The 120,573-nt window shown below is 39.2% G+C and overlaps 1 protein-coding gene and 1 pseudogene across 4 annotated transcripts; both read right to left on the reverse strand.

Moving 5' to 3' along the window:
- Positions 1-10,251: 10,251 nt before the first annotated feature.
- Positions 10,252-10,920, reverse strand: LOC117804002 (annotated as a pseudogene).
- Positions 10,921-17,250: 6,330 nt separating this feature from the next.
- Positions 17,251-77,591, reverse strand: TXLNB (taxilin beta). Of its 4 annotated transcripts, none has more exons than XM_034669205.1 (11): positions 77,439-77,591; positions 74,710-75,150; positions 66,301-66,392; positions 60,231-60,401; positions 56,683-56,877; positions 54,590-54,709; positions 50,791-50,865; positions 44,563-44,655; positions 35,386-35,481; positions 33,966-34,107; positions 17,251-17,945 (listed from the first exon to the last, which is right to left on the reverse strand). In XM_034669205.1, the coding sequence occupies exons 2-11, from the start codon at positions 75,134-75,136 to the stop codon at positions 17,824-17,826; spliced, it is 1,533 nt and encodes a 510-aa protein (XP_034525096.1). In that variant the 5' UTR covers positions 75,137-75,150; positions 77,439-77,591; the 3' UTR covers positions 17,251-17,823. The 4 variants fall into 4 exon arrangements, with proteins under 4 accessions (XP_034525096.1, XP_034525098.1, XP_034525097.1 ...); XM_034669207.1 differs by having other exon boundaries at positions 17,860-17,993; XM_034669206.1 differs by lacking the exon at positions 17,251-17,945 and adding an exon at positions 18,019-18,132.
- Positions 77,592-120,573: the final 42,982 nt, after the last annotated feature.

Consider the following 120,573-nt stretch of genomic DNA (forward strand, 5'->3'; position numbering starts at 1 on the left):
TAGAAGGAATACCAGTTGCTGGCAATGCTGTGAGATACCAAACTCTACTTCGCTGCTGATGACAAACAGCCTTGTAGCTTCCTAAAAAGCATGCCGATGCTATGTCCCAGTCATTCCACTCTGTGTATTTAGCCAAGAGAAATGAAAGTGTGTCCACACAAAGACTTGTTCATGGGTGTTTATAGCAGCTTTATTTGTAATGGCCTCAAAACAGAAACAACCCAAGTGTCCATCAGCAGGAGAATGGATGAACAAAATGTGGGGCATGTATACAGTAGAATACTAGTCAGCAGAAAAAAGGAGCAAACTATTGATAACAGCAACAACATGGGTGAATCTCAAAGTAATTACACTGCAGCGAAAGAAGCCGGAGGGAAAAAAGTACAAACCTTATGATTCCATTTATATAAAACTTGAGAAAATGCAGACAAATCTATAATGTGCTCTCAGTAGTTGCCTGGGGCTGGGCTGAGGGATATTAATGGGAAGGGGAGAGAGAAAGTGATGACCAAGGGGTGGGAGGAAACTTTTGTCGGTGACTGATGTGTACATAATCTTGATTGTGATGATGATTTCATAGGTGGATCCATTTGTTAAAACTTACTGTATACTTTAAATGTGTGATTTATTGTATGTTAATTATACCTTTATAAAGCAGAAGAAATACTCTCCCCAAGGCATGACCTATGCCATAAACATTTTATTTAAATTAAAATCGGGAATGCACATTCATGACAAATTCTGTTCATTTGTTTTCATGAGTGATTCCTGCAATAATGACACCGTGCTGTCTGGCTGCAAAATCTTTTGTGATGCATTCTCTAAGAACTTCCCGTTGCTTTTCTTTAAAATGGAACAAGAACTTAAAGACACGTGAGAAACCATAACTCTAGCAACTCTTTACCCTTTTGGGATTTCTGTCCCCTAATCTTTTACTGTTTTATTCTGACATTTAATTCAACAATGTGTGTGTGTGTGTGTGTGTGTGTGTGTGTGTGTGTGTGAATTGCCTTATTTCCAAACATCCTACTGAGTTATCGAAGTGGTATTTTCTTTTTATAATTTTTTTTTAAAGATTTTATTTATTTATGTGACAGACAGCCAGCAAGAGAGGGAACACAGCAGGGGAGTGGAAGAGGAAGAAGCAGGCTCCTAGCGGAGGAGCCTGATGTGGGACTCGATCCCGGAACGCCAGGATCATGCCCTGAGCCAAAGGCGGATGCTTAACGACTGCGCTACCCAGGCGCCCCTTCTTTTTATAATTATATGTGATTGGTGCACGTACTATTTTTATTAAATTACATTATTGCAGGGACAAATATAACCGGCACAAACAAGTTTGGGAAAAACATGTACTAACTTTTGCTTAGCACACAACTGTGTGTGGGGCGGGGGGCGGTGGTGGGGGAACTGTATGCAGAGAGGCTACAAGCCACAGGTGTTCATCACAGTGCAGCTTTATGACATGAGTTAGCGTCAGTGCGTTTGTTGGATTGGCTAACAAACGTCTGTTGAGAGTCTGCTGCTCAAGCTCTCAATGCTTCCTTTCCTCGTCTGTAACTATTAAGAGTCCCTACCTGGGGCCAGGGGTATTATTGAAGTGAAACAGTGTCGATAAAGGGCTCTCTGCAATCCCTGGCATGTAGTAAGTGCTGCAAATGTGCCTTATTATGGTCATGTATGTTATTTCATACATAATGGTATGTATGAATGGTAGGGCAGGAAAGACCCCAGTGATTGACTCACACTGTTTATTTTACAGAGGAGGAAAATGGTTCAACACAGCAGCATACAGGGTTGAAGGTCTTGTGTATCACAAGGTGGGTAACCCTAAGGAGGCTCCCTGGAGGCTTCTTACTAAAGGGCTCCTGAAAACTAGGGGAGTTAGCTCTCTGATACTGTGGAGGAAATGCAGACCTTGTGTTAGACTCGTAAAACAGCTTCCGAGAGCAGCCTTCCTCGTTCAGGAGGCCGCTCATTTTCAACAGCTGTGAACATTTTAAAATCAGCGTGTGTGCAAAAGCAAGGCAGCAAGGTAAGAAGGCAGTTGAGAAGGTTGTGGGATGAATAAACAGATTCAATCTGACTTAGGAGGGTGGGTTAGAAATTTTGTGAAAGCCATACTTGTTTTTCCCCACTTGGATATAGCTTCACACCGAGACCTACGCTCCAAAACCTACTTCTTCCTCCCATGGAAAACGATACCTTTCTCCCTCTGTGTGGTGAAAGCACCACCATCCTGGCTTAGTGCCCTGAATGCCACTTGCAAATGATAACCCTTGCTTGGAATGTCATAGAAACAGATCATGATCATTCTTTGCTAGTAAGGATAATGCTCTTTAGTGTTGGGGGTTTGCTTCTACTGGCCCTATCCAACGTGGGGGATCTAGGTGCAAGATGCACCTTCTGAAATGCTGCAGGGTCATGAACCCCTGACAAGCATCTGAGTTCGCTCAGCCAAGCAGGGCCGGTGGCTGGCAGCAGTGCTGGTCTCAGAGGCAGGAGGACCAGGTTGAAATCGTGCCTCTTACACTCACGAAAACACTTCATCTTTTGGATCCTGGTTTCTGTTAGAGCATGGAAATACAAATACCAACTTTCTAATATTCTTAGAGTAAGATTTAATGAATTAATGGGCTAAATGAGTTTATAAGCTCTTCAGTGAGAAATAGATATGAGATTTTATTAAAATGAACAAGTTGGTGATATTCCATTTAATTCTACTTTAAAGATTTTTATTTATTTGAGAGAGAGCATGCGAGCAAGAGTACAAGCGGAGGTGGGAGGGGAGAGGAGCAGAGGGAGAGGGAAAAGCAGATTCCACACTGAGCATGCAGAGCCCGATGCGGGACTCGACCTCATGACCCTGAGATCATGACAGCTGAAATTAAGAGTCGGACACTTAACCTCCTGAGCCACCCAGGTGCCCCAGTTGTACTTTAAAACAGTAGCATCTATCCCGGATGCCTTTGATCCCAGGTGTTAAAGAGCTGTGACTATGTCCCTAGAATTAGTCTTTCACATGTCACCCTTGACATGCTAAATGCTAGCCAATTCAGCTTGTATTGAGATGTACTGTTTATTGAGCATGTACTATGTGCACATACTTTTTGCTTAAAAAGTATGACTATTCGTTCAGAAGGCTGATTGTCAATAGCCGTGAAAATCTTCTAAAAACTCTTACTGAATTCTACTTTTGAAGTGTCATCATTCCATGAAATGTCATCATTCCATGAGAGGTGACAAAGTCCTTGAGGTTATATATACCTAAAATAGTTCTTGCTGAGAATTACTGTGTTCGTCGGTGATCTACCCTAACACTGAAATGAAAGTTTAAATGTAGATCCTTTTTAAAAGAACTAATTGAAATTCTAACAAAGCATTTGACTTACAAGGTTTGTGTTTTTAGGTTAAGAAGATTTTTATTAGACTGAAAAAAGTCTGAAAGAAATTTCAGTCCTGGCATATCTGTCATGTACATTTTTGTCAGGTTCATCAATGCATATGTAGCACATTGTGTGCAGAGAAGCAAGAGCTTTTTGAAGAATTGTGTTGGAATCTCAGTCCTTCTCCAGATGTCTTTAATCTCTTGTCTGTGTAGGCGGGGTATGGGCTGTTGTTCTTATTCTTTTGGAATTGGGATTATTTAACATTAAGCATTTATGTGAAGCCTAGTGTAAGAAGTATTAATGTTTTATTACAGTTTTGGGGGTAAAAACATTGCAGAAGAGGTGATAGGCATATTCTGTTTCTGTTGCTGAAAACTTTATGATTTCTCGTGAAGTTGATGTGCATATTGAGATTTGCATTATTGAAAGCTTTAAGAAAACATCTCTAGCAAATTATCTAAGCTTATTCAAAATTGCTGTTTTAAAATTCAAAAAAGATGATTTTATCCAACCAGAATAATGTTTAAAATGATCAAGTTGAGGTTTGTTTTGTTATTAGAACTGCCTCTATTTGGAGGTTGGAGCAAGTACTTTGGCACTTTTCGTTTTCTTGGCTTATAAGTAAGTTCAGTTGACAAGATACTAAACATGAATCTGAAGTTTTCAGTATCTATTACTACACCCAAAAGAAAGGAAATCAGAAAGGTCATGAAGTAAATGGAGTTCTTGGCTTGTGGAGATGTGCTCATTTTAAATATATATGCTTCCAGNAACAACTGCCTCTATTTGGAGGTTGGAGCAAGTACTTTGGCACTTTTCGTTTTCTTGGCTTATACGTAAGTTCAGTTGACAAGATACTGAACATGAATCTGAAGTTTTCAGTATCTATTACTACACCCAAAAGAAAGGAAATCAGAAAGGTCATGAAGTAAATGGAGTTCTTGGCTTGTGGAGATGTGCTCATTTTAAATATATATGCTTCCAGGTCACATTTCTAATATGGGTCAAGGAAGAAAGCTTTCAATTCTTCAAAGACAATACTGTCTTTGCAGCTGGTGGCGGGATGTGGTGGGGAGGTGCAGGTGTGTAGTGGGAAGGGCAGAGCCAGATGAAAACAGAGCTTTGACCGATTGCAATGTTAGCATTTAGCAAGGATGATTTGTTGGCATGAAGTTTCTCAGATGTGGGGTATGGAGAACTTGCTAGGCTGTTGTGCTGTAGAAACTATATGATGGCATTCCATGTAGATGCCATTGATTATGCTCTCCTTAAGGACAGGGACTGTGTTTTCGNAATGGAGTTCTTGGCTTGTGGAGATGTGCTCATTTTAAATATATATGCTTCCAGGTCACATTTCTAATATGGGTCAAGGAAGAAAGCTTTCAATTCTTCAAAGACAATACTGTCTTTGCAGCTGGTGGCGGGATGTGGTGGGGAGGTGCAGGTGTGTAGTGGGAAGGGCAGAGCCAGATGAAAACAGAGCTTTGACCGATTGCAATGTTAGCATTTAGCAAGGATGATTTGTTGGCATGAAGTTGCTCAGATGTGGGGTATGGAGAACTTGCTAGGCTGTTGTGCTGTGGAAACTATATGATGGCATTCCATGTAGATGCCATTGATTATGCTCTCCTTAAGGACAGGGACTGTGTTTTCGACATTGTGTGTTCATAATGTCTAGCACAGGGCCTTACACATTAGCTATCTGTTACATGTTAAGTGAATGTACTGGCAGTACTGCATGTCAGAGGCATAAATGAAGCTAGCTATGGGAGAATTCAGACAATTTTTCTTTTCACCTAGTGTACTCTACATTATACCATGTTTTGCATTTTTGATGCCTGCTCCTTTGGGGATTCCTTTTGGAAAATCAAATATCAAAATATTAAAAGTAAAGAAAATATCTGGGTCATAAGAACTGACCTCTTTCTGGGCCATTGGTAAAAATCACTTCATCTTTTACACATTTAGAATAAAGGTAATCATGTTTAAGATTATTTAGATAGTTAAGATTTAAAAATTAGGAATGTCAGAAATAGAAGGCGCCTTAAAAGTCCTTTCTGGAAAGAAAGGGAAACAGTACAAGGATTGTTTAGAATCAAGACCTCTGGAACTGGGCCATCCGGTACGGTAGACACTAGCCACATGTGGCCATTCAAATTAAATTAACACATTTTTAAGTTAAAAATCCACTTCCTAAGTTGCACTAGCCATATCTCAAGTTCTCAATAGCCACACGTGGCTAGTGGCTACCATTCTGGACAGCACCAATTATAAAACATTTCCATCACTGGAGAAAGTTCTCTGGGATCATGCTGGACTAGACCTTTTCACCAAATCTCTTTCTTCTCCAGTTAATGAATAGGTGCCTGATGATCGGCCCCTTACTCTGTACCATATATTTCAATAAATGATTTAAAACTGGTAACAATGTGTGAAATGACCTTGTTACTTATTATTCATTTTTGGTTATCCTAGGAGGGAGGTGTATCAGGAGCTCATGAAGGGTGAGTATGGTTCATTCAGATGTTAACAGCCTGAAGTGAGCAGTCACAGAACCATGTCCCTGAGAAGGAACAGAAGAGGCCTCGTTTGGTCCTTGTCTGCCTCATGTGAACACCAAGGTTAATTTCAGGTTTGTGTCAAGGAATTTCCTAAGCTGGCATTCTTAACATCCCTGCTCAGTTTAGTCTCTTCTATGAGCCACTAAGCATATACTTAATTTGGTTTTAAATAATCCAATAGTGATGGATTTTTTGACTTGGTAATGCTTTATGAACCATCATCAGACTTAATAGGAAATAATTTTTCTTTGGTGTTTCTGATAGCTCAGAATAATAATTGGATTATTCTAATGGTAACGGCAAAGTAAGTGGAGACTGAATCCTGATTTTTACTCTTGGTTTATTTATTCAAGTAATTAACATCTCAGATGGCCTTTGAGTCACAGGTCTTGTAGATGCACTGGATTACTTAATGCCAGCTGAGGGCTGTAAACAGGGCATTGAGGGAAGTAAAATCCTGGAGAAAGTCTTGGATCCGAGAATCAGCTCTTTAAATCTATAAATCAAATATCACCTTTATGAAATCTACCTTGACCATTTTATTTAAATTGCAACCCCTCAGGCATTCCTGATTTCCCTTTTCCTGCGCTATTTTTAAAATAGCATTTATCACCTTCTGACTCATTTATAATGCTTATTGTTTATGTGTCTCTCCCCACTAAAATCCTAGCTTCTAGAGGGCACAGGGTTTTTGTTTTTGTTTTTGTTTTTTTGAGGGAGAAGTGGGGAGGAGGGGGGTGTCTGTTTCACAGGTATATACGTACGAAATATCTAGAATAGTGCTTGTCACATAGTAGATACTCAAGAAATAGTTTTTGAATGAATAGGTGAATATGATCACAAAGAGTGATGTTTCCATTTGATGCTTCCATTGAAACGATTGAGAAGTTCACATTGACCTCCATTTGTTAAAACCAGTGGTCATCTCTCAGTCCTCATCATACTTAAATTGTGAATAGCATTTAATATGGTGATCACTCGCTCTTCCAGGACTCTGCGTGTTACAGTTTCTCCTCCTGCCTTACTGGCTAGCTCCTTCTCAATCCCTCCTTAGCAGGTTTTTCTTCATCTCTGCAATCTCTTAACAAGGGAGCGCTCCAGTGTGTGGCCTTTGACCTCTTCTTTGTTCCATCTATACTCATTGTCTTGGTGATCTCATCCTGTCTTATGGCTTTACAGATATATTAGCCTGGACTTTTCCCCTAAACCCTAGACTGCACTAGTTTCAAAGAATATAACCCCCAAATTTCAGTGGCTTACACTGACAAACATTTATTTCTTATTCATGGATTTGCTGTTTAGCTGCATCTCTGCTCCAGGCTATGGATTGGGTTCATCTTCTCTTTGTCCCATAAATGGATCTTCTCTCCCTGTCTTCTCATTCTCAGACCCCTCAGACCGGCTGAAGCCATCACCTCTATCTGGCCTGAACTATTCTCTTGGAGCAGAGAGCGGGAACAAGAGGGCAGGTGGAAAGTTTTGATGCCTCTAAACATGGCGTATATCACATCTCACATTCTACTGGCCAAAGCAAGTCATGTGGCCAAGACCAAAGTCAATGTGACAAGGAGGTGTACTCCATCAAGTGGAAAAGGAGTGAATTATTTTGAACAATAACATAACTCAGCAGAACGTGTATTAGATATTTTAGGTTTAACATGTTGGACTCTGAGTTCCTGATCTTCCCCCACAGCTCTTCTTGCATTCCTTCCCATTTCAATCACTGGCAACTCCAGTTGCTTAGACCGAAATGCTTGGAATCATGCTGGACTCTTCCTTTTCATATTCTATATCCAATGTTTAGAAAATTTTGTCAACTCAGCCATCAAAATATGTTTAGAATCCAATCAGCTGATCACTAATTGACAGATATTCCTTGAGAATTATGTCAATAAGAAGATGTAAAGAAATGGTCTCTGTGGTTTAGGAAGATTATAAATCACAGGAACCTGGGGAAACCTAAATAGATATTAGGTGGTAAAGTTGTTGTATGAGGCAAAAAAGTTTTTCTCTTCTGAAAATTCATACCATCTCTCAGTAAGTACGTCTCTGGCAATATTGTTCAATGATTGTTCCAAGGAAGGCCTAGAATATTCATTCTGCCCTTTCTTTACTAAAAGCCCATGATTTTCTTCTGGGAGCCAAAGTCCTGCATACCTTTTCCAGGCTCCCTTGCAGCTGTGGGTAGCTCATGAGCTATCTGTGGAAGTCTTGGGCTGGCTACTGGGGAACTCCTTCAGGGAGGCCCTGCTCAACTGGAAGGCCCCTTTTGGCCTTCTCCCTTTTCTCCTTCTTCCTTCCTGGAATAAGAATGGTTATCAGAAGCACCAGAAGCCGTCTTTACCATGACATGAATGTAAGGAAGGAAGCAAACTGTTAAAGATGATGGATCAGAAAGTTTGAGGGAGCCTGGGTGCCTGAAGACCATGGAGCTGGCATCTTAGTCCTGGGGCACCTACATCAGGATCTGCTGTAATGTGAGCTCAATAAGCTTCTGTCTTGGTTATTTTCCTTTTGCAGCCCTCTCCCCCACATCCATTCTCCACTCTGTCTTCCGTGATCTGTACCCTAGGAGGCTCCCTTGCCCTTTGGCTTCTGGCTGGGTTTGGCCAATTGAGGCACTTGGCAGATCAATGGGGAGAAGAAAACGATGATTTTTTTTTTTTTTTCTGTTCCCGCCCTGCTTGCATTGTTTCCGATCTAGTGGAGGCTCTGTTCTTTTGTGGTGAGAGCTCCCTCCCAGTGGACCCTTCTCCCTGGCTCTAGTTCTTGATGGGCCCCAGTAACGCCATTCCTCCACTGTCCCTTCCGCCAGAGGTGTAAAGGCTTCCCGCTGTTGCTAACCCCAGGGAGTTTCCCCACCCATTCTTTATTGGTTTCCTTAATCCAGCCACACCTCTGTAATAGTGCCTTCCTTAAATTTTGTTCTTGTGCAACCCTTTTGAATGTGCCATCTGTTTCATGCTAGGATCCCTGATGGCTAGAGCTTCAAATTTAGTTTCCCTGCTACACACAGCTAAATTTAACCCTGACTGATACAGCCTTCAGGTGCCATGTTGTTTGAAAAATATCTATTGTTATAGCCCAGACTCACACTCAGTTCAGCAAAACGGTCACATTGTTAGGATGATCTCTGCCTTAACTTTTCTTTACAAAATAGACCATTTTATTTGACTTTCTATTCTAATCCTCCTGCTTTAGGTCGCGCACTAAAGTTTTCTCCTAAACCTTAACCTTACCTGGCACTCTAGGACTGTGATTGCCCTGATCTCCTGCTAGCGGCCACCGTCTACCTGATCTCCTTTCACTGGGCAGGCATTCGAGATGGTTTATTGCATCTCTTGAGCATCGGCCATGGGTTAGGCCCCGGGGGTCCAGTGGGGAGTGAGATGGATGGGTTCACCTGTCATGCAGCTCCTTCATAGGGCAGCAAAGTCAGACACTAGACAGTTGCCTACTCATCTGCCCTATTCTATATCGGAGGACTGACCGTCACGGCAGCGCGTCACGGCAGCGCGTCAGGGGGCACATAATCCAGTCTGAGGGATAGCGGCAAGGGAGTTGAGGAGAGGAGTTGAAGTGAAGACAAGAGTAAAGGCTGAGTAAAGAAGATAGCTTAGCCAAGGTGTGGATGGAATCAGGATGACCTTTCTCGTTAGCGGATACAGAATGCATAAAGCCGTGATAAAGAGTTGCATGGTGTATTCTGGACTTGAGAGAAGTCTGATAGAGTTGGAGCAAAAACAAAACAAAAACAGGGTTGGGTAAGGCTGGAGTGGTGGGCGAAGGTCAGAGTTTATAGCTCCTGTGACACTTTATTAAAGATTTGAGACTAGCCCAAGACGGTCCTAAGAATGTGCTGCACAGACCTCCAGTAACAGGGAGAGAAACCAAGGGCCCAGCTGCCATGAGTTGAAATTCCTCGCCGCGTTTGCGCTGAGTCCTGCTCGCGCAGGTTGCCCCCAGCCAGTGGCTGAGCGCAGCGTGGTGATCAAGGCGGGGCCTTCCCAGGAGACCCGGGATGCCTGCAAGGCCGCCTTGAGCTCACGGACTCCCCTGCAGCCTGCCCCACCTTCCTGAGATTGCATGCAAGTCCAGGAGCACCCCCACCCGGCTCCCGTCCGTCCTTCCCTGGGCGTCTGACCGCATTCTGGCCCCTCAGCTCCCCCAGTCTCCTCCGTCTCCTTCATTTTCTCAACCAGGCGTTTCCCCTGATAGCCTCCTTGCATGTTCAGTCCCCTCTTGTGTAGGATCTGGGCAGCACCTTTGAGAGGGACGTTTACGAACCGGGGCATGTCAGATTAGCGGGTATGTAGGGTGGGAGAAATGGGAAACCATCTCGTCGGCTGTGTGGTTGAAATACCTTGATCTTCAGCGAAGCTGCTTCGCACACAGCACTGAAGAAGTCTGAGCAGGAAAAAGCAAGGTAAGCTAGGGTTTTGTTTTTCTTTTTCAACAGTTCAGAGTTTGGGGTTGTTTTGTTTTGAACACCTATTGTGCTGTGAATTCAGAGCAAATGGGTTCCAGCCGCTCAGGCTCCTTTCGGTCGGTTCTCATGAAGCATGCTGCTCTTGGTGGAGCAGACTGCGCCAAGTTGAACCCAAGTAGCTTTCTTTTTGGCCTCTTTCTTTTTCTGATCATTTCTCATCATATGTGTCTGGAAGCTACCTTGGCTCTTAGAGTGCTCTGTATGCTCAATAAGCACATTAATTCTCTTGGCCAGAGTCTTGCCCTTAACTTGCTGTTTTCAACGATGCCAACAGCATGCTGGGTAATGCTGTAGACTTCCGTTTTGCTGTGCTAACAGTTGTGGGGCCTTGCCTTTTGAACAGTACCCGTTCCCTTGATGTCTGTCGGATCACCTTTCTTGTGGACTCGCATGTATGTGGCCAAAGGAACAACTCCGCGTTTTTTGAAAGGCCCGGAGAACAATCAGCGGGGCCTCTGCTCTTCCCCTTTGAGTTGGTCATTTTGGCCTATTCCTGGAAGACATTGAGTTGAGAAGGCACGTTTAGGTGTTTAAGAAAAGATTTCTCATTGCCGTGAGTGGTGGTGAATGTGGGAAATGCTGGGATACTGGGTGAGATCATAGAAGTGGAGAGGAGTGGAGAGAACGGAGAAGTATTTACAACATAAAGTCAGGAGGGTGTGGCGATTACGTTTGGCGGGAAGAGGGATAATTATTGGGTTTCCAGTGTTCTTTCTCTGTTAACAAGCATTTACTGAGTAATAGGTACTCCAATCCAGCCTAGACCTCATGGTCCAGTGCTTCAATTCCTGTTTTGTTAACATTCTCCTAGCTACTCCTTGTATCCTGGCTGGCATTTCCTAGAGCACCTCCTCTGGGCCTCACACGTCCTGGGCAGCTGCTGGAGAGCCCCCCCCTAACCCGTGCATTTGGGGGCACTTCACTTTCCTGGTCTCTGTCCAGGTCTCAACAGCTCTACCATTTTGTGCTTAAATTAGTTTCCCTGCCATGTACTCCATGGTAGGCTTTATTTAAAAAAAAAAAAAAAAATCTCTCTATTCTCTTAAACCACCTCCCACCACCCCTGCCCCGGCTCTCTGTTCGCAGGGGACGACCTTGCCTTTGACTTCACATTGAAATTCAAGGCAACACATGATAAATCCTTCAACTTCTTGTTACCAAGTCCCCAAACTTCACAGCATCTGTAACTTTATTCCTTCTTTCTTATCTTTAAATGGTTGGCTCTTTTCCTCTCTAATGTACTACTGTCTGTTCCCTTCCTTTGCCTCAGAGATTCTCGATCCTGATTCTTCCACATCTCCCTGTCTGTTGACTCCTCAAGGTTTGGTTGATTTATTTGTTTGGCCCTGTGAAAGAAGGAATTGAAACCGGAAAGCACAACCCCCTTCTCAAACTAGCTAACTGAAACGCTTTGGGATAAACACTGGATGGCCAGCCTGGAGAGGGGCCTTAGACCAGCCCCAGAGAAGATCAAATGCTTCCTACTTAGTGAGAGTTAACCCTTCATGTGTACTCTGCCCCCACCCCCACAGGACCCACACCATAGCACATTACTTCCTCTCCCAACAGTGATACGTATTCTTTTATTTTTTAAAATTTTATTTTTAAGTCATCTCTGCATCCGATGTGAGGCTCAAGCTCACAACCCTGAGATCAAGAGCGGCACACTCCACCGACTGAGCCAGCTAGGTGCCCCCTAGTGATATGTATTCTTGATTTCACTATTTTCTTTTGATTGAAATGACACTATGTAAAATTTCCATTTGAAAGTCTCTTAGATCTGTCTAGTTACGCAGGTCAGTTTAGAAACCTGAGACTGACTTATGAATAACCTCATTGGCAAAGATATCCATGTGTATGTGGTTATATATTTTATTTCATTGGGCTCACCCGGGACCATTTTGCAGGTGCAAATTGTGCCTCTAGTTTAGCTGAAACAATCCCGGGTTTCTCAGAAACCTTGATAAAGTCTTCCACAGTTGCATAAATTGGACATTTCAGGAATTTCAAACTTTGAATGATCCTCCAGTTCCTTTTCTATTTTATTTTTATTTTGGTTAATGCAGCAGTACTTAAACGAACGTTGATCTCTGTTTTAAAGATTATTAAAACATTTAGGTGGGGCACCTGGGTGGCTCAGTCAGTTAAGCAGTTGCTTTTGGCTCAAGTCATGATTCCAGAGTCCTGGGATCGAGTTCTGCATCAGACTCCCTGCTTAGCGGAGGTGGGCCTGCTTCTTTCTCTCCCTCTGCCCCTCCCCCCGCTTGTTCAAGGGTGCACGTGCGCTCTCTCTTTCTTGCTCACGCTCTCTCCCTCAAATAAATAAATAAAATCTTAAAAAAAAAAACCCATTTAGGTGTATATACATAGCTCTCTTCAAAGCTCATCACTTTCCCTACACTCCAGCATGGGATCTCCATGGAGCATGTGTAAAACTGCAGGTTGATTTCTCTGGAAGGCTTTATACTGATAATTTAAAATCTTAAACATTCTTCCCCGGAATTTACATTTACCTTCACTGAGCAGTCTTTCTCTCTCTCCCCTGTCACAGCCTAATTCAAAGAATTGTCTGAATTTTCTGTCATTAGCACTTATAGCGATATCACCTCCACTCTTCACCACTGGGAGGAAATTGCTCTAATCAAGGAAGCCAGTGTCCCATTATTGTTAAATAGGAGGAATGCCTTTGCTCCTTAGCTTAACCTCACAGTGGCACTCAGTAGCTGCCTGCTCCCTTTCTCCCTGAAACAGTTCCTTCCCTTGGTTTCCATGACTGTTCACTCTCCTGATTTTCTTTCTACCTCTTCAGATGCTTCATGGACATTCTCTACCCACCTCTAATGTCTTCTCCTACTACCACCTGTGGTAGAGAGGAGAGAGATGGCACAGCAGTCTGACAACTCTGCCAAGACATCCTCACCCACCCATGTGTCCTTTCTTTATCATGCTATTTTCTCACACGTAGACTATAGGCAGTTGACAGACTCCTGAAGGGGGTTTGAGGCCACCTCTTAAGAAAGTTCTGCAAAGACCGTCCAGATTCAAGACCAGGGAGTGCATTATCATTTGTATTCCATCTTGGGCCTTTAGTTGAAATTGGGGCAACAGGCAAAAAAAATCTCATTTAATGCCCTATTAGACATATGATCATTTAAAAAATGTTCTGTTTGGGGGTGCCTGGGTGGCTCAGTCAGTTGAGTGTCCAACTCTTGGTTTTGGCTCAGGTCATGATCTCAGGATCCTGGGATTGAGCCCCATGTTGGGCTCTGTACTCAGCAGGGAGTCTGCTTAAGGATTCTCTCACTCCCTCTCCTGCTGTCCCTCCCCTCCTCAAATAAATAAATGAATCTTTAAAAAAAATGTTCTCCTTGAAGTCTTGATTTTTATTCCATACTTTTCTTTTCTCTGAACTTTAAATGCATCTCTATTGCTGTTTGACAAGCTAGACAGTTTGCTGAAACAAAATTTTCATTAATGTCTCAGTTTTTAAATTCTTCTTGATGGACAGGGGAGTGTGTCCTTGACTGAGTGAATTACTAAGTGAGGAATGACCATTAGATAGTCCCCAGAGTCAGAAAAAATCAGGGTAGATTGATCTCATTATATTTCTTAATAGGTTGTTAGGTAGTTAGGGGCAGTGTTAACAGATATTGTGAATATGTGCTTCAGCAAGAGATTTGACAAGAACTCTCAGGAAAATCTTGTGAAAGTGATAAAAACATTGTCTTGGAAGCAAGGACAATTGTGATTGAATGACAGTGTGCAACATGTAGGTTCATAACTGATGTCTCTGTGGAAGAGGTTTTCTAGTGTTGTTCTGTGTGTATGTGTGCGTGCATGTGTGTACACCCATGTACATGAATGTATTTCCACATTGTGGAAGGCAGTCTAGTAAGGTGAGTGTGGGCGCTGGATCCAGTCAGTCCTGGGTGTCGATGAGGATATGTATGTAGAGTGCTGGAGTGCACAGCACCACTCTTGGCACTTACAAAGTCCTCAGTAAATGTTAACTACATTGTTACTCACACATCATTAGCTGTGTTTTGTAAAGATATAGCAAGTATGCTTAGCCAACTTGCAGGTGACACAGAGCATGAGAGACCCTAAATACTGCAAATGACAATATCAGATTGGGGATGATTTTAAAAGACTGAAATGATCACCAAGTGACATCTGTCAAAGATAAATGTAAAATATACTCAGAAGTCCCAAAAGCCAACTGAGATAGGATGAGGACAGAGGACAGCATACTTTTTTTTTTTTTTCTTAAAACTTATTTACTTGACAGAGTGAGAGAAAGAGAGAGAGAGGGTGCAGGGGCCAGGGAGAGAATCTTAAGCACACTCCGTGCTGAAGATGGAGCCTGATGCCGGGCTCCATCCCACAACCCTGAGATCATGACCTGAGTTAAAACCAAGAGTCCGACGATTAACCGACTGAGTCGCCCAGGTGCCCCAGGGATGGCATACTTATTGAGAACGTTCAGTTCAACATGGGTTAGGATGTGATTTAGAAATACAGAATCTAGAACTGCATTCTCTACTGTGTACCCTCTAAAAATAATATCAGTTAAATGAAATAAAATAAAAATGTAGTTCCTCGGTTTTAGTTACCATATTTCAAGCACTAAATAGCCAAGAGTGGCCAGTGGCTCCTGAGTAGGACAGAGCAACCATACAAAGTTTCTAACATCACAAAAAGTTTTGTTGGATGGCGCTGGTCTAGAATGTAGGCTGTGGTCATGCTTTCAACACTGCACTGGTCAAACCACATGAAGGATATGGTTATGTTAAGATCTGGGGAACACATTCAGAGGGACATAGACCAAATGGAGCATGTCAAATTAGAGGGCCTGGAGAAGGAGAGAAATAAAAACCATGTTGTATGAGAAGTCTTGAAGGACCTGGGTGATTGGCTGGGAGAAGAGCCATTACCTCCTCTATGCTAAGCACCAAGGCTGTCATGTGGAAGAGAAATTTTAGGTGCTCCTGTGGCCTAAGGGGTAGACCGCGGACCATTAGTGGAAGTTGGAGGAGGTGGGAATCATTATACTATGCAAACCCCATAATTTAGAGAACTTCTGGAGTCAGACCACCTGTGTTCAAACCTTGCGTCATCTCTTGCTTGTTGGATGACCCTGGGCAGGCTGCTTAACCCAAGCCTCAGTTCCTCATGTGCAGACCAGGATAATATTAGCATGTTCCTCACAGCATTATCGAGGAGAATAAGCTATTGTACATACAAAATAGAGTATCTAACGAATGTAGGCTGTTATTACATCATATTGTGGCTGATGTAAGAAGAATCATCTAACCTCCACTGAGCTGCTTTGGAGGAATTTCCCAACACTAAAGTGTTTGAAAGTGCTGATGACCTTTTGGCAGGGAGTGTAGAAGGCCCTAAAGCTCTGAGTAAGATCAGAGATTGAGTTGGCGTTTTGAGATTCCTGCGCCTATCAGCATCTGTGATTATTTTATTTGATCTTTGTGTCATTTCCTATTTATTTTCACCAAGTCTATCCCCAAAGCTTGAGTATTTTTGCTTGTTCAGGTGACAGGGAATAGCTTCTTGTGGAGTGTGAGGGGCAGGCAAAATGGAGAGGAATAGAGGGAAGAAGAGGTGAACGAAAGTCGAGACCAGCCTCTGTGTCCTGCCCAGTGCTTCCCAGTCTGTGTACCTCAAAAATCGACGACATAAACTATGAGGCCTGTCCTCAGAACATTACAGATATTCAGGCAGGAATGAGGGCCGCAGTGGCCTTAGAGATTTGTGGAAGGCTCTGAGGGATGAACAAGGAGTTGTGTGCCGGTTCCCCAGCAGCTCACTTTATGTCTAAATACGGATTTATATTGGCCAACAGCAGCTCTAGGAGCCCCCTTTGAACTGACTTATGAGAACTAAGGAATGAGACATGTAAGAAAAGTCTATCAGGTCAGCAGTTGAATGACTGGGTGGGTGGGAAATACGTTGATTGAGTATCTATGGGTGAGCTATGTGCTAACATAAATACTTAATACATAACATATTATGTATTAGAAGTAAAATCATAGTAAAATACCAGAAACTTTAGCAGGGCCTCAAATATAACTCTCACAGTAGTAGCTTAAGAAATTTGAGTTTATGAATATTGCATTCTTACATAAATCTATGTATCTTGCATCCAATGTGACACTTCTTTGCCTATTTCCTATCATTTGTATTTACCTGATCTCCTCTTAATGGAGGAGGCACACCCGTACCGCTCATTAAAAAACGCTTGGAAGATGGCCACACACAACGGCTGAAGCATCAGCGTCTCTCAGCGGGGGAGGGGCCCCCTCAGGGTGCTCAGTTTTGCTGCCCAGCTGCTCATGTGCCACCAAGTCACTGCATTGGGTTCTTGACTTACTAGGGTGTTTACTTACTAACTTATGAAAGTATGTACGTATGTATTTCAAGTAAGATTTTCTGATGTCATTAGACATTAAAAATATTGACAAATGTATTTTACTGATCATTGTCAGAAATGTGCTGTTAACACACGCAGAAGGGTTTGTGGATACAGGGAAAGGATTTAGCCCTTTGAGAGTTGTCCTGGCAAGATTCTGTGAGAGCAGGCCAAGACGCTGCTTAGCACATCTGCAAAGCAGCTATTTTGAGAACAAAATCCCAAATATATCATTTGTTAATTGGTGACTCAAAAAGCCTGACAACAATAAAGAAGTCATCATGACTTTTGTTTTTTTGTTTTTTAAAGACTTTATTTATTCATTTGACAGAGACAGACAGCCAGCGAGAGAGGGAACACAGCAGGGGGAGTGGGAGAGGAAGAAGCAGGCTCCCAGCGGAAGATCCTGACATGGGGGTCGATCCCAGAACGCTGGGATCACGCCCTGAGCCGAAGGCAGACGCTTAACGACTGCGCCACCCACGACTGCGCCACCCAGGCACCCCCACATGACTTCTTGATCAGAGCTTTGTGACAGTGGCCATAGAACTCAGGGAAAAACAGAAAATTCAGATCCCCCAAATTCCATACTTTGAGTGGAGCAAAGTCCGGCTGGGTTTCTTGAGTGTGTTTTGTTCGTCGTGGAATGCGGATAGAGGTTCCTCGTCTCTCCATTGTTTGTCTAGGGCAGGCCATTCATACTTCTACCCTGGTGCCTCGCCGGTGTCCAGCACAGGGTGAGTACCTAATAACTGGGTTCTGTGTTACACTCGGCATTTGCTGGCTTGCCCACTTCTCACTGAAGTGGAATACAGCCTGGATCCCAACTGCAGTTTGGTTTCGTTTGTTTAGAGCAGAATAAACTTCCTTGAGACTTTTTCAGCCTGACTGTGGTAAACAGTCACTAAAGTTGGCAGAAGAGATGAGGCCTACTTAATCGCTGTACAAAGGTGGTTTTCAATCCCGTTGCCGGGTGACAGGCAGGCCTGGGCTGGCCGAAGGGCTGGCTACATCCCCAGTGTTCCAGTAGGTGGCACTCCCGTTCTCTCTCTGTCGAAGCGGCAGCCGTGGCGCGGAGGCTGTGGGTTTGGGCAGGCGGAAATGCAAATCGTCAACTCAAAGTAGCTCTGTGGGCAAGCAACAGGACAAACCCATTATCAGTGCGGTGGCAGCTGCTGCCGTCTGTCCCTGCTCGCGGGCGGTTTCAGAGTAAAGGCCTCTGGAAGAGCTGACTGGGAGACTGGAGACGAGGAGCAAAGCCACCGCCTAAAATAAGCGGGTTAGGAGTCAGTTATCTGCTTCCCTGCAGACAGTCGGGTCCAGGAGCAGCTTGGAGGCTGAGGCCAGACTCCAGGCAGGCCCTTCCCTCCCGTAACAGCTCTGGAAAATCTCATCAAAATGCCCACCTCTCTAAAACCTCATCTTGGAATCAAATTAGTAAAAATCAAGAATATCTTGAACTACTGACAGAATTGTACTATTTGTACCTTTGTGTGGGCTTTTCCTGGTCAGTCTTGATTTCTGATGTTCTTATTGCTGATACAAGAGTACTAGCCGATGTCAGACAGTACCTCTGCTTGGGGTTTAGAAAATATGGACACCATAATTACCCTACATTTTCTGGACTGTGTTCCCTCACAAATTCATATGTGAGATCCTAGCCCTCAGTGTGGTGGTATTAGGAGGTGGGGCCTTTGGGAGGTGATTGGGTCATAACGGTGGAGCCCTCATGAATGTTTAAAAAAGAGGCTCCGGAGAGCTTTCTTGCCCCTTCTGCCATATGAAGACACTGTGAGAAGATGGCCATCTATGAACCAGGAAGCGGGCCCTCACCAGACACTGAATCTGTCAGCACCTTGATCTTAGACTTCCCAGCCTCCGGAAGTATGAGAAATACATTTCTGTTGTTCTTAAGCCACTCAGTCTATGATAATTTTTATAGCAGCCTGAAGGGACTAAGACAATCAACAATGTGCTCCAACCCCTTCCATCTAATTCAAACCTATTAAACTTTTATACGAAGTGATGGGAAACCATGAGTTATTGGGATCTGGTTGTTGCTAGTCTCTTAGTTTACGGGAGGAAAATCTTTCATGTTAGCAAATCCTTACCCACTGTAAGAGAGAGGCTGTAGTTGCATCTCTTTAAAATGTAAGTGGATACAAAGCAACTTCTCAGAGAGATGAATCCACAGGTGGATTGTCTGACAAATGCCTGGCACATACATTGCCACCACCCTCTTTTGGGGAAGCATCATTAATTTCTCATGGCACACTTTCCTGCTGGACCAGTTGTGGCCTCAGACTCTTTGGCACATGGGTTAAAACTTATTTTCTCACTTCAAACCATGGTTGATCTTTAATATTTTCATTATATTATTATAACAAAGGTCAAAATATTAGCTAAAACAAAATAGATCCCCCATGGTTGATTCTTACAAGAAACAGAAACTCCAGGGACACAAAGTCATCGGGAATCATTTAATTTGAGAGCTCAAAGGAAATACGATAAATCTCCAGAATCTCAAGAAAATGAAATTGATGCTCAAAAAACAAGCTGGGTGGGAATTCTACTTCTGGTGAAGGTGGAATCACTTGTTATAGGGTGATCTTCCCTCCAAGAGCAACTAGAAATGCTGGAGAAAATACATACAGCATCTGTTTGAAGGCATTGGAGAGCTACCTGGGAAGCAAAATTTTGAGAGGACAAGGTCCTCAAGAGAAGGAAGACAACAACAGCAACAACAACAACAACAACAAAAACAAAAAACCCCAGAGAAATGAAGTGACATTGAGCTTGGTTTTCCCCTCCAGGTACTTGCAAATATCCAAGCTGTGGTTGAGATGCTGAGAACCTCAGTAAAGCTTCCTGCAGTTTTATGAAGTATCAGAAACAAAAACTAGAGTTTAACATCAGCCAATGATTTAGGGTCCTTGCAAACACTCCAGGCTTTTGGTTGGGACCCTTAAATGACTACACCATAAGCCATAAGAAATAGATGACTCTTTTAAAAGGCAGAAGTTCAACTTCAAATCACTTCAATTTATGGTTGGATGAGGTAGTCTGCTGCACCTTAACCGCCTGTTTGAAGCATAAATAAGCTCCCTTCAGGAAGATGACACTATCCAAAACTTTATTTTTCAAAAAAATTTTTAATAGAAAATGTCCTGCATCCAAACAGAAATCATCCAGTATATCTCAAGGCAAAATTATTAAAAACCAAGGAGGAAACCCTGAAGAGATCCAGATATTGCAATGATCAGGCAAAGATATTAAAATAATTGTGATTAGTATGTTCAAGAATTTAAATGATGAGATAGAGAATTGCACAGGAAACTAAAAACAAATGGAATATCTAAATTTGACCATTCATATCTAATATCTAAGAACTCAATAGAGTGCTTTAACATGGCTTAGATATAGTTGAAGAGAGAAATCATAAAGTGGAAGATGAATCAGAGGACATAGAAAGGGACTGGATGGAGTTCAATGTACTAAGGTTTTGCTTTGGCCAGGAAATAGTAAATATAATACTATTCATTAGACTTAGTTAAAGGTGAATGTTGAAATCTCTATGGTAACCACTAAAAGCTTAATGAAAGATTGTATAATTAAAAATAGTTGACCAAGGGGGGAAATGGGGTGATAAAAATAACAAACATTCATAGTCCAGAAGAAGATATGGAAAGAAAGGGGAAAAAAAAGTAACACAAAGTAGATGGAACAAATTTAAAACGAATAGCAAGATAGTGAGTTTAAATGTATATATAGCAGTTATAACATTATATCTAAAGGTATAAAAAATTCCTTTAAAAGACAAAAATGGTCAGATTGGACAAAACAAAATAAAAAACCAAAACAAAACTCAATGTTGTGCACAAGTGCATGGTGCAAATTACAAGAATTCAGGAAAGTTGAAAATAAAAGGATGGAAGAAGATACTGCATGTATATATTAACCACATGAAAGCTCAGTTACTTATATATCAGACAAAGTAGACTTTAAGGCAACAACCATTACTAAAGATAAAAAAATATATTTCATAATAATGAAATGTTCATTCCAACATAAGGATATCATAATTATACACCTAGTAAGATACAAGGCAATACTTGAAGAACAAACTGGAGAAATATAAAAATATGCAATTGTATTAAATAAAAACTTTAAAAAATGTGCAATTGTAGTAGGGTATTTTAACACACTTCAGTAACCAATAGAGCTAATGACCTAAAAAATCAATAAGTTAAACAGGATAAAGATTTGAACAACATGATCAAAAAACTGACCTATTTGGTCTATATAGAACATTACACTCAACAACTCCACGTGGAATACTTGTCAAAATTGACCATATGCTGGGCTATAAAGTTTCAACAAATTTCAGATAAATTGAATCATATAGAATATGGTTTATGAGAATTAAGCTATTAATTCAAAGGTAAAGATAAATAGAAAATGTTCTGTTTAGAAATGAATCAATATACCTTTAAACATATGTCAAAGAAAAATATTGGAAATTAGAAAATAATGTTGAATGGTAATAAATACAATAGATCAAAACTCGTGGGATGCAGTTGAAAAGCCATTTTAGGTAGTTTTAAATACATATGTAAGAAAAGAAAGGAAGAAAATTGGTGATCTAAACATCTATCTCAAGGGATTAGAGAAAGATCAGCCAATTAAACATCAAGAAATTGACACAAATTAATGAAACAGAAAACAAAATGTATAATAGAGAAAATAAAATGGGTAAAACCAAAAGCCAATAGTTGGTTCTGTGAACACTATACTATAATTAATAACACTCAGGTAAGACTAATAAAAGACATGGAGAGAAGACATAAATCACCACTATCAGGAGTAACAAATACTACAGATACTGCAGAGTTTAAAAAAATGTAAAAGTATATCATGAACAATTTGTGCCAATAAATTTGAAAATCTAGATGCAAAGGATTAATTTCTTGAAAAATACAGCACCCAATAGTTGATACAAAAAATGAGCAAATCTATTAAAGAAAATTAAATCTCTAACTTAAATATCAGATAGCTTAACCAAAGAATTCTTTTAAACATTTAAGGAAAGAAGAACATTTACCATACTCAAATTCTCCCAAAGAAAAGAAAAGTAAAGAAACTTCCCAGCTCATAATGAGGACATTATAAGAGAACTAAGATTAATTAAAATTAACCCCTTTCATGAACATAGATACAAAAACCCTAAACAAAATATTAGCAAACAAAATCCAAGAACGTGAAAAGGATATTACTTCATGACCAAGTTGAGTTTATTCCAAAGTTAATGTAACATTTTAAATAAATGTCACTTTAAATATCATTCACAAAACACCAAATTAAACCTAATGAAAATGAGCAAACACACCAGAAAAAGATAAAATATTACTGAAAAATAATCAAAGAAACATAAATAAGTGGAGATTTTTACCACATTCATGGATTAGAAAACTCAATATCATAAAAATATCAATTCTTCCCAAACTGATTTATCAATTAAATTCAATCCTCATGAATCTCAGCATGTGCGTGTGCGCACGTGTGTGTAGATAAACTGGTTCTAAATTACACATGGAAATAAAAAGTTTAAGACTAGCCAACACTATCTTGAAGAACAACAAGATTGGATTATTGCTTTTAAAGACTTATTATAAAGCTACAGTATTCTGCCTCTGAATCTAATAATATACTATATGTTAATTAACTGAATTTAAATTAAAAAAGAGCTATAGTAATTAAAACAATATATTGGTGTGAGGAAAAACAAATAAATCAGTGGTACAGAATGGAGAATCTAGAAAAAGACCTACCCACAAATGGACGTTCAGTTTTTGACTAAGAGAACATTAAAAAGGCAGTGGAGGGAAATGTTTTGCTTAAATAAGTGGTGCTTGATGAATGGCCTATCCATTTAGAAAAAAATTATTCTGACCCTCTATGTCACTTTCTCCTCAAAAATTAATTTTGGGTAGATTGTTGATCTAAATGTAAAAGGTAAAAGAATAGAGCTTCTGGAAGATAACATGAAAGAACAGCTTCATAATTTTGAGGTTAAGAAAGATTTCTTAGGAAACACATGAATTTGCCAAAAAGGTAAAGATTGATAAATTGGACATCATTAAATTGAAAAATTCTGTTTATCAAAATGTATCATTATGAGAATAAAAGCCACAGAGTAGAAGAATTTGTCATTATATTAATTAATAAGTCTTTCTAGAAGTATACAGAACTTTACAAATGAACAAGAAAAAGCCACATGACTCAATATGAAAAAAAAGAGAGGGCTTAGAATCATGAATGTGTGTATCACAAAGGGGCTCTCCCCACTTGGCCAATAAAACTGTAAGAAAAGATGGCTCAACCTCATTAGTTATCCAGGAAGGGCAAATTTAAGCTATGGTGAGATACTACACACACCCAACTAGCTAAAGTTAAAATGGCTGATGATCCCAGGAGGAGGACAGGGAGCAACTGGAACTCTCACATGCTGGTAGTTGAAATAATTGGTACAATCTCTTTGGAAGACTATTTGGTATATGCCATATAACCCCACAGTTTCTTGAAGTATACACTTAGGATATGTCACAGCAACATTATTTGTAGTAGCCAATAATTGGAAACAATTTGAATGTCAGTCAACATTAGAAAGGATAGATACATTGTGGTGTAGTGCTACAATAGATTACTAAATGACAATGAAAATGAAAGAACTACTCCTCCAAGCGTAACATGGATGAAGTTTATGGACACAGTTTGAGCAAAAAAAAAAAAAAAAGGCAGACACAAAATAATACTTTTATAAAGTAAAAAACAAAAGAACACACACACAGGCAAAAACAAATCCATGTTATTCATCGGGGGTGGTTTCCTCTGGAGAGGATGGTGGGAGTGGTGATGGAGAAGGGAAGGGGAATTTCTACAATGCTGGGCGGTGTTCTATTTCTTGATCTGGGTGGTGGATTACATGGAAGAATTTACATTGTACTAGTTCATCATTTTTGCAATAAAAAACCTCGAAAGAGAAGCTGAAAAATTACAGTGAGGAATGAGATTTTTAAAACATTTCAATATATATTCAGTTATTATGATTTTAAACTCTTTCTTTTTGGTGTGCCACACTTCACCTCTTTGAACTTCTCCTCGTCTTTGTAACTCAGAGCTCTTTGATTGCGAAAGACAGCAACCTGATTCACATCCTCTTAACAAAAAGGGAAACTGTTTGATCGAAAAGACCAACTGGATCCAGGGCCCACATAGGGTTACCAGGCTTGTGTTCCTCCTCATCTTTCGACTCCATTCATTCCCTCTGGACTTTATCCTGCACATGGACTATCTCCATGTGGTCAGCAGAATTCCAGAAGAAAGAACCAACAGTTCGATTAGCCTGGACCCTCCGTGGTGAATTTAGGCATGCTGGATTGGAGGGTTTTCAGCGCCCACGAACCCCAAGATAACATATGAGCAAAAACAGTACAGTTGCCATGAAGCAACGGCAGCTTCAAGATAAGTCAAATAACCTCCTGCCCTTCTTCAAGCAGATTGTTGTTCCAGAAGCACCTCTGTGGAAACCCTGGAGCTGTCACTGGCTGAACTAAATACTGTATCAAGTGTTCTGCTGCTTAGGCCCAGCCCTGAGGCTGGGTCTGGCTAAGGGGCTTAGGATTCTCTGATTGATGGCCCCATCCAGATTGTATGTATCCGGGGCACAGTGCTTCCTCCAAGGAAGAGATGCAGGTAGGCAAGAGCCATATGTTTGTTTTTGCCAAACAATGTTTATTTTTGCACATTAGAAAAATTGAGTACATATTGCCAAATTGCCCTTCCAAAGAACTCTTACAAGTGGACAAGAAAAAGATGACCCAATATTGTACCGACAATTTTTTAAAAAGATTTTATTTATATTAGAGAGAGAGAGCATGAGCAGGGAGAGGGGGGTGGGAGAAACAAACTCCCCACTGAGTGGGGAGCCCAACTTGGAGCTCATTCTCAGGACCCTGGAATCATGACCTGAGCCGAAGTCAGACGTTTAACCGACTGAGCCACCTAGGCACCCCCGTACCAACAGTTTTTGAGTGTATCCATTTGCTCTCATCCTCGCTAAAATGGAATATTATGAATATTTAAATTTTTGTCAGTCTAACGGGCAAAAGTGATAGAATATCTCCTTTTTTTTTTTTAATTGGCCTCATGTGTTTTGGTCATTTGCAATTCTTCTACTATGAACTGCCCATCATATTTCATACCAGTGGTATGCAAATGGGGGATGCATGGTGGGAGTGATCATCTCTGGAAGGGAGGACAGCTTTCCACTGGTGTTATTCAGGACTGCTGCGCAGGGTGGCAGTAAAAAGCAGACTGGCTAGTAGTTGGTTTCATTACTGTTTTTAAATTCTCTGTAGACACTGCCCAGCCCCTCATCACCTGCAGCCGGGTAGGCTGCTCCCCTGGCCTCTCCCACCTTCTTCTGGGTTGTTTGTCTTCTCTTACTGCTTTCTGTGATTTCTGTTTGTATCCTGGATATTAATGCTTTGTTCTATTTGTTGTGACTGTTTCTTCCCATTCTGTTGTTGTTTCAAATTTTGTTTATGTTTAGTTGTTTTGTTTCCTTTAACTTTTGAAGATCGTCAGTTAACTTGCATGGCAGGCAATTAATTTGTTATAAAAAGCTTTCACTCTCTTTCCATTTGATATTGCTTTAAATTACTCCCAGACTGATTTGGAGGATTTCTGGATCAGTTTTCTAATAATGGGCAAGGGAGAAGCCAGATGGCTCAGCTATGACAACACAGCTAGTCAGTGCTAGATATTTTGGGAGATGAATTATATCACAGCAAAAAAATCTCTCTGCACAGGGATGAGTCATGGGCATGACTGATTGGCTGGTAGCATCTGCAATCAACTCTGGTTTGCTACCTCCATTTATGATTAAAGCATAAATGGATTGGGCACTTCCTCTTTGGTTTTTAATTCAGAGAAACATTCTTAATATTCAGGGGCTTGGTTTCAGCTAGATGATAGTTTAGTAAAAGTATCTATCTATCTATCTGCCATATACATATTTGGCAGAGACTATGACTCTGCCTCCAGGGATCCCAACTTTGTTAGAAATAGTGGTCATGTGAGGATCTCCTCTCTTACTTAGAAAGACAAGAATCAAGTTGGCCTGTTTGCTATTACTTCCTGTGTTCACTGCTCACGCTGTGGCTGGTCTATGTGAAGAATAGCACTGAGAATTTCTCAAGACATACCTGTAGCCTTGCCTGAGGATGAGAGTTGTGAATTCGTGGGGTCTATCAGCTGAGGCTGGTAGAGTGTGCAATTATTTCATGACTAGCTGCCCCTGCCCCTGCAGCTTCACCCCCCTGCCTGTTTGCTTAGAAGGCAGATTGTCAGCCAAAAAAGAACGAGCCTTATGCCACTGTAAACAAAAGAGGATTAGTCATGCGAACAAAAGTCTGCAACAAGACATGATCCCATGAAAAACAAGCTAGGCACACGACTCACATCACATCTGTGGTATTGAGCTTTTCAGTTCCCAGTCTTCTCACACACACACACCATAAACTCACATACAACTACACACACTTACATAGGCTCATGTCAATTTTTTATGCATGAATACTGTCACTTATAATTGTAAACATTCACATAGAACTATATGCATATGACACACATAAAACTATGCACATATACTGGCACATATCACACACATATGCTCATACGAACCCTCACAGGTATGCACTCATATACATTCACACAAATAACTACACACACATTCCATAAGGCCTTCCTTCTTGACCAGGAACACAACTTTTCCACTTGGAGATCTGGGTACCATTCGTGATAAAAATGTTGCTGGGGGTCACCATCCTGCTTTCTGGTTGCAGAACATTTAGGGGGACATGGGGCCTCTCAGCATCTCTTGCAGTCCCTTCCCTTGGTACTGAGTCCCCAGGAATCCTCAGGCTCAACCAGGCATTCTGGTCTTGAGCAGATAGAGTCAAGTTATGGATGGTCCTGAGATCCTTTAGTCTTGTAACCACTTCATCCTAGCAGTGCCTAGCACAGACCCTTATACATAGATAGTCGTCAGGATTTGTTGAAGAAATCCAAGAATTTGTGATTTCCTCCTTAATACTGCTTCTAATTTTTAAAATTAAAATCATTTCTTTTATTTGGGTAATATTTTGTCTCTTCCCCCTTGCCTGACTTTTAATAGAAGTGCCCAAGGTGATGTGCAGATCTCTTAGAATAAAACTCTCCCTGGGGAGTGGAAAGCCCTATATCACTTCGTAAGTCTCTTGAGGATTTAATCAGAGATGCCAAAACCCTCAGACATAATCTAATCTAAAGCTCTCATTTAATAGGTGAATGAACTGAGGTCCAGAGATGTTAAGTTATTTTTCCAAAGTCACCCAGTTAGGGACTAGGGACTCCATGGCCTGATTCCTGGACTCGTGCTATCCCACACTTTTCACCTTGCTTCAATGTAAGTGATTTTATTCCAGGGAATAACTTCTTGATAAGAATGTTAAGAAAACAAGTGACTGAACATGAATTTCTTTACACAGAGCATTACAATAGTCTGTGAGGGATTATACCAGTTTGGGCAGAACTTTGCTATATTCTAATAAATCTAGCCTGTGATATCACAGCTGACGTATGTTTAATCTCATGACTTTGGGCTCAATGAAAGGCATCCTTCTTGTGATATTCCTATACATTTGAATCCTGACTTTCAAATTTTCTTAGTCTATGGGATCTCTGAGTATTCCATGGCTGGTTGCATCTGCCTGGTAGATATTAGATCAATCTCAGGTTCACATCGGTTTTTAGCCTGGCCCTATTTAATAGATATGCTACAGCTAATGTTGGTGACCATCATTTCATTAGAGCAACAAAGGCACTAACTGTCTCATCAATGTCAAATAGCATAGATTTATTTTAGAACATTGACCTTTATTTAGCCAATGCTATGATTGGTGGTGGTATCATATGTTTTTTGTCACCTCATAAACCAGAGATTAACCCTTTCTCTTATTTTCTCAGTTACTGCATTTGAATGTCTGTAGAGTCAGTGATTCATTTATTGCTTTTTTGAGCTGTGTTAAGTTCACTTTAACTATATCCAGATTTATTTGGAAATGTGTATACTTGTGGCGGAACGTCCAAGTGCAATGCACAGCACGACTTTTCCAAACAACACACGAGAATGCTGTGTATTTGTATGTGCATAGTCCTGTTTATTCTATACATAACATAATATGCTTCCATGTTTATATGGTAAAGTGTATGAGATTTGAATACATAGTGTAAATACTCAAATATGGGAGCAGTTAATAGCTATTACTCCCAGTTGAACTACTGTTCCCTTCCGCAAAGACAAACTCACATCATATTAAATAAAAAAGATAGATGATATAAAATGTATGATGATAGAGCAAATGCTGACCCTGGTTAAGTTAGGGTGATGGCGGGGGTGCCTGGGTGGCTCAGTCGTTAAGCGTCTGCCTTCGACTCAGGGCGTGATCCTGGCATTCTAGGATCAAGCCCTGCATCAGGCTCCTCCGCTGGGAGCCTGTTTCTTCCTCTCCCACTCCCCCTGCTTGTGTTCCCTTTCTCGCTGGCTATCTCTCTCTCTGTCAAATAAATAAATAAAATCCTTAAAAAAAAAAAGGGGTGATGGAATTAGGCGTAATTGTCTCTTCTCTCTCTTTTCTACATGTCATATGATGTAATTTTATTTTTTATTTTTTACTGAAAAGAATGCATTTATTATTTCCTTAAAAAAAAAAAGGGGTGATGGAATTAGGCGTAATTGTCTCTTCGCTCTCTTTTCTACATGTCATATGATGTAATTTTATTTTTTATTTTTTACTGAAAAGAATGCATTTATTATTTTAGAAGAAAGGCAAACAAGAAGAAAAACAATAAAACAACCACACTGAGAAACGTGTCTGTAAGAAGCTGCTGGGAGAAGCTGTATTAATGCCAATATGGCCTTGCCCTCTGGTGGCGTCTCGCTTTCACAAAAGGGCCCACCGATTCATTTTTGTATGAGCTCTCAGACTGAAAGTCTCTTTTTGTCTCTTCTTTCCCTCTCTTAACATAATGCATTTTTACTTGGCTTCTGTGGTGGTTTTGTGTTATTTGACATAAAATGTCATACTGACTGTCAGCACTGAAATAAGGAGTTTTATACCTTGGTATGTTTTAACTATGACATGAGGTAATTGAACGTTATATCACTTTGTAAAAAATTTATCTCGCTTCTTATCTCCTGGTAGCATGAATCAGCTTCTGTGGATAAATTTTATGCCATGAATCAATGAACCTGTAGGTTTATTTTGCTAATTAAGTGTTTCTATCAGGTATCCTTATTTATACAGGAAATGGCTTCTTCTCATAGTTTGTCCTTGTCAGGAAAGGTAATATAGTAATAGCCTTTGGAAATACAGGTGTAAACTCACTGACAGGAACAGCATCAAATCTAGGACAGATTTTGTACATGTGTGTTTATGTGTGTGTGTGTGTGAACATTCACACACATGTATACAGCAGCAACTAGTACTTGTAGAACTTCTCTCGGTATACCACCAAGGAGACTTCACTTCAAGTATGGAAGATACGACTTCACAGGACTGAGAAAAATCTTTAGTAATATCACTTACGAATGCTTCTATTCAAATGGAATGCCCTCATAGTTGATCTAATGATGACTTTAATTTTTAGGTCATAAAGTACAGAAATATAAATGGTTTAAACCTTGTAAAAATTTACCCATATACCCTACTTGCACCCTAAATCTTACTTGCTAATTTACAATGGCAACAAGTTTTAGAGACCAGAGTCATCATTTTTATTTCCTATCTTCTTTTAAGGAATTCTTTACATTTTATGTAAGCTCTACACGCAACGTGGGGCTTGAACTCATGACGCCAAGGTCAGAGTCTCATGCTCTTCTGACTGTGCCATCAGGCACCCCAATTCTTTACATTTTAAATTACTTTTATTTTTCCTAAGTACTGGATTTAACTGCTGGTTAGAGGAGAAGGGGCTAGGGACATTTTCCTGAAATGATTTCTCCTCTAACGATATCTTAGTCTTATTGAAAAGCAGCTTCAATTTTGGAGCAAATACATAATACTTTATTATCTCAAAAAAAAAAAAAAAGAGAATGAGAGAGCTATTTTAAAAATGTGTATCTATACCAGGCAAAAAAGAGCAAAAATAGCCTTAAGGGCAGGGTTTGATCTTTTTTCCATTTTAGCTAAATAATTCTCTTCTCCCAGCATACTAGGAAAAGCTTTGTTCAAGAGCCCCTCCTAGATCCATATAGACTGGGAAGAGAGAACAAGCAAAAGGCAGAACCGTCAGGCCTCTTAGGGATCTTACTAGAGAAACTGTTGGAGAGTTAGAAGGACCGGGTAGAAGTAAAATGAGCTGACACCTTCCACACCTGCTCCCTTACTCCTCCGAGTGTTTCTGAGAGCTCACATGGCAGAGAAACCTGTGGAAACAGTCTCACTGGAGACCGGCACCGAAGAGAAACATTGGCCATGTGATCGCTGTCTGCTGGCAGCTGAGGGCCAGGCAGAGGAGCTGGGCTTTTGCTCTCTCATTAGTTCTGGGCAGTCATGTTCTGTTTCTCTTCTTTCCCTCCTTCTCTTTCTCTCACCACACACACACACACACACACACACACGCACACACCAGGGTGTTGAAAGTCTTCATTACATGTACATTCTACTCAGAGACCAAAAATGTAACCAACAACAAAATAAAGCCATAATCTTTGTTCGGTAATATTGACACATGGAAGTGACAAAAGTAGGCATTCGGGAAGAGAAGTAACTTCAATAGATACATAAATTAGAGCTATTTAATTCAGAAAACAGTGCTGGTGTTTCTGGAAAGTAGACATGGCATCTCTAGACAGAGTTACATGAACTTGATAAAGAATAGAAATTCCTTATTCTCTCAGGTCTTATGAGTTATTGTTATAATTAGTAAGGCCGAATTTTAACACAAAGGACTATAATAAAACATTCTTTGAATATTAAAATAATCCTTCCAGAGCCTATATTAAGCTTTGCAAATTTTAGGCAAGGTATTGCATTGAAACTCGGCCCAAGATATACACAGTAGTGAGTAACGTGTTGCTGTGAAAGTTTTTGGATGAAAAAAAAAAAGAACTTTGGGTATTAGAATATTTGATTTACCGGATTTTGGCTCCTCTCCTGCCTGTTTCTCTTCCGAGGAACATTCAGACTGAGACTTTACTATGATTATCTAATCTTAACTCCGTTCTTGGAAGTTTAGCTTCTGTAAATAGTGGGAAAGGAGACCCTCCTGGATTGTTAATGGTGAGTATTTGGCTGTGAATTAAATGAATGTTTAAATCTCTTAAGATTTCCAGTAATGTTGAATTTGGCTGGATCGTCTGTGGTTATAATATTTCGAGCCTTTAAAAACCCATGGAAAAAAATAAATAAAAATACATGGGTTCCCAAATAGTGATAGGCTTTTTTTCCTGATTAGCATTTTGTTATTACCCTCACTGTCTACTTCAAACAAATTTTATGCAGTTTACAATTCTTGGAGCATATGGTTGCTGCCTACAAGTACTATGTGTTCCTTGGCAGACAGCCACCCACGACACTGAAGAATGGTTTTCTGGATGAAGAGTAGAGAATCTTGCTTTCAGCCATTTTTCTACTTAAATTCAACTTTGAAGGTAGGGCTTGGGTTAGACCCTTTTTTTTCCTTTTCTCCCTCCACTCCCCCTTCTTCTCTCCTTTGCCTTCCTGTCCTCCCATGCTTCCTGTTCCTTTGTTCCAGTCTCCCTCTGCCCTAAGTGGAGTAATTTATGCTGTCAGCTGTATTAGAGGTTCTTGTCCAGCAATGGTAACGTAATGCTCGTGTAGACAACCCCAGGGGTCTCTAGTTTTGCCTTCTTCTGCGTCCTTTCCTATTTTTCAGGACATTTCGAGTAGGACCCCTTTGGTTCTTTGTAGAGAATTCTGCAAAGCAGATAATGTGTTGGTTTGTATGCCTCATCACTCATATTGAGACCCTATGTGGCCTTCTGTTTTAGGAAAATAATAGCTTTTAGTTAGCAATAATTGAGATGAAGGCTGGGTATAATTTCCTGCAAAGTCTGGGGGGCAGGGGCAGTTTGAAAAAAGGGGCAGGTGCTTTGAGATTATAGATTAAAGCTGTGACAGCAAGAAGTGGTGGGAAAGAGAGAGCAGTAGATGACAGCAAGGAGAGAGAGCAGTAGATGACAGCAAGGGAACTGGGGACTTGGCAGGGTCAGGTGAACATTCTTTCTCAAGACTCCCATAGCACAGGAGTCAGGGGGCAAGAGCATAGCCTTGTCTCAGTCTGAGGGCCCTCAATCCCTCCATGCCCTGGCTCACTTCCCACTTCCGGTCCTTTCCGTGCAGGTAGCCATGACTGCTTGTCTCTCCATACAGGGTAGCAAGGCAATGTGCTGAGTCATGTCTGAGAGGCAGCTGGAAGATACGAGTGGTCTACAGCTGTGATTATTCCCCTCTTCTGTTTACGACCTCTTGTGGCACCCTCATGTCTATGTGTTTGCACACTTGCAATTGAACCCAACTGCTGTTCAGTCATTTGATCAGTTGGTTGGATTTATTGATCTACCATTGGTTCCTTGTTTTTGCCCAACATTACATGGCCTAAATACTTGCGTTCTGAACCTACTTCTGATTCATAGAGCATTAGTATACTCTCATCCCAAGCAAGTAAGAGATGATTTTTTTGATTACCATCTAAATATTTTGCATGAGAGAACTCCAAAAAGGGATTAAATATATGTGTTATATATATATATATATATATATATATATGCATAAACTCATATGTATATATTCACACATATGTATACATTCAGACATATATACATATATATACACACATACACACACACACATCCACATGTATGCATGTATTATGTATATGATGCTTAAATGGAACCTGGACATCCATTACTTACTATGGAACTTATTAAAACTATATAGGGAAATAAAATGAAACATCACATTTTCTGTATTTATATATTGTAGCGGAAGTCTTGAAACACCAAATCTTACTGTTGATTATGAAATTGAAATAAATACCATCTCAATGGAAAACTAATATGAATTTTCTATTTGTATATTTTGTGGCCATTTGGGAAAATTATACTATCAACCAGTGTTAAATAGAAAATCTCCAAATCAGTTATAAATTGAGAACAAATAACATAGGCCAAATGTGCTCTGCATAACATTTGAAAATGTCTTGATTCTGATTAAGTTTCTTCCCTTAGACATCCCTAGCCCTTAATGCCTTTTCAGAAGACAGTCTATTATGATGAAGACGTAACGTCAGGGAGAACAGCTTTGGAAGGCACCATGAGGCTTAGTCTACTCCTTCCAGGTTGGTGTCACTCACTTGGGGCCGCTGGGGCCCCACTGAGGCCCCTGCTGGCAGCCCCTCTGCTGCTGCTTCCAGTGGGGGCAGCTCCCTACTGGGGCCACATCCAAGCACCCCAGCTGAAATCTGCTCATCTGCCGAGGGGGGTGGAGTGGGGCCATTTGCCTCCATCGCTGGTAGCAAAGCCTCGGCTGGGGACTGCGGGGCCTGACTGGAAGCTTCTGCCTCTGACTTCTGGGGTAGCTGATCAGTCTGGGCTGTTGCAAGGAGACCCTGGTCTTGGGCCTCTGCTCCTGACCCCATGGGAGGATTCCCGGGCCTGGGGGGCAGTTCTGCCTCATGGCCTCCTTTGGCTTCTGCCTGAGGAGCTGGGGGAGGCAGGGAACTCTCTGAATGGCATAAAGGGCTCAGAGGGGATTGTTCCAGCTCCTTGAGGGCCGAGTCACCACTCCCTTGAGGACTGCTGAATTCTGGTTGGATTTCTTTGGCCTGGTCAAGGGTCAACTCTGGATGATGAATGACCATGAAGGCTGTGGCCAGATTTTTCACAGCACTTTGAACACTCTTGGCTTCCTCTGTATCAACCCCCACCCCCTCAGACACAGAGGACTCGGGCTCTTCATCGGAGGTGTGCTGACCTTGGTCATCCTTTTCAGGCTTTTTGGCGTCTCTAATTTTCTTGTAGAGTTCATTTCTCTCTTCTTGTAAAGCTCGACAGAGGTTCTCCAGCCTCCCGATTTTCATGACGAAGCACTCATATTCTTTAGCTCTCAGTGCTTTCTGTGATTTGAAAACAATAGAAAGCAAAAAAAAAAAAAAAAAAAAAAAAAAAAAAAAAAAAAAAAAAGCATAAAATAGCAAAGCAAAATTGCCAGGATGCTCCCTGGAGACAAGCAAAACCATTTTTCCAGGAATCTGTCTACCAGACTCTGGGGCCTGACCGCAGACTGGTGGCTGAACAGACACCTGGCTGGGGGCATCACTGCCATTTCTCCATTGTGTGTGAGACTCTGGTAGAATTTTAATCACTGTATCCTTTTCTTTGGGAGCAAAAGATGGCAGAGCCTTTCTCTGCTCCAGTCCAAGGCCTTCAAAATCTTAAAGTAGATGCATTTTCTGCTTCCAAGACTTAGAAGTCTTCCAGTGGCACAGTGCATGAGATGGCAGGGGACCTGGCTGTCAGGAATACCTCATCTAGTCTATAGATGAACTGCTGTCTGCTTATCCAGCGACTGTTTGATTTATGTTGGTGAATAATAAGCTCATCTCTGGAATTGGTTGCAGTTTGGGATGAATTGTTAGAACAGTAATTATAACGACAGAAACTCCCCACACACTAATTCATGATGCTGCTTGCTCAAACTGTTCAATTCTCCTCCTTTTCTGTAGAAATGTTGGTGTGTTTGTGCATGAAATCGTTCCTAGTCATCCTACTCCTCGCCCCCACCTTTGTGCTACTCTGTACCCTTTAAGACTTTTTTTATTTTTGAATTTTTTTTATGGTTAACATGGAGAGACTTTCTCCTGCAAACTCTGCCTCTCAGATCCATAGTCATGTATCTTTGGCTCAACACCTACAGGGCCTGACATAATGTCTGTAATGAAATGCCTGTTGGAAGAATTAAACAATACATCTCCATATCTGTCTATAAAGTAGTACCTACCCTGGGTGCTCGGGCTGGTGTCTTCTCTCATGTGTTCAAATCAACTCACTAATGTATTCTGCACCTGCTATGTGCCAGACACTGGGGAAATTCAAATACAAGTAAGACACTTGTCCTGTCTCTAAGGAGTGCAGTTGAGCAGGCATGGTGCTGATTTGAGGATAGCTTTGGACTCAGCAAGTAGGCATGTGCCTTAGGGTCACAAAGCTCTTTGTGAGTCCGGACCCCATTCTATTTTGCTCTAAGTATTTTGATTATAATTGCATATGTCACATCTCAGAAAAAAATCGGCTCTTTTTCAAAGATAATAATTGGTACTATTAGGTCATAATTATCTTCTGAGTACGAATATTTGGACTAGACAGGGGAAAATAGGCTGGGGGAGCCTTCTTACCTCTTCAATCATGTCTAGCAGAGCTTTGTTGCAGTTCTCAAACCGGGCTTTCCACGTGGCTGTGTCCTTCTCTAACTTCTTCATTTTCTTAGTTGTCTACAGAAATTCGAGCATTTTAATGTTAATCCCGAAGACTTAATATATCAAAAAAGCTATTAGTTCCATATGTGATGCCAAGAAAAGTCCTTTTGTTACTAGTTGCTGAAGCAAACAGGTCTGATGTCAAGGAATGAAGATCCTGTGGGGAGAGTCCTATTTATTTCTGAATTATCTAGGTTAGTGGTGAACAAACTTATTGGCACCAGAGCCAATTCAGGAAGAAGGAAGGTCCTTAGGTCCACCTTGTTTTGTCATTGCGTTTTCTTTAAAGTAAAAGTAGCTTTATTTAGTTGCAAGAATAAGCTTGCAATTTAGATTTTTTGTGTTATTGAATAGAAGACTATCGGTGAAAAGGCTGGATGGGCTCTTTAGCCATTAAGATGTTGATACTATCTGGGCACATCTGAGAAATGGCTACACAAAGGCAACTTTCTATTTTCTCAGTCTTTACATTTTTAAAAAAGTTCTTATTTAAATACTAGTAAGTTATCATACAGTGTAACGTTAGTTTCAGGCGTACAATATAGTGATTCAGCACTTTCATACAACACCTGCTGCTCATGACAGCAAGTGCCCTCCTTCATCCCCATCACCTATTTCACCCATCTCCCACACATCTCCCTTCTGGTAACCATGAGTTTGCCCTCTCTAGTTAAGAGTCTGTTTCTTGCTTTGCCTCTCTCTCTCTCTTTCTCTCTCTCTTTTTCCCCTTTGCTCGTTTGTTTTGTTTCTTAAATTCCACGTGTAAGCGAAATCACATGGTATTTGCCTGTGACTGACTTATTTCACTTACCTTAATACTCTTGAGCTCCATCCATGTTGTTGCAAATGGCAAGAGTTCATTCTTTTTTTTATGGCTGAGTAGTATTCCATTGCATATATAAATATACCACATCTTCTCCATCCAGTGGACGCTTGGGCTGTTACCATAATTTGGCTATTGTAGATAATGCAGGTATTTTTAGTATTTTTCTATTCTTTAAGCAAATACTTAGTAGTATAATTGCTGGATTATAGTGTAGCTCTATTTTTAACTTTTTGAGGAACCTCCATACTGTTTTCCACAGTGGCCATAACAGTTTGCATTCCCACCAACAGTGTAGAGGGTTCACTTTTCTCCACGTCCTCACCAACATCTGTTGTTTCCTGAGTTAAATTTAGCCATCCTGACTGGTGTGAGGTGATATCTCCTGGTAGTTTTGATTTGTATTTCTCTGATGATGAGTGATGTTGAGCATCTTTTTACGTGTCTGTTGGCCATCTGGATGTCGTCTTTGCAAAAATGTCTGCTCATGTCATCTGCCCATCTTTTGATTGGATTATTCATTTTCTGGGTGTTGAGTTTTAAAAGTTCTTTATATATTTTGGATATGACCCTTTAGCAGGTATGTCATTTGCAAATATCTTCTCCCATTCCATCGGTTATCTTTTAGTTTTGTTTATTGCTTCCTTCGCTGTGCAGAAGCTTTTTATTTTGATGTAATCCCAATAGTTCATTTTTTCTTTTGTTTCCCTTGCCGTAGAAGACATATCTAAGAAGCTTCTATAGCCAATGTCAAAAAAGTTACTGCCTGTGTTCCCTTCTAGGATTGTTATGGTTTCCGGTTTCACATATAGGTCTTTAATCCATTTTGAATTTATATTTGTGTATGGTGTAAGAAAGTGGTCCAGTTTCATTCTTTTGCATGCTGCTGTCCAGTTTTTCCAACACCATTTGTTGAAGAGATGTTCTTTTTCCCATTGGATATTCTTTCCTGCTTTGTTGAAGATTAATTGACCATATAATTGTGTGTTTATTTCTGGGTTCTTTATTCTGTTCTGTTGATCTATGTGTTTGTTTTTGTGCCAGTAACATACTGTTTTGATTACTACAGCTTTGTAATATAACTTGAAGTCTGGAATTGTGATGCCTCCAGCTTTGTTTGTTTGTTTTTTCCAAGATTGCTTTGACTATATGGGGTCTTTTGTGGTTCCATATAAATTTTAGGATTGTTTGTTCTAGCTCTGTGAAAAATGCTGTTGGTATTTTGATAAGGATTGCATTAAATGTGTATATTTGAGAGAGAGGGAGGGAGAGGGAGGGAACACAAGAGAGCACAAGCAGGGGGAACAACAGAGGGAGAGGGAGGAGCAGAATCCCTGTTGAGCTGGGAGCTTGATCCCAGGACCCTGGGATCATGACCTGAGCTGAAGGCAGAGGCTTAAATGACTGAGCCATCCAGGTGCCCCTGTCATCTTCAGTTTCTTTCATCAGTGTTTTATACTTTTGGAGTACTGGTCTTTTATCTCTTCTGTTAGGTTTATTCCTAGATATCATATAGGCTTTGGTGCTTGTAAGCGGGATTGTTTTCTTAATTTCTCTTTCTGCTGCTTCATTATTGGTGTATAGAAATGCAACAAGTTTCTGTATGTTGATTTTGTATACTATGACTTTACTGAGTTTGTTTATTACTTCTAGCAGCTTTTTGGTGGAGTCTTTTGGGTTTTCTATACATAGTGTCATGTCATCTGCAAATAGTGGAAGTTTGACTTCTCCCTTACTGATTTGGATGCTTTTTATTTCATACTTTTGCTGTCTGATTGCTGTGGCTAGGACTTCCAGTACTCTGGTGAATAAAAGTGGTGAGAGTGGACATCCCTGTCTTGTTCCTGACTGTAGAGGAAAAACCCTCAGTTTTTCGCCACTTAGGATAATATTAGCTGTGGGTTTTTCATATATGGCCTTTATTATGTTGAGGTATATTCCTTCTGAACCTACTTTGTTGAGGGTTTTTAGCATGAGTGGATGTTGTACTTTGTCAAGTGCTTTTTCTGCATCTATTGAAATGATCGTATATGTTTCTTATTCTTTCTTTTATTAATGTGATGTATCACATTGATTGCTTCGCAAATGTTGAACCACCCTTGCAACACAGGAATAAATCCCACTTAATCATGATGAATGATTTTTAAAATGTATTTTTGGATTTGATTTACTAGTATTTTATTAAGAATTTTCGCATCAGGGATATTGGCCTGTAGTTCTCTTTTTAGTGGTGTCTTTATCTGATTTTGGTATCAGGGATAATGCTGGCTTGGTTGAATGAGTTTGGAAGTTTTTCTTCCTTTTCTATTTTTTGGAATAGTTTGAGAAGAATAGGTATTAACTCTTCTTTAAATGTTTGGTAGAATTTGCCTGTGAAACCATCTGGTCTGGACTTTTGTTTGTTGGGAATTTTTTTGTTACTGACTCAGTTTCTTTGCTAGTTATCGGTCTGTTCAAGTTTTCTGTTTCTTCCTGTTTAAGTTTTGCTAATTTATATGTTTTGAGGAATTTATCCATTTCTTTTAGGTTGTCCAATTAGTTGGGATATAGTTTTTCATAATGTTCTCTTATAATTGTATTTCTGTGGTATTGGTTGTTATTTCTCCTCTTTCATCTTTGATTTTATTTATTTGGGTCCTTTCTCTCCTTTTTGGTAAGTCTGGCTAGAGGTTTATCAATTTTATTAATTTTTTCAAAGAACCAGCTTCTGGTTTCATTGGTTTGTTCTACTTTTTTAGTTTCTATATCATTTATTTCTGCTCTAATCTTTATTATTATTATTAATTATTTTTATTTTTAAAGAAAAGAAGATTATCATATGTAGACCCTCATTTGGATGTGTCTGGAGTCTTGGAAACTTGATTACCCTCCCTTCTCCTACAAATGGACCTTGAGAGCTTGTTCGAGGTTCTAGGAAGGGCGTGTAGCTGCTCGTGTATCCCTGACTAAAGAATGGCCTTCCTCTATTGGGACACCTGCCTAGCCAGCCAGATCAGCTGATTCAACCCTGGCGATCGATGAGTGACAGATGTTACAGCTGGATCACCCTCACACCCTCTGCACTACTCTTTATTATTTCCTTCATTCTGCAGGTGTCGGGCTTTGTTTGTTGTTCTTTTTCTGGCTTCTTTAGATGTAAGGTGAGGTTGTTTATCGGAGATTTTTCTCCCTTCTTGAAGTAGGCCTGCATTGCTATGTACTTCCCTGTTAGGACCACTTTTGCTGCATCCCAAAGGTTTTAGACTGTTGTGTTTTCATTGTCATTTGTTTCTGTGTATTTTTAAATTTCTTCTTTGATTTCCTGGTTGACCCATTCATTGTTTAGTAGCCTGTTGTTTAATGTCCATGTACTTGTGGTCTTTTCCAGATTTTTCCCTTGTGATTGACTTCATAGCATTTTGGTCAGAAAAGGTTCATGGTATGACTTCAGCCTTTTTGTATTTGTTGAGGCCTGTTTTATGATCTAATGTGTGATCTATTCTAGAGAATGTTCCATGTGTATTTGGAAAGAATATGTATTCTGTTTTAGGATGGAATGTTCTGAATATATCTGTTAAGTCCATCAGGTCCAGTGTGTCTTTCAAAGCCACTGTTTCCTTGTATGTTTTCTGTTTAGATGATCTGTCCATTGATGTAAGTTAAAGTCCCTACTATTATTGTATTATTATTGATTAGTTACCTTATGTTTGTTATGAGTTGTCTTATATATTTGGGTGCTCCTGTGTTGGGTGCATAAATATTTACAATTGTTATACCTTCTTGTTGGATCGTCCCCTTTATTATTATATAGTGCCCTTCTTTCTTTCCTTGTTACAGTCTTTGTTTTAAAGTCTAGTTGGTCTGATACAAGTATTACTACTCAGCTCTCTTTTGACATCCATTTGCATGATAAATGTTTCTCCATCCCCTCACTTTCAATGTGCAGGAGTTTTAGGTCTGAAATGAGTCTCTTGTAGGCAGAAGATAGATGGGTCTTGTTTTTTTTATCTATTCTGACTCCTGTGTCTTTTGATTGGAGCATTTAGTCCATTTACATTCAGAGTAATTATTGATAGATATGTATTTATTACCATTTTATTACTTGTTTTGTGGTTGTTTCTGGAGATTTTCTCTGATCCTTTGTTGTCTTTCTCTCATGTTTTGCTGATTTTCTTTAGTGATATATTTGGATTTCTTTCTCTTTGTTCTTTGCATGTTTATTAGTGGTTTTTGATATATGGTTACCATTAAGTTTGTATCTAACCTCTTCTGCAAATAGCAGCCTATATTAAGATGATGGTCGTTCAGGGTTGAACTTATTCTTTTCTCCTCTCCTCCCCACATTTTCGGTATATGTTGTTATATTTTATACCTTTTTAGTGAAATTTCCTCGACTGATTTTTACAGAAATATTCATTTTTACTGCTTTTATGTTTCCTGCCTTCATATTGTCACTTTAGGTCTCACCTTTGGACTCAAAGGGCTAGTTTAGGGGTCATGAACTCCTTTAGTTTTTGTTTGTCCTGGAAACTCTTTATCTCTCCTTTTATTCTGAATGATAGCCTTCCTGGATTGAGTATTCTTAGGTGCAGATTTTTCCAATTCTGCACTTTGAATGTATCATACCACTTCTTTTTGGCTTGCCAAGTTTCTGTTGAGAGCTCTCCAGCTAACCCTATGGCTTTCCCTTGTAAGTTAAGGACTTTGTTTGTCTTGCTGCTTTAAGATTTTTTAATCACTGTATTTTGCAAATATAATTACAGTATGTTTGGTGTTGGCCTGCTTTTGTTGAATTTGATGGAAGTTCTCTGTGTCTCTTGGATCTGGGTATCTTTTTCCTTCCCCAGATTGGGAAGTTTTCAGCATATTATTTCCTCAGATAAATTTTTTGTCCCCCTTTCTCTCTCTTCTTCTTCTGGAACTCCTTTAATACAAATGTTATTACATTTGATGGAGTCACTGAGTTCCCAAAGTCGATTCTCATGTTGCATAATTCTTCTTTCTCTCTTTTGTTCGGCCTCTTTACTTTCTATTACTTTGTCTTCCAGGTCACTAATCTGTTCCTCTGTTTCTTCCAACCTGCTGTTCATTGCATCAAGCCTGTTTCCAGTCTCATTTATTTCATTCTTCATCTCTGATTGGTTCTTTTCAAACTCTTTCATCTCTGCAGTAAGGGTCTCAGTGATATTTTCTATTCTTTTCTCAAGGCCAGTGAGTATTCTTATGACTGTTGCTTTAAGTTGTCCATCAGGCATGTTATTTATATCTGTTTTGCTTGGGTCTCTGGCTGTGGTCTCGTCTTCTTCTTTCACTTTGGATTAATTTCTCCATCTTCACATTTTGTCTGAGTCTCTGTCTTCTTCTCTGTGTTAGAAAGGCCAGTTATGTCTCCTGCTCCTGAAAGTAATGGCCTTATGAAGAAGAGGTCGTGTAGTGCCCAGAACTTGGTGCTTCAGGGAAGTTCTCCAGTGTGTGCTGTGGTGGTTGGTGTCTGTGCTGCAGTGCTTCCCACAGGTGGCTTTGAGCTTATGCTGAGGGACAGAGGAGGGAAATGGTGCTGGCCAGCTCCTTTGTTCCTAGAGAAGTGTTTCCTGAATGCTGCCCCTCAGGGACACACTCTGAGAAGAGTGAATACTCTCCCTACTGTGTGCCCAGGTGCTCTTCACATTGCCATTTCCACATGGTTTATCCTGGGTTTTTTGACTGCATCTCTCCAGCCAAGACTGCTGACCTTTAAAACTCCAGGCTTTAAGACCCACTGGTTGCAAGAACACACAAAATTCAACCCCTCTTATTTTCCAAGCCAATGGCTTTAGGGAAATGTTCTTATTGTGCTTTCCCCTGTGTGTTCCCCTTTCTATCTTTCTCACCCTTCTCCATGACCACCCTCTGCTCCACAGCAGCTGTGATCTGTTTCTCTCCTGAACCACGGCTCTGAACTTCCTACCTTTTCTGATGTGGCCTGTCCACTCCCTTTAGTTGTGGAGTTCATTCTGTCAGTCTTCAGGTCAATTTCTGGTGTATTTGAGGATGATTTGATAGTTATCTAGTTGTGTTTGTGGGATAAGAGCGAGCCTTCTGTCAGTCTTCAGGTCAATTTCTGTGGTGTTTAGGCTGATTTGATAATTATCCAGTTGTGTTTGTGGGATGAGGTGAGCCTAGGGTTCTCCTACTCCAACACCATCTTCCTGCCCCCTCTGTCTTCACATTTGTAGAATGTGGTGGGATTCATAGAATGTGATTACATGCATTATTCATTTCATCCTTGAAACAGTCCCATAAGCAATGTTCTGTTTGTACCTCCACTTTATCACTGGGGAAACTGAGGCTCAGAGAGGTGGAAGAATATTCAGATGAGTTAGCAGAAGAGTGGGACTAGAGTTATTTCATTCCATTTAATGCAACATATGCAGAGTGTCTGCTGGTTACCAGTAAGGAGCTGGGTGTAGAGGATATAGAAGTTAATAAAATGCAGCCCATCTTTTTTGAACCTGAAACTGTTTGTTGGATCTCTGCTCTGCTTGGATGAAGTGAAGGTCAGATATGTAATCAGGTGCAGTTTCTCTGGATGAACCCACAAAGCACTTTCTGCTTTGTGCCATGATGTCTGAGGCTGTGTATGCTTGGAGGCCAGAGGCTGGGCCCAGGTTGTCAGCCCCTGGGCTCAATAGAGAAGCTAGATAAGCCTTGAATGGTTTTTAATTTTGATCATTTCTTAACCAAGTTAGTAGTTTAGAAACTTTTTAAAGTCATCAACCTCTTTAAGAATTTGATAAAATCTATGGAACCACATTCCGAGAAATGCAGTATGCACATCAAATTTTTGTGTATGTACTGATTCTCAGGGTGGCTTTTAAAGTCTTTAAATAAATCCCAGATTAAAAATTCCTGTTCTAATATTTATTTAAAATAAGTAAAAACAGTTTTCTGCTCTAATATTTATTCTAATCTTAATACTATAGTGAAAAAAGATTTTTGAAAAATGAATAGATCCAGGATGCCCGGATGGCTCAGTCAGTTAAGCATCTGCCTTGGGCTCAGGTCATGATCCTGGGGTCTTGAGATCAAGTCCCACATCAGACTCCCTGCTCAGTGGGAAGCCTGCTTCTCCCTCTGTCTGCTACTCCTGCTGGTTGTGCTCTCACTTTCTCTTTCTCTCTGACAAATAAATACACAAATAAATTAAAAAAAGAAAAAAGAAAAAAGATCTGTCCTGGAGTGGGAAAGCTAACAAATGTTGACCTATTTATGTTTGTTCACTGAATTGTGAAATTAATCATATAATTTTAAGAAAATGGTTTTTTAAAAAATTTGTTTATTTGAGAGAGTAAGCAAGTGAGAGAGCATGAGCAGAGGGAGAGGGAGAAGCAGACTCTCTGCTCAGCAGGGAGCCTGATGCAGGACTCGATCCCAGGACTCTGGGATCATGACCTGAGCTGAAGGCAGATGCTTAATCGACTGAGCCACCCAGGCACCCCAAGAAAATGTTTTTAAAAGGACATTTTGTGCACTTAATAAAGGTTAATGCCAGTGCATGTTCAGAAACACAATTCTGATGCTGATTTTATTTTGGGAAAATATTGGATTGAATAAAATTTAGTCATTATGCCCAATAATAATATATAGCACCTCATATTTGTAAAAGGGTATAAGAAAGTTTAACACTCTTTAAAATACATTAATTTATTTGAACTTCACAATCTTGTGAAGTAGGCAAGGGAAATGGTATCTTAATGTAAGATAAGAAAAATAAAATTAGAGGGAAGTTAAGTGGATCGGCCAGTGCTACTTGAGGAGAGGCAGCACACCCAGAACTTGCATTTAGGCTTCCTTCTCATTCCAGACTCTGTCAGTTATAACATACTACCTATATTCTCTTCTAAGAAGGATTGTATGAAATGGTTTTCCTACTCTAAAATTCTACTCTTGCATATTTGTATGAAAGTTGTTTTTTCGATCTTTAAAAATTAGTTTTTTTAAAAAAAAATTCAGTATAAACAATTTAATGTTAAATTGCTAGCTTTTTTTTTTTTTTTAGCTCTCCATGGGCTAGAAAAAAATATTCTTTCTCAGAGTGAAATGTATCCTAGTGTTTTTGAACTCTTCCTGAGATTAATTCACCAGATACTTAGCAATAAAAAAAAATACAGTCTAAATCTCATTTGCATGTATAAATGTTTCATTGCTTCATGAAAAGCACTGAAGTATCTTAATGAGAGAAAAATGAACTCAAAGGAGAATTGCCTGTCAAAATAGAAAATGTCAGGATTTTGTGGGGGATAAGTAATACTCACTTTATCCATTTCCTGTTTGAAAGTGGCAAACACCTCATTGCTTTTTGTTAGTGTGTTCTGGAACTCTTCAAACCTTCCAGAGTAGAGAGTCAGCTGTAAATAGGGGAAAGAATGGTTCTATTTTAGGGCTGCTTTCAGAATGCTTCCAGAACAAAACAGCATGTCATTGTTCATTATTTGAGAAGGAAAATGACTTAAAGGAATTCTCAATACAATGTTAGTAGTATGTTCATTTCTTTTATTTACTATGAGATCAACCCAAGTCAGTGAGTATGACTGAAGTACATCTTTAAAGCAAAATGAAATAAAAACATGTGTCATCGCCATTTCATTATATCATTACTTTTACCAACAAACTTTTATTGAGCGTTGAATGTACGCATTGAGTCCATGTACGAAAGCATTTAACACATGACTACTGTTTTTGAGAGACTTGCGCTCCTGATAGGAAGATAATCTCAAAGACAACTTGATTGTGGGACAGTGAATACAAAGTGCCAAGTCCATTAAGTATAGTGCCAGTCAGAGAAGGAAGTGAGCATGGCAGGTGATCATGTGAGTCATGTTTTTGTGGGGAAGGCGAGGCTTGCACTGGGTAATGAAGGGAGTGAGAATGTAGACTAATGAAAAGAAGTGATAGGAAAAGTGGACCAAACATGGGCGGCTGCCATTACACAGCTTGTGCCACACTGAGCAGCTGCCATTTACATTTTAGTCAAGTTGGTTTTGTATGTTCATGAATACAGTGTTCTAGCCAATAGCAATTAAATGTCCCTTTCCATCAAAATCAGCGTAGTATTACCAATTTTCTACAGATGGAAAGGATGATTCTTGAGAAAGGAATGCCTTTTCTAATGTGCATGCAGTATAAAACATCATATGGGTTAGTATTGGCAAGTGTGTGGCTCACCAGGGGAGAAGTACCTTGTACCTCTATCTACATCCTTATTCCAAGGCTTGCATTTGGGGTGGGAATAAAGGAGGGCAAGGAAGGAGAGGGCGTTGCTGGTGACAGTAATGCAATAATAAAATCTTGCTTTTGAAAATGATTTTAGAATGGCATGCTTTGAGTGAGTGGAGATTTAATATGGGTGATACATGTTAGTAAAGCCTGCATTTTCAAACGCATATTTGTACTGTTGAATGGCTGGAGCAGCTCCAACTCCTCAGATGGGCTCCAAATGACTAGCTGGTGGTACCTGTGACACTGTCATTTTGAAAGCAGAGAAAAACTACTGACTGGAAGCCAGTAGATTAGAGAATTCTCAGTCTTGGGGTGTGAGGTAGAGAGAGTATGGGATTCAACCCCCAAAACGCAGAAAATCTGCTTATCTAGAATGGCTTATTCTCAAATATTTTAGAATAGCAGAGATTTTACCACAGTAAACAAGAACAATGAAATGATAACATAAAACGTTTCCACAGGATAGATTTTCCAAAGAAAAGTCGAACAGCTGACCGTCATCTTGAAATCACACCTTAGCTCCGTGAATATGTGACAGGGCAACTCTGGTGGCCTAAAATTTGTTTCTCATGATTCCTTGGCACAGAGATTAAAGAAGACTGAGTAAAGGAGCATCAGGGAAGTCACGGCCAGGAAAGTACCCCAGGATTTTACACACACACACACACACACACGCACACACACACAGTGCATAAGACAATCCTTACTCATGAACTCATTATGTGCAACACACTCTTGAGCTATCCTATTTCATTGTTTCATTTTTTTTCCCCCAAAGTACTGGCTGGGATCCACTGAATTGATTTCAGGGCCCATGAGTAGGTCAAGCCCCTTAATCCCAGGATAAGCTTCTATGGGACTAGCTACCTATACTGCACATGATCTAGTGGTCTAGGGCGGGAACAGCTACTCTGGGCTGAGCCTCTTCACCTTCTATCACAAAATCCATTCATTTGCATTCTGGGTCACATCTGTTAAGCTTCTTTTTCTGGCTTTCTCTCGTTTCTTTTCCACGCTTCTCAGTAATTTCTGCAGTTAGAGGACGGTGGCAGATACTCCGGTCTCCTGAGCAGGTCCTCCCTGGAGTCACAGGCTGCAGACCGGAAGAGCAGGAATGGGCGCATGCGCCATCTCCCAGGCACGGTCTTGTCAGTTTCAGCAGGGGCAACTTCACCCAGCTCGCTCAGCTTCTGCCCTTTCTTTGGGCAGTATGCTCTTTCGGGTGTATACGTTGGGCAGATTTTGTTTCCCTTCCGCATGTTTTCTTGTGGCATGGAGAAGGCAGACACACCCAGAGTGCCAGGAAGCGGTGTCTCATTTCATTACCACTTCTCCTGGCCTTTTTCTAGCGACCGTTTTTTTCTTCCCTCAACTTTTTTTCTTTCTTTTTAATTAGGGTAAATACATGTAATATAAGATTTACCATCTCAACTATTTAAAGTGCACAGTTCAGTATCATTAACTCTATTCATGTTGTTGTGTAACCGATCTCCAGAACTATTTCATCTTGCAAAACTGAAACTCGACACCCATGAAACAGTTAACTCCCCATTTCCCTTCTAGAACTGTTTTTCATACTCAGCTTTTCTTCCTATTTGACCTCTTTGTTGTAGGTGGCAAAATCTGTGTGGATTATACTTTTCTCAGGTAACCAACTCTAGCAGTCTTTACTTATACTAACTAAAAATGGGCACTTCCTGTTTACTTCATGCATATTTGCTTGGTAGTACATTCCTTCTCACTAGTATGCTGATGTGATGCATATTTGGTTTCGTGTGTCATATCCCTGCTTTTATTTTGGTATTTCAGAGAAGCATGGAAGGGACACCCAGAGGTCACCCACAGTACTCCTGCCAGAGGCAGAGATAGAAGCAAAATATTCTAGGGTCAGTAATAACAATTGCCCCAACATTTTCACTTTTAAGTGGGTGAGCAACACACACGTTCTTTTAATGGAGCACAAAATTTTAATTTCAAACATTCATAGCACATAGGAAACAGAAGCGTGTCCAGGAATTGTCTTAGCAAACTTGTGAGATTTGGTGTGGGAACAAGTCTAATTATAATAGTAGTTGCAGAGTTATCTCCTCTCATCCTCTATACAGAAGGTGAGAACCTCTGGGTTTAAAGGCTATGATTACTGTCTTTAACATTGTATTCGATGATCCTTCCCCTTGGGCCGTAGTTTTGTGGCCACATGGCTGCATTGTTCGTCTTGCTGACTTTCCACATCTACCATCTTCAACCCTATCGATCCAATGAATACTCTATTTGTAGTGACAATTGTATCCCATTGATCATTTCTGACATTTACTCTGTTGCCTTGGTTTGTATAATTGAGAGCCAGACATCTCTCCCTAAGTGAAAACCATGCCCCAAACTGGCAAGCTCTTGTCATACGGAAGAAAGTGACTTCGTCTAGTAAAATACAATCTGTCCTTGTTATTTTCCTTGCTCAGACCATAGAAATGGGGACTTAAGACCTCTGCCTCCTACCACCCCACTCCTTTAAAGAAACTAAAAACCAGAGAAAGTGTTCAAGGGCTACACACACTAACCTATGGTAGATTTTGTTTCTCAAGGTTTAAAGGTTTTAAAAATATGATGTTGCTACTTTTCAAGAGGAACTTTAAACATGATTACATATAGGGCTTGGGGGCCTCTATAGTCTTCTTGAAGATTAAGTTATTATTGGGGTTTTGAAGAGTGCCTTGAAGACAAGAGACAGACAAGGAAGGGTCCTTGCAGAGAGCCCCACACGATGGAAAACAAAGCAGTGGAGGAGAGGGCAAGGTTAACCTAGCTTAGGGCCACACGGCTTCAACTCTGGGAGTTCTCCGCATTCAAGAACTGGAGCTGGACAGGGTCTGGAGGTCATCTTTTCCAGTGGTTCTTCAACTGTTTTGCAACTAAAGACTCCTTTTGTCTCATACATCCCTATGTAGATCCTCACCTATGAAATAATAGTTGTATTAGCTTATACACCAATTGTTAGCATTTTTATCAATATTGTTATCACTAGATTGTGAATTTAACTATGCAGGGATTTTTGATTCTCTTATTGATTAGTATATCTCCAACACCTAGAACCTCGCCTAGCACTGAGTAAGTGCTCAATAAATATTGGTTGAATTAATTATTCTTCTTATGGTCCAGACAAGGAGCTAAGTGCTTTGCATGCATAACTTGAAAACAAAGTGCATATGTTATGTATTCATTAACTCATTTTCCTTTTATAAACTTAACCAAACACTTGAATAATTGCCATCCATAGCTGCTGAGGGAGAGCTGATAAAATGTCAAAAACAACTGTATCTTAGATAATAGCTGCCACCTCGTATGCTGTTATGTTTTGGAAATACTGAAAAGTGATGAGCCTCCTAGAGGTCGGAGGACTCCAGCTTGGGATCACTGATGCATTACAGTATTCTTATTTTACAGACAAAGAAATTTAGGTGTAGGGAGGTTCAGATGAATCGCACAGGGTCAGACAAATTCTGAGCAGAAGAGCCAGGACTCTGGCCTTGGTCCCTGGACTCAGTCCAGTATTGAGGGATGAGCGAGGAACATGGGCAAGTCTAAAACCCCTGGTAGATGCTTTTTCGAATTTGAGGGGGTAGTGGTGGGATATTGGATCACACCATTACATTTTATTCCACAAGTCTTTAAGGGCCGAGATTCTGATGCCAGCCTCTCTAGCCCAGAGTCTAATGGTATTAAGCTACCCTTCTCAAGTTCATTATCACCATGTAGTGTAGAGGAGTAGAGATTGCTTGTCACAAATGATATGAAGAAGGAATATCTTCAAATATTGCCTATTGTACCCCTCAAAGCTCTGTGCTGCGAATGGAGCGGAGACGGAGCCAGGAGCCCTGCCCTGATTCTCCGGACTGTCTCCAAGACTGTAAGGTCACACCTCTCCTCCTGCCAGCCTCTGGTTAGAGAGCAGCCACTGCCTACCACCTACCCCACAACCATGATGTGGTGGCTCTGTGATGACCTAGAGGATGATCTTGGGTTGTAACTAGAGTGTAGTCTTTTAACGCTGGATCCTTTGATTTCATGAACAGTAAGCATGAACATCATGCTTCAAATTCCTATATAATTAGTATTTAAAAATGATTTTGTTGGGTTATTTTATATTACTGAGGGAAAATAATTATCATTACATTCGGTTCACACATTGGAAAAGTCTGCTTTAGGAAGTTTAGATATGAAAATGTTACCTGTGTTTTTGTCTGCAGTGATAGGGTTTGTGATTTTAAGTTTCTTATTTTTCTTATTTGCCTCTTTAAAATGAACAAGTGTTCACTGAACTTGTTCATTCATGTAATGACCCAGTTTTTTGGTTTTGTTTTTTATCATGAGTAAGCATGTAGCAGTCCGTACATAAACATTTACAAGCGAACTACCCAAATCTGAAATTAACGCTGCCCAGCTTGGAAGGCTTGTGATTTCCTCACCTTCTGTGAGTTTATTTGCTCTCTGTGACTTACAGTCCTTGTAGCGCTGGGACTCCCAGCAGGGGAGCCACCACCCCTCTATAGCTCAGTCCCTGGATGCCTCACCTGGAACACAACAGGGAATGTTTGCCAGAAGGGGCAGAGCCCCAAGGGCATGGGAAAGATGGATAGAGGTATCTGTTGCCTGAGGCTTTATTCTTGAATCTGAGATATGAGTTATTGCAGTCTCCTCAGAACATACATGACATCACAAAGCCAATCAAAATTGTTCCCTACTTGTCCGTCGTTTCTAGTCATTAACTACTGACAAGGCCAACGTCTGGTACCATGAAAACTTTGGCACTGACTTTATTTTTCTAATTTCCTTTTGTTATAAATAACATCACACGAGCAAAGATATTCTAGGTGGTGCATTTGATCAGTTCACATTTTATTCTTATTTTAGTAGGGAAGTGGGAGGCGAGTGAGGGGATGTATTTATGAATAGATAGGCAGGAACCTGGACACCAGGTCATTCTGATTGGCCATTTCAGGGCCCTCATGGTTATGTTAGCAAAACTTCTGACTGTATTTTGTTGTTGTGGAGCATTTATTTTTCTTAGATATAATATTGTGCTTTTCTTTTTATTTTAAAATAACAAATAGGAAGTTAGTGTTCATTTCTAACTCCCGTACCCCCTGCCCCTGCCACACACAAGGCCTGGTGCAGACTAGCTTTGGTTCACAGACTTTTTATGTAGGAACAGTGAGGAGAGCGCACCCCATGCATTGTTGTCCCCCCCCCCCCCCCGCCCACGTCACCTGAGCCTGCAGGACTGTCTCTTGTTCCTTCAGCACTTTGGCCTGAAGTTTCCACTCTGCTGCCTGGTTCAGCAACTGTGAGGAGAGAGAATGCATGGAAAGACTGTCAAATTGCCCTTTACGTCACCATTTGAGGATAATTTGTGTACAAAACTTAAAGACTTGCTAACCCTCTTCAGTAACTTTTCGGGAAATTTGCTAAGTATCTAGGAAAGCTAAGAAAACAGCTAAACAGTTGAATTCTCCACTAAAAATTTGTGGTTCTAATGGATAAAAAAGAGAAAAAAAAATCTGCAACTCAAGCATGAATCACACAAAATTTAACCTCCCACCAAATTCTGGAACGTTGTCTAACAATCCTGCTCAATCATCATTCAGCCTCTGCTTGAACATTTCCAGAACACCCCCATCTCGTTCATTGTTGTGAGCAGCTGTCCCTTTATAGTAAACTCAAAGTTTTTCTCCTAGACAATGGTTCTCACCATCGCATGATCAGAATCTGCTAGGGAGCATGTTAAAATGCAGATCCCTCTCAAAGAAAGTAAACTAGGAAGTACAGGGTGTGAGTAAATTCTATAGTGAGAGCAAATCCCCAAGACGGTTTGGAGGTTGGTGTTCTATGGATTAAATTTTGAGAAATGCTGGGTTAGAAATTAGACCTTTTATTCCAAATCTCATAGAAGATGTACCCAATAAGTCTTATCCCTCTTCCAAATACAACCAAGGCCCTCATATCAAAGATAGTCAGAACTGGGAGCTGATTGAAAACGTTGTTCTAGGCATAAAAATGACACACACATACGTAAAACATGTTATTTTTGGGGCGTCTGGGTGGCTCAGTCAGTTAAGCGCCTGACTCTTGATTTTGGCCCGGGTCACGATCTCAGGTTCATGAGATGGAGCCCTGCCTTGGGCTCTGCACTCAGCTGGGAGTCTGCTTCCTCCTTCTCCCTCTCCCTCTGCCCCTCCCCCAGTCTGTGCGCCATCTCTCTCTCTCTCTCTCCAATACATACATACATACACAAATCTTTATAAAGATAATAAAACATGTTATTTTAACTTAAGATGTATGTTTATTTCTTGGTTTTGATAGAGGGCTTTGCTCTTTGTTTTGGGTATGGGTCTTCTGGTCGGAGTTCAGGGGAGCTTTTTGTTGTTTGTTTTGTTTTTATAAAAATTATGTCCATAACGGACCACATAAGATTTATAATTTTTTTTTGCATTTTTAAACAATAGTACTAGAACCTGCAGACCTAAACATATTTGCGAAGAAGCTTGATTGGCTAATTCTCTGGAGTTGTACAACTTTCTCCTGGTCTTTTACAGCTACTCCCTTCTAACTTGACAATTGTTTTGTGCTATTTGCCTACATTTAGTCTTTCAAAGCATTAAGCATAGTTTCGTAGAACCAACTCTTTCTTTCACCAGCTTCTGTGTCATTCTGTTGGTTTTCATAATATAAAAGCAAGGATAACTGAAAGAAAAGGTTTGGGAGCAAAGAGCTGTTTCTTGGTCAGTGCCATCTTCCTTAACTTGGGAACCCATGTGTAGACACTCAAGTGGCTGTGTAGCCACAGGATTCAACATGCTGTGGGTATCTTTAGTGTGTTTACAGGGAGAATGGTGGACATCATGGATTAGTCTGGTTAGTCAATTAGGTGGCCATCAGTTTAAGAAGTTTCTAGTATATTTGAGGATAGGCCGATTTATATTTTCTTTTTCTTTGTTGCTGTTTTAAAAAATGTCCACTTTTTGTAATCAGAACAAAAAACAATAAAGTCATCATTTTAAAAAACTTGGAGGCATCTTCTTTTGTATTCAAGTTTATCTTTGTCTCATGGCTCAACCTCTCCATTTGTAAAATGGGTTATATCTGTTCCTCTATGCCTCCCAGTGAGCAGTGAAGGTTAATTGTTGTAGGAGTGCAATCAGCTCATCCCATGGAGGGCTGAGGCAGCTGTGGAGTATAAGACCTGTAGGCTGCCCTCTGGCCATCTGAGTCCCTGCTTCACTGAGCAGGCTGAGGAGCCCAGTGGTGATGGGTGGTTCCCTGACGGAGAAGGAGGAAGGTGGCTGCTTGTTCTGCTTGGGATAAAGGAGCCCTCCAGCTCTGACTTGATATTTCACCACTTTCAGTAAGGAGCATCACAGCTGGAACCTGGGTAGGTGGCCAGCTTTGAAGAACTGAGGGCGCTACTCTTTTTGGACTCAAATCTGCTGCTTTGCTAAACCAGGGTAGGAAAATAGGGCAGCGCGCTAGTTTCTTGCTAAGGCTGGGTCACCTCAAAACTGTCCCTACTCTTTCAAATGAAGCTCTGCCTAGTTATTCATTTGTCATGTCTCATGTTCTATATCAAAGGTACTGCTATCCTGAGGGGAGCATAGTTTGCCTAAGAGGATAATTATGCCAACAGTGGAGGATCAATTTTCTTGGATTCTGAATAATAATTAAAATTTTTTTTCTTATTTTGAGAGCTAGGTTGTAGATGGATTTAACAACTTAATCTTTTTTATTAAGAGCCCATGGACTTCTGATTTGAGATCATCCAATGTCCATCAGGATATGTTCTCCAAAATTCGTCCTTTCCTTGCCATGTTTGAAAACAAAAGTTATTATTAAATTACTATTCTAACAAATTGAAGTGATTCTAGTCTGATTTTAGGTAATTGCAGAGTTCGTGATCAACTGTTAAATGGCCAAATTTGAACGATTGGTCCACTGTTTGCGTTTTAAATCTCTCTCCCCAGCAACAGATGCGCACTTTGACTCATGCCTCTGAAGCACACCTCTGAGTGTGACACACAATCACAGAGCTTAGCCTTTGGAGACAGACACACTGGAGATGTGACGTGTTGGAAGTGGGACCAACACATCTTGCCCACTTAGCAGCATGTGACCTTAAGTCGCAGATCTTCTATGAGCCTCAGTTCTTGCATCTGGAGAATGGCCCTACAGCTGTTTTCGGAATGTTTGGGGTTAATGAGATGTCATTAAAAGCCACCATTCAGTTTCTTAAACCCCAAACTGAGAAATCATCCCTGACTTTTCCCTTTCCTCACTGTCACCATCTTCAGTTCAGAGCACTGACTGTTGGTTTTGCACTGAAAATGTAACTTCTATCCATGTCCAGCTCCCCTTGTCCACTGCCACGTCCCCAACCCAAGCTGCCATCATGCCTTCTCCAGATTGCTGCAGTAGGCACCTTGTCCCTCTTCAGTTCATTTTCCACCCAGGAGCCAAATTCATCTGTCAAAGATGCAAAGCAGATCATGTCACTTCCTTAACTAAAACTGCCCAGACTTTCTCAGTATGTTTAGAATAAAATCCAAACTACTTTCCAAGCCTACAAAGCTATGCAATTTGGTCCCTGGTCACTCTGTCTACAATAGCCCCCTCCTTCTGCCCCTTTTCAGTTCCTCCTCATTTCTCTAGGAGCTCTGATTATTATCTGGAATTTTCCTTCTTTGTTTGCTTGCCTATTGCCTGTCTTGTCTTAGTTAGATTCTAGTTTCCGTGCTGGGAATTGGCCTTCTTGGTCTTGCTCACCGCTATCCCCCAGCACCTAGGATGCTGCTAAGCATAAGACAGGTGCTTAAAAAAGGTTTGTTGAATGACTGTGCAACAATTTTATATCAAAAACCTCGTAGGTACAGTGCCTCCTGTGGGCTGGCCAATGTAGTTCTCTGGGGAAGCTTGGGCTCCCTTCATCAGTCTAGTGCTCTGTGACTATGATCAAAAACAACTTTCTCAGAGGTTCGCTGACCCCCAGGCAGACCAGACAAGCACACTGATCAGTACATATTCCTTCTCGCGTTTGTGTTGCTCCTCAGCTTCCTTCATCATTTCTTGGGCCTGTTCCAGTTTTGCATCCACCAGCTTCTGCTGCAGTTCTCTGTGTTTAAATATTTTGTCCAGATGCTAAAGGAAAAGAAATGGCACATATCAAGCTTGATTACTTATTGGTGCTGAGAAATGTAAGATAAAAAGGTAATATTGACACACATGTTCTCCAGGTTTTGAGATTTAAAGAAAAGGGAGGCAGGGAGAATATCACTTATGGCTTTGTAAAAAAGTCATAAACTGGTGAAGTCCCCTGCATTTGGCACTACGCAGAGTGGTAGCTACATAAGGTAGAGGTGCGAGCGTTCAGTAATGTTAGCTCCAGAAGCTCCCAACTTTATTTGTCTAAACTTCGTAACCACTAGATAATGATGCTATTTATTATGCCAGATGGCAGACTGATGTATATTGCAGGGGCTATAGCACCATCACTCAGTATTTTGGCAATTTTTATGAATCTAAAACTGCTTTTAATCACATTCATACAATTTATCATAGTGAATTCTCTTCCACATTCTTGTCTCAAGGGTTGTGAGGCAGTTCTGGGGGACCAGCCTGTGGCCCAGGGTATGGGACTATGGGGGGAGCCCCCCAACTTCAACTCTGTTGCTCTGGTGGGCAAGACAAAGGCCAAGGGTCACAGATTAATTGCTATGCAAATGAGTTCCTGACCCCTCTGTATCTTTTGACCTCTCAACAAGCTTAGTGAAGAGAAGCTTCAAATTCTACTTCGGTGTAAATAATTTCTTGGTATTTAGGAAGTCCCATCACCAAGAGGACCTATGGAATTCTAGCCTTGGCAAGAATGTACAACTGGTCTACCAGGCCATTTTTATCTGGGTTCTCNTCTTTTGACCTCTCAACAAGCTTAGTGAAGAGAAGCTTCAAATTCTACTTCGGTGTAAATAATTTCTTGGTACTTAGGAAGTCCCATCACCAAGAGGACCTATGGAATTCTAGCCTTGGCAAGAATGTACAACAGGTCTACCAGGCCATTTTTATCTGGGTTCTCTCTTAAGAGTATGGACATTTTTTTTTTCCCCTTTCTTAAGCTTCTTAAGCTTCTTCCCTTTTACTTTTGCCTGAACCTCCACCCTGGAGTAGGACTGATCTCGGTGACAAGATAAAATGGCCGCATGGCATTTTGGCTTACTGTGATTTACCTAACTGCTGCTTCCTTGTGCTATTGGCTCAGTTTTTCTCTTGATAAAATCTTAGCATGTTGCCAACAGAGCCACTCTGATTATGTCCTGTGACATTTAAGGGAGACATTTAAAATTTGAGTGGGATGGGGTAAATAATATAATATATAAAAACCGTGAGAGGGCTTCTGGAATCTTAAAAATATATTAAATATTAAGATATAATTTTAGAATAATAAAAGATCCCTGTAGTCTCCCTAATGTAAAATACTGAAAGCAAAACTCTTCTGGCTTTTGTGACTATGGGTAAGTGATTTGATATCAGCCTCTGCTTCCCCCCCATATAATGTGGATATGGTATTATCTAATGGATAAGATTGTTGGGACAATGCAATAACATATTGTATGTAAAGTACAGTACTCAGCACCTTTCCTGGCACAAACTCAGCGGTGAATAAATAATACCATTAATATTATAATTATTATATTAATAATATTATTGGTTTGCGGGGCACATATAGAACACAGACGGTTCATTTAGATGACATGATGATTCTTAAGAGGGAGTCTATGAGATATTTCCTGGCTCTGTAGAGAAAGAGTGTTTTTAAAAAGCTGAGAAATACTATTTTCAAGGGTAACTGTGCTCACGGCCTACTACTTCCTATTTATTGCCTTTGCTTTGCAGTGATTCCAATTTCGAAGAAATCCCATATGGCTTTCAGCCAGGTATTTTGCAATACCACCTGTTTTTGTTTCGGCTAGTAAAATAAAAAAAAAAATCCAATCCTAAATATTAATCAATTGAGGGGGCTGGCCATAACTTTCTTACTAACCAAGTCCCCCACCTTCACAGCCCAGATCTGGATCTATATATAGTGCCCCTAAGTTGTTTGATGTGGTTCTCACCTCCTCTCTGAGCTCATATTGATCAATGATGCTTTTCAGTTTCTCTGCAAGCTCTGTGTTCTCCTGACACAGCTTCATATTTCGCTCACTCTGCTGTTCAATCTGGCCCTGGATATCTGTCAGAGTGGTCTGGAAATGACTTGTGATCTCCTTCCTTTTCTCTTCTTCCTCTCGTGCCCGCTGAAGGGTTTCCTCCTGTGGATAAAAAGCAAAGTCTTTTGTTATGCTGGTTTACATGCATCCAGGTTTATAGAACTCAGGGTTAGGTCAGTGAAAGATCAGTGTGCAGGGTTAAGTAGGATATTTTTTCTCAGTTCTCTGGAGATAACTTTGCTCAGCCCCAAAATAAGTGTATAAGCAAAAGTTTCAGTTGTAAATACACAGTTACTCAGAGCAGGTGCAATGAGGGCCTTGAAATTGATAGTTAGTGATGAATAGGCTTGTTTTAAAGATGACTGGTCTCCTGCTGAGTGCATACACTGTACCAATTTCTAACAAACATGCAGTAACAGGGTTTTGATTTTTTGGCTGTGGCCTGGAAGAAAGGACACTCAGGTTACTGACTGATGAGATAGATCCCATGTTTCCTTGTTTTGGTACAGAAAGAAGAATAATAGAACTTATATTCCTCCATATTAAAAAAAAACCTATGGCATGTTAACCACAGAATTGTATAACCCAAGTTTTGTAAATATAAGTGATCACAATATAAACTTTTCCTTAGTAAGAAAACCTTTCATCAGCAAGCTCGAAAAGGAAACGAAGATAGCTATAGATCAATTACAGCAGTTCAAGAATGTAAAAAGAAATCTTAAATGCTGGATATTTTATTTCTGAAAGAACAATCAGCCCACATGTCACATAGAGTAATTGAAGTGTTCAATATAAATTTTGAATCTGAAAGTGATTTTAAGTTTCAAATTTTCTTTAACTCTCAAATGAAACATCTAATTTTTCCCTCTTCCGCTTTGTTAACATATTCAAGAATTGGAAATTAACTTTTATATCATTTCTGTTCTCTTTTCTCCTAAATCAAAACCCTCTCTTCATTGCTAACTACCAACAATGTGCCCAAATTTCCCCCATATCTATATTGAGAATTATTTGCTTTGTGATGATTCCTCTCATTCTTTTAGAATCAAAGGGTTTAATCTTGCTATATCATACCAAAGATAGAGACACTGCTGAAAAATGATGTAGACATTTTAGGATGCCTTTCAGTTCTGATTAATTGGTATTATGAAAGCTTGCTTCATGGTTGGCAAGTAAAATTATACTGCATTTAGTTGCCCCCTGCGATCAAATTATGTAACAGGATTTTTAAAAAGAAATAATGATTTAAATAGAAGTAATTGTGCAAAGCCTTGTGATAGTAGAATAATGTGATCAAAATAAAAGCTGATGCTAAGAATTATGCTCTGAAAATACATTAATTTATCATTAGGTATCCTCTTTCTTCTTCAATATTAACATATTCTCCTACTCCAATAGAACTCTTGATACCTGAATCATAATTAAGTCATAAACACATTTCTTAGGGGTATTGTAGGAAATATCCACACTTCCTAATCTGAAGACGTTAACTGAGATGTTATTTCCCTGATCTTTGTATGCTAACACTCACTATATATATTTCACTAAGAATGATTATAGCCATCTGCTAAGAATCACTGAATATACATATGATAGTGGCTGTCTCCTTACTGCTCCAGCTTAGCTTAGAAGTCAGTAGGTCTTGGGGCGCCTGGGTGGCTCAGTTGTTGAGCGTCTGCCTTTGGCTCAGGGTGTGATCCTGGCGATCTGGGATCAAGCCCCATATCAAGCTCCTCTGCTGGGAACCTGCTTCTTCCTCTCCTACTCCCCCTGCTTGTGTTCCCTCTCTCGCTGGCTGTCTCTCTCTCTCTGTCAAATAAATAAATAAAATCTAAAAAAAAAAAAAAAAAGTCAGTAGGTCTTTTGAATTTGAAGCCTGATTTTGATACTTAATATATGCATACCCTTGGATGACTGATTTGGATTGCCAAGTCTCAGTTTGTTCAGCAATAAAATGGAGCTATTAACCCTTGCAAGGTTGTTATGAAGATTAAATAAAATAACATATGTAAGGCACTTAGCAAAGTCCTGGCATAATCATGATACTTAACTTCATTGTCCATAACTGGAGGCCATTAGTGAGGGTGTGTGGCTGTACATATAGGGTCTCCTGCAACTTCCATCATTCTGTCTTCGAATGCTACCCAAAAAGCCCAAGCCACTTCATCATTATCCCATTCTTAATTAGAGAGGTGGGGAGGGGCAGGAGGAGAGAGAAAATGTTAAGTAAGCTCCACACCCAGCCCGCACTCCCACACGGGGCTGGATCTCAGACCCTGAGGTCATGACCTGAGTGGGGGGGGGGAGGAAAGAGTTAACCGACTGAGCCACCCAGGAGCCCCTCGCATTCTTTAAATATCTTTGTTGATAATCTTTCCACTGTATCTGATTTAATTTTTATCTCCTTACAATCTAACACTACTTATGTAAACACAGGGTGCTATCTACTTGAATACTATCTCCAGTTGAGAATAATGCTCCCACCCCCAGGCCGCCATCTAACTTGCATTTCTGATTGTCGCTAGTGCAATGATTGAAGAGATACCAGAAGTCCTTCCGCTACAACTAGTGATTTAAGAGTTCTAGTTCATCACGCTGGCCTTCCAATTCCCATCTGGAATATGAAGAGTCATGATTCTCTTCCAGCTTTCTTCCCAACTCTGTTGTGCAAACTCAGCAGTGATCTTAATCTCTCTGCTTCTTAAAGTATCTCCTTTTATACACATGTAATAATAACTATCTCATGGAAATATTGGTGTCTAATTAATTATTCTTTGTCAAAAGCTTTAAGACCTTCAGCTGGAAAGTGGATTGTGGGCGCCTGCAGTGTTACCTTGGAGAGCTTTGCATCTTGCTTCATTGAATGGAGCTAGTGTCTGTGTGTAATCAAATTAGGCACACTGCTACAGGCTTATGCTGTAATTAATGAAACCCATGCAGACTGAATGAAGTGATCAGTCTATTATTTTTAGATTGAATAATTAAATCCGAAGAGCTTCAGTATGTTTTTAAGTAGCTTCTTTTTCAGCTGAGTATTGACATTTTGGTTCTCAAGTTAGCCGTATATCTGTTTTTCTCGTGTGCTGGGGATTTCATTAGACTACAAAAACTGTTGAATTTTTACAAATTCATATTTTAAAGAGTAGAACTGAGTCTTACCTTAAAAAATAAAACAACCTTGAGGTAAGAAAAAGGTAAGGGGATGGCACGTATCTTACTGGAAGCCTGCTCTGTGTCGGATACTATGGAGCACCCTCTGTACAGGACCTCATTTAATTTTTCCCTCACTACACGGTGAAGTTGGTGTAATCCCCACTTTAGGGATGAGGAAACAGGCTTGGGGAGTTAAAATAATTTATTGAAGTTCAGAAACTCACGCTCTTTCTGAGTGGCAGAAGCCTGTGTCGATGCAGCATGCCAGAAAGTGTGTTATTCAGAACGGTGGTGATACATACCTTCAGGTTCTTGTTGTGTCTCTGCAACTCCCGGCATAGACTCTCCAGTTTGCTTCGAGCGAGGATAGCTCTGCTGTGTTCGCTTTGTAACTGGTCCTTTTCTTTTTGAATTTGTACCTGTTTCTTTTGTAAGAGCTTTAACTTTTTTTGCTCAGTGCGATGCTCGTCCAGCTAGACATAAGGGGTGCAAACATAAAAGAAAATGGCAGGAATCGTTTTCCAGTTGATAGAAAAGGAGCAAAAGAGGAAATACCTAAAGATCACTCTGTGGCTGTTGGAAACATTTTTTGCTGTCGCCACCACCCCTCTGCAATCAAATAAACTTCACAAATGGGACTTGTCGATACTTGTAGATATGGCTTTTAGAACATATAATTTATAGGTTTTTCCTTATAATTATAATGATCCCTTCTTACTCTGATCTTTTTGGTGGTTTAGAAATCGTTTTCTTTCTCTTGAGTCTATCCAGTGATACTGGTCAATCTGGAAGGGCATGTCTTGGAGCCTGTAGGCTGTCAGAATTCATGATAATGCCTTGCACTGATGCAGTGGTCAACGGTATGTCTGCTTGGTTTATATTTTGTTCTCCCAATTCTTTTTCAAAACAAGCTTATAGCAACTATTTGAAAAAAAATAGGAAAACATAAAACAGCTTCCTGGTAAATGGAAGATGAAGTCTGTGGTTTGTGAAACAAGGGGCGAAGAGAAAGGACCTCTCGACTACCTACCATTAGTGATTTTGCACCAGGGACTCAGAAGTAGCCGCTGCACAATTCAACAGTGTGAATGGCAAGTGTCCATACCATGCCCTGCCCTCTGACCACCCCCACCCTCTCTGCTTATGGCCAATCAATCATGACACATGCTTTTGCCAGCCACAGCTGGGACCTCTTCTCACACTCGTCCAGCAGCTAGCATGAAGTATTAGGGATGGCATGGGACATGAAGCCTGTGGGCCATGAGATGTTCCATCTTGGGGTGCTACACTTCTGGATAGAGTTGAAAGGTAAAATATGGGACATCCAGTTAAATTTGAATTTCAAATTATTAAGAAATTAAATTTTAGTAAAAGTATTTCTAAAGTATTGCATGGGACACTTTCACTGAGAAAAAATATTGCTTACCTGAAACACAAACATAACTGACTATTTTATATTTTTGTTTGCTGAATTTGGCGATGTTTGAATGGAATTCTAGTTCCAGTGGGGGGAGTTTGGGGATCAACCCCCAGAAGCCACCAAAGACTAGCACACTCCAGGCATATTGATCTCAGATGGACAGTCGGTGAGGCTGTATACAAAGGGCAGCCCTAGCCCTTATTGGCTCAAGGAGAGGAAAAGCCTTGGGAAACTGTTGGGTTTCTGGGCCCCAGGTGTTCCTAATGCCTTGAAAAGCCTGATGCAAATGATTACACACATGATATGAACCCTCATGTATGCCTCAATTTCCCTGTCTTGAAAAAGCATTTGTTCTTTCAGAATTAGCTGAACAAGACTGTCACACTTTCTTCAGTTCACATCTTATCTTCTTCCCTTCCTCCTGCCACACTAAAATGATCATTGCTGGATTAAGCTGGAGATGTTCATACATGATATTCTATCTTCACATTTATGGGCAATTTTTATTTATTATTGAGAATTAGCATCAGGAAAAATTCAACCTGTATTACTATAAACATTGACTGAAATTGATTTCCTTCTTGAGGTTCAATTGGAAAATCATTGATATTTTATTATATGCTTCTCATGCTAACCTCCTGTTAACAGGATGGCTGAGTTTTTTCATTTTGCAGCATAGTTATATTTGTGCTTACATTTGGATTTTATTTTATTTTTTTTTAGAGAGAGAGAGTGGGGGAAGGGGTGGAAGGAGAGGGAGAGAGAGAATCTCAAGCAGACTCCCTGCTAAGCACAGGGCCCCATGCAGGGCTCCATCTCATGACCGTGAGATCATGACTTGGACCGAAATTAAGAGTCTTGGACACTTGACCGACTGAGTCACCCAGGCTCCGCCCCTTTTTTCCAATTTTTTTAATTAAAAAAAATTTTTTTTTTTTAGAGAGAGAGTATATTTGGATTTTGGATACCTATTGTCTCATTCTGAAATTTACGTGTTGTTATTATTGTCATTGCCATTATGATTTAAACTTAATCTTTTGAAGATTAAATCATGTGTCAGGGTTTCTCAACCTTAGCACTTAGAATATTGGGCCCCGTGATTTCTTGCTGTGGGGGGCTATCTGGGGCATTGTAGGCTGTTTAGCAGTATCCTTGTCCCCGACCTAATGGATGCCAGTAGCACCCCCCACAATTGTAACATCCATAATATCTCCAGACAGACATCAACAATTGGCACATAGTGGGCAAAACCGCCCCTGAAGGGGGGAGCACTGCCCCACATGGATTTACCTGAGCCCCAGGAGGAAGATACCCTGCAAGTGTTTCATAAGTTGGAAGAGATGACTTTGCTCGCCTATCAACCATGTAATGTTCCAGTTTTACTGCAAAGTCTACACGTTTGACATTTAGCTAGGTCTGTCTTGTATATGCTCTAAATAAAAACCCTTAACTTTCTGACAATTTTTTTAAGAACGTGGCTAATTTTATTCAAATACTTCAGGCTTGTGAATACATATATGGTTTCTTAATGAATGAAAATGAGCATACTGCAACTGAGACAATTTCAGTCAAATACTTCCTAGCTTAGTGATTTAATGATGCACTTAAACACCATGGTGCTTCTGTACGATTGTAACGGGCATATTGGATTTTTTCTCTGCTATTTTTCTTGCTCTCCCTTTTTTATTATTAAGTTAAAAAAGTAAAATTAATGCCAAGTACTAAATCAGAATAGTATTAGTGATTTGTTGTAACTACATTAAAACTGAGGAATCTTAGAAAAACTACTTCTTCCAGGTCATGTGGTATCTTTATTAATAAATGTATCCTTATTTATTAATGAAAACAATAGTAGGTAATATTACAGGATTTGGAATCTAGAAGGGTGAGTTAGTGTGGCAGTTTGATTCACAGCTTTGAATTTGATGATTTATTCTATGTTAACACTTACACATTGAACACCTTTTATATTAATATCTAAATCAGTGAGCAATGAAATAGATTTTAGGCTCCAGGTAAAAGACTTAGATTATTCATAATTTTTCCTTTCTGAAAAGGAAATGTAATGGGTTTTTGGCCAATTTTCTCCTATTCATTTTTTCTAGAAGGATCTTTTGGGTTTTAAAGTTTATTACAGGACATGATATAAATGCCAAAGTATAGTAAGTAAGGCTTGAATTGGGTAGGCTCTCTGGAAAGATAAACTCTGTTGGGTGCCTCCTGACTGGGAGGGTGAGTAGGTGGACGGAGTTCCCAGGGTGAACAGCTGTGGCTCAGGAAGAAAATCTTGGGCAGACGGGAGAGGTGATGTTTTTCTGTTGTGCTGCTGTGGGCTGCAGCACCTCACATGGCTTCCTGTACGAGGCTGGAATGCTGCCCAATCCAGCCAAGTATGGAGCATGGCACTAGAAACGAAACATGAATGGCTTTGGTAGAAGGAGGTGAATTGAAGGGGCAAAGGGAAAACTATGTGGAAAATACCAAAGAGAAGAAGGATAGACAGGTGAGAATGGGGGCCTTAATTTGGGAAAAATATTTTTGAAACCTAACTTATTTTATGGCACTGAAATTTCTCATGGACAGTTAATAGCTCATGTTAAACAAGCTACAATGAAAACAAGTTGATACACTGATACTCACTTTATAAATTTCTACCATCCTTTTGGAAAGTACTATGACCATTTAAAAAACCCTTAACAAAACAAAAGGCATTCATATTGTTTGATTCAGAAATCCCAATTCTGGATTGGGATCATACATCATAAAATGAAGGGGAAGGAACAGATCTAATGCATGACGATGTTCAGTGCAGCAATATTTGGTAAAGCAAACAGTGGAAGGAATCTCATGTCCCTAAATTAGAGAACTAGGAGATAATGTCCACTCCATGGGAAAATGACATAACTGTTAAAACTCTTGTCCTGTGGTTCCTGTTTGTCCCTTTCTTCCTGTCACCTTGACTCATCTTCTTGGGCTGAACTGTCATGCAGTAGAGCCAGAGGGACTCTGAAACCCTGAGTCACTGGCTGGTTATTTAACTCTGCCAATATTTTTATTGTTTTTTTTTAATTTAATTNTAATTTAATTTTATTATATTATGTTAATCACCATACAGTACATCCCCAGATTCCGATATAAAGTTTGATGCTTCATTAGTTGCGTATAACACCCAGTGCACCATGCAATACGTGCCCTCCTTACTACCCATCACCAGTCTATCCCATTCCCCCACCCCCTCCCCTCTGAAGTCTTCAGTTTGTTTCTCATAGTCCATAGTCTCTCATGTTTCATTCCCCCTTCTGATTACCCCCCTTTTCTTTATCCCTTTCTTCCCCTACCGATCATCCTAGTTCTTATGTTCCATAGATGAGAGAAATCATATGATAATTGTCTTTCTCTGCTTGACTTATTTCACTTAGCATTATCTCCTCCAGTGCCGTCCATGTTGCAGCAAATGTTGAGAATTCGTTCTTTCTGATAGCTGAGTAATATTCCATTGTATATATGGACCACAGCTTCTTAATCCAGTCATCTGTTGAAGGGCATCTCGGCTCCTTCCATGATTTGGCTATTGTGGACAATGCAGCTATGAACATTGGGGTGCATATGGCCCTTCTCTTTACTACGTCTGTATCTTTGGGGTAAACACCCAGTAGTGCAATGGCTGGGTCATAGGGTAGTTCAATTTTTAACTTTTTAAGGGACCTCCACACTGTTTTCCAGAGTGGCTGTACCAACTTGCATTCCCACCAACAATGTAGGAGGGATCCCCTTTCTCCACATCCTCTCCAACAATTTGTTGTTTCTTGCCTTGTCTATCTTTGCCATTCTAACTGGCGTAAGGTGGTATCTCAGTGTGGTTTTGATTTGAATTTGTTTTTTAATCACATAAACCCCACATCATGATGACGAGAAATGCTGCAGACACAAGCAAACATATCTCTAATCCCATAACCTAAAACACAAACTTGGATTTATCCGTCTTCATTCCCAGTTCTGCTATATATGCAGAGATAGTTTTTATAACAATTACTGTATAAGGTACATGTATAATTTGGTATCCGGTTTTGTTGGCTCATACTACAGACACTTTCCCACGTAGTTAGTCTTTATAATTATATTTCGTAATAGTTAGAAAAAGAAAGAAAACAAGGTCACTCGTTAAACTCCACTCCATCAATAGGGATAAGATGAGGGGTTTGTGCGCCTGAAGCTCATTCAGTTTTGGAGGCTCTCTTTTAAAAACAAAACACAAACCCCCCCCCCCCAAATTAAGAGAATTGTGTCCAGGGCCTCAGAGGGTCTCTGAGTGGCTTCCCTGCCTCCCAATGGCTCTATCTAGAGGGAGCCTACCTGGGGGGTACCTAGAACTAGGCACAAAGCAATCCACATCAAACACCGCCACAGTGGGGGTGGGGAGAAGAATGTAGATCACAGAGAACGAATGAATGGTTGAATGAATGAATGAATGAATGAACGAACAAATAAGAGTTTTCAAGACCAAACGAGAAGGTGTCATAAGCTGAAGGTAGGATAAACTCATCCCTCTGCCTTCCTGAGGGGGCCGTCAAAACACCTAGGCACGAGAACTGAGTGAAAGTTTGCCGTTAGGTTGAGTGTATTTCTGTTTTATTTCAAACTCAAAAAGAACTTTAAAATATCTGCAATTTTCAATGATCTCTAATTCTTTCTTCTATTCCCCAAATTATACATAGAATTGTGCAGAGTAGACTTCAACTCTATCCTCTTTCATTGTTGTGCTGTTTTTTCCTCAGTTTTTGTTTCTTTTTCCTTTTAAAAAAAATTCTGCTTTTATGGATTCTCACTTTGGCTTGTGTGAGGTGACCAGCTATGGTCTCGAATGAGGTACCTGAAAAACGAATGGCCTCCTTTTCTCAGCTCTAACCAGAGCCTGAATCTTTCTGACACAAAGAGCTAATCAGAGATCTTACCAATTCAGCGTACTTCTTGAATAAAAAATCAAGTTTTTCTTCAGGTGTTTGCAACTTCTTCAGATTTTGCATTAGCAGGTTGGCTTCTTTGCCTTCAAGGAAAACAAAAACCATAAAGACATTTAGAAAAATGTTTTAAATGTTTTGAAAATTTTCAAAAGAATAAAAAATGCTGACTTTATATAAGAATAAGTCACCCATTTTTCTGCGCTGATTAATTAAAAAAAATGAAGCAGAGCAGCCAATCAAAACTTCTGACTCCCACCCAACTGCCAGCATTGACATACGCAGTTCTAGAATTCCAGCCCAAAGCACAGAAACTTGACAGTTTAGTCTGCCATTTTTGGGCTTTGGTTTTGTTCTTTTAGTACCTTTTTTCCTCTCTTTTTTGGTGGGAACCAATTGTCTTGTTTCTGTGCATGAATGCATTCCATAAGGTTTGGGTGAGAATGTTATACTCCTATTTCCTACCTAGCAGCGAATAAAATCAACATAGAAGGAAAACCAAGTCACAACATGGAGGGCCTTTTCCACAGGCCTTTTTGTGTCTCTGTGATAATGGGTTCAGCCTTCCTGGGCCTTCCTTCCTCCCACCCAGGCCTTAATCTTTGTTGGCAGGGACCTTTTCTGGTCCCACTTGGAGTTTATGCTACATTTTAAGACTCATCTGTTCATGATCATTTGATGGTGAATCTCAGATTCTTCTCTTTCCTCATTGTTCTTCTTTTTGTCTTCTTCACTCAGCCTCCCCATTTGCCTTTCTGTGGTCTTGGAAATTTTGTTTTCATGTAGCCATTGGGCTAAGTGTTAGTGGGGAGGAAAAGGAACCTGGGGCCTGCAGGTACCACTGATGATATCTTTTCAGAGTCTGACAGAGGTGGAACAGAGTGACAGCCACTCTGTCTAATTAGAATAGGATGGTCAAGCCACACAGTAGAGGCCACGTTTCCTGATATAAATCTACATAAGAATATTAACAATTTTGACAATCTTTCCCCAAGAACAGGCATTTCCCTTTTGCTAGAATATTTGCTTTTATCCTGGAGAGGCAGATAAATCATGCAATTAGGCTTGCCAGATGAAATACAGGACATGGGACATGACTGTACTAAAAAAAATTTTGCATTGTTTACTGAAGTTCAAATTCCTCTTGGCATCCTATGTTCTTATTTGCCAAATCTGATAACTCTAATGGCATCAAAGAATTTTAGGTCTAGAAGGACTTTAAAGAGCATCCAGACAACTGGTTAATTTTATAGATTAAAAATCTAAGGCCCAGCAAAGGCCAACGTTACATAATTAGTAGTGGCAGAGCCAAGGCTTGAATCCAAGGTTTGTCTACTTGCTCTAAATCACTCCATTCCCATGTGGAATTTGGATGCCAGGAAACCCGGAGAAATAAAAGGAAACTTTTTCTTAAAAAACATGACCTCATTCCTAACAGCTGGTTTTGTCCATCTCTGCCCAGTGAGTCAGTTCAGATTAGAGACTTGGACTTAGACAGGGAAAAGGGGGTGTGAGAGGTGCCTCACCAGCTCTCCAATTATGGCCTGTGGCATATCGTGCTGCATTTAAACTGATAATCTCTGCTGCCCCACCTCCGCTCTGCCTGTGCTCGGAGTTATTTCTCAAGCAACAGGGAGAGATGTGCATTGGTCAGGACATCCCTTCATCCTTGTCTTCAGTCTGGGAAAGGGGCCCACAGGAAGACTGTTGTCCTGAGTGAGTGTTGTCTCTTAGAGGAAAGAGATTGCTGTGGATCAGATTTGGCCCAGGAACCAGATCACGTTTGGTCCATGGAAAGTTCTCAGTAAATGTCAGTAATAGTAGAACAAAGCAAAGACAACCTGTGCCCACTAGCAGCATGTAAATTAAATGAACACTGTCTTGAAGACAACTCTGTGGTTGATTAGAGGACAGACAGGTCTTACTCTCACCTGTGCCATTGAATATATGTTTAGGATAACTCTCAGTATGAGTATGGTCACATAAAACCATTATGTGTCTCATTTGGGGGGGATAAAAACATTTGAGTGAGTCCAGTAGGTCTCTTTTTCTCTCCACACTAAGTATCTTCTTTCCTTTTTATTTTCTTTAACTGTGAGTAGAAGGTTTTGTTTTGTTTTGTTCTGTTTTGTTTTGGGCACACTCACAGGTATCTTTCCACTCTCATATCCTGTTATTTTGCATAGAAGGTCAACATTTAGAAGCATCAATCTGTCCTTCAAAAATGAATTCGCCCTTCAACAACAACACAAAAATCCAGGAAATTGGACATAGGTATGTACAGAACAAATAAATTTGAGACATCAGGGAGCTTAGTTTTTAAACTTCCATTGGTTTGTTGTGCAGGATTATTGTGGAGAAGAGGAATAGACAGAGAGGTTGCTCATCTTCTGATAAAGGCTGTAATTACAGTNTTGAGACATCAGGGAGCTTAGTTTTTAAACTTCCATTGGTTTGTTGTGCAGGATTATTGTGGAGAAGAGGAATAGACAGAGAGGTTGCTCATCTTCTGATAAAGGCTGTGATTACAGTTCCACAGAAATGGGGTCATTTGATGATAGTGTCAGACACAAGAGACAGACTAACTTTTTTCAGGGACTTTTTTTGGGAAGGAATGACCTGCCTTTTCCCCAATGTGTCATTCCAAAGCAGTGTGATTGTGAGATTAGTCCCAAAGAAAGCAAGGGACATACCTGAAGTCCCCGTTAAGCTGGGGAAGGCACATGAAGGGCATATGGCCATCCCTCCCCCAAATACTCAGTTTAGTAGTAAGTCTACAAGGAGGTAGGACCACCTGAGCAACAACAGCAGCCATGCCACACATGGCTATGGCCAATGGTACAGCTGTAGACTGAAGGAGTATTGTAATACAAAGGAATGATTTTTACATCAAAGAAATTAAAACACTTAAATTGAGATAATGAAATCAGCTATATAAATGAGGACTGGGATTTTTCTTAAACTTTTAGCATAGTGATAACTGTTTATACTAAGTTTATGTAGATTCGGTGAGTGTCTAAAACCTGCCTTTTTCTCTTCCAAAATTATCTTTCAGAAATTTGGGGCTAAAATTTGGTCTTGGATACACAAGTGTGCCTCTCTTCTCCCTTCCTGATTTCCATGTGATGTGCCAGAAGCTTAAAGCTGGAAAAGATCGTGGATGTTCTGTTTCAAGTGTTAGACCCAGATTCAAATTTCAATGTTAATTTTATTTTCTAACACAATTTAAAAATAGTGACCATGATACAAATAATTCCTGAGTATCTATAGATATCTTTTGAGAGAAATATGATTTGTGTATGTTAATAAAAAGGACGGTGTAGTTAAATTCACAGTGGACTGAGGATAAGGTCTAGTAGACCCTAGGTTCTAGAACAGACTGTGTCGCTGAGTAGCTGAGAAATACTTTTTACAGAGTCTTCAACTCTGGGTCTAAATTTCCCTCTCTATAAAATTATTAAGTTGACTACATGGGTTCTGAGTTCAACATTTAGGATTTGTTGATTCCATGACTGGAATAATTTTAACCATTTTTAGCTTGATTTAGACAACAACAAAATTAACAATGTTTGGATGTATATTTGTCTTCCCAAAATGTTTTGGGGAAAAAAACAACAACAAAGTTAAAATTTACTGAGATTTGCTTATCCTTCATTGTCACCTCTCATACTCTGTTTTTTGTTTGTTTTGCTTAGTTTTAATGGCTAATCAGTTTTGAAAATACTGTCTACTCTGTATTTTCTAGTTACATTGGTTTTTTTTTTGGCCAACATTTTATATCTTTTGTGTTTTAGTCACCTTGTTTATATGTATTTGGAACTTTGGCCTCTCACTCAGTTGCGGAGTGGACCTGGACTTCTTATTAGGTCAGTTGATGATATATTTGAACTATTAGCAATTTCTTGGCTAAAACTATAAAGAAAACTTTCTTAAAAGGAAAAAAAAAACCTTTAAGATTCTGATAATGAGAAGATTATTCCAGGGAAAACAAAATAAAGCAAAACCTTATAATGAAAAACAAAAATACCAGAAAGAACAGTAAGAAATGAATACATCTACTCCTAATTCTGATCAGAAGAGAGTGCTAATCATTTTGCTCAAGTTACATTTTTCTCTCCCATTTGATCTATTTCTTTAAACCTCTCTTTCCCCATTTCAGACCTGGCCTAAAATCTAGCTTCCCTCTGAATCTACTCATGAACCTTGCAATCTCTGTTGATTCCTCTTTTCCCTGAATTCTCCTGGTTTCCTACCATCTCTTCCAAAAATTAGGTATTTATATCAAGGTAACAGTTTATTCCCCTTTCACAGCGAAACTAGAAATCAAGCTAAAATGGATGAAACATATCATCTGGGAAAGTGCCCATTCTAAGGAAGTGTAAGTAAATGGCTTTCTGAAGATATTTCGGAACCCACTGTTCTAGTCAAGGTCCTCAGAAGGTACAACAGAAAGTCACCTGTAACTAAAGACAAAGCCTGTTAACTGAGCTATGGTAAATGCTCCTTAACCAATATACCAATTAGTTTGTATGTATCTTCAATCCTGCAATATTAGTGACTTCAGCTCTGCCCCCTTGCTTTCTTTATGACTAATCTCACAATCACATCAACTAGTTGAGTAACCTTTTTTGTTTCAAGCTTCATTTCCATGTCTATAAAATTAGTGGGTTGACTAGATGTATTCTGAACTCAGACTGGACCTATGGATCAGCTTTGTTTTCCTCCCAGGCTTATGTTTCACACCTCTGATTTCCTACTCAATCAGTTATCAACCTGAATATCAGAATGTATATTATATTTTATCATTGTTCTGTGCTTATTACTATGTGGTGCTTGTGCAACCCACATACTGTGGGCAGAGAAGTGATTAATAAGACACTTGTGAGTCTGGAGGATGGGGTGGGGAGGTAAGCGGATACTTCAGATGTTGACAGGATGTGTCATGATGCTAAGGGGGAATCTGTTTTTGTTTCTTTCAGTTCAGATGCCAAGGGGAAAGTGACTCTATTAACTAAAGAGATTTAAAATTATTCCTCCCACTGCTCTGGTGTGTAGTGTGGTGCATTGATTGTGGGAGGATATGCAGTCTCTGAAGGAAAAACAAGTCCTGGGTACTTGGGTAGTAGAGACATTTCCCAAATAATCAAAGGTGTTCTGTGAAAGAAGGGTCTCTTTGGCCAAGTAAATCCAGGAAATGTTGTAAACTATGCCCATCTCTATGGGAGATTTTCATTGTTGTATATATTAAAGGTCAGAGAATTCTGGCAGTAGGGAAACTTTAACTTTGTCTGAAATCTCAAATATCCCAAAGTATATACTATGGAAAATTTTGGGTTAGAGAGCCAGAACATTTCAGCATTTCAAAAATACCAAAAAGGCAGACATACATGCAATAATGACAGACTCATCTTTGATCAAGTACCTAAGCAAAATCTAAGGGTATATTTTCAGGTACTGGTCAAATGATTTACTGAAATTCTATAAAAGGTCCAAATAGATTCTAAAGAAGACCACAGCCAGCACTTCACTTTTTCTTCAAAAGGGTGGAGGAAGAACTTTCCGAAACAGCAGAATCATTGCTTCCACAATCTGTCTGTATCAAAATTACCCTGGTGCTTTGGCTCCATTCCAATCCTCCCAATTCTGAATTTCTGTGCTCAGGAACAGCATTTTTGATTAATTCTGTATTTGATTCTAATGCAGAGTTAAGTTTGAACACCACTGGTCTAGATGATAGTGTAGTGCCATTTAATTGGTGAACAGCTAAGAAGCCTGCTAAAGCTACCTGCAGACAGCTGAATCATGTTTAAAATGGTGGTACATATTTTGATTAGCCTAAAAATGTTTAAGTCATAATGTAGCCAAAACATGACAGCACTTAGAAGAATATGCTGATGGTGCTCAGAGGAACGGCATGGAAGGGTCAACGTTCACACACGTGAAGTTAGAACAGACACACCTGGCTTCACAAACATTGGTTCTGATTAAACATTCAGTTGAAGTCTGGTAACTTGGAGATAGTGGCAGAATTAGAGTTGTGGAATTTTTTTCTTTCTCTACAATTTCTTTGATTATTCGGTAGTTAGATGGTTAATACAGATTTTGAAATAACTCATGGAAGACAGAGAAAAAACCACAGTTGGTCATCTTTAATTTTACCACTACTTTTTTCATATCCCTTCTGTAGAAATAGTTGTAAAGTGCTAAAGCAAAAGAACTTTCCGGGGGCGCCTGGGTGGCACAGCAGTTAAGCGTCTGCCTTCGGCTCAGGGCGTGATCCTGGCGTTATGGGATCGAGCCCCACATCAGGCTCTTCCTCTGTGAGCCTTGCTTCTTCCTCTCCCACTCCCCCTGCTTGTGTTCCCTCTCTTGCTGGCTGTCTCTATCTCTGTTGAATAAAGAAATTAAAAAATCTTAAAAAAAAAAAAAAAGAACTTTCCAGGTTAGGAACACTTGAAATCATAACCCTCCACGATGTGACTTTGTACTGTCTTATGAGAAGTTTAACAATGACTAATACAAAGGGACATTTCCTAGATGTCTTGGATAGATAAGGAAAAACGGCTTTTGAACACAGAGCAACTTAATTCTCTTTCCCAAAGATCCAAAACACTTGAGTGATTCCAGTCTTGCACTTTGCAACTTGGTAGATATTTTTAGAGTATTATTTGGGTTATTTTATTCTTTATGTTGGGTGAATCAGTGTTCTATTTAAATGTGTCTTTTAGCCCTTCTTGAAAGCATTGCCTGCAATGGGTTTTAAGTACCATATTGATATCCCATGCCGACAGAGACATGTTTTGGAATTCACAGATAGCTTTTTATTGGACTCTGAACCCAGTTCTGACTCCAGTGTCCATGATCTTTCACTTTGTCACACTATCTTCCAGAAAATGAATAAGCTGCCCCTGATAGATTCTCTACCTCCCTGGGGAGGCAAGTATATAAACAAATGATTGATGCAGAAAATTTAATGGAGAGGTAAGGAAGGTGATGCTAACTCTAGCTGGGCATGTCAGGGAATGTACCATATAGGAGGTGGTATTTGTACTGAGTGTCACAGTGAAATTCACCAAGGAAGCCAGGCAGACGGACTCTCCTATGTACAGTAACATGCTTTCACTAGTAGCTAAAAAATTAACTCTCTCATCCTTCTTTCACAGACATTTTTGGTGTAAAATTCCTCATGTTCTCCTAAAAATTTCCTGTGCCTGTTATTAACACTTATCCTACATAACAATCAGATTACATGTCTGTTTTTCTCTCCATACTTAGAGCTCCTTAACCAAAGGGACTTGATGACTTATTTATCTTTGTGTACTTAGCACAGTACCTCATAAAGACGAGGCATTAATAAATATTTGCTAAATCAATAAACTATGAGAGTAAAAATATTTTGTGTAATTTTTGACATTCTATAATTGATTTTTAAAGAGTTCTGTGAAATAAAAAATATTTTATATAGTAATAGAACATACTACTCAGGGATCTAACTGACAATCGTTTTATATACAAACCGTGTCTATATTTATATTTTGCTTAAACCAGATTCCACTAGCTTTGCTTTAAGCTATTTCCCTTTCATTTACTTGTTTATTCATCCTTATAACAAATATTTACTGAGCACCTAGCGTGTGTCATCCACTGTCTTAAACACTAGGCATCCAATGATGTCTGAATACACACACAGTCCCTGTTCTTGATCTAAAAGAACTAGGAGAAGGGAAGATGTGAATTAAGCAAATAATCACAAAAAGTAAATGTACACTCTCAAATGCTGCTAAATGCTCAGAAGGAAAGGTACATGGTACAACAGAAACAGAAAACAAGAAGACCTTATCTAAGGTTGGGCTAAGAAAATGCCATTTGAATTGGGAGCTAAATGCTAAGCTATGTCCAAAGGGCTGAATGGGTAGGGATTTCTAGGTAGAGAAAATAGGATGTATGTGGGCTTTGTGGGATCATGGTATGTTAAAAAAAACTGACAGAGAAGTTCAGAATGATTAACAATTAGGCAGTAGTAGTAGTGGTGGTGATAGGGGCAGAGAGTTCAGGAAGGAGATATTGTGTGGGTAGAGTGATGGGAGATAAAGCTGGAGAGACTGGTTTAGGTTAGACCATTAGGGCCTGAAAGACCATGTTAAGAATGTAATCTTTGTCCTAAGAGCAGTGGGAAACCACTGGGGAGACAGGGTAGGTGAGTAACATGTTGAAAACTTCACTTTCTTTCTTTTGAGGGGACAGCGGCTAAACACAAGTATAGCAAGGGAAGTGTAGGGAGATCCTGAAGGAAGCTATTATAGTAACCCAAAAATGAGATGTGGGTTTTAGTAAAGGTTGGAAGAAGTGCCCCTTTTTAGGAATCATCAAAGAAAAGTCATACATTAGAATATAACTACTTGCCTAATCCTTTTAGGATTTTCTTTTCCAATTTTTGCTCTTTATTGCTGACAGGATCTTTGGCTGTGGCTGGCTCTCCAGAAGCCATGGGTTCTCTCTCCATCTCTTCAGTGGCCTCATCGAAGTCCCCATCCTCATTGTCGGCTGGTTCTATGTTCTCAGGTTGCTCCTTTGCCTGGATGGAACCCTCTTTTTCAGTAGCAGACCCATAGGTATTAATGATGTCTTCCAGTTGTCGATTCAACTCCTCAGAGATATCATGAGCTCCCTGTTCAGACTGCACATCTGTCTTCCCCTCTGGTGCTTGGAGTGGGGTTAAGGAATCCTTATCTTGCTTCTCCAAGCCATTTTGACTGGGTAATGATGAACTGTCCCCTGGAGGTGTTGACTGGGGTTCTCCTGAGAGCTGTACAGATTGATTCATCTCCATACTGGAAGTAATATCTAGTGGTAAGCATAGTCAAGTTTTATATGGTTGACCCAGTTACATGTAAAATGTGAGGATATCCCCAAAAGGGCACCTACTAATTACAGTTCTAACGTAGAATGAATGTACTTCCACAAACCATAGATACTGCAATTAGTTAGGGTAGAAACAGTGGGAAGCCATTTTTCCAAAGTGAGTCACACTAGTAGCATATTTTTAGTTTTGGTCTTCAAATTCCAGTATAAATTCTATGACTGATGTTAATGGAGTAATTCAAGATATTGTTTTTTCATGTTATATTTGTCATATTGCTTAAGCCAACTTGTGTTATCATTCTTTTACATTATTCTATGTAGACTCACAGTCATTGGAAGTAGGTGGATGTCTATATTTAAAATGTTAAAAGTGGTGTTATCTTCTTTTTCAGAGTTAAAGCATTTAATCCAAGAGCTACTGAACTTACTAAAATCACTCATAACAATAGCAGTCCTAACCTGTATTTTAATCCGTAAGTGAAGATTTGATAAATATGAGTACATTGATATAAATGAATTATTATACGACATACAGAAAATACTTTCTTGCTTTTTTGGTATTTTCCTTTTCTCAGATGAGCAACACATAATTATCCATCAGCAAAACGCATATTCTGAGGTTCAAACTAGCTTAATTTTTGGGATAAAATGTAGAATGGAGGAAAGTACAAATTAACCAACAAACTAATTTGGAACCATGGTATTGGTCATAATAATAATTTCTTGAAATTCTATAATACTTTTTTGTTCCAATATAAAAACTGACTTTCTTTTAGGGGAAAAAAAAAACCAGATTACAACTCTTTTTTCCTCAGTCAAGAAGCTCTAGGATAACTTTGTAATTTTTAAGAAATAGCAATGTTAAATGAATAGGGAGGGAATGAACTTGGGAAATAATCCACATATAATATGGCCTCTTTGGAAATAGGGGCTGAAGTACAAGCTGAGTCAAAGAATTCCAGGATTTCTGGCTCTCTTCATTCCCCGGTTGCAGTAGAGTTGACTTAAGCCTTTGAGTGATGGCGCATTTTATTTGTAAATGGGATCTAATGGTGGTGCTTCTAATTAACAGCATAAAAATATGACCTGGTTCTCATAATGCACAGGTTTTGCTGTCGTGGTGACAGGAGAGGAAAAACAAAAACATACTGTTCCATGCACTGCACAGCTTCCTCCTCTTGTTCTCGGGGCAGGGGAGGTCAGGTGCTGGGACCCCAACAAGAACGGAAAAGTCAACCTACAGCCTCTGCCGCCCACTGATGGCCCTCATCAAGTACTCATTCACTTCGAAAGTACCTTTTTCTCTTACCCACTTTAATGCACCAACTTTATTATCAAATGATCCTGTACACAGCCTTGTTGTTTTCATCACTGGCATTTCTTTAACCTGACCCCTACTTGTTGGGCACCCTCCTCTATATATAACTTACGCCTCCCCTAAACTCGCAGAAAGATACATGGCACCTGCTGTCCAGCCAGAAGTTATTTTAAGCTCTTCTAAAAGGAGCCCTGGCATTTAGCACTACTTCTTTGACAATCAAGGGAAGAGAATCCTTTTAAAATCAAAACTAAAAGCAGTAAACATGCACTGGCTTAAATACATATGTGGGTTTTGAAGTGTTAGGGAGGCTTCTGAGGGTGGAATAAAATTTAAAGTAAGCCCCAACTTCAAAGCAATGAATTTAAAACTGACTTTTTACAGGAGTTTTAGTATGGTTAGTCTCAATGCAGAAGTTGGGTTGTATTTGATTTATTCTTCATTCCTCAGAGGCCACAGCCATTGATGTTTTTAATATTAATTCAATGGATATCCTTTAAGCTCCTAGCCCACAATTTACTTTAAAACAGAATAACTGAGTCACTGTAAACCGCAAGACAACTCAATTCCTAAAAGTAGCCTCAAGATAAATCAACAAGAGGGGAAAAAAAAAAAAGTCAAAGGACTCTGCCACTTTTAAATTGTTCCTTTCCATATAAATTAATTGACAGGAGAAATTATTTCCAAATTGTCTTAATACACTTTATTGCCTTTTTTTTTTTTTTTTTTTTTTTTTTTTTTTGCTTTGCTCCTCTGAGAATTTTTCACTTGTACTGGGAGTCCTGCAGATTATCACACACATCCCTTCCTGAGTAACACATTTCATTTATAAATAAAACAATGGAAAGTTCTTTCACAGTTCCCGAGCAATCTCAAAGTTGCAAGTTCCAAACACCACAAACCACACCCTACAACTTCCCACAGGGCATGGGGGAGCATTTGTCGCACTTACCAGAAGACAAGGAGCTAAGCAGAAAGAGAAGGAGAGGGAAGAGGCAGCAAAAAGCTAGTCAGAGGAACGGCGACAGCAGGAGACAGGCAGGCAACTGTGTTCTTACAGGGGAGAGAGAAACCACACACACACAGGCACCCAGGCGGCAGGAGTGCAGGGAGGGGGTGGGGAGGGAAAGGAACAGTGTATGACACAGCGAGAGAGAAAAACACCCAAGTTTCAGTAGCTGTCTCCTGGGCAATTGTCTGAGGAAAGAGAAACAGCTGGTAGATCTCAGCAGACTCTCCATGTTTTACCCTTTAAAATATTTAAACTCTCACTATAGGCCTCTCTGTTAGTGCAATTTTTCACCGTTGTTCTTTTGGGCAGAGGTCACATTTTCTTATTCCTTAGTTTATTTCCAGTGTGGTCCATGATTCATCTTTTTTTTTTTTTTTTCCCTTCTTATGCTAGTCTAATTAGTGTGAGATTTCTCATAGGAATCATGGGGGGAAAATCCAATGGCATAACAAAAAGGAGGTGGGAGAACTACTTGAACTCTGATGTCATTGGTTTGTTTGTAAAATGGGAAATACGAATGAAGGTGGCTGTCTTGGCACTGGGTTTGGTGGCATCCTCACGGACATGGTAATTGGCGTTATTGGCCTCAGAGCCCATATCTTGAGCATGTCACCGCCTTCACATCTCAGAGAAGCCCTTGGGAAGACGGTCACTTTTTCTTCCTGAGTTGCGGCCTTTTCCACCAGCTGCTTTTCCAAACTTTTCCACCCTTCTTACTTCTTCAACTTGCTCCATTATTAATCCTCCTCAGAAAAAGAACCCTCTCTTTATTCACCATAAAATGCTTCTTTCTCTTACCTTACATCCATGCCCTTTTCTTCTGTTTCTAGAAAACACGTTCCCACACATTTCCAAGACAGGTTTCTCATCAAAGTTCGTGCTCTAGGGACTGGCTGGGCATAATGACACTCATTGTGGTATGCAGAATAGTGCCACCAGAGAGACGTCCACATCCTAATCCAAGGAACCGATAACATGTTACTTTACAAGATGAAAGAGACATTGAGACTTTGCATATGTGATTAAATTAATGATCTAGAGATGGGGGATTATCCACAATTACCTGAGTGGGCCCTGTGTAATCACAAGGGTCCTTAAAAATAAAAGAGGGAAGCAGGAGGGTCAGAGTCAGAAAAGGACTCAAAAAGAGGTCAGAATGATGTGGGGCCACAAACCAAGGGATTTGGGAATCTTCTAGAAGCTGGGAAAGGCATGGAAGTGGAGTATTCTCTAGATCCTCCAGAAGGAATGCAATTCTGCTGGCACTGATTTTAGCTCAAGGAAATTCATTGTGGAGTTCTTACCACCAAAATTGTAAAATAATAAATTTGTGTTGTTTTAAAGCTACTAGATTCATGATAAATTGTTACAGTAGTAAAGGAAAACTAAAATATTCTGCCCCCAAACATTTTCTCATACCTTTCTCTGAGTTCAGGGGAGGCATAGGTTATATATAGATATAGTTTAGGGGAGGCATAAGTTATATATAGTTTGTTCCCAACAAATAAGGGTCATGATAAAGAAATTCCAGTAATGAAGACACTAGGCTCTTTGCTGCATCATTTGATGATAAAGTTGGTGAACTAAAATGGGTTAGAGAAAAAGTACTTCTTCCTAAATGAATGTGTCCTTGGTGAGGGCCACCGATGGCATACTGGACTGCATTAAACTGACGTAGTTAGATCTCTCAGTGAATACAAAAGGTAAGTCAGTTCTTCTCAAATTTAAGTAATATATGTATTCTTTTAACAGAATAATTTAAAGTTGAAATTAAAAAAAAAGAACTTACCATGATTGAAATAAGTTGTTATAAATATATATTATTTTAAAAACCCTAAGAAACGAATAAGTACAATTCAAATGAACAACATTACTTTTATGTAGCAGATAATATTTGGCTGAACCCAAATTGGTACTTGCAACATGAATATGGTACTGCCTCCTGGTCCTATTGAGTTTATGACATTCTTCTAGAGTATACCTTATGAAATGACTCCATTTTTTCAACACTTGGTCCATCCAAATGATTACATACCTGCCATAATTTCAACTGGACTTCCTCTGATACTAATGTATCATTTATAGCTCTTATTTTCTTGAAATTATTAAAGTAGTACTACTTGCATACCCCCACCTGACCATAACCCTAACGCTAATCCTAGATCTGAGAAAAATAAAAATAAAAAGAATGGAATATTACTCAGCCATCAAGAAGAAATGAAATCTTGTTATTTGCAATGACATGAATGGAGCTAGAGTGTATTATGCTAAATAAAATAAGTCAGTCTGAGAAAGACAAATACCATATGACTTCACTCATATGTGGAATTTATGAAACAAAACACATGAACAAAGAGGAGGAAAGGAAAGGAAAGGAAAAGAGAGGCGAACCAAGAAACAGACTCTTAACTGTAGAAAACAAACTGATGGTTACCAAAGGGGAGGTGAGTGGGGGAATGGGTTAAATAAGTGATGGGGATCAAAGAGGGCACTTGCAATGAGCAAAGGTGCTGTATGGAAGTGCTGAATAACAATATTATACAACTGAAACTAATATTACACTATATGTTAACTAACTGGAATTGAAATAAAAACTTAAAAAAAAAAGTAGTGCTACTTTGAGCTAAGTTGATAGATATACACATGATAGTGATGGCACCAAATGACGGTTATCCAGGTGATCCAGAATAAGCTTATACATTTTCAAATGTTATTGAAATGAATACAAACACACAAACTTGTAGCTCTCTAGAATCCATCTGTAGCCTGGTAGAGGCCCAAAGAACTAGGAATGTAAATAAAACAAATTAATAATAGTAGTATTTCATTTATTTGTTTGTTTTATTATTTATTTATTTATTTATTTAAAGATTTTTTTATTTTTGTGAGAGAGAGAGAGGAAGCAGGTGGGGGGGAGAGGGAGAGAGAGAATCCAAGCAGTCTCCATGCTGAGCACAGAGCCTGCCACAGGGCTTGATGTCACAATACTGAAATCATAACCTGAGCCAAAAGTCAAGAGTCTGATACTTAATTGACTGAGCCACCCAGGTGCCCCAGAACTCAGTGATTTTATAAAATAAAACTTTGCACTATTAAAAGGAATTTTTTTGGAAAATAACATTTTAATTTTTATGCAAATGTTATAAGAAAATAGAAAGTCTAATTTCTAATACCAGTACGAAAAAGTTTATCACAAGAAACAATAATCCCTTGTACCCCTCTCCACTCTTTTCCTCCAACCTTGTCATGATCCCCAGGGTTAATAATATTAAACTATGGCAGATATTTCTTCTGTGGTTTACTTTTTCATTTATAAATAAGATGCCTAGATTTCTGCCTGTCAACTCATCAGTTTTTGACATTATCTATTGTCTTCCCATAATAATAAAGATTTCAGTTATACCCCACTTTTCCTCATTTTCTTCATAAAATATAACTCATTTTAATTAATATTCTATATTTTCATTATTGAAAAAAGGTTCACTGCTAAATTGGGCAAAGCAGTGGGTAAAAGAATGGGTAATTCCATTCTTTTGTAACTTTTTGTTTTTCTCTGGAGTTAATGATTACTTTTCTTTTCATTTGTTGAGTATTGGGAGTACTCTGTTTTCCCAAACTGCACAAAAGTTCTGGAGATGCCTTGCTATGCAATTTTCCCCAAGGTAAAATCTCTCAGATAATTTATACATTCTAGTATGTTCTTGGAGATATCATCCCCATATACAAACATCCCCAGAGACTTGACTTCCTGCCACAGTCTGGTTTGGTTACTTTCTCAGCCTGCTGCACAGCTGTGGTCCTAGCACTTCCCCTGATATCATCCTGGGAATTCCCTTTATCTCTCTCTTGTTTCCTGATTCCCATTCTTCCTCTTTCTTGGTGTACTTCCTCATTTTGTGAAACATATTGTATGCTGGCTTTCTGAGAAAAACTTATGGGGGACTTTGTATGCCTCAAATGCCTTCTTTGCTACCCTTATACTTACTTGATTGCTTGGCTAGATGTAAACTGTTTTACAAAATGTAAAAAGCTTTTTTGATAAAACTTTTTTTACATATCTATTGAATTTTTAAAGGCATTATTCCCTTGTCTTTTAGATTTCCTTTTTCCCCCCTTAAAAGTGGAAAGCCATTTTTATTCTTTTTTTTAGATTTATTTTATTTTATTTTATTTATTTGACAGAGAGAGACAGCCAGCGAGAGAGGGAACACAAGCAGGGGGAGTGGGAGAGGAAGAAGCAGGCTCTCAGTGGAGCAGGGAGCCTGATGCAGGGCTCAATCCCAGGACCCTGGGATCACACCCTGAGCTGAAGGCAGATGCTTAACGACTGAGCCACCCAGGCGCCCCACCATTTTTATTCTTGATCTCTTGTATGATTCTCCCCCCCTTCCCCGATTATGGAACCTTTAGAGTCTTCTCTTTATCCCTTATATTCTGATGTTTCACAATGATAAAATTTGGTGCGCATCTTTTTTCATTTATTGTGTTGGATGCTTAATGGGTTTTTAAATCTAGAGACTTATGGCTTTAAATTCCTTCTTCCTTCATCATTGTTACTCACCTTCTTACTCCTCTGGGCCTCACATCCCTGAATGCAGAGTCTTTCTGGTTAAGCTTCCCCAGAGAACACTCCTTAGGTGTCCTGAAAGGGTGGAGAGAGGTTACTTTACTTTGTGAGGTGGGATTGGGGACCCATGGGGTTGACTGATTATTCCCTTAATTAAAAAGCAAAACCTTTTATTCCCTTAATTAAAAAGCAAAACCTAAAACCCAACTAAACAAAACAAAACAAAAAACAAAACAAACAAAAAACAGAGCTACTCCTACTTTTGATAGTATCTCTATTTGCTGAGTATTAACCTCAAATTCTTTAGTCTTTTCAAAGTCTACCAGGAAAATTAATGTTGCTTCTAACTTTCCTGCTGCCTTTCCCTCAGCTCGCTAACCCATTTCTGTCAAGCATCCTTTTTCTGTTTGATTATTTACTATTATGTCTTTTGTTCTAGATCTCATTCATCATGGTTTGGGGTTTATAGATTCAATTTTTCTGGTTGCATTGAGGTTATAAGTTTCTATTTCTTGTTCTTGTTTGCTATAGAATTTTAGAGGAAAAAGAGATCAGAAAGATTTTTACAATGCCATCTTGGAGTTGGGAAGATTTGTTTAACCATCACAGTGGTCCACGATGAAATATATCAGCCAAAATCAGAAGCTTGAGTACCAGAAATATCTCACAGAGCCTTGGTTGTTCTTTCTTTTGGAGATACTGAAGAAGAACTTTCTGCATGGGGTGGGGGGCAAATTAGATTAAATGACTCACTTAAGTCCTTTATCAAATATGAGTTTATTCTATACTTTTTTACTGTGGATGTAAGGGAAGCAGAAATCATGTAATAATTAAGATTGTAAGTCTGAAAATCAGGCAGCTTGCATATGAATTTCAGATCCGTCTTTTACTTAGATTATTTAATTTATTTATTTTAAGTAGGTTCCATGCCCGATGTGGGGCTTGAACCCACAACCCTAAGATCAACAGTTGCATGCTCTTCTGACTGAGCCAGCCATGTGCACCCTTAGACTATATTTTAACTTTTTCAGCTTCAATTTCCTTCTCTGAAAATGGGACTCCCTATTTTATATGACTGTTATGAGACTAATGTAGTAAATGTGGTCTATATAATGTACACATAATCTATGTTAATTCATTCCAATAATGACATGTTGAAATGAAGCCTGTGAAATGGAAATTAATATTTTCTACACTAATAGCTTTTTGAAATTGTTGCTGCCTAGAAGCAAGGTTCAGTCTGAGAATCTATTGTATTATATATTGGTCATGGTATATACTTGACCTGGGTTAGATTGGCGTGGGGTGAGGAGCACATCTTTGTAAATTCTGTTCCTACTCATCAGCAACACCTCTGTGTTTCTGGAAAAGGGGAAAATGTAGGATTGTGGCCGAGCAGAAATTATTTGCAATTAGTCTAAATGCAAAAACCCATGCAGCAAGTTACAGTGTTCAATTCTTATGGTGATTCCTCTTTAATTTGTACTTGATGTGTACCATTGGTCTCCAGAAGTGAAAATTATGTTTTATATCCTGTGAAAAAACTTTGGTTTTATTACTTCTAAGCAAGAATTAACCAAACAAGGATTGTCTCTAGAAAGGGCAATGTGAACTAGCTTTCATGAATAAAATAAATCATTCGAAATTTGCATAAATATTGGGTGCTACACTTGTGCTTGGAAAGAGCTCCACTTCTTAAGTGGCCTTATTTGATTACACTTAATTTTTTTTCGTGATAATAATTTAATCATGAATTTCTTCTTATAAATAATGCAGATACATTTTAGAGTAAGCTTCTTTACATCAATTCTCTGTTTAATCTGAATTGAGATTTTGCTGCATGCACCGTACAAGGGAGATTTGGCTTGTGTCAGTATTTTGTCCAAGGAAGGTCAGAATAAAGTCTGTCACATTGTATAGTATTGAATCTCTCATCTTTGAAAAGCCCCTCCTTACTGCATTGTTGCATATAGTAGAGATTGGGGAGCATGGGACCGTGTGCTGCCTTGTTCATTTAGAATGTGTCCACTGAGGGTAGAGCTGAGCTTTAATGGCTGCCAAGGGCTGCAGCAATGACATTTTCCTGAAACGGGCTTTACCATTCCAACCTCTGAGTGCGTACAAGGGGGCTTGAAGGCCACATGGTTGAAGCGTGGAGGCATTTTTCTCCCTAGTCCTGTCTAAAGCATGTGTCATCACCAATTTGCCCAGCAGAATTCCAGGATGTTCCTAGGGTAAGGGTTTGCTTATTGCTACAGACAAGCAAAAACCCTGCTGACGTGTGAATATTCATAACATAACCCTGGGGACAGAATCTCCTGAACTCCAGGAGCGTCGTAACTTTTGGTGTACCACTTCCTCTGGCTCATGTTTCCTACAGAAAACTTGGGATATACATCCCATTCGAAAGAACTGTAGTCACAAAAGTAATGGCAACAAGAAGGCAACAATGCAGATTGAAAATGCCAATTGCTGATGGTCCCAACTTCGAGGTTGCCAACCCATGGTTTTGGACTGTGACTCCCTGTCAGGTAGATCTCCTGCCTCCCAACTCTTCCCTTCTCATTCCTTCTTGTTCTGGGATTTGGTGACTACTGTGACATCTGTAGAATCTTGGCAAGAGAAGGGACCTCACAGATCATCTTACCATCTCCTTTGGACTCAGGGGTTTTGTCCAGAACCACCCTGACCTACCATTAGGTAGATGACATATGGCAAAAAAAAAAAAAAAAAAAAAAAAAAAAAAAAAAAAAAATCAGCCTTTCCTAATAAGGCAGCACTACTTGTCAAGTGTTAAAAAAAGGAATAAAGTCTTCCAAAATGTTAGATCCATGGTGTTTTACCCTAAGCAATTGTGTCTCTTTTCAAAGGTTTGACAAAGGCTTCTCTTTCAAAAACACTTTTTTGAGGTTCGGTAACTAATGACTACAAGGTTCATTTTTCTTTTCTCTGTTTAGTATCAAAGGTTCTTTTGATTACCCTCTGCGAGGGTCATGAGTTCTTCTTTCCCCTACCTGAGGGTCATGAGGCCCCTTTTCCCCTGCTGATCACAGAGCAATTCTCAGAAAGGGTCTAAGGTTGAACTCATGTTTAAGAAAAGCCTGTCATTTTGATGTGTTAAAAAACAGGGGTGTGGTGGTCACCTAGTTACAAGCTGGTGGGTTCTTTTCTCCTTCCTTCTTGCAATGTAGTTCTTTTTTTTTTTTTTTAAAGATTTTATTTATTTATTTGACAGAGATAGAGACAGCCAGCGAGAGAGGGAACACAAGCAGGGGGAGTGGGAGAGGAAGAAGCAGGCTCATAGTGGAGGAGCCTGATGTGGGGCTCGATCCCATAATGCCAGGATCACGCCCTGAGCCGAAGGCAGACGCTTAACCGCTGTGCCACCCAGGCACCCCTGCAATGTAGTTCTTATCAGAGAGTTTGGACCTATTTTTAAATACTAAGTATGTGGCCTTTTCCTCCACAGTAATTTGATACGGTTTGAATAGGATCTAGAACAACACAGACCCTGAGAATGGCCAACGTGGTCAGGGGGATAAGACTGAGTGAGCAAATGCTTAGACCACTGACACCTTTTTATCCTCCTTATTACATCTCCTCCTTATGTCCGCTTTGTGGTGTGGGATGCCCAGGCTTTGTTGTTTTGGAGACACATCATTAACTGAGTTTGTCTATCTGCCTATCTAATCTTTAAGAGCTTTTCCAGCTCTTAGTAATCTTTTATGTGACTGGTTCAGTAATGCTGCCAAGCAGTTGGATCCTGTCAGAGCTGGCTTGTTGTTTAACTCCAGGGGTCATCAATGAAACAAAATAAAGGGTCCCTCCAGCTTTGTGCATCATGGTGGTCCTAGGTTCAACCTGGACTGTGGCCAGACGGAATCATGGTATCTGGGAAGGACAAATTCCTGCTTGCCTTTCTTATAGGTACCCAAAAGAGTTTTGCAAAATATTTAAAACATGAAGGGGGGACACCTGAGTGGCTTAATCAGTTGAGTGTCTGACTCTCGATCTCAGGTCTTGATCTCAAGGTTGTGAATTCAAGCCCCACATTGGGTGTGGAGACTACTTAAAAAAATAAAGATAAAAATAAGTTAACAAATAAATAAAAACATGGAGGACAAATGCAAGGGAATCATCTTGGGTATCTGCATAGTGCCCCCAAGGGCCAAAGATAATATCTTTTAGCACTTTATAGGGAAAAATGTCAACTATTATTAAAAAGTAGTGATAGCCGACTGTTGGGGATGTCAGTGCCCCTGTCAACCTCTGCAATCTCTATTGTTGTTCTTTGTCCCCTATCTACCTTCCTATGACATCCCACAAACCATCATATATCCCTCCTCTACGGATGCTGGGAAGTCTTCTATAAATTGTCTAGAAATAAGAAGAAACTCCTGAGGCATGATCACTACCTCCCCATATTTGAAGAGGACAACCTAACACTAATGGGTTTGGGTTCTCACCAAAAGAAGTACTGTCCTGCAGTGTCCCACACTAAATGGGACAAAGGGCCCTCACCAGAAGAAATCTCTTCCCAGAAATCAATGCTTGAACACTGCCTGAGCACTGCCTGAAAACAAAACAAAACAGGCTACTGACATAACTTTTCAAAATTCAAAATTTAAAATCCAGAGATCTTAGAATCTAAAGAATGAGTCTTTTGGAGGGAGGCAAAAATAAGCCAACAATTTTTTTTAAAGACTATTTATTTGAGAGACAGAGAGAAAGAGAGAATGAGCATAAGTCGGGGGAAGGGCAGAGGGAGAGGTGGAAGCAGGCTCTCTGCTGAGCAGTGAACCCTAGGACACAGGGCTCAATCCCAGGGCCCTGAGATCATGACCTGAGCCAAAGGCAGACTCTTTACCACCTAATCGCTTAACAGACTGAGCCACCCAGGTGCCCCAACAAGCCAAAATTAAAAAAAAAACATACACTTAATGGAAATGATGAAGCTTTATTGGTCAAAAACGTGTATGAAGAATTTGTATTTGAATATTTTGTTTGAATGGAGTTATATGTATTTACCTAAAAAATAGGATTACAACAGAAATGTATTTGGAAAAGTTAAATATTATATGAATTAAGCTGCTTCAAATGAATATTTTTTATGTCATAGATTTAAGCTCAAAAAGAGACATTTGACTTTGTGCTAGTAAGAAAAAATAAGGCCAAGGAAGAGATAGGAACCTTGGGCCTGAGTCAGGTTTTGAGAAGGGGGGGGGGGGGAGTGACCATTTGAAATCTGTCCTAATAGCAAAAACCCCAGTTCCAGAAAGATAAGGGTTGAATAAAAGCAACAACAAAAACATAATCTGGTGGGTTTTCTATACTACTTATTCCCAAATTGGGTAATTCTGTATTAAAAACCGGTTAAATTTTTTTTTTTTGTACTCAAATCTGTTTAATCTTTTCTATTAGTTTCTAGGATTTTTTTTAATAATATTTTTTATTATGTTATGTTAGTCATAGTTTTTGATGTAGTGATGTAAAAACCGGTTAAATTTTGAAGTGTAATCATACCTATATTGTATAATGAAACTGGAGAATTTAATGTATTTTTGTGTTTTTCTCTGTAAGGTTAAGTGACACAAAATCAGATTTCTGCATAAAAACAAGTGAAAGTATACAATTATGTCAGGTAAATGTATATAATATTTCTATCAAACTGTCTTATTTTGATACATTCTGCTTATTTTCTGATATCCTAAAGTCATTTTTGGAAGCTTGAATTCGTAACATATTAAGTAATGGATACTTTTATTTACTCAAAGGCCCCTGAGAGACTCAAGTCTATGTCATCTGTAATTAAAGACATATGTGTTTTTGGTAAATGAAAATTTATCAGATGATACATTCAAAATACATGAATTTTTGATCATAGGTCAAAGGAGAGACTTTGTGCCTAAACCTCAAAAACCCAAATTTACTTGTAATGTTATTTGCACACAAAATCTTCCCTTGATCTCCCTACAGAAAATTAAACGCTTTCACCTGACCTGGCCCTGGATGAAAGTGGAACTGGGGGAATCAGTTGGATTCATAAAATGCAAATAAAACATTTCACGATATGTTAGGTTGCTAAGGAAGTGAGGAAATTGTGCACGGTATATATAAGGATGTGTTTGCTGCTCAGGAAAAAGAGTAAGATACATTTAAAGAGTATCAGGGGAAAGGCAAAATTTAGGAGAGCTAACATTTAATTAAATGTGTGAAATAGAAATTACTAGAAATTAAGAGGAGTAAGAAGAATCAATTTGCCCAGCATGCACTTAGATAAATGAATTTAAATTTTAATTGCTCAGTATGTCGTAGTGGATCACAAGTTAAAACTCTTCCCATCCTCCCAGAGTGGACTGGGCTAGTTCTTGGCCTCTCTTCCAAAGCTGAATATTGGCACCAAGAAAGGAGTAGTGACCCAAGCCTCCACTTCCTGCGACGCAGAATTGGCAGCTGTGAGGATGCCGAAGACTTCAGACCCAAAACCAGTTGAAACAAGTGAAACTTACACCATTTGTCAAACAAGCATCTACATAGCTATGAAGAAGGAACACTGCAGAACCTAGAACCGAGTAGCTGGTATGCACATCCTTCCTGGGATCCCCCTTTCAAAACAAAAGTGTCTACATATAGAATGGTGTGCTTCGTTCACTACTTTATTGTTCATATTGATGTTGGTGTCTCTTGGAAAGGTGCTGTGATTATAGAATTCATCAAATTAAGGAGGAACATTGTAATTTTAGGATTAGAAATATTAATGTAAGCTTTAAAAGAAAACTTTTGGGGCACCTGGGTAGCTCAGTTGGTTACCTGTCTGACTCTTGATTTTGGCTCAGGTCACGATCTCAGGGCCCTGGGATCGAGCCCTGTTTCTGGTTCCACGCTCTCTCTCCAAAATAAATAAATAAATCTTTAAAAAAAGATAATAATAAAAAAAAAAACTTTTGTAGCTTTGATACTGAAATAACCTAAGAACAATGTTACCCCATGTTGTACCCTATTACTCAGTTCTTGGTGTCTCCATTTTTTCACTAAAAGAAACTAAGTATCCTTAGAGAAACATCTCAGTCTATGCATGGTCTAGACATATAGCTTGGATAGTTTGGATCATCTTGTGCCAGAAAGCAAGACAGCTTTCAAAGTAAAGTCCTATCAGAAAGACAGGAACCTGCCTAAATGAAGCCACCACTAGCCAAAGTTGTGACATTAAAAATGATAACAAATCATCCAGTCAACTTAAATACATTTAATCTATTAAATAGCCATGATTCCCTAATGAGGAAAAAAAGGGAAAAAAAAATCACATCAAGTATTTGAAAGAAGATGAAGGGACTAGAATTTATTACTGCTGAGCCTTCTTTTTTACTTGGTTTATTTATTGTATCTTTATAAAGATTACAGAAATTAGCTGATCCTAAATGTATCAGTTAGAAGGCATTTTCTGACATAAGGTAAGAATGTCGGTAGAAAGACTCCATTAACTTGTGACTTTAAGTCAGTCAATAGCCAAATTCCAAAACTCATTTGCATCACTTTTTAAATGATGCAAATGGGAAAGAATGTGTCCTGTGCAAATGTCTTTAAAGGTAAACAGAAGAGGCAGATACCACCATGGGGGAGCAAAAGAAGGTCAATTTAACAGAAGGAGCAGGACAAGAATATTTGAAGGGGCAACAGCAAGGCTGTCAGCTGAGCCTGCTCGTGCATATTGAAAAAAAGCCAAAAAAGACAACAGGATGGGACAAATCTTCAGACAAAAATAAATGCAAAATAAGAGAAAAGGCTGAGGTGGCTCACCAAGAAACTATAGAAGACTGCCCTGCAGAAACCAGAGAAACTAAAAGTGAAGTCCAGTTAGTGTCATATACCAGCTCTCTCCTGTGTTTCTTGGATGTCTCTTCTTGCTATTCCAGAGGTATTTGTACCAATCCTATATAAATGCAAATTATTGGTAGCTCTAGGAAGACATTTTTTAAAAAAGATTTTATTTATTTATTNCAGAAACCAGAGAAACTAAAAGTGAAGTCCAGTTAGTGTCATATACCAGCTCTCTCCTGTGTTTCTTGGATGTCTCTTCTTGCTATTCCAGAGGTATTTGTACCAATCCTATATAAATGCAAATTATTGGTAGCTCTAGGAAGACATTTTTTAAAAAAGATTTCATTTATTTATTAGAGAGAGAGAGAGAGAGAGAGAGAGAAAGAGCAGGGGGGAGGGGCAGAGGGGGAAGGAGAAGCAGACTCCCCTGTGAGCAGGGAGCCTGACATGGGAGTAGATCTCAGGATCCTGGGATCATGACCTGAGTTGAAGGCAGATGCTTAACCCACTGAGCCACCCAGGCATCCTCTAGGATGACATTTGAAGGGGAAAAAAAATCCCACCCCTTATTCTACTTGCCCCTCCCCCTTTTTACATATTTATGTAGGTGCTTTTTTTTTCTTTCANCTGTGAGCAGGGAGCCTGACATGGGAGTAGATCTCAGGATCCTGGGATCATGACCTGAGTTGAAGGCAGATGCTTAACCCACTGAGCCACCCAGGCATCCTCTAGGATGACATTTGAAGGGGAAAAAAAATCCCACCCCTTATTCTACTTGCCCCTCCCCCTTTTTTACATATTTATGTAGGTGCTTTTTTTTTTTCTTTCACTGCAAATTTTCTTTAAAAAGTGAATGACTGTCTTCTGTGTCAACTTAACATTCCACAGGCTGCAGAAGTGCAGTTTGAATAGCCTACAATATGCAGTGTAACTAAAGAACAATTTAAAATCATAATCATATTTTCGGTATGACAAGTATTTCACATGACTTCCTTTTTTATTTATTTATTTTTAAAGATTTTGTTTTATTTATTTGACAGAGACGGCCAGCGAGAGAGGGAACACAAGCAGGGGAGTGGGAGAGGAAGAAGCAGGCTCCTAGCACAGGAGCCTGATGTGGGGCTCGATCCGAGAACGCTGGGATCACGCCCTGAGCCAAAGGCAGACGCTTAACGACTGCGCCACCCAGGCACCCCTGACTTCCTTTTTTAAAATCCNGATCCCAGAACGCTGGGATCACGCCCTGAGCCAAAGGCAGACGCTTAACAACTGCGCCACCCAGGCGCCCCTGACTTCCTTTTTTAAAATCCATTTTTATTTATTTTTTTAAAAGATTTTATTTATTTATTTGACAGAGATAGAGACAGCCAGCGAGAGAGGGAACACAAGCAGGGGGAGTGGGAGAGGAAGAAGCAGGCTCCCAGAGGAGGAGCCTGCTGTGGGGCTCGATCCCGGACTGCTGGGATCACGCCCTGAGCCTAAGGCAGATGCTTAACTACTGCCACCCAGGCGCCCCTAAATCCATTTTTAAAGTAGAATTGTTTCCCCAAATGCCTGCTCCCTGTTTTAGCTCTTCCATTAGAAATGTGGCATCTTTGGTAGTGGTACTCTAGTTTTCCATGTTACTTTTTTTCATGTGCTGTCATAGAGTAGAAATTTTTGTATATATGCATTAAATTACAAGTTGGGGGGAAATTAAGTCTAACAGCTTATCAATATTTTAAAATATTGGTATTTGAGATCCTTTAAGAACAATATGCCTACAAATTTTAAGATAGAAAGCTACTGGAAAAATTGCTATGGATTATAACTCATGAATTTTTAAACTTTCAGTGTTTATATTAAGAATTACTTACAAGTAGTTTCATAGCATCTATGGACTGATCGTGGAACAAAAATTTTGATTATGAAAAAAGTTAAATGGAAAGGCATCTACATATTTTATGATATTTTCAATTTGTAAATCTTTAGAGTCAGTGAGATATTTACATAGCTTAAGAATCCCAAGCCCATCAAATGGATAATCCTGGACGGATCTGTAGATTTCTAAAGGTAGATGAAAGAATTAGAAATTGTTTATAAATCCAGGAAAGTGAGCTGGGTGATCACTTCTCTCAGAGTTGTGAAATTATTCGTGTGATTACTACAAGGAGAGTTTTGTATTAATCCTCAGGTCTTGAGAAGGATCCAGATCCTCCATTTGTCTCTAACGGTAAATAATCTCAATTAATTAGGGAATCATCTTTCTCAATACGTATGTGTCTTTTAATCCCCAGAAGACTTAGAATTAAGCAAAGAAAAATTTAAAAAGTCAAAACAATTTATTAATATTGGCGTCAAGTAGGAACTGTAAAATCTACCTAGGAGAATAGCCATGATTGTAGCTTTTCATCCAATTCATTACAGTGATCTATTTGCCTATGACCCCACTGGACTGTGTTTCTTGGGAACAAAGATGATGTGTTTTATCTCAGATGGCAGGAGGAATTCAATATGTTTATTCTTATCTAACAAACAATATGGGAATTTCTTCTTGAAATTTTGCTTGGAGCCATAAATTTCTAAGAGTGACTGATTAAAAATGATACTCCTACATACAAAGGAGGGGAAAAATAAACTGTGGTAAATTTTTTTTCTTTGGTGATGTATTTAAAAATTCTTTCCTTTCCTTCCTTGAAGACCCTGACAATAAGGAGCCATCTTAGAGGCTGCCATGCACAGGGCGATTCAAGAAGTTCTCTTTGGTGACGTAATATTTGAGTTGAAATTCAAATGATCAGACAGAATTAGCCATTCCAAGACCAGGGCAGAGGATCCAGGCAGAGTAAGAGCAGGTATACCCTTAGCATTCTTTTTTTTTTTTTAATTTTTTTAAATTATATTATGTTAGTCACCATACAGTACATCCCTGGTTTGGGTTGTAAAGTTCGATGCTTCATTAGTTGCGTATGACACCCAGTGCACCATGCAATACGTGCCCTCCTTACTACCCATCACCAGTCTGTCCCATTCCCCCACCCCCTCCCCTCTGAAGTCTTCAGNTCTGAAGTCTTCAGTTTGTTTCTCAGAGTCCATAGTCTCTCATGCTTCATTCCCCCTTCTGATTACCCCCCCCTTTCTTTATCCCTTTCTTCTCCTATGAATCTTCCTAGTTCTTATGTTCCATAGATGAGAGAAAGCATATGATAATTGTCTTTCTCTGCTTGATTTATTTCACTTAGCATTATCTCCTCCAGTGCCCTTAGCATTCTTATCCTTGACTCGCGCCTCCTCCTTTGCCTTCCTCACCCAGGCCCTCTGCTCCCCCAATCTTTTTTCTTATTAGAGCAGGGAAACTGACAATCAGTTTGGAGTAAAAACACCCTTCATTAGAGATGGGATATGGGGCAGTCTTTAACATCATTAAACAGAACACTTACTGTCTCAGCATGAAACATTTGTAGCTGGGTTCCTCCAGCCATGCCCAGACATATCCCAAGGGAAATGGTGAGGTTCTTTGAAATGCTCATAAAGTGATACCTCCCCAAAAAGAAGTTATCTATCCTAAAAACAAATTCCTACGCCCACCATTCATTCTATCAGAGATAATTTTCTGGCAGTTAAAGTATCGCCATTCTATTTTTCCAATTATGAAGACTTCAGAGCAAGCTCACCCAGCTACCCAAAGAAGTATTTTAACTATTAAAAGGACACTTCTGTGTCTTTTTTTTTTTGGGGGGGGGATAAATTTTAGTATCATCACACTGGCAACTAAATGCCACTCTGGCTTCACTGCCAGACATCGTCAGGTCTTATTGCATTTTTTAGTAAGTACTAATATATAATAACCAATGAAATCATTATTTAAATAACAGTTAATCTAGGGCTAAGGTAAGAACGCAAGTTTTCCAGCCTCCAGATGAGCTAGCCAGCCCTATACCCCTCTGCCCACCCACCCTGTCTTGTGTCATCAAGAACTGGTTGCCAATGTGGCCCTAATGCTTTTTGAAACCTTGATCAGTAGAAGCTAGAGAAACTTTTTAAAAAGTAGCAACTATTTGGGGCACCTGGGTGGCATAGTCAGTTGAACGCCCAACTCTTGGTTTTGGCTCAGGTTGTCATCTCAGGTTGTGAGGTGGAGCCCTGCGTGGAGCCCCTGATGGATCAAAGAGGAGAGAATGCCTCCTGAGGCATTTCATGAGATCAATGTTATTCTGATGCCAACACCAAACAAAGATGGTACCCAAAAAAGAAAAACAGGAGAAAACTGTTGATGTAAAAATAATCTACAAAATAGTAGCAAACTGAATTCAGTAATATGTAAAAAGAATAATACACTTCAACCAAGTGAGGTTTATCCTGGAAATTCAAGACTGATTCAATATTTGGAAACCAATCAATGCAATCTGTCATATAAATAGTCTAAAGAATTGATACAGAAAAAATATTTGTCAAAATTCAACACCTATTCATGATAAAAACCTATACGCAAATTTTGTAGAATTCTTCATAGTGGCAAAATACTGGAAACAAAATGTCTTTCAGTGGGTGAATGGATAAATAAACTCTGGTATATCTATATAATGGAATACTACTCAGCAATAAAAAGGAAGCAACTATTATTACAACAACTTAGATGAATCTAAAAGGCATTATTCTGAAAGATTCCAGTCTCAAAAGCTTGTATACAAGTTTCTAATAATATGACATTCTCTAAATGCCAAAATTGTAGTGACAGAAAACAGATCAGTGGTTGCCAGGGGTTAAGGGTAGGGAAGGTAGATTGTAAAGAGATAACACAGGGGAGATTTTGGGCGTGTTGGAACTGTTCCATATATAGATTATGGTGGTGGTTATGCAAATATGTGTAACCCTTGCGGAATATGGACTTTTACATATTGGGATTTTATATAATCCCTCAAGTTCAATTTTACTGTATAATGGTTCTTTAAAAAATAATTTAAAAACACATGGTCTTCAAGAAAGAAATCCTACAACTCTGTATTAAATGGAAGTATGGCCAAAAGTGGTTGAGATCAGCAAAATCTTCATGGAAACCTTTAATAAAGTATTGTGTTATAGAGAAGAATGGATGGTGCAAAGAGGGCCACTGTGGAAGATATTAGAAATTACCACGTAATATTCACCTTCAAAAGAAAAGGGCTCTCCTCTGAGTGAGCAGGACTAAGAACAAATAGGAATAATTACTGAAGGAGATGGAGAATATGTCATGGGGCATGCAGAGATGGGAAACAAAGGTGGCAGACGTCAGAAAGTACCACTTTCTAAAAGGGAAAGTGGTACTTTTTTCCCTGGGTAACTGTAGCCAGTAGAGAGATCATCACTTCCATCTACACTTCATTGGCCATTGCCAATCATTTGGCCTGAACTTTCAGGGGAAGTACAAATCTACCATGGGAACAAATGACCACCACAGTCCGCCTCTTTGGTAATTAAATTCAGGCTACTTTCCTTCCTGCATGTAAAATACACTCAGCCCTTCTCTGAGGGTAATATTCTTGAAATCCCACTCAGTCACGGTATGAAATCCAAACTCCAGTGTCTCTCATGTGGGGTTGTTTCTTCATTAGGGGGTGGTTCATAGGGTTAACATCAAATCCAAGTATGTCTCCTCTTGGTCTGGAAACCTAAGAACTAGATGACAATATTATCTGTCTCCTACTCCAAACTACACTAATGGACTAATGGGGAGGGGCAGAGGGAAAGGGAGAGAGAGAATATTAAGCAGGCTCTGTGCCCAAAGCAGAGCCCAATGTGGGGCTCGATCTCACAATGCTGAGATCATGACCTGAGCAGAAATCAAGAGTTGAATGCTTAACTGACTCAACCACCCAGGCACCCCTTAATAGCACATTCTTAATGCATTGATGTAAAAATTCATCAAGATTTCTGGGGGTCAATATGGCAAAATGTTGCAAAAGCTTTAAAATATTCATTCCCAGGATTTAGTTATTTTGCTTCTAATTATCTTGAATAAATAATTAGGGGATGCAGAAATCTCTACAGCCACAAGAATGTTCATTGCAGACTTATTTGTAATAACAAAAATTGAAAGCAACTGAAATACAGGATAAAAATAGAATTATTGCACATTTGTGAATAGGAATGTTTTGCAGCTCTTAAGGACCATTTAATGACATGGGGTCATGCTCATGATGTAAGATCAAGGGGAAAGATGAGTTAAAAATTGTCCTTGCACCTTAAGATTATGCTAAATGAAGTCAGACAGAAAAAGACAAATACTGCATGATCTCACTTATATGTAGAATAAAAAAAACCCCATAAAAATAGAGAACAGATTAGTGGTTGCCAGAGGCAGGGGTTAGGGGGTGGGCTACATGTATGAAGGCAATCAAAAGGTACAAACTTCTAGTTCTAAAACAAATAAGTCATGGGATATAATGTACAGCATGGTAACTATTGTTAGCAATACTGTATTGCATAATAGAAAGTTGTACCAAAATAAATTATAAATGTTCTCAATGCAAGAAAAAAATTATAACTGTGTATGGTGACAGATGTTAACTAGACTTATTGGGGTGATCATTTCTTAATATGTGCAAATATTAAATCATTATGTTGTATACCTGAAACTGATATAAAATATCAATATTCATGAACTAAAAAATTGTTCTTGTAGAATGAAAAATATCTTTGCATATATGTGAATGCTTATATACACACACAGAAAAAATATGTGAGGAAGCATGCAACACTGGTGGGATTATGGATAATTTTTATTTATCTACACATACTTTTGTATTTTTCCTTTTTTTCCAAGAAAAGTATGTTATTTTTATGAATACTGAATTACAAAATGTAAATTGTAACATCGGTGGAAGAAAGCACATGTAGGGTTAGAATGGGAAGGAATTTTATGACAATTAAGAAAATAGTCTACTTCGTATAATACTGTATACGACACAAGCCGTTTTACACACATCGGTTCATTTGATCCTCACAGTATCCTAGGGAAGAAACCTGGGCAGGTGTTTTTATTTCTTTTCAACAGATGCCTCAAGTCATCTTCAGACGGTTGAATTATCCAAGGTGCCACATTGAGCAGGTAGCAGCACCAGAGGTAGGACTTCAAGTCTAGCGGTTTCTACATCCTTCTCTTCTACAGCACACACTACTAGTGGTCTACATAGAATTTATAAAAATCTGTGTTCTGGCCTCCCTTACCCCTTAGCTTATTAAATGAGACATAGGGGCACCTCGGGGGCTCAGTCGTTAAGCGTCTGCCTTCGGCTCAGGGCGTGATCCCAGAGTCCTGGGATTGAGACCGGCATCAAGCTCCCTGCTCTGCTGGGAGCCTGCTTCTTCCTCTCCCACTCCCCCTGCTTGTGTTCCCTCTCTCGCTGGCTCTCTCTCTCTCTCTCTGTCAAATAAATAAATAAATAAAATCTTTAAAAAAATAAAAAATAAATGAGACATAGTTACATGAGTCCATTCAGGAGCATTTACTGTGGGAGGGCAATTTTCCAAGCATATGATCTCATTTATTCCTCAAACCAACGTTGATGTAAGAGCTGTTATTGTTCTTATATTTGGGAGGCAAATTTATGGCAGAGATTAATCAACTTATTGATTCGACTTCCCAAGTTATTCGACTTCCCAAGACCTTGCATCTGTGAATGGTGGAGGCAGGATTCTCACCCAGGAGTTTGCTTCCAGAGCCTGTTTCTCTTCTCTCCATGTTGTGTAGGCAGGAGTCACTGGGTGGCACTGCCAGGAGAACTCTCCTGCCCCTTTCCGCTTTCTCCTTCTTCCTGCCTGAAACAGATATATCACTAGGAGCTATGGCTGCCATATTCCACCTCTGAGGCAAATGTGAAGATGGATGCCATGTGTTTGGGATGGCGGAGCAGAGAGGAAAAGGACCAGGGTCTCTGTTGATATCACAGACTGCCTACTGGCCCTGGAAGACTTACTTCCAGTTTTCTACGTTCTTTAAGATACTGTTATTTGGGCTTTCTGTTGTATCCAATGGATCGTATTCTAAATGACACACAGCCTTTCAGTGTCAGAGCCTCTCAGAGCTCCGTGGTTGGACCACTTTTCTGTCTATGCTGATTCCATCTAAATGCTTGAACCCCTATCACTCCTTTGAACTCCAGAATTATATATCCAATTGCCTACTGATGTCTCCACTTGGGCATATTTAATGGACATAAGCAATTTAAAATGTCCAAAATGTATCCTTTAATATTCCCCTCCAAAGAAGTTCCTACTCCGGCCCTCTCCATTATGGAAAATATCAACTCCATTCTTCTCGTTACTTGGACCAAATGACTCCCCTCTTTCTTTCCTTTCTCACAGCTGATCCAACACCAAGTCCTATCAGTTCTACTTTCAGAATTCAACCACTTCTCATCATCTTCATTGCCATCACCCTGCTCCAATCATCATTACTTATCCCCTGAATTATTAATATAATCTGTTACTTGTCCACCTGCTTCTGCCCTTGCCCCCTTCCATCTACTTTCAATATAGCAGTCAGTATGATTTTGTTAAAATGTAGATTAGGTCACATTACTGTTACCCTTAAAATCCTCCAGTGGTTTTCCGTCCCCTCAAAGTAAAAGCCAAAACCTGTACAATGACCTATAAACACTGTACAGCCTGATCCCCTATGACCCCTTGACCTCACTCATCTCTGTGCCTCATTTACTCCACTGCAGTCATGCTCCCTGCCTTGTTTTTCTACCAACACTCCAACACCCTGCATCAGGGATTCTGCATTTGCTGTTTACTCTGTCTTAAAACCTGTTTTCCCAGATGTCTATAAGGAGAGATCCTTCCCTTTCTCCAGTTCTTTATACAAAAGTTACCTTACTAGCAAATGCCTCCCTGTCACCTCTTGAAAATATCAATATCCCCCACCCTCAGCTTTGTATCTCCATTGTTCGCTTTGCTTCCCTCTTTAGCACTCATCTAACACACTGTATATCTTACTTATTTACTTTGCTTGTTCTGTCTCTTCTCTTCTAGTCTGTGTGTTCCATGGGACAGGAATTTTTGTCAGTTTCTTCCCCCCTGCTGACTCCTGCATAAACATTTGCTCATTGAACAGTGAGTGTCCCAGGACAGAGACTCTTAGGGCAGTCACTTTTTGGATGTCCGTTTCCCTAAATCCCTTTATGTCCTCTGCACCTTTCCCCATTTTCAAATATTAAGCCAGGATTTCTGTAGAGATCAGGAGTAATTTCGGTTGTCTTTTCAGTAAGAAGCTTCATTTTGGGTAAGTGACTATGCTTTTTCTTCAGTTAAAGACACAGGAAATCATTTTCTCAGCGTTGATGTTCTGGTCAGCACAGGATGAAGTAGAAACTTGGATTGATTGGTCTATGGTTAGGACCTCTTTGTAAGGAACTTCTAGAAATTTATTATAGTGACCCTAAGAAAAAGCATTTGTTTACTGTTAAACTTACTTATATAACAATTGGGAAATATGTGGACTTGAGCTGGGGATGAATGGGAAAGTCACCAAGAACATGAGGCACATAGTTTGTCTCTCAGCATCTTCTCTCTGCACATCTGCTCCATTTTCTTCTCCAGGCTTACTAACTTCCGTTGCTTACTCATAATTTCTGTTTCCTCTTCAGTCTGCAAAGGCTTTAGTCTGTTACAGTGCTTCCTTTCACATCTGCTCCCATCCTTCACTTCTGTCTGATTCAGCCTCTATTTCTCAAAATTGGTCCATTCTAGTTTCCAGTAGGGGATAGTCCATGGATTGCCCTTATCAGGGCCCACCCCATGTCCAGTCTAGTGCCTGTAGGGTTTTGAAAGGGTCCCATACACCAAAATCTATCCTCAGGAGCTTTGAGCAGAAAAGGCGAATAGGATTCCCCCCCTCCCCCCGCCACCACACCCTGTTTATTGTCCTCTCCGTGTAGACGGATTCTGCTCAGGTTGTTGTGTATTTAACTCTTACAACTCTATTTTTGACTTTGAAAAGCACTCTGGGGACACCTGGGTGGCTCAGTCAGTTAATTGGCTGCCTTTGGCTCTGGTCGTGATCCCAGGTCCTGGGATTGAGTCCTGCATGGGGCTCTCTGCTCAATGGGGAGTCTGCTTCTCCTGCTGTGATCTCTGTCTGTCTGACTCTCTCTGTCAAATAAATAAAATCTTTGAAAAAAAAAAAAAGAAAGAAAAGCACTCTGGGACACGGACATTGATTTATGATTTCTATCTTTGATCACCACATCCTAGCACCAAATGTTAAACATGCAGCCTGAGCTTAACTTTGGTTTGGGAAACCCCTGCCCAAAGTTTGTCCAGCGACCTCTCAAGCTCAAGGGACAGAAAGTAGTCTCTGTTTGACTAGTGTACTTAGTGTATATTTATTTTTATACTGTGACTAGTTTAGGACCACAGTTTGTGAAATGCCCTGCTCTGTATATTGTTGTTTCTGGAATGGAAGGTTCTATTAAAATTATTTTAATTTGAATATAGAATGATTTTTTAATGATGAAGGCCTATTTTGAAAAAAAAAAATCCTGAGTTGAATTCAAAGGTATGCCAGTACTTTCCAGAGTAAAGAATATTAAGAGACTGTTGTTCTCGATCAAATAGCATAGAGAAAATTCTGGCATATTCATATTCTCATCACACAGATGAACCAGTGCTGGAGTCTTGTCTTCTGCTGCTATAAAGAAACAGATATGGAATAATATGTGGATAAGGGCAGAGCCCCCCAAATTTGATAGCTGAGCAGTAGTCACCTGTTGTTTTGATTGGGAACACCATCTGTGACTGGAAGATAAAATGAGTTCCTTTTATGATACTATGTTTGATTCCTAATGTTCTGAAAAATGCTAATCTGTGTTTTTCTCAGCGCAAACTAAAATATATATCCTTTAAGGAAACAACAGGCTGAACCCAACTGTAGAAATTATATTTACTTTGTAAATCAGATTTGGTGTTACCCTCTGCTGCTGTGGTCAGAGACCGAAACAATTTACTAACTGCAAGAGTCACTTCCTCATTCTTCAAGGGGTGTTAATTTTTATGCCCACTTATAACCACCATTTCCCTCAAATGCAAACACACAGAGTCAAATAATCGGGCATTTAATTGTCACATATTTTACATTGTAGTTAAAAAATTGTTTATTAAAAAGCCCCGAATCTAAGCTGAATTATTCCCCAAGTCAGTAGTACCTCCTTTTTATGAGGGAAATCAAATGAAGTGTTCTTGGATAATCAAGAACTAGGAGAGATTTGCTCTAGGCAAAACCGATGTGGTGACATCAGAACAGCCCCCCTCCCATACCTGTCAGTCCATGTCTCTTGGGTGGGGAATATTTCCTTATCCCACCAGACCTTGGGTTTCTGTCCAACCTTCACACCTGCTTCAACCACAGAACGGTGCTTATTGTTCACCACTGCTTTCTCCCCTCCCTCCACCATGGAATGACCACCTCCACCATTGCTCATCTATCAGAAAGTCCCCAGTGTTTGTCTGCTTGCTTTGCTTTATCTTCCCTAGGCTGCAGGCTGCATGAGGACAGGAGAGGTGTTTATCCTATTCACCTTTGTGTACCCAGCCCTAGTACAATAAATATTTGTTGACTAGTTAGAGAACAACTCAGCCTCAGATAGCACTGAGCAGCCATGGGCTTTATTATCTCTCGAAAAACTCACCTTACAGAAAATTATGACTATAGACACATACATCAATTTCTATTTTAGTCACATAGCAGTGAGAGTCTAAAAGCAGTCAGTCCAAAAGCAATCAATCCGTCATATGTATTGCTCTCTGCCTTATTGTTGGCTTTATTTGACTGATGTGGTGGTTTAACAGGTGCTCATTTCTGTACCATGTTTCTGCACTCTTCCTTCGCTCTTCAAGCTGAGCCTTACTGGTCTTTCGGTTCCTCAAATGCACCAGCATCTTTCTTGGCTCTGGCCCTTCTGTCAGCCTTTTTCCTCTGCTAGGAATATTCTCCCTCTTGCCCTCCTTGACTAGGCTAACTCATACTGTTCTTCAGGAGTCCTGCATGAATGTCATTTTCTCTGAGTCGCTTTGACTGATCCCCTGATATATATTGCCTTCTCTGTCTTCTTCCTCTTCACACCTTGTTTTTGAATGCTGTGTAGCACTTCTGATTTTGTAATGATCTATTTATCTGACATTTTTGTTCTGTCTGGTTAATATCTGTCTCCATTTGGTTGGAAGTTCCGTAAGAATAGGGTTGCAAATGCAGTGCTTAGCACATAGTGAGTGCTTAATAAATATTAGTTGGAAAAATGAATACACTACTGGATGAATAGAGTATCCCCTTCCTCCCTCACAGTTCCATGTATGTTAAAAGGATTGAACTTCTATTGGAGAGAGGGAAAACTTTTTTTTTTCCTGATGGCAGTATATATACAATATAAATCAAGCAATGAATAAAGGCAAAATTTAGAGTATCAATATCAAAAGACATGTGGCATTTCATTTCAGGTTACTTCATTTACTATTAATCACCACTTAGATGTGTTTCCTCACCTGTTTTTAGGAAAAAGCTTCAGCCTTTTCTTCATGGTTTATAAACCTCCATAGTACTCTCCATTTCCACAATGCTTTTGGCTTTAGTAGCAAAAAGTTCTTATACATAACTTTTTTTCAACTTTAATTTAACTATATATAAATTTAGAAGGTAACATATATTTAAAATATGTTGTTTTACCCTTACTTCCAAATAAAATTTGGAAATTTCATACTATTAAGATATTTCCCAGACATCGACAAAGCAATTAATATGAAGAGTAAAAGAACGGTCAGAATTTAATAGAAGTAAATTTACTGCCACAGGAATCTAACGTTGTATGATTAATGCAATATAATATATAAATATAATTAACCTAAATTTAGCAATATATATTTTTTTTAGTTTCCTGGTAGACAAGACCAAAAAGGAAGCCTAATGGATTCTAGAGGTCTCTTTAGATATTATAAAAGAAACATATGTATACAGTAAGAAAACAAACAAGCAAACATATTTTTTAAAAAGATTTTATTTTATTTATTCGACAGAGATAGAGACAGCCAGCAAGATAGGGAACACAAGCAGGGGGAGTGGGAGAGGAAGAAGCAGGCTCATAGCGGAGGAGCCTGATGTGGGGCTCGATCCCATAACGCCAGGATCACGCCCTGAGCGGAAGGCAGACGCTTAAATGCTGTGCCACCCAGGTGCCCCATGCAAACAGTATTCTTAACATCATAAGGCAGGCATATTCCAGGAGGAATTCCTGGCATGGATCCATACAGAGGAGCAATTGATAATACAGTAGGCATTACCTTTAAATATTATTTTATAGAAGACACAAAAAGTTCTATGAATGACGATTTTTATATATTGACCCTTGACAGATACTGAAAAGATAGTATTAAACTTTCGCAAGGGCTTTTCAGTGAGAAATTTAGATACTATGTGGGTGTTGCTTTCTGAGAGATGAACTAATCTGAGAGAAAAGCAAACTTCATTAAGAAAAGAGATAAGTAGAAATCAATGTATACTTTTTCAAATGTGACTTGTGGTAATGGAACCCTAAAATGAACAGAAAAAAAATCATTCTTTTCTGTGCCTCTTACTCAAGTTTCCACCCTGAATTTCTGGGTTCAGTAGGGCATTATTCTAAATCTGATTTTGGTTAGAATTACATTTTAAGAATGATTTGCCAAACATCCCATTACCTTCAGGATCAACTGACCTGATATGTAGAATTTTCTTCTTATTGTCCATGTGGCCATCTTCCTATTCAGAAGGCTGGATAGGCATTATTTAACTAAGATCTAAATAATACCCTTTACACACACAGCTGCATACATACATACGTACACATAAACTGAAAGGGCAAAATGCACTCAATTTTGAAAACATTATAATTAAAATTGTGTCTTTCAGAATGTTACTCTTGTCTATTTTCATTTTGCCAGAATGTTAAGATACCAGCTGGGAAAGAATATAAAGGCTGATTTCTATACCAAGATCATACAAGTGGAAAGAACACCATTTAAAATGATTAATAAATACCAATATGATTCTGACATTAATTTGAATACTTCATGAGACTGAAGGGAAAATAAAGTAGTATTTTGTGGTCGGATGGTCATTTTTTTTTTCCCTTGCAAAAAAAGTGAGAAACCCAGACCTGGCGTCTGAAATCCATCCTACACTTTCTAAAGAAGAAAATGCACTGCAGAATTTGTACCTTGTAGTGACAACAGAATTATCTTTTGTATAGAAGATTGATTCCATAGAGTCCATTCTGAGGAAACTATACCTGAGATAATAATGAGAGTAAAGAATTCGCAAGGATTGAGACATGTCAGTCAAGATAGTTTATTTTTTTCTTATTTATTGATTGATTTTAGAGAGCAAGAGCAAGCATTAGTGGGAGGGACAGGGGGAGAGCTGAGAGACAATCTCAGACGGACTCCGTGCTGAGCTTGGAAACCAATGTAGGACTTGATCTCACGACCCTGAGATCAGGACCTGGGTGGAAACCAAGAGACACTTAACCGACTGTGCCACCCATGCACCCCACCCTCAAGACAGTTTCTAAAGGATTCTATAAGCAAAAGATTGTCTTTTGAGTCTCCATTCCTCTTGAGGTGACTGAGTAGATATCATCATCCAGCTATAAACGTTCATTCAAATCAACTATGAAATGGGAAAATGTCTTGGAGCTATAGAATGAGGAGGGATGATTATAGCCTGTAAAGCTGAGTAAAATAACAGTAAAATAGTTGGTCAAAATTGGAATTTGTGCTTTTATGATGCTCTTATGAAAGCCATAACATGGGAACTATTCCTAATCTACCATTATTATTGATCCTATTGACTCTATTCAAGACCCTTCATTATAGTTTTTTTTAAATACAAGTATTTGAATTTAATACACCACAACTTTACTATAAAACTCATAGTTGTATACATAATTTATAAACTACATACATAGCTGTTTATGTTTTTGTTTGTTTTCTCTCAGGTTAATGAAAATTCCCTTCAAAAACTTGTTTTTAAGAATACTTTTATTAAGATATAAAATGCACATGTTGTTTCTTGAACGGTGGAATAGCTCAAATGCCAGTTAGGATTTTTTTTTCATTGCAAATATTTGAAGATTGAACTGACTTAGCATTTATTATTTCTTTTGATGAAATGGAGCTGATTTTAGGTATTGCTCAATTCTGTGCTCAAGCAGTACCGGTAGGGTCCATTTCCAGGTTCTACCTGTAGCCCACGACAGATTCAGATCCATGTTATTCTACTCTTAAATTCTCCAGAGGGAGAATCACTTCCTGTGGATTCCTCATACTTCTAGAGATGCACACACGTACTCTTTCTGTCTCACTTTGGGTTACTGGACCCATCTCATCCTTCAACCAGTTACTTGGCTGGGCAGGGAATATGTGGCAGGCAAAATGAGCAACTGGTTTAGGCCTCACATCTAAAGTGAAGTGAAGTCACTATTCCCACACACATGCACTGGGGATGAGTTTGTTCACTTAAAGGAAAATTGGGATATTGTTACCTACCACCACAAGGGGGACGGGATGTTCTGGGCAAAAAGAACTAATATCCACTCTAAGATGGAATGTGGATGTTCCAAGGGCAAGGCTGGCTAGAATTTGAAGGCAATGACCTTATAGGCCTCTTCATGAACCCCTTCTTCTGATCTAGGTCTTGAGGAATAAAGGGCATTAGTATTAGTTGAGATTTTAAATATTGGTGTATTATGTCCAAGAAATTCAAAGAACTTCTCTTAATAGCCCAAATATTCTTGTTGAACACAGTTATCCTAGAAAAGGTAACCAAGTGTTTGTATGGTAAAAACCCCATATATGTATAAAGTTTCCTTCAACTGTAGAACATGTTTTTCACGTATCAACTAACAATGATATTGTGTGACCCAATCTGCATCTTGTGGACAATCACAGTGTATCTTGATTTGGAATCACACTGACAACATGATCTAATCACTTAGAAGTGTATTTTATGACTAAAGGTCTCACATTTCAGTCATTTTGTCAACAAAGTTCCTATCTGAAGTTCACTAATGGGGAGAAAAATTTATTTTTCAATATCAAGTTTATAATGTGAAGTATTTCTTTTCACAGCCAACAGTTACCTGTTTGTTTTCATTTTTAAATCTTGGCTCCCAGATTCCAAGGACGAAGTGAACAACATAATTAAATTAGCTGATTCTGCATAAGCCCAAAGAAGAGTTCTATTTTAGAAAAATAATTTAATTCTAAATCTGTGTCTGGAGAAATGTCATGTATAGGTTTTAGTTTAAACTGTTCTAAGAATATAGCGATATTCCCTATGGTCTTGATTGTGCTCTTCCTGAAAAGTTTCAATTTAATCGTAGAAAGGTTTGGGTCTTTTGAAAACAGCAAGAAAATCAATTATCAGGGTTTCAATTTTCTCCGGGCAATTTTCACCATTTCAGCATGCCCAAGAGAGAAACGGCCTGTAATTTTGTTATGCTGAAGAATTTGGCAAGCCAGCTAATGGTCTTACTAAAAGTAAAGAAATCCCTTCGGTAGCATATGCAGGAAGTTATGTCTGAATCATTTGAAGCCATTGCAGAGAAGCTTTTGTTCTTGAAGAGATCCATGGGGATTTTCTTGAGAAGAAAGGTGTCTGAATATTCTTAAACCTCGGACAGATTTATCAAATTCGCAGTTTCATTTAAACCTTTGCCAAATGTGACTCATCTTCCAACAAACAGACCTTTCCCTAGGCGTCCTCATCTTCAAAAAATCAACACTAAAAATCATCTTATGTTTCTTTCATGGCTGCGATGATGAAATCTGTCTCAAAAGAAAAATATTTGTATTGATTTTATAATCTTAGAGGCTGTAACATACTGGTGAGGCTGTTACTTAGAAACGTACTCTCAGAAAGGTTTTTTGGATGGTTGTGTTTGTTTTTGTTCTTGGGGTGGGGAGGGTCAGGGAAAGCTGGATGGTGAATAGAGTGGAATGAGTCAAGGTAAAACACAAGAATAAATCAAACTGAAATCATTGAACACTGGTGAATATGTAAAGAGATCAAATCAGATGACAGCAGAAAATGAGTAAATTTCAGATCCAGAAATGCCTCTAATGGGAAATTCTATTAGTTGTCTTCCAACAGAGGTAGGTGAATTAAGTCTCCAAAAGGTGGGTCCATTAACTCTGCAGGCGTTCAGAACTCGTCTGAACAAAGGCCCTGCAAGATTTATGCGGCGAGTAACACTGTAGACAGGAGCTGAGAAAGCAAGTATAAATATTCTTCTAACACTCTCTGACTTCCATTTAATCGTGTGCAGCAGGTTCAAAACTCCTTCTGCCTCTTTTCTGCCAATTTGAATACGCTTCTCCTTGACCAGAAAACTGATCATTAGGTACGAAAGCCTCCTTTTTTTGGGTTGGTCCTGCAAGTTCTCCACATATCACCTAACTTTCTGCTACATGGTTGTAATTTTAAATAAAGGTGTTAAACACTTGCTGAGGGCAGGTGTTTCCAGCTGCTATCTCATATTTCAAGATCACCGTAATCTCTTCTTTTACATAAGAGGCCATGATGCCCGGACACCAAACTGGTGAATTGGATTTCAAACCCTGGGCTACCTCTTTAGAAAGAGAGGGAACATGGGTTTGGATTCAAATAAACTTGGATGTGAATCTGGGTTAGATTCCCATTTCTGTCCCAAGGCCTTCAATCAGCTTGTTCTATAACCTCTTTTATCCTTGCAGTGGAATTATTTTAAATTCTAGCCTGAGACCCATCTAGGAGCTTGTGGGATTCACTCCATTACTGTCCGAATGAAACCATCCAGGAGCCTGGTTCCTCCTAGTGGAAAGGAAGCTGTTTTAATGGATGCAAACGTAGCAGTCTGTGACCTAATTGTGCATAAAATACAGCTTTAAGAATTTTTTGTAGTCAAAATTAATTTCTGTCATAAATGTTAATTTCCACCAGCTAATGAAAAATTTAATTTTGCCAATTCAGAATAAACCTAATCAAATTAGGACTTTAAAAATATTATTTCAGGGTAAACTCATTCAACTTAGGCTTCTTCCCCTAAATATCAATCTTGCTCAAGGGATATCTAATTTTAAGGAGGTGTCATACATGATGTCACCCCCCCGTTGTATGCATTTCTCCTTCTTCTGAGAAGGGAAGTAGCAAGGTAGAAAGTGTTAAAACAGTGGCTACTAATTTATAAAGGAGTGTTTGGAGAGGTCGTGACCACCAGTTGACCCCTGAGCTTGACCTGGGTAACAGGTCGCCCACACTTTCTGGAATGTGGGTTCTGCTTGCCTTTCTCGCTCCCAGAGGCTGCTCCAAGGACACAGCCTTGAGACAGTGATGTGGTGTTGAGAACATCTGCAGGGTATACATGACTGAACCCAGTTAGGGCCTCTTTATAAACTTTTAAGACTTGACGGACAGGCGTGGGGATCCACTCATCATGCCGCCCAAGACAAGCCTTGTATGTAAGTTCCCTTTGCTTTTTAAATCAGCTTCCTACCAACCTGGAGTGGTCGCCTCTTTCTTCAGTCTCTCTCTGCCCTCTGAGTTCAGGGGCCAGTTTCAGATTTCACCCATGAAACTCCAGACAGGGTTTCAAAGCAACAAGGAGTAAGCAAGACTGTCTTATAGGATATAAGCCAGTTGGCTGGAAATGTGTATTTTCAGTTAAGTGCCAAATTGTATAGCATTTGTTCCAAGGAAGACCTTGAAACTGTGCCAGCAGAAGCCATCATAAATTTGGCAGTGGCTGCTATAGCCTTGAGGCAAGGTAGGTCTTTGCCACTGGATCAAAAGACAGTGTCTGTGAAGCTATGGGCTTTTGGCGCTTCCCTTGTAATTAAAGTTATTAGAGGATCGGAATTTTGTTTAGAAGCTTCTCTATAGCAATCTAAAAAAAGACAGTACATTTAACATTAGGGATTTGACTACCCATTTGCTTTAAGATGACTCTAAATGGACAGTTTTGGGAAATAGCTAGATTTCACCCAAAGCAATCCCTGTGATTCCAAATGATCATTGATGAAATAGGGCCATTTTGTGAGATGTGTGCAAGAATTTGAGTAACAATGATACTGCATATAAGAAGCAGTAATGGCTTGGCAGATGTGCGCTAACTTGAACTGAGGCTCCCTCTGGAAAATTATCATGCTCAGTTTAATGTGTCAGTTCCATAGCTTATATATCAAGCCCTAAACCAGTGGTTGTCCATCTTTGACAACAGATTTGATAATTTGTGGTCTTTGGCAGATAGAATTTGTGGAGATTTACCTCCCAGATTAACTCCCAGGGTTGTAAACGCAGAAAAGAGGAAAAATAAACCTTGTAAAGTTTTTGGATGGTGACTCAAAGTAAATTTCATCCAATGGGGAGCATTATCTTACAAGATTTTTATTAACAGCTTTATTGAGGTATAATTGACATACAATAAAATGCACATAATTAAAGTATAAAATTTGTAAGTTTTGACATATATAAATTGGTGAACTAATCCACAATCCAGATAATGAAAATATCCATCTTTTCCAGAAGATTCTCCATGCCCCTTGATAATAATTAGACTACTATAAATTATATAGATTATTATAGATGAGTCACTGTTTTCTAAAAATTTACATAAATGGAGTATAGTATGTATTCTTTCCTCTTTGCCTTCTTTCACTGACCATAATTATTTTGAGATCCACCCATGTTGTTGTATAGCTCCATTGTTCATTTGTTTTTATCTTTGATGTGCATCCCATTATATGGGTATACCACAAATTATTTACCCATTCACCTCTCCATGGACATAGGAGTGTTTTCCAGGTTTTTGCTATGACAAATAAACCGCTGTGCACATTCATATCCAAGACTTCATGTGAACATATGCTTTATTTTCCTTTGAGTAAATATTTAGGGGTAGAAATACTGTATGGTAGGGGTATATTTAGTTTTTAAGAAACTGCCAAGCTGTTTTTCAAGATGGTCGTACCATTTTACATCATTTCACGTTTTGATCAGCAATGTGTAGGAGTTCTAATTCCTCTGTAACCTCACCAACACTCATATGGTCACTGTTTTTAATTTTAGCCATTTTATTAAGTGTGTGATAGGGCCTCATTGTGGCTTTAATTTGCATTTCCTTAATGACTAATGATATCGAATATCTTTTGGCTTTATTTACCATCTGCGTATTTTCTTTGGTGAAGAATTTGTTCAATGAAGTCTTTCACCCATTTTTTTAATTGGGTTGTTATGGAAGTTCTTTATGTAATCTGAACACATGTGTTTTTTCAGATATCCGATTTGTAAATATTTTCTCCTGGTCTGTGGCTTTTCTTCTTATTCTCTTCATGTCTTTCAAAGAACATAATTTCTGAACTATTTAAAAAAACGCATTTTACTTTTGGGGTTCTATCTAAGAAATCTTTCATAAACCTAAGATTACAAAGATATGGCTCTGTTTTCTTTTAGAAGTCACATAGTTGTAAGACTTACATATAGACCTATGATCTCATTTGAGTTAATTAGTATATATAGTGAGATGTATGGATTGAAGTCCGTATTTTTGCACAGTGATATCCAATTATTTCAGCATATTTGTTGAAAACATTATCTTGTCTCCTTTGCACCTGTGTTGAAGATAAGTTTTCCATCTATCTGTTGGTCTATTTCTGGACTCTATTCTGTTCCATTAATGCATTTGTCTGTCTTTATGCTAAACACATACCATTTTGATTACTGTAGCTTTGTACTAGGTCTTGAAATATGGTTGTGAGAGTCCTCCAACTTTGTGCTTTTTTTCAAATTTGTCAAAATTTTTTCAAATCACGTCATTTGCAAATAGACTTTTACTTCTGCCTCTTCAATTTGGATTGATTGATTGATTGATTGACTGGCCTTCTGCATGGGCTAGAGCCTCTAGTAAAATGATGGTTAAAAGTGGTGAGGGTGGACATCTTTGTCCCATTTCTGATCATAGAGGAAAGACACTTGTTTTTCATTATTAAGAATGAAGTTAGCTGTAGGTTTTTCATAGATGTCCTTTTTTCCCTTATTAGGTTGAAAAAGTTCCCTTGCTGTGCATTTTTATCAAGAATAGGAATCGGATTTCATTAAATACTTTTTCTTTATTTAGATTATCGTGTATCTTTTTTTGTTTTTAGTTTGTTGATATGGTGAATTACATTAATTGATTTTTGAATGATAAACCATTATTGCATTTGTGAGATAACTCTCTTCCCCTTGGTCAAGGTAGCCTTTTAACATATTTTTGAATTCAATTTGCTAAAATCCTTGTTAAGTAATTTTGTATGTATGTCATGAGAGGTATTGCTCTGTAGTGTTCTTTTCTTGTAGTCTTTGTCTTGTGTTAGTATAGAATAATGCTTGCTTCATTGTCTGAGCTGGGAAGTATTACTTCTTCATTGACCTTCTGCAATATTTTGTGATCGGTATTGATTCTTTCTTAGACGTCTGCTAAATTTTGCCAGTAAAAATATCTGGGCCTGAAGTTTCTCTGTGGGAAAGGCTTTAGCTCCAAATTCAATTTCTTTGAGAGATATAAGGCTATTCAGGTTACCTATTTTTTCTGAAGTTTGTGTATTTCAAGAAATTTTTCCATTTCTTCTAAGTTGTCAAATGTATTGGCATAAAGTTCTTCATAATATTACTTTATTGTCCTTTTAATATTTGTAGAATCTAGACCGTTATTACATCTCTGTGGATATTGGTAATTTGTGACTCCTTTCTTTATTTTCCTGATTAGTCAGTCTGGCTAGAGATTTTCTAATTTTATTGATCTTCTCAAAGAACTAGCTTTTTGTTTCATTTATTTTTCTCTGTGGGGTTTGTATATCTATTTCATTGTTTTCTGATCTGATTTATTGTTTCTCCCTCTGTTACTTGGTTTCACTTTCTAATGCTATAAATTTCCCCTAAGTACTGTCTTAAACATATCTCACAAATTTGGAAATATTTTTTTTTTATTTTTACTCAGTTTAAAATACTTTCTAATTTCCTTATTGATTTATTATTTGTTCCATGGGTTATTTAGAATAGTATCATTTAGTTTGCAAATATTTGAAATTTTCTGGAGATCTTCCAGTCATTAATTTCTAATAACTATATTATGGTCAGAGATCATCCTTTGTATAACTTGAATCTTTTAAATTTATTGAGACACTTTTTCATAGCCCAGAATATGGTCTATCTTGGTCAATGTTTCATGAACACTCAAAAAAAGAAGGTATGTTCTGTGTTTGTTCATTGGAGTGTTCTAAAATATCAAGTCAAGTTGATTGATCATATTGTTAATTCCTCTATGACTTTACAGATTTTCTATTTTTTTATCAACTATTGAGAGAAGAATATTGAAATGTCTGACTCTAGTGGATTAATCCACTTCTGTAGTTCTGTCAGTTTCTGCTTCATGTATCTTGTTATCAATTATATAAATATTTAGATTGTTAATGCCTTCTTGATGGATTAACCCCTTTATCCTTATGAAATAACCTTTAAAGAAATCTTTTTTTTTTTAAAGATTTTATTTATTTATTTGACAGAAATAGAGACAGCCAGCGAGAGAGGGAACAGGGAGAGTGGGAGAGGAAGAAGCAGGCTCACAGCAGAGGAGCCCAATGTGGGGCTCGATCCCATAATGCCGGGATCACGCCCTGAGCCGAAGGCAGACGCTTAACCGCTGTGCCACCCAGGCGCCCCAACCTTTAAAGAAATCTTGATAATACTCTGCTTTGACATCTGTTGTGCCCGATACTAATATAGTCACTCCAACTTTCTCTTCCTTAGGGTTAGCAGGGTATATTTTTTTCTATCCTTTTCTATGCAGTGCTTATATGCAGCATATAGGTGGGTTTTGCATTTTTTTAAAGTCTGATTTGACAATCTCTACCTTTTAACTAGGATGTTTTGACAATTAATAGTTAATGTGATTATTGATCTAGTTAAGTTGAAGTCTGTCATTTTGCCATTTGTTTTCTATTTGTTCCAATTCTTCTGTTTTCCCTTTTGTCCTCTTACCCTTGCCCGAAAACTTTCCTTTAACATTTCTTATATGGCAGGTCTGTGGGTGATGAATTTTTTTCAGCGTTGGTACATCTGAAAGTCTTTATTTCACCTTATTTCTTAAAAGATATTTCCTTAGTATAGAATTCTAGGTGGACAGGTTTTTCTGTTTTGTTTTTCTGTCAATACATTAAAGATATTGCTTCAGTTTTCTCATTTGCATTGCTTCCTACAAGAAATTTATCATCTCTCTGTCTTTATTTTTCGGTACTTAATGGGTTTTTCTGTTTTTTTCCTGCTTTTTCAATTTTCTCTCTATCACTGGTTTAGAAAAATTCAATTATGGTGTATTCTTTCTTCCTAAATCTCGTGTCTTGGATTCATTGAGCTTGGATATGCAGATATATAGCTTTCATTTAATTTGGAAAATTATTGGCCATTGTTTCTTCAAATTTCTTTCTGCCACCCTCTCTTCCAGAGATTTCTATTACATATGTAGATATGGTATCTTCAAGTTGTCCACAGCTCACTGATAATCTTATTTTTTTTCTCTTTCTCTGCTTTATTTTGGATAGTTTCTATTGCTGTGTCTTCAAACACACTGTTTTTCTTCTGCAATTTCTAATCAACTCTTTAAAATAATTTTTTTTTTACTGTGGTAAAAAAGCATATCACATAAAATTTACCATCTTAACTATTTTTAAGTATTAGTTCAGTAGTGTTAAGTATATTCACATTGTTGTGAAGCATCTTATCTATTCTTTTTTTTCTAATCTCTTAATTCTACTTGACTTATTTTTCATCTCATCACTAAAGTTTTTATCACTAGAAGTGTGATTTAAGTCTTTTCTATGCCATCTGTGTCTGTCCTTAATTTTTGATTCTATGGAAAACACTTATAACTGTTCTAATGTCCTTTTCTGCTAATTTTAATATCTTGGTTGTTTTCAGCTTATTGACTTTCCTCTTCATTAAGAGCGTATTTTGCTTCTTTGCATGCTTCATAATCTTTTATGGGATGCAGGACATTGTAGATTTTTTCCTTGTCTGTGCTGGATATTCTTATATTAGTGAAAATATTCTCGAGCATTGTTCTGGGATGCAGTTAAGTTACTGGAAAAAGTTTAATTCTTTCATGAATTGCTTCTAAGATGTGCTCAGCAGTCCTAGTGCAGGGTTTGGTCTAGGGTTAGTCATTCTCCACTACTAAAGCAAGATGCTTTACCAAATGGTGTGTGAATTATGAAGTGTTTCAGTCTAGTTAGTGGGAACAGGCATTATTCCCGGTCCTGGGTGAGCACGAAGCATTGTGAGTTCTAATCCTTTTTGTGGTGCTCCCAGCAGCAATTTCTAGTACTCTGCCCTGTCAACTCTAGCCACCTTGCTTTCCTGAGACTCTAAGCTCCATCTCCTCAATGCAAGGAGCCTGCTTTGAGTTCCTGGGTTCTTTTTCTGTTGTGTGGCCTGGAAATTCCTTAAGGCCATGTGCTAAGGCAATCATAGGATTCAACGGATTTCTTTCTCATTTTTAAAGCCATCAGTGTTTTTTACCTGATGCCCAAGATCTTAAAATCCCTTCCTTTCATATATTTTGTCCATTTCTTTTGGTTGTTTCAGGCAAGAGAGTAAATCTAGTATCTGCTACTCTGTCTTGGCCATAAGCAGAAGACCATGGTGACAGTTTTTGTCATGGACTTAGACTTATTGGGATTCGATCTATTTATCATTCTATATTGTTTCCCCTTTAATCAACAAATAATGTTTATGAGAAGATATAACAAGATAAAGTTGAAGTAAGAGAACACAGTATCACCAAGAATTTTTTTTTCACCAAGAATTTTTTTGTAGCACAGATCTGATCAGAAAGTTCAAGACATGAATGAATAAAATATTATTTTCTTAGAAAAAAATAATTTTTTATTTTTGGAAGCTGCAATGAAATAATATTTTAGACCCAACACATGATTCATCTCTCCAGCAGAACCAGGAATCTCAAGCATAAGAGACTAGCAAGGCCCTGAAGAATGCACACGGAAGTTGTCTGACTCAGCGGTCCTGGTCTGTGGCAGGAAAGTCAGAGCTGAATCTTGCTAAGTCCTCCAAACTGTAGGAAGCTCCTCTTTAAGTGAGGAAACCAGTTATAATATAAATGAAGAGACGATATAAACTTATAGAAACAAGGGGGAACATTTCAGTTCTGAAATGGCATCTCATGAGAGGAAATGACTCTACAGTTTTGTTTTTTTTTTAAAGATTTTACTTATTTATTCTACAGAGATAGAGACAGCCAGTGAGAGAGGGAACACAAGCAGGGGGACTGGGAGAGGAAGAAGCAGGCTCATAGCAGAAGAGCCTGATGTGAGGCTCGATCCCAGAATGGCAGGATCACGCCCTGAGCCGATGGCAGACGCTTAACCGCTGCGCCACCCAGGCGCCCCAACTCTACAGTTTTTATTGTTAATTGTTTGGTTTTAGGATATTTTAAGTGGGAATGGTCTTTGGTTAATTTCTTGAAATGAGGGTTGATGCAAGTGCCATGATGTTCTTAATGAAAAAAAAATTGTTATGTGAGTCCCAGGATATTTTAAAGTTGAAATTGGAGCTAGTTTTTACAGTTCTCAATTTTGCTTGATTGATGGCGGTGGTTGTTCTGTTCTAATCTTTTAACACATGGTAAGCCCTGTGTAATGTTAACTATCATTATATATTTAAACAATGATAACTAATTCAGCAGACTGTAATCTGCACTCATGGGAATGCACATTTCTGTAGAATGCCCCAAATGTTCTCCACTGTACTACTCTCTGTCTCTCTCTCTCTTTTTTTTTTAAGATTTTATTATTATTTTTTTTAAGTAATCTCTACACCCAGTGTAGGCGTGAACTTACAGCCCTGAGATCAAGAGTTGCATGCTCTACTGACTGAGCCAGCCAGTCACCCCTCGACTGTACTTCTCTGAGTTGACTGTGTTGCAACATGGTAGTCTTTCCTGTGGCTCCTCTGTAAGTTGTTTGTCTTGTACTTTGCAAATTGATTTGATGACAGTGTTCTAGAAAAGTGAAGCAAAGAAACCTCATACTGGCTATTAAAATTTGAGTTTTACACTGACTAGAGAAGTCTTCAAAGAATGAGTTGTTAGGGATTGGTGGTAGTCTATTGTGAAGTATACTATAAACATAACTGCAACAGGTGACGTCTGAACAGAAATTAAACAAATGGGCCTGGGAAAAAATGTGTTCCAGAGACATGTCATGGGGAGAATCAAGAAAGAGAGAGTGAGTTCTAACTGATAACACTGGGGAATTCATTCCCTGGGGAACATGTAATAACAATGTCAGCCATAGCTGAGACAAGTAACACTCTTATTTCCAAATGTACATCCCTTCTACTTGATTCAATCATACTTTTTTGATCTTTAAAATCCCTGCTTAAGGGGGCCTGTGTGGCTCAGTCGGTTAAGCATCCAACTCTTGATTTTGGTTCAGATCATGATCTCAGGGTTATGAGAGTCTCTTTCCCTCTGCCTCTCTCAAATAAATAGATAGATAAAATCTCTGTTTAAGACAGGATAGGTTGAGTTACACTAGAAATAAAAAACTCCCCATTCTTTGCAGCTGAGCACAATAATTATTTCTTATCAATGCAAAATCAGCTGTGGGTCCATGTGACTCTCTAGGACAACTGGCATCCATGTCATTATTCAGTGACTGAGGCATGATCCTGTAACCTGGAACACAGGACCTCTTAAGGATTTATTTATTTATTATTTGAGAGAGAGAGAGAGAGAGCATGCATGGGTGGTGGGGGAGGGGCAGAAAGAGAGAGAGAGAGAGACTCTCAAGCAGACTCCCCGCTGAGCATGGAGCCTGACTTGGGACTCGATCTCACAATTCTGAGATCATGACCTGAGCCGAAATTGAGAGTCAGACACTTAACCGACTGAGCCACCCAGGCATGCCCAGGACCTCTTCAGTTAAAGGTCAGAGGACGGCAGAGACTGCCGTAGCCTGGAAGTACTGCGTGTCACTTGTGCTCACATTTTAGCAGACAGAATTAACCACATCACTCTGCCCAGTTACAAAGAACTGAGCAGTAGAATCCTCTGTGAATAGGCAAGAAAAAGGAGATTTGGATGTTGGAGAACACTAGGTACTCTCCTTCTTGTGTCCAGGGTTGTTGCATAGACTGTCCCATGCCCGGCTTCGCCCCCAATTTGGCTTTGCCAACACTCGCTAATCTTTCTAGCTTCAGGTTAAATGATTACTTGCTTCACATGTAGCTCTACCATGAGACTGTAAACTCGGCAGTAGTCATCCTGTCTAATTTCCCCAGCGCCTAACACACATGGTACCCGGTATCTAGTTAGTCTGATATTTGTAAATAAGTAACTACTTTGGATAGTAACAAAAGCACCTGCAAATTTCCTTCTTGATATTGTCAGTGATTTCTGTTTTACTAGCTATGGAAACATTCCAATGTTATAAACAAAAATTTTGTAAGTGGCAGACAAGAAGCTGGGAGACATTTACACGCCTGTAGGGCACAGGTGCTGTGGACTGTCAACCACTATTTCAGTTTCTGACATTGGGGTGGTGTTTCATTAGCTCATCATTCCTTTAGGTAATATTGTTATTCTTAAGAAAGATAGATTATTTAAAAATTTCCTTTAGCTTTTTTCCTGACTGTAACTGTGACATGTATACATCACAGAGAATCTGGAAAGTTCATCAAATATAAAGAAGTCTTTGTTCCAGTGTTTGAAAACCATTGTCTTTTTACAGGTTTACATTCAGACTTTTATGAATACACATTTTTACATGGTTGAAATCAAATAGTAAAACGGATTTTTATTCTGAATTTTAAAATAGTTTGTCACAGAATTTCTACTTTTCATTAAAGCCTGTTAAAGCATCATTTTAAATGACAACATTTTTCTTTCATGTTTACACCATAATTTGCTGAACCATCCCCTTAACAGTGGATATTTAGGTCATTTCCAACAGCTTTTCACTACATAAAATGCTGCAATAAATACTGTAATGAATAAACATTTCTCTTAGGATAGACTACTTTCTTAGGATAGATTCATAGAAGAAAGATAAATCGAAAGACAGGAGCATTTATACAGTCATAGTCACTTTTAAATTAGTCAATAATTTTAAACAAATGCTTAGGAGTCACTTAAACTGCTAACTATTTTCTCAGAAGTATGGAATGTGAGCACTAGGAAGTTTTAAATACTTAGTCTTTTTATGTAACAGTAAAAAAAAAAAATCTTTAAAAGTGGTTTCTATACGATCAGCATTATCTCATGGGTTGGGACCATAATAGCATGTCCAGAATTTCCATACTGCCTTGCCTTGTATAGCAGGTTCTTAACATTCAAGAAAGATACATCTGAACCCATCTGGAATTATTCAGATTTTCAAATTTCAAATTTGATTTTTCAAATTTTCAATTTTTCAAATTTTCAGATTTCAAATTTTCCCCCCACAAATGTCCATATTTGCACTGGCTAAAGCTCTAGCTGAAATAGTTTCTTCAATCACTTTTTCTTCTTTCATATTCAATAAATATGGCAGAGTCTTTTACCTAATGGAGTCACTAACCATGGCCAAATTCAAGATTCTACTTTTTAATATTTTTAAAACTTAATTTTTCTGACTAATACTCATCACTTTCTTAACTCTTTACTTTGTCTTCAATTTTTCTGACAACATTTGCATATGGCTTGCTTGGGCCCATGGTGTCCATGTTTAACAAAGAAACAAAGTTTCTTTGGCTCAACATGAATTTTTACTGATGAGAAGGGAACTACAGAGCCTGAACAAATTAGTTATTGGACAGTCCAGGTGCTCAGGCTCGCTGAGTGACTATCTCAGGTATCATCCTTAAACACCCACAAATTCAAAATGACAATCTACTGAATATGTCAGAAATTATGTTTGAATGCATAGCCATGACAAAATCCATACGTTCCAATGATCCCCTGTGATTTTTCAAAGCACATTAATAAATGTAACAGTTATAGTTACCCCCTTTGTCTAGAAGAGAAAGCCGAAGCCAATGATGATGTAATTGTTTTGGCCAAGGTCATATAGTCCATAAGTGAGACTGCTGGGAGGAGACTCAGACTCAGGAATAGAACACTTTAGAAACTGAATCTTCATTATACACATGAACAGATGGAATGGAGCTGAGTAAGACATTATTTTTGAGAGTCAATGAGATGTAAATATAGGTGGAAACAAGAGTAGACAAGACAATAGGAAATCAAATCATCCTACAGAATAATCCTTACCGAATAATGACTGCACAAGAGATGACCTCAATTCACTCATGAAGGGAAGAAAAAATGAACTGATGTTTTTGCCATATGCTGACTGAAGACATGTAGAGGAAATAGCAAGCTGATTTGAGTTGAAGGTGCATGGCAGGAGCTGGCCGCCTAATTTCTATTCCCATCAATTTTTACCCCCACCCCCTTCTGTACCCCACAAGAGACCTGCCAAAGTAGACATCCAAAATAAATGTATCTCAGTTACAAAGATTTTATTTATTTATTTGACAGAGATAGAGACAGCCAGTGAGAGAGGGAACACAAGCAGGGGGAGTGGGAGAGGAAGAAGCAGGCTCATAGCAGAGGAGCCTGATGTGCGGCTCGATCCCATAACGCTGGGATCACGCCCTGAGCCGAAGGCAGACGCTTAACCGCTGTGCCACCCAGGCACCCCAGGAAATAGGTTTCTGATAGAATCTAGCTTTTATCTCCTGGGGAATTGTGCAATTGTAAATAAGATACTAGATAGAAGATAAAGATGATTATTACCTAGAGTGTAATACACATATTTATCTGTCCAAATATGGATACAATTAATTGGACATACTTCTTTCTGTTTCTCTAATTCAAGGCTTATGTTCAAATACATCATTTCTAAATAATATATGCAATAATACAAATTCTGCTTGGTTAAGATTGACTGACCTTTACTGAGTCCAAAACTAATTGTGCTACTGAAGCTAAAAATATCAATTATCTTGTTACTAAATAATTCTTTATCGGTAGCCTTCAGAGACAGAACCCCATGAATAGTCTATGTAAATTCTAATAGTTTATAGGACTGCAATGGAAGTAGGACTTCATTTTAATTTCTGCTCTAATATGTAGGACCTCTAGACCTCAGTTTCTCCATCTGTAAAAGGGGGGTACAATGATATTTGCCCTTTCTACCTCCCAGGATGATGTGAGGATCAAATAAGGTAAGAGTCAGGTCCACGAAACACTATTGTGATATAAGATATTATTATCAATGTTGGTATGATCATTACTGACTATAGAATAGCTCTCTTTCTCCACTCACTTGTGAAGCAGGAATGTGGTTGGTTCACTTTGGCCATCCAGAGAGTATGTTAGAGATTAGATTCTGGCACAGGGGCAAAGGGCAGGCTCTTTTCTCCCCAAATTCTCCCAAACCAAAGTTGAGTTCCTAGTAAGATTTTGTGTGTTCACTTGGGTTGATTATTCTATTTTTTGATGTGAAAAGTAGGAGATGATAAAGGGGGTTAACAAATAGAAGAAAGGTGGCTGTGGCAAATGTGGATAGGCTTCACAGACATTTTCTGGTCTATCCTAGCTCACAGGTATCCCTCCCTCCCTCCCTCCC

This window comes from Ailuropoda melanoleuca, chromosome 10 (assembly GCF_002007445.2).
Source record: "Ailuropoda melanoleuca isolate Jingjing chromosome 10, ASM200744v2, whole genome shotgun sequence".
Taxonomy (NCBI): domain Eukaryota; kingdom Metazoa; phylum Chordata; class Mammalia; order Carnivora; family Ursidae; genus Ailuropoda; species Ailuropoda melanoleuca.

Excerpts from the sequence above, each read along its gene's own strand:
- TXLNB (XM_002912638.4), bottom strand. The coding sequence starts at position 75,136 with ATGGAGATGAATCAATCTGTACAGCTCTCAGGAGAACCCCAGTCAACA. Across the intron at positions 66,393-74,709 it reads GAAAATCCTAAAAGGATTAG|GCAAAGAAGCCAACCTGCTA; the intron begins GCAAGTAGTTAT and ends TTTTCCTTGAAG. Across the intron at positions 34,108-35,385 it reads TGCTAGACATGATTGAAGAG|AAAGCACTGAGAGCTAAAGA; the intron begins GTAAGAAGGCTC and ends TTCAAATCACAG.